Source organism: Delphinus delphis, chromosome 13 (genome assembly GCF_949987515.2).
Source record: "Delphinus delphis chromosome 13, mDelDel1.2, whole genome shotgun sequence".
NCBI lineage: Eukaryota > Metazoa > Chordata > Mammalia > Artiodactyla > Delphinidae > Delphinus > Delphinus delphis.
The window spans coordinates 7,596,136-7,728,125 of record NC_082695.1 but is presented as its reverse complement, the minus strand read 5'-3'; the positions used below and the strand labels follow the sequence as shown (position 1 = coordinate 7,728,125).

The following is a 131,990-nucleotide window of genomic DNA, read 5'->3' as shown; positions in this document are numbered from 1 at the left end:
GATCTTGGAAAGGTGGTTCCTCAGAAATGATTAACACTAAGGGGACATCACTCCGGTCTGTGAGGCAGGAGGGGGCTGATAAAACAGTCACCCGTTGAGAAGAATTAAATGTATGCAGTGTTGTGGGTATGCCACAGGTTCTGTGCCCCATAGGTCTCAACTCTGCCTGATCCAGTGGTGGGGTAACTGAGGGACCCACGGAGAGTTTGTTAGACGATGTCCACTTATCTTTGAGAAGGACAGGCTCAGAACCTCAGCAAAAAGCAGCGTGACTGAAAAGAAGTTCACTTCTTACTAAGGAAGCGCAAATTATACCATGATACCACTCCCCCTGTCAAGTGGCAGATACCAGTGTCGGTGAGCGCGGGGTGAGGGGCACTTACGCACCGTTAGTGGAAGCATTAGTTGCTGCAACCTTTAGGAGGAAAAATTACATGTTAATGATCAATATTTAAAATGCACATAAACTCTTGGCCCAAATGTTCCACTGTCAGGAATTGAACCTGAGAGCCATGAGCAGGCAAGGATACTGTACAAGGACGTTCTTTGCAGCCTTACTTGCGAGCAAAGAAATGAAGGCAAGGGAGGTGTCTCATTGGTGGGCTGTTTTCTTGGAATTGTCCATCCAGACAGGTGGACACCACTAGAGTTGGATTCGTGGGAACAGAAAAGGAGTTGACAGGCAGGGCCAGAAAAGAGAAGGTAGGGGCAGCTGCTGGCCATTCGCTTAGTCATTCAACCAATACTTATTGAGCACCTACTATGTGCCAGGTACTCCTCTAGGCACTGGGGCTACAGGAGTGGAGAAAACGTACTTCCTGTCTTCATGGTGATTGTGTCCTTGTGGGTGAGTCAGGCAAACATGAAGAATAAATGCTATGATAAGGAGAAAAATAGCTATGAGAAGTGGGTGTCAGTGGGAGAGAGGCGAAACTTTAAACAGGGTGGTCAGGGAAGCCCACTTACCTGACATGTGAACAAAACTCAAAGGAGAAAAGGGAGTCAGCCCTGTGGAGACCCGGGTCAAAGGAGATAGGGAGTTAGCCTGTGGAGACCTGGGGGAAAGGTATTCCAGGCAGAAGGAACAGTGAGTGCCAAGGTCCTGTGGCAGAAGACTGCCCGGTGTACTTGAGGACCAGCAAGGAGGCCTGTGTAGCTGCAGCTGAGTGACGGGGAAGGGTGAGTAAAGCAAATGAGCTCTGAGAGGTAGACCTGGTGGGGGAGTGGGGGAGGCAAACGCTGCAGAGCCTTGCAGGGCAGCACAGGGACAACCCAGGGCGTCCAGCCCAAGGCTCACCAAAGAAACACACGTGCAAATCTGAGCTTCCTTCAGCTTTCCTCTCCAACCTGCTGCTGTATTTTCCACCTCGATCAATGGCGTTTCTATCCCACGCCTCCACCCACAACTGCTGCCGCTGGTTACCTAAGCTCAAAGGCTGGAAATCCTGGGCTTCTCCTTTCCCCCAGCTACCAAGGCTGATGGTTCTTCTACGGTATTCAAATGCATCCACCTCTCCCTCTGTCCCTCAGTCCCACAGGGAAAGTCCTCTCTTCACTGCTTCTGCTGTGGGGGCCAAAGCGAAGCCTCAACTCAACACGTCTGCGTCAGAGCAGACGGGGCTGTGCTGGAGAGGGGCAGGTGCCAGGTAGACTTGGGCGAGAGCCCCTCATCCAGGCCCCTCTCTAGAAATAACAAGAGCAAACACATAGCACTGAGGCTGTGCCAGCAACAGTTTTAGACATCTTTGATATCAAACTCACCGTAGTGCAGGACTCCCCTGGCGGTCCAGCTGTTAAGACGCCATGCTTCCACTGCAGGGAGCCCGGGGTTTGATACCTGGTCGGGGAACTAAGATCCTGCATACCACTCAGCCACAAACAAACAAAACGAACAAAAAACAACCACCAAAAAACAGTAGCGCTAGGAGGTATTATCCTTGTTTAACAGACAAGGGAAACCGAGGCACTGAGAGATCAAGTAGCTTGCTCAAGACCACACACAGCTAGTAAGCGGCTGACAAGGTAGTGGGGCTCCCTAGTCTGTGTTCAGCTAATGAGGGTCGGCTCTGTCCATGCCCCATCTGAAGAGGCACCTACTGCCCTGTGCCAGCTGGTTGTCACTGCACAGGAAGGCAAGGCCAGAACTGCCTGGTTGTCCCAGGTGGAACCAGAACCGTAGAGTTTGTATGTGAAATATCCTGACCTTCTGAAAGGTTGACTCGAATTTGTTAAAATCAGGCAGACGAAATAAAATACATCTGTGAGCCAGATCTGGCCCGTGAGCTACCAGTTTGCAGCCCCCTGTGTTACAGAATTTCCCTTCTTTGCATGAACCATGGGAAAATAGAGGGAGGGTATCTTTGGCCAGCAGCACTGGCCTGGGACCTGCCGTTGTTCCTCTGGTTTCTCACTGCTGTTCTTTTCATTTCTGAATTCATGATCCTAGAAGCCCTGATTTCTATAACCTGAGGGGGGTGGAAAAATTCCTCCCAATTCCTCCATTACAACAACTCCGATTTTTTTTTCTTACACTGAGATCCATCTGCTTCTAGTTCTGAGTTGACTCCTCCCCAGGGAGGGTTGTCAAGCATCAGAAGTAGGGAATTCCCTGGCCGGCCGGTGGTTAGGGCTTTGCACTCTCACCGCCCAGGGCCAGGGTTCGATCCTTGATTGGAACTAAGATCCCACAGGCTGTGCGGTGCAGCCAAAAAAAAAAAAAAAAGAAAAAGAAAAAGAAAAGAAAACGAAGAAAAAAAAGAAAAGCAGAGAAAGAAAAAATCAAAATCAGAAGCAGAAGAGGTCCTATTTGCCCCCACCTCCTTTTCTCCAGTTTTGAAGAAAATTTTCCTTCTGTTTTAGGACCAGTAGCTCCTTTCCCAACTGTGTCACTCTTTTTTGCAAGGGCCATTCACACTTGAGTATGAACTAGGCTCTCTTCAAATGGAGTCCACGTCTGGAGCAGGGTTGGGGGGAGTAGAGCTGCACAGGGGGTGTGGGGGAGTAGGCACTGGTGTCTGCCGTGCTGCTGGTAGAGGGCAGAAGCTGAGGGGCGCAGATCCCTTCTAACAGCTCTCACACCAGGAACCATGTGCCATGGGTGCTGAGCGAGGATGATGCCCCAAAGTCCCTGGACTAACACTTTCCTAAGTCCAGAGGTTTGGGTTCAGGGCAGCAAAGTTGGGTACAGCTCATCCTTGGAGATCAGAACGCCATCAGACAGGATGCTGCCAAGCTTTGTCCCACCTTAGGGCCTTTACCCTTGCTGTACCCTCTTCCTGGGATGCTCTTTCCCCAGATTTTCCCATGGCTGGCTCCCAAATGTCACCTCCCAGAGGGGCCTTCCCTCGATCGACATTAGTCCTTCCTCCCACCTTCACCTCTACACAAGCTCATCACCCGCTTTATTTTCTTAATAGCATTTACCACTCTACAAAACGCTATTGTCTGTCTTTCCCTTTAGCGTGTAGGCCCTCTGCACCTCTTGGTTCCAGAACTCCCCGCAACCTGCGCGGTCCTACTCAGCCCAGCGCTAGCCCCCGGCGCCTCCTCGGCTCCCGCAGCCTCTGAACTCCTAACGTGGATGTCTCCTACAGTGCTGCCGCCCTGAGCTCCCCCTGGCGGCCAAAGAACCTCACTGCTCCAGCCCGGCACAAACACGTGGACACCGCCTTGGACCCCAGTCCGCTTTATTCCGGAGGGCGGGAGACTGAACAGCCCAACCGAGAGGGCGAGTTAGGAGGTAGGCGGAGTCTTGTGTGTGTGGGAGGTCCCGGAGGCGGCTGGTGGGCGGGGTCTAAAGGGAGCGGCCAGTAAGGAGGGCTCGCTCGCTGTTCAGGGCCTGTGGAGTGGGCGCGTTCCAGGACGAGGGGGCGTGGCCCACCGTGCGCCGGCAGGTGGGCGGGGCTTCGGTGGGTCAGGCGGCACCAGAGCGGCCTACATGCCGGGCACAGTCCCGTTGGTCTCCATGTCGGTGAGGTTGCCCCGCAGGTCCTGCTCCTCCTCGAAGGCCTTGAACAGTGAGTTGAAGTTGCCGGCTCCAAAACCCTGGAGCGGGAGAAAGGAGGTGAGCTGCGGACCCAGAAAGCCAACCGCTGGGGACAGGCGGTCCTTAGTGGTACCTGGTGGTTGTAGCGCTGAATGACTTCCAGGAAGAGCGTGGGCCGGTCCTGCATGGGCTTGGTGAAAATCTGCAGGAGGTAGCCTTTCTCGTCGTAGTCCACCAGGATTTTCAGCTCCTAGGTGGGAGACAGGGGACTGGGTAAGGGGGAGGCTGGCTGGCCCCTCTAGCCTGAAATGGTGGGATATTTAGAAAGGCCATGGGGGCTCCTGCACCCCCAAAGCCAAGAAAAGACCCTTTTCTGCAGCAGTTCCAGACACCTCCACCTCCCCGCCTCAGCCCCTGTGTTAGCCACCCAAGGCTGGCCTGGACCACCCAAGTAGCACCCACACAGCTCTCCCTGCTTCTGCTCTTGCCTCCTTACAATCCATCTTCCTCACATTCAGGGGTCTTTCAAAATCAGATCATCTCACTCCCCTGTTTAAAACTCTCCAGTGGGGCTTCCCTGGTGGTGCAGTGGTTGAGAGTCTGCCTGCCGATGCAGGGGACACGGGCTCGTGCCCCGGTCCGGGAAGATCCCACGTGCCGTGGAGTGGCTGGGCCCGTGAGCCATGGCTGCTGAGCCTGCGCGTCCGGAGCCTGTGCTCCGCAACAGGAGAGGCCACAACAGTGAGAGGCCCACGTACGGCAAAAAAAAAGTAGAAGTAGAGTTACCATATGACCGACCCAGGAATTTAACTCCTAGGTATCTACCCAAGAGAATTAAAACGTATGTCCACACAGCTACTTGTTACCCAGATGATCATAGCATTATTCATGATAGCCAAAAAGTGGAAACAAATGTCCATCAACTGATGAGTGGGTAAGCAAAATGTGGTCTATTCATCCAATGGAATATTATTCAGCTATAAAAAGGAACAAAGTACTGACACGTGCTACAATATGGATGAACCTTGAAAACATGATGCTGAGTGAAAGAAACCAGTCACAAAAGATTATGTGATTCCATTTATATGACATGTTCAGAAAAAGCAGCTCTATAGAGACAGAAGATCAGTGGTTGCCTAGGGCTGAGGGTGAGGAGGTGGAATGGGGAGATTGAGAGGTGGTTTCTAAGAGGTTTCAGGTCTCCTTTTAGAGTGATGAAAATATTCCAAAATTGATTTCAATGATGGCTGCATAATATAGTGAAGAGCCAAAACCCACTGAATTATGTATTTTAAAAAATGATGTATGTTATGTGCCTTAAATATCAATAAAGCTGTCAAAAACAAAACCAGAAAAACCTCCAATGGTTTCTGGCCACAGAAGAACAAAATCCGAACTCCTAAATAGCCTACCAGAGGAATCGGCTCCTGCCTACCTCTTTGACCTGGGCCACTCCTCAAACACCTCCTTTCATTCACTCTGGCCCTCTTTCTGTTTCTCAAATACTCAGAGCTTGCTCTTACCTCAGGACATTTGCACTTGCTGTTCCCTCTGCCAGGACTGCTCTTTCTCTAGGTCTTCACACAGCCAACTCCCTTTCATCATCTTGATTTCACTGAAATGTCACCTCCTCAGAGAGGCCTTCCCTGACTGCCTCCTATGTAGCAGCCCCAGATCACTCTCTGTCATAGCCTGTTTTAAGTTTCTGCACAGCACCAGCTCTCTCTCTCTCTCTCCAATGGTGTTTGTGTTATTTATTTGTCATCTGTCTTCTCACTAGAATGCAAGTTCCATGACGGCAGGGACCTGGTCTGCTTTCCTGGCTGCATCCCAGTGCCTGATGCAAGGTTGAGACAGCATTTGTGAGGCAAGATGGAACTCAGGGCTTGTTCTCCTCGGCTGACCGAGGATCCTGTTCGAGGCCTTACCTCCAGAACATCAATATTCTCCTTCACCCGGATCTTGGCCGACTTGAGCTTCTCCCGCAGTTGTTTGTAGTATGTGGACGGAACAGCCAAAAACTCCATGCCTCTCTCTCTCAAGTGGCGAATCTGTCTCAGAGCAGGGTCAAGGTCAGTCCTCTCTCCATGCTCAACACTCCCAGCCAGGGGGAAGTGCTGGGCCAGGAGGAGGCAGGGTCCCTACTCCAGCTTCCCCAAACTGCCAGAATGCAGTGTGACCTCATCCCCTTCCTTTTTTGGGCCTTGTGGGTCCCGATGGAAGAACAGCAATCACTAACATTTATGGGACCTCACTACGTGCCTCTCTCGAGCACTTTCTATGTACTGTCTCATTATGTCAATGCACTAATCTTTTGAGACATTTAGATGATTGTTCTCCCCATTTCATAGCTGGGAAAACTGAGGCATTGAGAGATTAAGTATTAATATCTATTCTCAACATAGGAGCCAGAGGGATTTTACTAAAATACAAGTCAAATCATGTCACTCCTCTGCTTACCAACCGTGGTGTCTCAGAGTCAAATTTAAAGTCCTCACTATCTGCCCCCACTCCTACCTTCTGACCGCATCTCCTACCCTTCTCTTCCTTGTTCATTCTGTTCCAGCTGTTCCTTTAACCTTCCTCTACCCTGGATGTCCCTTATTCCTGGGGCGCTTTCCCCAGATTTCCACTGCTTCCTCTCTCCTCTGCATTTTTTTTTTTTTTGGGGTACACGGGCCTCTCACTGTTGTGCCCTCTCCTGTTGCGGAGCACAGGCTCCAGACGCGCAGGCTCAGCAGCCATGGCTCACAGGCCTAGCCGCTCCGCGGCATGTGGGATCTTCCCAGACTGGGGCACGAACCCGTGTCCCCTGCATCGGCAGGCAGATTCTCAACCACTGTGCCACCAGGGAAGCCCAATGTCTTCTGCATTCTTAAATGTCTCCTTCTTAGCGCCAGGACTTTGGTGACCGCCTAATTTAAATATACAAAGTCCTGGGACTTCCCTGGTGGTCCAGTGGGTAAGACTCTGCCCTCCCAGTGCAGGGGCCTGGGTTCGATCCCTGGTCAGGGAACTAGATCCTACATGACGCAACTAAGAAGCCCGTGTGCCACAATGAAGATCCCGTGTGCCGCAGCTAAGGGACCTGGTACAGCCAAAATAAATAAATAAAAAAGAAAAAGAAAAGCTTGAAATTAAAAAAAAAAAAATGTCCTTCACCCTCCCTCGCCCATGGCCCTGCTTGATTTTCCTCTAGAGCACTCACTGCCATCTAACAGAGATATTTTACTAATTTTGTTTTGTGCCTCCGTAAGGGTAGAAACTATTGTCTTGTTGGCTAATGTGTCCCAAGTACCTGAAACAGTGCCTGGCACATAGTAGGTGCTCAATAAGCATCTATTGCGTGAATGAATGAATGAAGTTGCCATGGTCATGGTGAATTCTTGGTTGGGCTGGGGCTGAATGGGACAGGCCAGGCTCTTGTCCACTTGGTCGTACTGCCACATTAAGAACAGGTAGGACCCAGCCTCCCCAAGGGCTGGAGCCATAGACTCAGGACATTTAGTTTGGATGAAAGGACCTAGTGGATCTTGTAGCTTAATATCCTCATTTTCAATTTGATGCAACTGAAGCCCAGAGAGGGGGTTGAATCCCCCAAAGACTCTTAGTACGTTACTGGCAGAACCAGGTCTAGAGCCCAGGCTTCTTGTTACTCTGGCACTTGCTACTTCTGTAGCAGAGAGACCAAACTCTCTAGGGTGGGAATATGCCTGCACATGAATGGCACGAGCCAGTAAGGGAGCCCTGTCAGCCGTCTGGGCTGACGAAGGGGACCCAGGACTGCCACTCGTCACCCCCATCCCCAGCCTCTGACTCCGTTTGCAGAGTTTGGCTCTGGAGCTGAATGGGAGGTGAATTAGGACCAGGAATGGGCTTCTAACCGCTGTGATGATGTCTTCAGTCTTGAGAGCGATGTGCTGGACCCCAGCGCCCCCGTTATAGTCCACATATTCCTGTGGGAGGGGAGCAAGGAAACCATTGTCAGTGGCCCCGTCACCCACACCCCTGCCCCTGCAAGAGCCCTCAAACCTCTTCCCTGCTTCGTTCTTCCCCAGCCAAGGCCCCCGGGGCCCGAGGGAGGCCCCACCTGGATCTGGGACTTCTTCCTGCCCGGCGCTGGCTCATTGATGGGCATTTTGATGGACTCCTCGTAATTGGCCACCACGATGGACCGCAGAGAGCTGTACTCCGTGTGCACCTGCGTGTCATCCACGGACCAGAAACGGTGGAACTGCAGGTTCTTCAGGTACCTGTGGGGGGTGGCCGGAAGGGCACAATGGCTCTGATGTTGGCCTGGGACCTGCCCCCTGCCCCTATTCCACCTTCCAGAATTTGTTCCCTGAGCAGGCTCCAAAAAGGGTACCACCTTTCACATCACGCACATCATAGGTTTGTACCTTTATTATGACAATTTTCCTTTGGGTGGAAGTAAAGCATCTGATAACAAGATCCGTATACATGGCACCGCTCCAACAGATGGAGGTGCTTTTGAGAAAGGGTACTTGCTTCTAATTTGCACACACGTGCTCTTTGGGTAGTGACAGCCTTCCTCCAAGCCTCCCTGGACTGTGACACCCCCTGTGTTGATTCCCCAAGGTTCCTCAGAGGGAGACCAGCGGGTCACTTTGGGCCTTAAATCCTCTGGTCTCCATGGTGACAGTTTTTCAGGGAACAGATGAATCAGTGACCTCAGACTAACCTGGCCCCACCTCGTGCTCTATTTCCTGACAACACCTGGGAGTGGGCCTGTCACACATGTGGGAAGGGCTTGGGCCAGGGACTCACCATTCTGAGGCAGACAGCATCTCCTGATCAGGCTGGTTTCCCACAATGTGATCAATTCTCTCGAGACTGCAGTTGGGCCTGGGAGAGGGAGGCAGTTAGGGGGTGAGGAGAAGGCTACTCCCTAAATCTCTTCCTTCCACCAGCTCCTCAATAACAGTAACTGCTCATTATTTCCATAGCACTTACTATAGACACACTATCTGCATCGACTCACGCACTGTTACTAGCCCCATTTTACAGATGAAGAAACTGAGGCTTAGAAAAATAACTTGCCAAGGTTAAATAGCTAGTAAGTGACAGAGCTGGGATTTGAACCAAGGCAGTTGGGTTCCAGACCCTAGGCTCTTGGCCTCTATGCTGCCTCTTCAAGCCATCCTGGGATGCTCAGGGGCTCCCCAGCAGGGACCAAGATGCTCTGTCCCCTCTGCGTGGAAGAGAGGGCACCCCACCCTTGCCCCAAGGGGCACTCACAGCTTGGAAAGTAGGGGGTCGACGAATGCTGGGGCCTCGAATCCAGGCAGGAACCAGCCGGTGTAGTTCATCTTCTCCACCAGGGTGTGTGTAGTATCCCCATACTGTGGGTGGCGAACAGCCTGAGGTCCCACCCCTGCTGAGGCCAGGCTGCATTTCATGGTGCCAACACAGCCCTGGGTTCCAACCCAGACCTGGCCCTAACTCCAAGTGTGATTTTGGGCAAGTCACTTCCCCTTTCCAAAATGAATTGCAGTCTGACATTTGGGAATTTGACAGTCTGTCTGCCCCACAGGACCAGAAGCTCTGTGGAGGCGGGGATGCCATTTTGCTCATGATGCTGTCCTGGCACATAATAGGTGCTCGATTAAAATGTGTTGCCTGAATGAAGATGATGAGGGTGTTGGATCTAATTATATGGAAGGGCCTTTTCAATCATTCTAACAATCTTTGAGTTGTATTAAATCTTGAGGAGGAAGGACCTATGATTGTATCAGGTAATCTTTGCTGCGTGTCTGTGATATGCCAAGCGCTGTTGTTCTAAGTACTATACACGAATCATCTCATTTGATCCTTTAAATGACTGTGGGAGGAGTTATAGCTGAAGAAACAGGCACAGAACGGTTAATTAGCGTGTGGCAGATCACACAGGTGGACCACGCAGGTGGTAACTTGCTCATTTAAACGGAGTCCCAGGGAGGTGAAGTGATTTGCCCAAAGTCACATAGCTTGAGTGGGGCAGGGCTTCCCTTCCACCTCCTTCCCCAGACCCACCCATCTCCTTCCTTGCATCCCCATGCTATCAGCCCCCACTGGGGAGGAAGGGAAGCCCAGAGGCGTGACTGGTAGCCCTCCTCAGCCTCTGCACACCAGCCAAGAATACAGGAGATCAGGGTCCAGGGAGAATGTCTGCACTTTGAGGCACAAGTGTGGGATGGTATAATGGGGTCAGGGGCTGCGGAGGGGGGTCCTGGCATCTAAGTGGCTGCTGACAGCAGGAGAGGTGGGGCACTGAGGTTAACTCACCGTCTGCAGCACAGCAAACTTCACCTTTCCAAACTTATCTTGCTCTATCCAGGGTTCCCGCACGATCTTGGCGCCTCGTTCCCGGGCTTTCTGCAGAGGAGATGGGGTGGGGAGGTGGTCAGTGCTGGACCCTCAGTGCTGGACCCTTTGGCTGCCGCTGCTGGATCCTCTCTGCGTGGTCCTGCCGCAGCCTCCTCCAGTTTTTCCAGCCCCAGGCAGGAACTCCAGCGAACTTTAGCTGTTGCCCTTGACACCCATGGCTCATGCCCATTTGGCAGATAGGGAAACTGAGGTCCAGGCCCAGAGCTGGGGCTATTTAAGACAAACCAGGTGGGGGTGGGGGTCTGTCCTGCCTGTCCTGTGCTAACTCACTCTGTGGCCCTTCGCCCTCTCTAGTCCTCAGTTTCTTCATCTGTAAAAAGGGTGGTTGGATAAGACAAATACAAGCTGACATTTATGGAGCACCTACTATGTGTCACACCCTCTGTCAAGTGCCTTACATGCATGAATCATGTATTTGATATTTAGCAAAACCTTATTACTGCATGTCTATGCTTATCACATGTCAGGCACTGTTGTAAGTACTAGCCTCTTTAATCTGCACAGCAACATTACATGAAAGGCACTATAATTGTCTCTATTTTATAGATGAGAACATTGAGGCACAGAGAATTTAAGTCACTCACCTGAAGTCACACAGCTAATAAGATAGAGACCCAGCAGTCTGCCTCTGGAATCTACACTCTGAACATCTAAACTGCCTCTTGAATACAGCGTTTGGTACAGTCAGGCCCAAGAAATGATAATTGTGACCTCGTTTCCTCTTTGTAACAACTCAGTGAGGTAGGTGGTTATCCCCATTTTACAGATGCAGAAACTGAGGCTCAGACAGAGGTTGCACGGCTACTAAGGGGCAGGGTGTCACTGGAACTCAGGTGTGTGTCAGCCAACATCTGGGCACATCACTCCAGCGTGGCAGTGTCCTCCAGCCCTGACTGATGGGGGTCCCTGTCGCAGACAGAGGGCAGGCTGAGCCTTACTGCTTCGTCTCCGCACCAGCCCAGGTGCGGCCTCACCTGCACGATGTAGTCACAGTCCTCCACCTCGAAGGCAATGTCCTTCACTCCGTCGCCATGTTTCACCAGGTGATCGCCCATCTCTGTGGCCGGCAGGGGAGGCAGGTGGCGCTGGAGTCATGGCCCCTCCCTGAACCCTGATCCACCCCTGTGTCCCTAACCCCCACCCACAAAACCATGTCTCCACTCCCTGGCACCCCGAACCCTCTGGGGCCCCCTCACCTTTGTTCCAGGGGTTGAGGGCAGAGGAGAAGATGAACACAATCTAAGATGTAGAGCAGAAGGGAGGTGTGGCTGGTGGCTCAGGTGAGCTTCTGGAGGTGCATCCCCGGCCCCCCTCCCTGCCCACCAGTGAGATACCCCTGGTGGGACATTAGGACAAGACCCCTCTTCCCAGCCAGGCAGGACTGTTGACCCTGGGTTCCTGTCCTTTCTCAGCCTTAGCTTCCCCTCTGGTCCTGAGGGATGGGGGCTTCTCCCGTGACAGACCCTCCTGGGGCCTTGGGATGAGCTGCCAGTCAAGCCTCCCAGTGGGGAGAGCCCCAGGGATCCATGGACCAGGGCACTGCTTAGATTTCCAGTCTGACGTCTGAGGCCTTTGCCAACTTTTCCTGAACGTCTGTGAGACCAGCGTCGGGCCAGGCCGAGAAGTAGACCAAACCAAGAAGGTCCCTGTTGCATGTCGTACGAAGGTGCCGGTGGAGGGCCCAGTGAAGGCTGACCTCAGTGCACGCTCCGCTAACCACACCGGGCAGCCTGGAAGAGCACTGGGCCGCCTGGAGGAAGGGCTTCCTGGCCTCCTGCACCCAGAGGTGCCAGAGCTGTCAGGGAGCTCAGAGACCAGCAGGGAGAGAGATGGCCCTCCTGGATGGGTAGGGTCCTGGGCGGAGACTCACCTTCCCTTGCTTGATCACGTGGCTGACTGTCTCCCGGGAACCCGTCTCCAGGCCCTTGTAGGCTAGGGGTTCAAAGCCCATCTTGTTGCAGTAGTACGACGCAGCCTGAATCACAGAGTTGCAGACGGGCCCGTGAGGGTCGAGGGGCAGGCCCCCAGTCCCCCAAGCCTATCTGCCCTGTTGCCCCAGCTGCCGAGATCCTCCTGGGAAGAAAGCCTGCTCCCTGGCCCACGCTGATCTCAGGTAAGTTTCCCACTGGGATCCGTGGCCCTGATTGTGTAATTAGGATCCAAAGAGTGACTGTCCATCCTGGGACTCTCCCAACATTGGCCCTGATCCTCCCGTCCCAGGGCCCAATCACAGACCCAGCTGGAGACCTGCCCTTGTCCTAGAGGCCCCCTTGCCTGCCCTCTATCCACTCCCAACACCTTGCCCAGCTTTTACCTGCTTCGCGTTGCCAACCCAGAAGGTCACAGAGTGAAAGTGGAGGAATCGGCCTCTCTCAGGCTGCAGAAGAAGAGAAGGGGCAAGGCTTAGTCCCTAGAAGTGGGTCTAGAAAAGTGCAAGTGGAGAGGTGTCCCCTAGCCACCTCCCTTGTCCCACCCTCAATCCAAGAACTGAGGAGAAGCCAGCCCGCCCCACCCTGCTGCCCTGAAGGCTTGCCAAGCCTCGAAAGGTTTCTCATGTAGAAACTGAGCTCCTGTGGGCTCAGGATTGGTGAGCCCCCCTCTCCCCTGGGAGGCCTGCCCAAGTTTCACAGGGGGAAACAGCCTTATGCTGCAGCGACACAGATTTAAGTTAGACCTTAGAAAGAACTTCCAGACAGGATTAAGGAATTGCCAGGAATTTAAGAAGAGGTAAAAGTTTTTCTTAGGAGGGCAAGGTTGAGTCCAGCTCAGTCTAGACGTGGCAGGGGGGGCAGAGATGAACTTGAGTGTGCATCCAGAACGTCACGTAACCCTTGTAGCTATTATTCCTCTTCTGCTCTTTGCTAGCATCCCGGTCTCCCGGGGCCCTGACCCCACATTTCCCCTCCTGCTTACCTTCTCTCCTTTGTTGCTGTAAGTCGTCTAAGGAGAAAGAAAAGGACAGTAAGACATGGAAACTTGGACACAAGGTGCTTCTGGAAATCTCACTCCAGATCCGTGGCCGTTGGCAAAAGCTGCCATGGCTCCAGGCAGGCTCTTACCATGACTGATCTTGGTCACACTTCCTCCTGGGAAGACTGGGATGAGAGGCCAGCAGAGTGCTGGACAGAAATATTTAACACCCAGCAAGTCCCGCCCCTGGCCTCCTGGCCTTCCTGGGGGTGGGAGGTGATCCTGGAAGCTCCTAGGCCTGGAAGCCTCTGATCCAGGCACGGCCTCATTGGACAGGGTGATGCTGTCAGGCCTAGAAAGGGGGAGTGACTCGCCCAAGGCCACCAGCCAGTTGGGGGCAGAGCCGGGGCCAGAAGCCAAGGGCACATTCTTTCCAGGACCCTGGGCTGGGACTGCGATCTTTGCCCTCCAGAATCCAAAGCTGAGAAGCCAAGGCCAGCTTGGGTGCAGAGGTGGCTCCAGCATTCTTATTCAGGGAGAATTTGAGGGGGATTAGGGACTGGTCTTGAAGCCAGCCACTTGTTTGCGTAGCAAGTGTATGGTTTATATTTAGGTAAAAAGCTTGTATTCAATAGTGGTTAGAGGCATGGGTGTGGGGGTTTGGATCCTGGAGGTCTACATACTATGTGACTGGGGAAAGTTACCGAACTCCTCTAAGCCTCAGTCTCCCATCTGTAAAATGGGAACAATAGTAGTGTAGCAGGGCATTAAATGAGATAAACATAAGTTTTTGGAATAGAATCTGGCACACAGTAAGATCTCTGTTAATGCTGGTTATGATTAGTTATGTTTCTTTGGGGCTTTGCGTGGGGGGCTGATGGAGAATAGGGAGGCCTTGGCGTTGCCACAGCCTGGGTGTTGGGAAAGAGGTTGTGGCCCTACTCCTGGCCCAGAGTGGTGGGAAGGGGGAGCTTACGGCCCTGGGAGGAGGAAGGCCTGGGTTCCTCCCCAGCATCCCCCATACCCTAATCCTCAAGGCTCACTTTCCTGGAAGATGGAGTGGTAACTGCTGGCCAGCTGTGGCATTTACCTGAGGGCTCCAGGACAGCCCCCTGCCTCTAGCTCCACATCCGTCCCCAGAAACTCTGTTGCTGAGACATCTTCCTGGGGAACTGACTTCATCAACTATCCTCTTTGCCTGGAAACTCTTCCAAGACCCTGAAGCTGGCAGTCTCAGCCAGGGACTGTGCCAACCCCACCCCACCCTCTTGCATTTTGGCTCCCTAAATGTCCTGCATTAGCCGTTTTTGTTGTTGTTGTCTTTTGAGAGTAATATTTATTTTGTCCTAATTATAAATAACTCATAGGTTTTCTTTCCAATTTATTTAAACTAAAAAAAAAAAAAGTTTATGGGACTTCCCTGGCAGTCCATTGGTTAAGACTCTGCGCTTCCACTGCAGGGGCCGCGGGTTCGATCCCTGCTCGGGGAACTAGATGCCACATGCATGCCACAACTGAGTCCATATACTGCAGCTAAGAAGCCCGCATGCCACAACTAAAGATCTGAGGTGCTGCAACTAAAGCTCCTGCATACCACACCTAAGACCTGGCGCAGCCAAAATAAATAAATAAATATCGAAAAAATATTACCCTGTGTATATATATACACACCACATTTTCTTTATCCATTCAGCCATTGATGGGCACTTAGGCTGCTTCTATATCTTGGATATTGTAAATAATGCTGCAATGAACATGGGGATGCAGATATCTTTCTGAGTTAGTATTTTTGTTTTCTTTGATATATACCCAGAAGTAGAATTGCTGGATCATAGTTCTACTTCTAATTTTTTGAGGAATCTCCATATTGTTTTCCATAGTGGCTGCACCAATTTACATTCCCACCAGCAGTGCACAAGGGTTTCCTTTTCTCCACATCCTTGCCAATGCTTATGTCTTGTCTTTTTTTTTTTTGTGTGTGTGCGGTACGCGGGCCTCTCACTGTTGTGGCCTCTCCCGTTGCGGAGCACAGGCTCCGGACGTGCAGGCTCAGCAGCCATGGCTCACGGGCCCAGCCGCTCCGCGGCATGTGGGATCTTCCCGGACCGGGGCACGAACCTGTGTCCCCTGCATCGGGAGGCAGACTCTCAACCACTGTACCACCAGGGAAGCCCATGTCTTGTCTTTTTGATGATAGCCATTCTAACAGGTGTGAGGTGATAGCTTATGGTGGTCTTGATTTGCGTTTTCCTGACGATTAGTGATGTTCTCCATCTTTTCATGTACCTGTTTGCCATCTGTACGTATGTCTTTGGAAGAATGTCTAGATCTTCTGCCCATTTTTCAATCCGATTATTTGTTTTTTTGCTAGTGAGTTATGAGTTCTTTATATTCAGTATATTTTAGATGTTATCCCCTTATCAAATATATGATTGGCAAATATTTCTTCCCACTCAGTAAGTGGCCTTTTCATTTTGTTTATGGTTTCCTTTGCTGTGCAGAAACTTTTTAGTTTGATGCTAGTCCCACTTGTTTATTTTTGCTTTTGCTTTTGGTGTGAGAAGCCTTTTTTTTTTTTAATACAGAAAAACATAATCTTGGCAAGTTATGACCTCTTGGATCATTCAATCCAACATTCTCATTTCTCATATGAGAAAAACTGACAAACAGCAAGAAGGTGCCTGACATTACTCCCCTCTTTTCTTCCTCCCCCTCCTCCCTCCCTGCCTCCCATGTCTTTCCCTACCAACCAGGGAGCAGAGAGGGGCTTGTAGCAGGGAGGAGTCCCCCTCCCCACCCTCCTCAGCAAAACCTGCTAGGTCCCCTGGGCCACTCTCAAGTTTCCACCTCTTCCAGGAAGCCCTCTCAGAACTCCCCAGCCCCAGGTCAGAGGTTCAGCTCCTTAGTTGCCATGGGTCAGCTTTAGTCAGCAACCCCCGAGGTGGGGCCCAGGACAATCAGAGAACTTTCCTAAGCCACCCAGTTAGCAAGTGGCAGAGTAGAACTGGAATGGGAATCAGGCTATTCTAACTCCAGAGCCCACACTTTTCACCTCTGTCTTGCCTTCTAGACAAATGGGAGATATTGATCCCCCAACTAGACAGATGGGGAAACCAAGGCTCGGAGAGGGAACATATGTCCCTGGGGTTGTGGAGCTGGTAAGAACAGAGATCCAAGCTCTGGCCTATTTGCTTCTGAAGCTGGATCCCCTTCCAGCAGTCCAGACACCTTTTTCCTTTTCTCTGTTTTCTGGGCAAATCTGGAGGCAGGCGAGGAGGCCCCACCTCCTTATCCTGCCCCTGTTGGGCCAGCCTGCCCTCAGTGCCCACCTTGGTCTCCCGGGTCTAGGTTTCCAACCGAGAAAATGGGGGTGGAAGTGGCCCAGAGTGGCGCTCACAGGCCAGAAGGTTCCACGGTGGGCAGGTGTCTCCGCGCAGCCCTCCCGTCCCGGGTGAGGGGGACCTCGGCAGCTGACTCAAACCCCCGCTCGCGGAACCTGGCCTGGCCTGTGTCCTCGGCACAGTCAGTGTTTGCTGAATCAAGGAAGCGTGTCAGCAGCAGCCTTGGATGCCAAAGGCAAGTGTCCGGCTCAGCTGGCCAGGGCTGTTGTCTTTGTCCCTCCTACCCTCTGGACTTTGCTCCCAGAAACACTGTGGGTCTCAGTCACGCTCGGGATACACCCCTAGGTGCCTCCCCTATCTGTGGGCAGGGGTGGGGGAGGGGGGGCCCGCAGGACCCAGTTTTTGGAGACCCTGTGTCCCCTCCCAGATGCTCCCTCTCAGGCTGGGCCCAGTTGGAGAAGAGGTTAGCGGCGGGTGGGTGTGGCTGTCTGGGCTCTTCGTTCCGAGTGGCCAGTTTACGCCCCTCCTGAGCTAGCAGCTGGGTTCCAGAGGCCTTGCTCAAGGAGCCCACTATTCAGATGGGCTCACTGACTCATCCTCCACTGTGCCCTGGTGTGTAGAACAGGGTGAACACAGCAGGCTTGAGGCTGCTGTTTGTAGAAAGACCTGCTTGCGAGGTTGAGCCTTGGTTGGCATCGAGGAACTTGGGTTTCAGGAAGGTTCCCACCATCCCCAGAAATGATAAGAGACCTAAACTGTACAGACAGTGTGGCTTCTGCCGAACACCTGCTTGTCTCCTGGGAGCCTGGGACTTTGGTGCGTGCTGTGCAGTGGGTGCCTTCGTGACCAGCCTCCCATGAAAACCCTGGAGCTTTAGGCTCAGGCCCACTTCCCTGGTAAACACTTCATAACCTCTTGCTGGAGGAAATAAGTGCATCCTGTGCGACCCCACTGGGAGAAGACCCTTAGCATCTTGCCCCTGGTTTCCTCTGGACCTTACCCACACTTCTTTTCCCTGGGCTGAGTTTGCTCCTTTTGCTGTAATACAACTTAGCCGTGAGTATGACTATGTGCTGGGTCCTGTGATCCTTCCTCATACATCATCAGACTTGGGGGTGGTATTGGGAACCCCTGACACAGTGGTGGCAGCCGTGGGATTCTCCTGACAGACCCTCGACTCACTGAAAGATGGCAGAAATACTGTTTTGGGAAAGGAAGGTTGGATTTGCAAGGGATGTCCTTCCTAAGTTGTGAATGTGAGTTTCCTAGCTGTGTAATACTGTCTCTCTTCTTCCTCATGACCATGACCAAGGTGGCCTTGGCCCTGAGCTCCTTTCTGAAGACCTTGCTGAGCACTCAGTACCTGCCAGGGGCCTTCGGGTGGCCTGCGTGGCCTCCCGGGATGGTTGACCAGCCTTTGATGCCTGGGTGGTTGTGGAGTTGCCGGCAGTGTGAGATAGCAGCTTAACTACAGCCGAACCTGTTGTGAGGTAAAAATTACCTCTGGGGTTTGACGGCAACAGATGGAGCCCCAAAAGAGCTGACTAGCTGCATCCCCGTGGTTTCTCCAGGCTGCACAGACCAAAACGAGGGGGAAATGCCCAGTGTGGGTGTTGCCTTTGGTTTTTTGTTCTCTCCTCTAGACAGGAGGAAGAACAGCCCAAACGTTCCCAAAGGTGAGCTTTAGGTGGCCCCCCAGATGTTGAAAGTTTGCATTAGTTTTTCCTCTAAGGGGGAAGAAAAAAGTTAAATCTGTTCCCAGAGCTGGAGAAAAGCTTTAGTTAAACCAGAGGGGAAAAAAGGGCAGGGGGGGATGCTCTAGCTGCTGCTGCCACAGCCTCGCCCACCCGACCCCCTGCCCCCCTCCCGCCCCTGCCGTGAATGTTGAATTTATTGCTAGGGGTTTAAATAGATTTGCAATGAAAATAAAGGGGGAGGAATTTTTTTTAATGGCTTTGTGTTTTATAGCTATTACATATGGATGTACGATTAAAGCAGATATAAAATGTTACATGATTATAATTTCGTAAGTATGAGAAGGATCATCATTAGGGAGAGCTGCAAGAAAAAAAAAAGCATCACTGGGACAAAACTTTCTTGCATTTTGCCACATGGGCAGCTTGGAATTTGAGTTCTTTGAGTATCGGAAACAGAACAATTATTACTATGATTTTTGCCTATTGGATCCTTCTGAGAATAAAAAGGAGACAGTGAAAAAGAGAGCCAATCTCTAAATGGAGATACACTTTTGAGGTTTGGAAACAGTCTTTAGTTGCTAATGAGCTCCTGTGAAATCACGTCTGACTTTAGAGACAGTTTGCCATGACTTGCATATTCTTGAGGGACTCAGCTTGTGTTCTAAGGCCAACATGACAAAAAGGGCATGGGAGGGCCTCGGTTGTCTCCTGAACTTGGGACACAGCTCTCTGGTTTTGCTACAGCAGAAGAGAAGCTGCTGTTCCCCCCGACCCCAGCTTTATTGAGGAGTAATTGACAAACTACTGAGAAGAGAAGCTCATCAGGTTTAAACTCCACAATGTGGCTTATGCAGATCATCTGCTTGCCTCTGGGAGTCCGGAGTTTTGGTACATTGTACCAGGCAGAGGCTTCGCAGGATTTCCAAAGATGTCCATGGCAAAAAAAAAAAACAAAAAAAAAGGCATAAGATCTCACGCTATAGCTACTACCCACGTGAATCCCCACGCTCATTTATAAGCCTGTTCATTTGTCTTGGTTCATCTGCCATCATCGAAAATACTGTAAACAACTTAAATGTCCATCAACAGGGGGTTGGTTAAATACGAGGAAACATTAAGTAACTATAAAACGAATGAAGAAACTTTCTATCTAGTGGTGGGGAAATACCTTCAAGATACATTGTTAAGTTAAAAAAAAAAGGCACAGAACAGTGCCTTTTATAACTTTTTATAACTTACCATTTGTAGAAAAAAACCACTGTTTATGGATCTTTTAAAATTTTGTTCTTTCAGTTTATTTGAATTTTCCACAGTGTAAAACATGTCATTGATTGTCAGCCACTGAATGGAATTTATTTAAGTTTTATAACTTTAAGTATTTGTTGATTTTAAGTGTAGTTGGAGTATAGTTGATTTACTATGTTGTGTTAGTTTCAGGTGTACAGCAAAGTGAATCAGTCCCAAATGGAATTTAAATAAAGAGAACCAGTTCAGCCTTGCCCTTTGGAATCCTCTTCTTTTGGGAGCACCCCAGGCTGTAGTTTATTTCCTTCTCTTCATGTCTAATTTCCCTTCTGGTTCGGCAGCACAAAATATTTGCATGATTTACATGATTTCAGAAGTTTTAAAATGGCTTCTTGAGGGTCATAGTTATTGAAGTGTAATTTATATAGAGTGAAATTCGCCCTTTTCAGCGTACAGTTCTATGAGTTTTGAAAACATATAGTCACGTGACTGTCAACCACTATCAAGATATAAAACAATTCCATTACCCAGAAACATACCCACCCCCCCATTCACCGCTGTGTACCTTTATAGTCAATCCCTCCCCCACCCCATTCCCTGATAACCATTGATCTATTTTCTGTCTACATAATTTTGCCTTTTCCAGCATGTCGTATAAATGAGTCAGACAGCAAGCAGCTTTGTGAGCCTGGCTTCTTTTACTCAACATCATGCATTTGAGGGTCCTCCATGTTGATGCCTCTATGTGGACTGTATTTCTTTTCATTTTTGAGAAGAGTTTCGTAGCATTGGTCTACCAGAGTTTGTTAACACTTCTTATTAACTCTTTAAAATCAGCTGACTGACAAATCGAACAAGACTTGAGTCTTGGTTACAAGACAATATAAAAGTAGGGACTGGGCTTCACTGGTGGTTGAGAATCTGCCTCAATGCAGGGGACACGGGTTCGAGCCCTGGTCCGGGAAGATCCCACAGGCCGAGGAGCAACTAAGCCCGTGTGCCACAAATACAGAGCCTGCACTCTAGAGCCCACGAGCCACAACTACTGAAGCCCGCACGCCTAGAGCCCGTGCTCCGCAACAAGAGAAGCCACCGCAATGAGAATCCTGTGCACTGCAGCGAAGAGTAGCCCCTGCTGGCCGAAACTAGAGAAAAGCCCGCGCACAGCAACGAAAGACCCAACGCAGCCAATTTAAATTTATTTAAATAAATTTATTTTTTAAAAAACTTGCAACTTAAAAAAAAGTAGGGGCTTAGAGACACTTTCCTTCATCTTACAAAGAGAAAAGTTTATGCTATGCTCTCTAAACATGTTACCTCAAACAGAAGTTTCAGAATTTTATTTATTTATTTATTTATTTATTGGCTGCACCACGAGGCATGCGAGATCTTAGTTCCCTGACCAGGGATCGAACCTGTGACCCCTGCAGTGGAAGCGTGGAGCCTTAACCACTGGACCGCCAGGAAAGTCCCTAGAATTTTATTTAAAGCAATAAAAGCAATTGAAACCCAACTAAAATAAGTTGTATGGAAGCAGGGAGTGGAAAGGCTCAAAGTTGGTGTGAAAAAGTCCTTTTTCTTAAAAAAAAAAATGTCTTTGTCCTTCATAATAAACTGTCAGTGAGTAGGTAAGTCCAGAAAACAAAACAAGAAACTCCCAAATGAGTATGGCCTCTAAGAAGAGGAGGGAGGTGTGTGGAAGCAGGGAAGGAGGTCATTTCTATTTCTTAAAGTCCTTTTATTTTTATTTTAAAAAATTTATTTATTTAGGCTGCGCCCAGTCTTAGTTTCGGCATGCAGGATCTTCACTGCAGCATGCGGGATCTTTAGTTGTGGCATGTGGGATCTAGTTCCCCAACCAGGGATCGAACCCGGGCCCCCTGCATTGGGAGTGCGGAGTCTCACCCACTGGACCGCCAGGGAACTCCCTTAAAGCCCTTTTAGAGGACAGTGACCACAAGGGTCACAATGAGGGTTTCTGGGGTGCTGGGAATATTGATTACAAAGTGTGTTCACTTTGTGAACATTCATTGAGATGTGTGTGCCTAAGATTTGTGTACTTTCAGGATGGATATTATCTTTCAATAAAGAAAACAATTGATTGTGGTGCAATACACATAATGCAAAATTTACTGTCAATGACACTTAGTATATTCACAATGTTCTGCAAGCATCAATACTACCTACTTCCAGAACATTCTCCGTATCCCCAAAAAGAAATCCTATACCCCTTAGCTGTCACTCTCCAGTTTCCCTGCCCTCTAACCCTAGAAGACCACTAATCAGCTTTCCGTCTGTATGAATTTGTCTATTCTGAACATTTTATATAAATGGACTCATGCAATATGTGGTCCTATGTGACTGGCTTCTTTCACTCAGCACAATATTTTCAAAGTGCATCCATGTTGTAGCCTGCGCCAGTTCTTCATTTCTTTTTATGGTTGACTATTCCATCATATGCATATACCACATTTTTGTTTATCCATATTCATCAATTGGTGAGTTGATTTTTGGCTATCATGAATAATGCTGCTAGGACTGTTAGCATACGAGTTTTTGTGTGGACATACGTTCTCATTTCTCTTGTGGATATACCTAGGAGTGGAATTGTTGGGTCATAGAGTAAGTCTGTGTTGAACATTTTGAGGAGCTGCCAGATTGTTTTCTACAGCGGCTGCACCACTTTACATTCCCACCAGCAATGCATGAGAGTTCCAATTTCCCCACATCCTCTGCTAACAGTTGTTGTCATCTACCTTTTTTATTCTAGCTGTTGCATCTCTTATTGAAGTGGTTTCCCCCACCCCTTACCCCCGACACTGCACGTCTTGTGAGATCTTAGTTCCCCGAGCAGGGATCAAATCCATGCCCCCTGCAGTGGAAGCGCGGAGTCCTAACCACTGGACCTCCAGGGAAGTCCCCTCATTGTGGTTTTGATTTGCATTTACCTAATGGCTAACGATGTTGATTATTATGTGCTTATTTTTAATTTGCATACCTACTTTGGAGGAATATCTGCTCATATCCTTTGCCTACATTTTAATTGTATTATTTGTCTTTTTACTACTGAGTTGTAATGGTTCCTTATGTATTCCCTTTTCAGGAATCAAGTCCCTTGTCAAATATATGATTTGCAAATATTTTTTCCCATTCTGTGGGTTGTCTTTTCACTTTCTTGCTGGAATCATGGGCAGCACAAAATTTTTTAATTTTGGTGAAGTCTGACTTATCTATTTTTTCTTTTGGTGTTGTATCTAAGGAGGGGGGCTGATTTTTTAACTTAAAAGATCTTCAGCTGAAGGAGTGTGATCTGTCTCAAATTGTCACCTCTGGAAGCAGAGCACTTTAAAAAAAGATAATAATAAGAACAACAAAAACTCAGATTTTCTGGTCGCTTTGTTTTATGTGCCAGGCACTAGACTAAGCATGCTAAGTGCTGTGTCCTTTATTTTTATTTTATTTATTTATTTTTTATAAATAAATTTATTTATTTTTGGCTGCGTTGGGTCTTCGTTGCTGAGCGTGGGCTTTCTTTAGTTGTGGCGAGCGGGGGCTACTCTTTGTTGTGGTGCATTGGCTCAGTAGTTGTGGTGCACGGGCTTAGTTGCTCCACAGCATGTGGGATTTTCCTGGATCAGGGCTCAAACCTGTGTCCCCTGCATTGGCAGGCAGATTCTTCTTTTTTTTATTTTAAAATGAATTTATTTATTTATATTTGGCTGCGTTGGGTCTTCGTTGCTGTGCGTGAGCTTTTTCTAGTTGTGGCGAGCAGGGGCTACTCTTCGTCGCGGTGTGTGGGCTTCTCATTGCGGTGGCTCCCCTTGTTGTGGAGCACGGGCTCTAGGTGCGCAGGCTTCAGAGTTGTGGCACACGGGCTCAGTAGTTGTGGCTCGCGGGCTCTAGAGCTCAGGCTCAGTAGTTGTGGCACACGGGCTTAGTTGCTCCGTGGCACGTGGGATCTTCCCGGACCAGGGCTCGAACCCGTGTCTCCTGCATTGGCAGGCAGATTCTTAACCACTGTGCCACCAGGGAAGTCCCTATGCCCTTTAATTATTAAATCCTCTAACAACCCTGTGAGATAGGGGCTATCATCCCCATTTTACAGATTGGAAAATGGAGGTTTACAGGCGTGTCCTTTAGACCACAACTAAAAAGTGACAGAACTGAGAATTGAACCCAAGCCTGACTCTCTCCAAAGTCTATATGCTAGCCACTTCCCACCATGCTGTCGTCGTTTTTGGAAAATGCTTTGGGAATGACCCCAATCCCATTTTCAAGCAGCAGGAGCAAACCAGCCTCCTGGACCCTGGAGAAACTTCCTCTTCCTTTGGCGTGTGGCTGACTGGGAAGGGTTGGCTTGGTGGGGGTGCAGGGAGGGGATATGAGGGAGGTAGGAGCACTGCAGGCCTGCAGGGGGGCTCTGTGGACAGGCTAGCGGGGAGCAAAGCCCTGGTGTAGGCAGAGGTGGGGACTCCTGCTGAGCAATCTTGGGCAAGTCACTTCACCTCTCTGAGCCTCAGTTTCCTCATCTGTAAAATGGGAATTATAGTAGTACCTCCCTCATAGGGTTGTTACGAGGATCATCTGAGCTAGGGTACGTAAAGTGCTTTGCTTGATGCCTGGCACACGATAGACTCCATTAACAGTTACCGATTATGCTTATTATTATAAGGAATGTGGGAGGGTCTCAAATATCAGGTTAGGGGGCTTGGGCTTTATCTTTGAGAGAATGAAGAGCTTTTGAAGATTTTATAGCAGAGTTGCAACATCATCAGGACTTTAAAGGCTTCTGCTCAAGGTCAGCACAGGGAAAAGCTGTGGATAGCTGCTGTGCTTGGACTGGAGTGGCCCAGTGGCCTATTTGTGATTCTTTATTATATTTGAGGAACATAAATAAACCAAAAGGCTTTTTTTACATTTGAAAATTGGACCCCCAAACAGTTAAACAGCCCTGTGCCCTGTTTCCTAGAATCTACAACTCCAGACTCCCAAACAGACAGAACTAATGAGGATTCAGAGGCACAAGCCCGTGGATAGAACCTCCCCATCCTCTGTCAGGCTCCACAGACTCCCCAACAGGGCTGAAATAACAGTTGGGGAACAGAGGGTGTGAGGGCTGGCCAGGGTGCCCAGCTGTTATCAGGACTAGTGCAGTGGGGCAGGGCCAGCTGGGTGGGTCTGGTTCTTATCTCTTGGGGCACAGAGCCCACGTGCCTGAGCTTTGGGGTGACAGGCAGCTTTATCACCAGGCATCAGTGGTGGCCTGGAGGGTCCAGAGAGTTGATGGCATGGGATACGGGATCCCTGGGCTCTGGAGACAATGTGATCTTGGGCCACTTCCAGCTCCTCTCTGAGTCTCAGTGTCCCAAACTGTGTAAGCAATGGGTGCCCAGCGTCTGATGTGCCCAGGACAGAAGGCTGTCTTCTGTGCTTGGCTTTGGGGCGTTGAGCAGTGTCCTGGATTTTGTTGGTTTTGCCTCTCCAGCATCCATTCCTCCTTTAACTACAGCATCTCACTTTTCCTTTGAGGAACCATCCCTTTCCCTTCTCTGTCCATGTGGTTTGGGGGCATGTGAGCCAAGACTGGCCAATGAGAATCTCTGTGATTGGTTCAGGTTTGGGTGCCTGACCACAGCCAGCCAATGTGGGTTTGCCCTGGGACTTTTGCTTGAGAAAGAGCCTCTCTCTGAGCTCTGGGTTTTCTGAGCTAATTGAATGGTGCTGTGGTGCCCATGTCTGACTCCATGGAGGGCAAATGTGCCTGTGTATAGAGCCAGCACAGCAAAAGCAAGGATGAGAAAAGGAGACAGATTCCTGATATCTGAGTGACCTGTTTCAGGCATGCTTCTGGGTGAGCCAAAATTTCCCCTTCTTGGGACTTCCCTGATGCTCCAGTGGTTAAGACTCCGTGCTTTCACTGCAGGGGGGCATGGGTTCAATCCCTGGTTGGGGAGCTAAGGTCCCCCATGTTGCGCGGCATGGCCAAAAAAAAAAAAAATTCCCTTCCTTTGTTTAAGCTACTTTGAGTTGGATTTCTGGTATTTACAACCACTAATCCTGACTAACACAAAGAGACAAAGACTAAGAATAATAGTAACAACAACAACACTGTCTATGAGCACTTATTCAATATCAGGAAGCAAGGTGGGGGGCAGTGGCAGTTGTCTGTTCAGCCACTGGCATTGATATTGTTGAGATTTGCTGGCACAAAATGATAAAGTCAACAGACTTCTAGCAGTTTTTATTATTATTTTAAAATTCTCTATGGACAGTGCAGCCCTGGGGTAGGCATGGAGATAGATATTCTGTTCCACCTCCCTTCAAGGAAGGACTTGCTGCGCAAGTGCGGGGGTGGGCATGGGGGGAGTGGCTGGCTATCAGCTCCTATGGGATCTCCCGCAGCTGCACAGACTTTGCCCGAGGTCGCCTCTTCCCAGGGCAGCCCACACCTGGTGGCTGAACAAGGCAGGGGTGGAAAGGTGGCCCTTTCAGCCCAGTGGGGGACAACTCAGACCCACAAGTCTGTTTCCAGAGCCCCTGGTTGGGGTTGGCCAAGGCCTGTTGGGCCTCCATCACTGACTACTCCTTCTCCCCAGTCTGGCTTCCCCCCTTCATTTCACTGGTGTTGACACCTAAAAACATCTTGTACCCCAAACTCTGTCTCAGCCTCTGCTTCTGGAGAACCCATTCCATGACCAGCCTTGCTACCTGCACCTGGGGTGGGCAGCACCCCTTGCCTTTCCCCACTGGGTGTGCCACTCCCAAGCACTGTGCCTATTTTATCTTCTCAACTCACTATTATTTCTCCCATTTTACAGGTGAGGAAACTGAGACTCAATAAGATGAAGACTTGCCCAAATAATAAATTGTCGGGACTTGCCTGCTAGCTCAGTGGTTAAGAATCTGCCTCCCAATGCAGGGGACATGGGTTCGAGCCCTGGTCCGGGAACATCCCACATGCCGCAGAGCAACTAAGCCTGTGCACCACAGTTACTGAGCCTGCGCTCTAGAGCCCTCGAGCCACAACTACTGAGCCCGCGTGCTGCAACTACTGAAGTCCACACGCCTAGAACCCGTGCTCTGCAACAAGAGAAGCCACCACAGTGAAAAGCCTGCGCACTGCAATGAAGAGTAGCCCCCGCTCGCCACAACCAGAGAAAGCCCACGGGCAGCAGTGAAGACCCAACACAGCCAAAAAAAAAAAAAAAGCCCGTGCACTGCAACGAAGACTCGCCCCTGCTTGCCGCAACTAGAGAAAGCCTGCACGCACCCAATGCAGCCAAAAATAAATTAAAAATTAATTAATTAAACAAAAACCAGGCTGTGAGCAAAAAACCAAAATAACAGACAAGCATCCGTATTTGGACAGAGAGCCAATAGTTTGCTCACCCCTGCCCTAGACAATCAATACAACAATTAAGCATTAGTTTGTAGCAGTTGCTGAATTCTGTGGTATAAGTACCCCTATGGCCAGTTTCAAACTACTAACGTAAAGTAGTTTGAACTTGGAGTTGAGAACAGTATAAGTAGTAACATATCACACAGAAAAATAGGCAAAAGCCTAGGTAGTACTAAAATGTAGTGAAATAATTAGGAAATGATGAGATTTGAGCATTTATTACCTTTGTTTTCATGATAGTTTATTTAGATGTAAGTTTATATTAATTTTTTTCTGCTTTTTAATGTAATTTTTAATATACGTAATTTAATTTTAAGTAATCTGGTATTTAAAAAAATTTTTTTACAAACTTCCTGAAGAATTCACAGTGGGCTCTCCTGAGCCTGTAGGAACTGCTCTGCTCTGCTTGCCTGAGGTTTAGGGGGCGGGAGGCCCCCATGACTGGGGAAAGGGCAGAGGACATCAGTGGCCCTGGAGGAGGAGCAACTGCTATGACATCAGGGCCCAGGGCACATCAAAGGGTTTTCTCTTTCCTCTCTGGCCAAACAACTATCTCGTCAGTTGCTCCATTATTTGCATAAGCCCAGGGTGCAGTTACTCAAGATCAGCCATTGATCCCTTTCGAACTGAACCTGTGTCCCTACCATCCAAAGTCCCTAAACTTTTGAACATCTGACACCCTTCAGTTCGGAACACTGACTTTCATTCTTCACAAGGGCAATAGGGGAGTTAGCTTTGGCCTCCGATTTGCTGTGTTGCCTTCAACATATTGCTTAACCTCTCTGAACTCCCTTTTTCCATTTCTGAATATTAGGGAGCGCTCTTATGAGTCTTTGGTACCTACAGGAATAGAAGTGACCATGTGTCCAATGCTTTGCATTTAATATAACAGCCCTATGAAGTAGGTGTTATTATTATACCCATTTTACAGTTAAGGAAACTGAGGCTTGGAGAAGCTAAGTGGCTCATACTATAAGTGGTAGAGTTGGGATTCATTCCCTCTACTCCCAGTCCAAGTTTCTCATTTTTTTCTGGTGTGTCTCCCTGCATCTGGAGATCTTCAAGATTTTTACAGATGAAAGGGGTCTGAGGGCTTCCGTGGTGGCACGGTGGTTAAGAATCTGCCCCCCAATGCAGGAGACACGGGTTTAAGCCCTGGTCCGGGAAGATCCCACATGCCACGGAGCAACTAAGCCCGTGCACCACAACTACTGAGCCTGCGCTCTAGAGCCTGCCTGCCACAACTACTGAAGCCCCCATGCTCCGGAACAAGAGAGGCCACTGCAATGAGAAGCCCACACACTGCAACAAAGAGTAGACCCTGCTCACGACAACTAAAGAAAGCCCGCAAACAACCTAAATGCCCATCAACAGACAAATGGGTAAAGAAGATATGGTACATATATACAATGGAATATTACTCAGCCATAAAAAGGAATGAAATTGGGTCATTTGTAGAAACATGGATGGATCTAGAGACTCATACAGAGTGAAGTAAGTCAGAAAGAGAAAAACAAATATCGTATATTAATGCATATATGTGGAACCTAGGAAAATGGTACAGGTGAACCGGTTTGCAGGGCAGAAATGGAGACACAGATGTAGAGAACAAACGTATGGACACCGAGGGGGGAAAGCAGCAGTGGTGGTGGTGGTGGGATGAATTGGGAGATTGGCATTGACATATGTACATGAATATGTATAAAATAGATAACTGATAAGAACCTGCTGTATAAAAAATAAAATAAAATTAAAAGCCCACGCACAGCAACGAAGAACCAATGCAGCCAAAAATAAATAAATATATTTTTTTAAAAAAGGCGGGGGGTTCTGAGTAGTCATTAGTCCTGGGTCTTGAAACCCAAATGCCCCAGAAGCCAGGAGAGTGACGTAGAAGAGAGAAGAGCTGGGTGGAACTGTGGAGTCGTAGGCTCACGCCTTGTCGACAAGAGTGATGATTACTCAGCTACAGCCAGTTATCCCCTGTGGGGATGTGGGCTAGTTTGGCCAGATTTTGTTCAAGAGAAGCTGGAAATTTGAATTTTTATGTGAAATCCATTGATTTAAAAATTGTTCTGTTTTGGGGAATTCCCTGGCTGTCCAGTGGTTAGGACACCGCACTCTCACTACCAAGGGCCTGGGTTCAGTCCTTGGTTGGGGAACTAAGATCCCACAAGCCTCGCGGTGTGCCCCCCCCGAAAAATTGTTTTAATTCCATTAATAGGAAATACCCAGAATAGGGAAATCCAAAGAGACAGAATGCAGATTGGTGGGTGCCAGGGGCTGGGGGGAGGGAGGACTGGGGAGTCACTTTTAATGGGTATGGGGTTTTCCTTTTGGGGTGATGAGAATGTCTTGGAACTAGATAGAGGTGGTGGTTACACGACGTTGTGAATGTACGAAATGAATTGTTCACTTAAAATGGTTAATTTTATGTCATGTGGCTTTCATCTCAATAAAAAAAATTGTATTCTAACATTTTTCTTTCTTTTCTTTTTTCTTTTTTTTTTTTGCGGTACGCGGGCCTCTCACTGCTGTGGCCTCTCCCGTTGCGGAGCACAGGCTCCAGACGCGCAGGCTCAGCGGCCATGGCTCACAGGCCCAGCCGCTCCGCGGCATGTGGGATCTTCCCGGACCGGGGCACGAACCCGTGTCCCCTGCATCGGCAGGCGGACTCTCAACCACTGCGCCACCAGGGAAGCCCCTAACATTTTTTATGAGTGTGTTTTTTGATATTGATAGAAAGTATTTTTATCAAAGATTAATAATACACAGAAAAATGCAAAAAGTATATGGCTTTCTGAATTTTCACAAACTGACCACACCTATTTAACCAGCTCAGATATATATTTTATTTTGTTTTTTGTAACAGAATTAATGCAAGTTGATATAGAAAAACATACACATAATTAGAAGTGAAAAAAAAAGAGAAAAAAGGAAAAAGAAAGTACAGAAAACTAACCCATTCATAATCCTTCAACCACAGAAAACCACCATGGACAATTCGGGCATATCCACCCAGACCACTTTCTAAAAATGTATAAACATATGATACTTTTCTGTGACATTTTGTGTATATTTTGTAAACACTGTTCATGGTAATAAATACCTGTGTTGATCATAAGTGTGGGTGTGTTTCTTTGAAAGGCTGTGTCGTGATTATTTTAACCAACTCTAGAACCAAATGTTTAGGTTGTTGCCAAAATCTTGCCATTAGAAACAGCATCTACAATGATCTATCTCACTTGAAGTTACAGTTCTGTGCTCTTAAACAATTATTCCTGTGTTAAATTACTCTGAATTCATATTAGCAAATATCCTATTTTCTAAATTGCTTTCTCTCCTGCCCTTTCTACTCTGCCCAGCTACTAAATATTAACGATCTCACATGTATAATCCCCTACCTTGCTTCATGCTTAGGCAATCATATACAAGCATATTACGGGCACATATAAGGGGGAAATGACTTTGTTGTATGAAAACAGTATCATGCACTATGTGGCTCTCTGCACCTTACTTTCCCCAATGTTTAAGTATTGGCATTTGTGCTGGATATTCTGTGTGCCCCTCCAAGGCTCTTCGCTCTCTGTCTTACTCTACGCCCTAAGCCCCTTTGCTCTCCGGCAATCAGAGGCTCCAGCAGATGAGAGGAGACGGGAGGAGACTGGCAGTGGGGAGATGGGGGGTGGGGGAGCCCCCTCTGCCAGAGGTTATTTTTTAAATATTTATTTGGCTGCTCTGGGTCTTAGATGCAGCCTGTGGGCTCTTTAGTCGCGGCATTTGGAATATAGTTCCCTGACCAGGGATTGAACCCGGACCCCCTGTATTGGGAGCATGGAGTCTTAGCCACTGGACCACCAGGGAAGTCCTCAGATTTTTTTTAACGTTAGCTGTGTTCCTCTACTGAAGACCACACTCCTATGGGTGGCTACGACCCTCTCTGGGATCCCAAACTGCTCCCTCCCCTTGCCCCTTCAGATCTGAGGGTGATAGCCCACCCCATTGTTGCCAGTCCTAGCTGGTTTCATTATCCCTTATTTGCTCCCTTAAACTTGCCGGTGACTCTGTAAATAACCTTTTCATTAAACATACCTTAAATACCCTTCTGAGTATGCCCGCTGTTTCATGATGGGGCCCTGAACTGACTCGGCAACTAAAATTCTTAAAACTCTCAGTGAGCCAACTCACACAAACCTGCCACCAGTTAAGACCTTGGAGGGAATTCCCTGGTGGCCCACTGGTTAGGACTCCATGCTTTCACTGCCTTGGGCCCGGGTTTGATCCTTGGTCGGGGAACTAAGATCAAGCTTCGGGGTGTGGCCCGCCCCCCCCAAAAAAGAACTTGGAGTCCAGCCTCTTGATTTATAGATGCAGGTACTGAGGGTTATTGACTTCCCAGTTTGCCTGGCTCCCAGTAGGCCAGGGCAGAGGGAAAATATGGAAGATCTGCAGGGTGCTGGAGGCGGGGAATATGATTGTGACTGCCCAGGTCTTGTGGGTAGCTCTCGGGTCTACTTCCCAATTCCCTTTCTCCTGGCCTCCTTCTTGTTCTGAAATGAAAATGAGGAAGGTATGGATGTTTGGAAGAGGCAAACAATTTAAGTTCTCCTACATCTTGGTAGCTTTGTAAAACAAAGGCTATGTTGCCTGCCTGTGGCCACTGCAGGTAAGACAAACCAGAACATATGCACCGCAATGTTCATTGCAGCAATCTTTACAATAGCCAGGACATGGAAGCCACCTAAATGTCCATCGACAGAGGAATGGATAAAGAAGATGTGGCACATATATACAATGGAATACTACTCAGCCATAAAAAAGAACAAAAGATTACCATTTGCAGCAACATGGATGGACCTAGAGATTGCCATACTGAGTGAAGTACGCTGAAGACACAGAAAGACAAATATCATATGATATGGCTTACATGTGGAATCTTAAAAAAAAGGGTACAAATGAACTTATTTATAAAACAGAAGTAGAGACACAGGTGTAGAAAACAAATTTATGGTTACCAGGGGATAAGGTGGGGAGGGATAAATTGGGAGATTGGGATTGACATATACACACTACTATACATAAAATAGATAACTAATAAGGACCTACTGTATAGCACAGGGAACTGTACCCAATACTCTGTAATGGCCTATATGGGAAAAGAATCTAAAAAAAAAAAAGGAGTGGATATATGTATATGCATAACTGATTCACTTTGCTGTACACCTGAAACTAACACAACATTGTAAATCATCTATACTCCAATAAAAATTAAAAAAAAAAGATGAACCAGAACAATCGGAATAGGGAAGGAGCAGATTATTCTCTCCGTGTGTTCCCTTAGAATCCTTGATTAAACACTCAGCCAGATATCTGAAGCTAAGCCTCAGTTCACAGCCTCTGAGTCCTCAGTGCGTGGGACACACAGGTAAACATGCATTTATGATACCAGATGGAAAGTGCAGTAAACAGTCCAGGTTTGGAGCAGGTTAGAGGATGATTCCCAGGAGAGGTGATGTTTGAGCTGGATGGATCCTATTATTTTATTTTTATTTATTTATTTATGGCTGTGTTGGGTCTTCGTTGCTGTGCGCAGGCTTTCTCTAGTTGCGGCGAGCAGGGGCTACTCTTCGTTGCGGTGTGCAGGCTTCTCATTGCGGTGGCTTCTCTTGTTGTGGAGCACGGGCTCTAGGTGCTCGGGCTTCAGTAGTTGTAGCACGCGGGCTTCCGTAGTTGTGATGCGCAGGCTCTAGAGCGCAGGCTTAATAGTTGTGACTCGCTGGCTTAGTTGCTCCGCGGCATGTGGGATCTTCCTGGACCAGGGCTAGAACCTGTGTCCCCTACATTGTCAGGCAGATTCTTAACCACTGCGCCACCAGGGAAGTCCAGAACTGGATGGATCTTAAAGGAGGAGCTGAAACCAGCCTGACCTGAGATGATGTCCTAGAGAAGGGATGAGCAGGTGCTAAGACCCAGTGCTGAGAGAGACCGAGCAATAAATGTGCCAGAAACTGCTGGCAATTTAGTGTGGCTGGATGTGTGTGTGTGTGTGTGTGTGTGTGTGTGTGTGTGTTGGGGGCGGGCGTAGGGGTCAAAAGTCAAGCAGGGATCAGAAAGGTCTTGAGGGATAAGAAAAGGTGCTGGAAAGCCATTGAAAGCTTTTAAGCAGCGGAGTGACCATGTTATTCCTTGGGTAGGTTATTCTGGCTGCTGTGTGGAGAACGGATGGAAGCGGCAGCTGGCAGCTGAGACAAGTTGAGGGGCCTCGGAAATCTGGGGTGGTGAGATGAGAGCAGAGGTGGAGGTGATGGAAAGGCTTTGAGAGCTATGAAAGCATATGAAGGGACAGGATCTAGGTCCATTATAATAATAACAACTTAATATAGTGACTTAAACAATAGCTCTGGTTTCCGACTGTATAGGAAAACAATTTTTTTTTGGAAAAATAAATTTCAAATTTTACTTTGCCTCTTTTTCTCGCTCTCTCATTTTATACATACATACATACATATGTGTGTATAGCTTTTTTTCCTGAGCAACTTGCAAATTTGTTTCAGAAATCATGACACTGAACCTCTAAACACTTCAGCATTCATTTCCTTTGAATAAGATTTTCTAATATAATCACAATACCATTATCTTACTAAGGAAATTTAATAACCATACACTATAATATGAAGTCCATATTCAAATTTCACCAATTGTCTTTTTTTTTTTTAATTTATTTGGCTGCACCAGGTCTTAGTTACGGCATGCCGGATTTCTTAGTTGTGGCATGCATGTGGGATCTAGTTCCCCAACCAGGGATGGAACCTGGGCCCCCTGAACTGGGAGCGTGGAGTCTTAGCCACTGGACCACCAGGGAAGTCCCCTAATAATGTCTTTTAAAGCTGTTGTTTTTTTGTTTTTGTTTTTTGCGGTACGCGGGCCTCTCGCTGTTGTGGCCTCTCCCGTTGCGGAGCACAGGCTCCAGACGCGCAGGCTCAGCGGCCATGGCTCACGGGCCCAGCCGCTCCGTGGCATGTGGGATCCTCCCGGACCGGGGCACGAACCTGCGTCCCCTGAATCGGCAGGCGGACTCCCAACCACTGCGCCACCAGGGAAGCCCAGTTTTTTATTTTTAAAATTCAAAGATTGTGTGTTGCAGCTAGTTATTGTGTCTCTCTCTTTTTTCTTTTCTTGCATCAGTGTTAGAAATGTTTACTTAAGAGATAATTGAGGCAGGAGTTCCCTGGTGTTCTGGCGGTCCAGTGGTTAGGACTTGGCGCTTTCACTGCAGTGGCTGGGGTTCAGTCCCTGGCTGGGGAACTCAGATCCCGCAAGCCATGGTGCGGCTGAAAAAAAAAAAAAAAAGAGATAATTGAACAAAATGTAGGAGGCCTAATGTAATCAGTTCTACTTTTTTCTGTGTAAAGGTTATTTTAGCAACTTTTTATTTTGAAATAATTTCAAAGTTACATAAAAGTTGCAGTGATAGTACAAAGAATGTTCCTATATGTTTCACCCGGAGTCACCAATGATTTACACTTTGTCACATTTACCTTTTCATTCTCTTGTCTACAACTCTATCTACATATGTAGAGAGATTTTTTTGTGGACCATTTGAAAGTAAGTTGTTTCTCTTGCCTCTAAATACTACAAGGTGCATTTTCTAAGGACATTGTCTTAAATAACCCAATAGGAGTATCAAAATCAGGGAATTTAACATTGGTACTATATTCAAATTTCCCCAGTTGTCCCAAGGATGTTCTGTATAGTGTTTTTTTTTGTTTCTTTTTTTTTGAGGGAACCAGGATCCAATCAAGGATCACATATTGCATTTAATTGTTGTGTCTCTTTAGTCCTTAATCTGAGTGATTGCCTAGTTTCTGTGTGGATATTTCACAATAATGACCTTTTTGAAGGGTTCAGGACAGTTGTTTTGAAGAATGTCCCTCAATTTGGGTTTGTCTGCTTGTTTTTCATGACCGGATTCAGGGCAAACATGTTTGACTACGACATAGGTGATGGTGTATCCTTTTCAGTGCAAAATCTTAGGGGGGACATGTTAAGATGTTAAGTTTCACCATTTGGTTAAGCTGGGTTCAAATTTGGGCTGTTTATTTTTCTAGTTGGGCAAGTGGATTATTGAGATGGTTTTCTCAGCTGTCAAATGAGGGTAATAATAATCCTCATTTATGAGGTTGTTGAATTCATACACATAGGGCCCTTAGAACAGTGTGATGCACTGTAAGTATTTGATAAATTATTAGTATTACTATTACTGTCATCATCAATACTATTTGTACTAAAATTTATAGAGACCTTAATATGAGACAGGCACTGAGTCCAGTGCTCAATACTTTACCCCTCCAGTACCTAGGACAGTGTATGGTACAAAGGAGGCATTCAATAAATATTTGTTGGCAAAATGTCAGCACTATGAGATAGATTGCTATCAATACCCAACCAACTCACAGATGAGGAAACTGAGGCTCAGAGGAGTGAAGTAGTTTACCTAGGTCACTACTGGCAGTAAGAGGCAAGAGCCCAGATTTGAACCCAAGCTTGTAGGCTTTGTGAAACAGGGCATGAGGAATCTATTTTGTAAACCCTCAAGCGCCGTGTAGATGCAGAGCTGCAATGGAGCACCATGCACAGTGCTCAGGTACATACATGCAGTAGGCGCTCAATACATAGCTGAATGAATGAGGAAAGAAAATGAATTAACTAGGAAGAGTTCATCATGTCCTGGTCGCGGCCAGTGCTTGGGTGCGACAGGGAATCCTTCCGTCCTTATACCTCGCCTCCACGAGTCATCACAGGACCGCGTGTTCCCGCATTGTGGGGCTTCCGGTGACCACGCCCCGCCGACAAACCACGCCCCTCGCTTTTCCAGGCTCCCGCGAAAGGCCGCGGTGTTTTGGCCCGCGGGCGGAGCCGTAGGCACAGTCTCCTCGGGCGTCCGCGGTCGGGAAACCCGCAGTTAGGGCTCCCGGGCCGAGGTTCACGATGTCGGAGAAGGAAACGAGGGAGAGCGGAGGCTCCCCGGAGGCCAGCGGGGTGACTGCCAGTTACATACAGGAACTGATACGGCGCAAGGAGGAGATCGAGGCGCAAATCAAAGCCAATTATGACGTGCTGGAGAGCGTGAGTGTGGGCACGGGGCTTCCGGGCGGGCGTGGGAGGCGCCCGGAGGCCTTCCCAACCCGGCCCCCAGACCCGGGGCGGGGACTGAGAGACCAGGGCGGCCTCCGCTTGAGCTCTCAGCTGTGGGTCTCTCCCTCCCTGGGAGGCCCAAGGCGCAGCAGTTGTGGCCTCTGTGGGCAGCAGACAGTGAGGCAAATAACGTGAATAACTAGGAACAGTTACAATTGATGTTCTAGCAGGTATTTGTGGAATTCTTGTTGGGTGCTGGGCGCAGTTGTTAAGCGCTTGACATTGGTTAACTCGTTTAATCCTCCCAACAACATTTTGAGGTGAGTTCTGTCATTTCCCCCATTTTAGGGATGAGGCAACAGAGGCATTACTTAAACCTGCCTCAAGTCACAGGGCCAATAAGTTTGCAGAGGCAGGGTGATAATCACCTCTATCATCAGTCCTTGTTGAACGGTTACCAGATGTCCTGTGCTTTACTAACCACTTTACCTCAGAGCTTTTTAAGCTTTAGTGTGTATTCGAATCACCTGGAGAGCTTGTTAAAATTCAGATTCTGTTGGCGGACAGATGTGTGGGAGCAGCTACTGCATTTCTAGCAAATTCCCAGCGATGCTGATGGCACTGGTCTAAGAACCCAGCTTTGAATGACAGGAAAGGCTCGTTATCCTTATTGTATAAGGAGGAAACTGAGGCCCAGAGTGGGGAAAATCCTTGCCTAGAGTCAGGTAGGTTGGAAGTGGCAGTGGTGGGGCTAGTTCTTAGCTAGCCACACCCCACTGGCTCCAAAACGGATACAGTTTTTCTTAAGCCACCTAGTATAAAACCACAGATCAATTTACCGGGGAAGAGTAAATGAATTACATTCTATGTAGGGCGGATGGAATGCATTTTAGGTGATGGGAGTAAGATGAAGTATCATATGGAGGTCAGGGTACCATTTTACTGGGCGCTGACTATGTGCCTGAAGTGGGCCGGTTTATGTATGTGTTATATCGTGGAATCCTCTCAACTACTCTGTGAAGTTGGTTTGTTACCCTGAGGTTCAGAAAGGGGAAGTCACTTGTTCAGAGTCACAAAGTGGGATTCAGATCTTATGCCTGTTGAACCCAGAATCTGTGCTTTCAAGTGTTGTGCCAGCAACTTCTCACACCTTAGTTACTTTGCTACTGCAGGCAGGATATGCTCTATCTGTATACGTCCTGTACTGTTGTTACTCCCTTGATATTTTTCTTTAAGTTGCCTCACTTTTTTTACTTAGTTAGTTTTATTTTTAAAGGAAATCTTATAACTTCACAGCATATGAAAAAATGAGACTCTCTTTCCTTAAATATAAAAGTGTATGTCAAGGTGATCCCTCCAACTCTCTGTCACCTGATAAATGGATAGCTGAAATGTGGTCTATCCATACAACGGGATATTAGCCAATAAAAAGGAATGAAGTGCTGGCACATGGCTACAAAAGTGCATGAATCTTGAAAACGTTATGCTAAGTGAAAGAAGAGCATCACAAAAAACCACACATTTTATAATTCCATTTATATAAAATATCCAGAATAGGTAAATCCATAGACAGAAGATAGATTAGTAGTTGCCAGGGGCTGAGGGGAGGGGGGAATGGGAGTGACTGCTAGTGGGTCTTGGGTTTCTTTTTGGATGGTGATGGAAATGTTCTAAAATTGATTGTGGTGATGGTTTCATAACTCTGTGAATATTCTAAAAACCATTGAATTGTACACTTTAAATGAGTGGGTTGTATGGTGTGTGAATTATATCTTGATAAAGCTGTTAAAAACAAAATGGAGGGCTTCCCTGGTGGCGCAGTGGTTGAGAGTCCGCCTGCCGATGCAGCGGACGCGGGTTCGTGCCCCGGTCCGGGAGGATCCCACGTGCCGCGGAGCGGCTGGGCCTGTGAGCCATGGCCGCTGAGCCTGCGCGTCCGGAGCCTGTGCTCCGCGGTGGGAGAGGCCCACGTACCGCAAAAAAAAAAAACAAAATGGAGAGGACCAAAGATAACAAGTGATCTGGAGGTGATATAAAGACCAGCACCAAATGGAGACTTTCTCCCTGATTATTGAAGGGTTGAAGATAATTAGAAAGGGAATGGGTTATTTAATGCCCCGTGTGTGAGTTGCCAGTGGTGTGAGTCTCAACTTTGGAAAGCAGTGTCTGATGTGGTATTGACTTGGAGAGGCCAGTCAACTCTTAGTCATCATGGGCAGGCATGAGGCAGATACAGATATTTAGCCCCTGGCACATTTATGCTGTATCTATAGAGAGTCCTGCGCTAAGAGAGTATACGAGACCCCCTTCCCCGTGAACAGGGAACAGTAGGTGTAACCCAGAGGCTTTCAGAGAGAAAGGGACAGACATGAATGGAATCCTTCCCCCGTGTACACTTTCAGAGAGAAAGGTACAGACACGAATGGAATCCCTCCCGCTAGCACGTGTGTACACTAGGCAGCTGGTCTCCGTGCTGATAATTACAGCCATCACCTATTACTTTCTATGTATATTAATTTCCTAGGGCCATCATAACGAATTACCACAGCTTGGTGGCTTAAAACGACAGAAATTTATTCTCTCACAGTTGTGGAGTCCAGAAGTGTGACATCAAGGTGTTGGCAGGTTTGAGTTTTTCTGGGCGCTCTGAGGGAGGATCCGTTGCATGCCTCTCTCCTAGATTCTGGTGGCTGCTGGCCATCCTTGGCTTGTAGCTGCATCACTGCAGTCCCTGCCTCTGTCTTCACGTGGCCTTCTCTCTGTGTCCCTGTGTCCCAAATCTCCCCCTCCTTTCTTTTATCAGGATACCCGTCATTGGACTTAGGGGCAACCTTAAATCTAGGATGATCTCTTCTCGCTGATCCTTCACTTAATTATATCTGCAAAGATCCTTTTTCCAAATAAGGTCACATTCACAGGTTCTGGGGTTTAGGACTTGGACATATCTTTTGGGGGCCGCTGTTCACCACTCTGTGAATGTGCCTGGCACTGTGCTAAGCACCCTACATAGGTCAGCTCGTTAATTCTCAGAGCAGGTGGGAAGGGAGGTAAGTGCCGTTATTCCCATTTTATAATTGAAGAAGCTGAGGCCCAGAGAGGTGAACCTCTTAACCAAGGTCACCCAGATTGTATGTGGCAGAATTGAACTTGAAATCAAAGTCTGACTGAAAATCCCTGAAACATGTCATATAACATGTTTCATTGCTTTTGTGCACCATGCTCTGACTTATGTAGGAAAAGACTTTAAAACATTAAAACAAGGGAATTCCCTGGCGGTCCAGTGGTTAGGACTCTGCGCTTTCACTGCCAAGGGCCCAGGTTCAATCTCTGATCAGGGAACTAAGATTCCACAAGCTGCGCGGCACAGCCGAAACAACAAACAAACAAACATTAAAACAAATGTATTGTTTTCCATAGGGAATACATTGCCATGGTCAAAATTCAAAATCTACAAAAGGATACATAATAGAAAGTCTCTCTCCCTCTGCTGTCCCCTAGCCTCCCCGTTCCTCTTCCCAGATGGCAACTGGGGTTCCAGTTCAGTGTTCCTTCCAGGGATGAAAAGCCTGTTTGAAGGCCCCTTTACATCTCTTTTTATTTTCAGAAGAACCAAAGTCCTGCCTCAGCTGGGTGCTCTTTGAGGTTTTTACTCCCCTCCAGCTTCCAAGGCCACCAGCCAGGTGTCAGCTGCCCATAGGAAGGAGGGTTTGGAGGAGTGGAGGAAGAGGCTGGCCTTGGGGGTGATGCTCAAAGGAGTCTTTAGTTTTATCTGCACTGCTCTAACTTCAAAAAAGGAGAATGGATTCGTGCATTACTGGTGTTATTAAAAGTCAGTTAAAAAATGGTGCCCACCACAGAGAGCAGTCATGAGAGGATGTGGGAAAGGACCTGGTCTGTGCCAAGTGATCAATATATGGCCTCTCTCGTTACTGTCACCTTTATTATGACTGCAGAGGACGGGAGTCTGGGGAAAGAGGCCCGAGGACTTCATACCTGTGAAATCTTTTTGACCTCATTTCTTCCCTCCAGCAGAAAGGCATCGGGATGAACGAGCCACTGGTGGACTGCGAGGGCTACCCCCGGGCAGACGTGGACCTGTACCAGGTCCGAACTGCAAGGCACAACATCGTCTGTGAGTGACCCTCTCTGGGGATGTTCCCCCACCTTGCAGCAGGGGATGTTTAAGGCACACAGAGGAATCGCCAGTGTTCCATATTATCTGCTTCCTTGGCTTCTGCCTTGATGGGATCATCTCACTGTCCCCATCGAGGGACTGAGAACTAAGGGGGCAGGTTAGACTCTAGGGGTCTGTCTTTATGGTTTCATTTTTCATTTTGTTTTTAGGGCCTTTGCTTCATTGCGGAAACTTTTATTGCAATAACAACAGAAACCCAAGTCAGATATTGCTTACGATCCCAATCAAATCAATTACGTCTTAGGAAATACGTTTAGCTATTAATGATAGTGACCTAACTATGGTCACTCAAACAGAAAACAGCTCAGTTCCTCAGTAAAGACATTTGGAGGTAGGCAGCGCAGGGCTGGTCATCAGAAACTCAGGCTCTGCCATCCTTAGGCAATTCATCCATCTTCAGGGTCACCATGTCCATGTTCCAGGCAGGAAGAAAGGGAAGGAAGAAGGTAGGAAGGGCACAAGCTCCTATGCCAGCTGCCACCCCTCCTGTAAAGGATCTGTCCTGCAAGTCCCACTCCCACCCCCTGCATCAATTTCTGCTTTCCTCTCATAGGCTCCTCTGCCTGCAAGAAATGTACCCCACAATGGGCATGTTGCTATCCTAAATAAACTCTCTTATTTATGTGTGTGTATATGTATTGTATGTATGTATATACGTATGTATTTATTGTCAAGGAACAGAGAGAGTAGAGATTGGGTAGTTTATTAGTCTTCTGTTTCTGCTGTAACAGATCATCACAGACTTAGTGGTTTAAAACGTCACGAATTTATTATAGTTCTGGAAATGAGACATCCAAGTGGGTCTCACTGGACTAAAATCAAGGTGTCAAGCAGGGCTGTGTTCCTTCTGGAGGCTCTAGGGAGAATCCATTTCCTTGTCTTTTCCAGCTTCTAGAAGCTGCCCACACTCCTTGACCTGCAGCCCCTTCCATCTTCAAAGCCAGCAGTCACATCTCTCCAGCTTCTGGGTTTGGCATCACATCTCTTTCTCTCCCTCTCCTGCCTCCCTCTTTCACTTATAAAGACAGTTGTGATTACGTTGGGCCCACCACCTGGATAATCTCCCCATCTCAGGGCCCTTAACTTAATCACACCTGCAAAGCCCCCTTTGCCATGTAAAGTAGCAAATTCACAGGTTCTGGGGATTTGGATGGGAACCTCTTTGGGGCCACTTTTCACGCTGCCACAGGTAGGCAACCAGCAGTCTCTACCACAAAGTCATATTAGAAGGGAATTTATCATCCACCTTTCTCCCTTAATGACTTCTGTTTTACCTGTGAATCTTGACTCTATATACAGCGTGCTTTGGTCTAAGGCCAGGTTTCTCAGTGAGAGTACAGGTAGCCCTGGGGTGAGACACAGCTGAAGATGCCAAAGTTTCCTCAAAGTCACACTATGATCGTAGGACTTCTTAGAGCGTCACTTTTCCTTGAAGATGTTGGGAAAAGAAGCATGCCATTTTAATATTAAAACAAATAGGAAGATACAGAGTAGGGAAAAACTGTGTTAAGACAGTCAGACTGGAGGGAAATTTGGGGCTTTTGGCTAAACCCTTGGACGCCCCAGGGAAGCAGTCCACTTGCTCCCCAGTTAGGAGGATTCTGGGAGAAATTTGAGAAGCCCTAGCCCACAGTGTGAGGGTGGGCACCGACTTATTTTTTTCCAAATGGTTGGCCTGATGTTACAACACCATTTAGTCTGTTCTTTCTCCGTTAATTTGAAACACTAACAATATTGCGTATTAAATCTTTAGACGTGCTTATGTCTCTTTCTGGGCTTTTTGCTCTGTTCCGTTGATCTCTCTTTTTGGGTGCTAACATCATGCCATCTTAATGACTTTAATATACGTAAGAGTCTGTTTGAGCGATTCCTTATTGGTCTTCTTTTGAAAAACTGTTCTCACAAGTTTATTTTATTTAAAAAATAGACTTTTTTAAAAAAAATTATTATTTATTTTTGGCTGCATTGGGTCTTTGTTGCTGCGTGTGGCTTTCTCTAGTTGTGGTGAGCAGGGCCTACTCTTCGTTGTGGTGTGCGGGCTTCCCATTGCGGTGGCTTCTCTTGTTGCGGAGCTTGGGCTCTAGGCGTGCAGGCTACAGTAGTTGTGGCTCTCGGGCTCCAGAGCTCAGGCTCAGTAGTTGTGGTACACAGGCTTAGTTGCTCCACAGCATGTGGGATCTTCCCGGACCAGGGCTCGAATCCCTGTCCCCTGCATTGGCAGGTGGATTCTTTAAACGCTGTGCCACCAGGGAAGCCCTAAAAAATAAACTTTATTTTTTAGAACAGTTTTAGATTTACAGAAAAATTGGGAAAATAACACAGAGAGGTCCGGTATACTCTGTACCTAGTTTTCCCCATTACTAGCATCTTCCCTTAATATGTTGCATTTGTTATAATTGCAAGTTTGTTTTTTGAAATGTACTTTGGAAACATTTTGTTCAAGGAAAAAATTTTTTTTAATTCTGATTAGAATTGCAGTATATGGTGTATGAAGTCATTCATTCCTTTACCCAGCAGCAGTAGCTTGAGACTTACTGTGTGCCAGGCCTCTCTGAAGGCTCTGGGGTCCTCGTGGAGCTTATCACCTGGGGGACCTTTTCTAGTCAGAGTGACCGTGTATTATACACTGACACCATTTTAAGTCTTCCTGCCCAGGTTTATGTCTTCATTTATTCAAGTCTGGGCTCTTTCTCGTGTCTGCACCAGTGGGTTGAGTGCTAGAGGCTCGTAATGCCTGAGGGCCTTACCTGTTCTCCAAAGTGACAGGAGCAGAGGAACAAGGTCAGGTAGCCTTGCGTGCCCACAGTCCAAGGTGCCTGGAAAGTCTGAAAGTCTGTGGCCTATGGATGCTAGATGTGGATTGGCAGGCAGTGCTGGTTTGTTCAGGCCTCTGGAACTCTTCACAGGGAACTGGCTTTTTTTTCTTTTAAGGTTTTTTTTTATTTTTGATGTGGACCATTTTTTAAAAGTCTTTATTTAATTTGTTACAATATTGCTTGTTTTATGTTTTGGTTTTTTGGCCACGAGGCATGTGGGATCTTAACTCCCTGAGCAGGTATCAGACCTGCACCCCCTGCGTTGGAAGGTGAAGTCTTAACCACTGGACCACCAGGGATGTCCTAGGGAACTGGCTTGAATGAGGTGCTGAATCCAGAGCCGTAGAGGAAGTTGTCTTTAGGTTAAAAAACAAATTAACCCAGCTCCCAGCCACTCTGGTAGCCCGGCCTGCAGAGATGACTTGCTTGGCCCACACAGTCCTTCCCAACATCCTGAGTTGACCGTCAGTACTGAAAAAAATCCGAAGGTTTCATCCCCAAACTCCTAATTTCCAGCTTTGCTCCCTGTTGCCTCTCCCAGACTGAATATCACCAGTCACGTGTTGGTAGACTTGGCATCATTTTTTCTTCTAGAGGCATTACGAGAAAAGCGAAAGCCTTCTTAGCCCAGCCTGCTTTACTCGTGTTTGCCCCTTGTGAGCGTTTGAGTTTGTGGCCATGGATTCACCTGGTCAGTTCCCTCCTTCTGCTCACCTTTCAGGTCTCAGCTGAAACGGTGCTGCCTTTGGGGAGCCTTCCCTGATCTCCTAGTCATTGAAGTCATCAGGTGTCATTGCAATCACTTGTCCCACAGCTGCTCTCCTTGCAGGACTGTAAGCTTCATGAGGGCAGCCCCTCTGTCGTGTTCACAGATAGGTCCTCAGCTTCTAGCACAACGTCTGGCATATAATAAGTGCTCGTTGAATAGTCAGTGAATGAACGTGTGGGTCTTGTGTCCTCAGCTGTCTTCTCGGCCCCTGACACGGTGCTCTCCTCCAGGCTTGCAGAACGATCACAAGGCGGTGATGAAGCAGGTGGAGGAGGCCCTGCACCAGCTGCATGCTCGCGACAAGGAGAAGCAGGCCCGGGACCTGGCCGAGGCCCACAGGGAGGCCATGAGCCATGGCCTGGGCCAGAGCCAGGACCTCAGCCCGGCTCAGGCCTTCGCCATAGTGAACAGCATCAGCCCCGGCTCCCCTGCCAGCATCGCAGTAAGCCAGGGCCTGGCCCCGTAAATCCACACCCCAAGGGTGCCTTGGGGCGGGGGTGGGGGTGGGAGGCTATGGACAGACAGACCCACGCTGTCACCAGTGCAGCAGACGCCGATGAAGGCCCGCTGCAGCCCAGCAGGAGTCAGCCCCTGCTGCCCACTCAACTAGCTGCAGAAAGACCCTGGGACACAGGGTGACCCCGGAGAGGGAAAGAGGCTCTCTTCTCAGGGCCGATTTTAGCTGGGCGTTGAGTAATGGACACGAGAATGACAACAGTAGCTGCCACTTGCTGAGCCCTTGCTTAGCACCACGTATCCTGCCAAGTGAGTTATAGCTTCCCTGGTGTCTTTAGAGAAGTTTTAACAGCTTTATTGGGATATAATTCACATACCATAACTTTAACCCTTTTAAGGTACATATATGATTCAGTAGCTTTTAGTGTATTAACAGTCAATTTTAGAATATTTTCGTTATCCCAAAAAGAAGCCCAGTGTCAATTTGCCATTACGCCTCAACCACCCCATCCCCTCAGCCCCTGGCAACCACCGGTCTGCTTTCTGTCTCTCTGAACTTGCTTATTTTGGACATGTCATATATGTGTAAATGGAATCATATAATATGTGGTCCTCTATGACTGGCTTCTTCCTTTTAGTATCATGTTCTCAAGGTCCAGCCATGTTGGAGCATGTATCTCAACTTCATTCCTTTTTTAATTTTTTAAAAAATTTTTACTTTTTATTTAAAAAATTTTTTTTATTGGAGTATAGTTGATTTACAGTGTTGTGTTAGTTTCAGGTGTACAGCAAAGTGAATCAGTTATACATATACACACGTACATGTATCCACTCTTTTTTTCTTTTTTTTAAGATTCTTTCCCCATGTAGGCCATTACAGAGTATTGAGTACAGTTCCCTGTGCTATATAGAAGTTTATTATTAGTTATCTATTTTATATATAGTAGTGTGTATGTGTCAGTCCCAATGTCCCAATTTATCCCTCCCTCATGTTCATTCCTTTTTACTGCTGAGTTTAATGTGCTGTCTGGATAGACCACGCTTTGTTTATCCATTCCTCAGTTCCCATTTTTTGGCCATTATGAAGAATGCTACCGTGAACATGATGTACAAATTTTTATGTGTACCTGCATTTTGTTGTTGTTCAGCCTTAGTCTAGTCTTTTTTTGAATTTTATTTTGTTTATTTATTATTTATACAGCAGGTTCTTCTTAGTTATCCATTTTATACTTATTAGTGGATACATGTCAATCCCAATCTCCCAATTCATCGCACCATCCCCCACCACTTTCCCCCCTTGGTGTATGTGGGCCTGCATGTAATATTTAATCCCACAGCTGTTCTCTGGGGTAGGTACTAATCTACCCCATTTCACCCATGAGGAAAAGCCTCAAAGACCTGAAGTACCTTGTGCCAGGACGCACAGTTTCTAGAAGGTGGACCTGGGTCCTGCCAGTCGTCTTTAGTGATCACAAGACTGCAGGTTACACACAAGCTCTGTTTTATTCACCACTGTGTGCACAGCATCTGGCACAGAGCTGTCGTCAGCCTGCGACGAGTATTTGTTGAAGGGATGGGTGAATTGTGATCTGTGCTCTTAGAGTGACAGGATCACTCTAGTTCTGGGTCAGTGTTGTGCCCGTGGCTGCTTGCCTGGGGGCTTTTAGGGCCAATGCATCTAAATTCTGACCCCTGAACAAAATAGGCCAGATGGGCCTGCCTCTACTTGCCCCCAAACCTGGGTCAGACCCCAGAGAGCTTTTCCCCATTTTCCTCCAGGCCTATACAACTGCCAGCTTTTCTCAGACACTGGGTAGACCTGGCCACCTTTTATTAGATCTGCCCCTGGAGGAACCCCCGGAGGAGGTGGCCCAGTTATCCACCGTCCCTCCCTGCCCGAGGTATCTAAATCCCAGCCTCTTTGCATCGTGCCTGCCGTTCTCCCCTGTAGAAAACACGCTTATTAAATTGGGAACGTATGGGAGGGTAAAGAACACCAGAAGAACATTTAACCTCTAGCCTGATTTTCTGTTTTCCCTTCTCTCTTTAGGGTCTGCAAGTGGATGACAAGATAGTGGAGTTTGGCTCTGTGAACACCCAAAACTTCCAGTCGCTGCAGAACATTGGCACTGTGGTCCAGCACAGTGAGGGGGTGAGTTGGAGGTATTACGTGGCATCTGACCAGTAACCCTGGAATTGCCGGGGCCAGGAAACGTGGCCGGGGCCTCTGACAGCTGCCCTCAGAGTGCCGTTTCTCAGGCACAGTCCCCGCTCGGGGCTTTCGCATTTGCTGTTCCCTCTGCCTAGAATGCTAATCTTCTTCCCTTACCCCCTCACCTTCCTTCCTTCCCTCCCTCCTCTTGTACAAATGCCACCTTCTCAGTGAGGCCTTTCCAGCCACCCTGTCTAAAATACCCCTCTCCTGCTTCCTATCCCCGTTTTCATTTAACAAGGTTTCTTAGACATCTTTTCATCTGGGCACACACCTCGCTCTTTTTCACTGCTGCATAGCACTCCATGGTATGAATGGATAGAAGTTTGTCCACCCGCTGCCTTATCAGTGGACGTCTTGTTCATTTCCAGTTTTATGCCAGTGTGAATAGTCGTGCATACTTGTTCACAACTGTGCACACCTGGAAGTAGAATTACAAGCTCTCAGCAAATGCACACTTAAGATTTTAATAGGTAATTTGAAAAAGTTTTATGAATTTGTACCCTGACCAACAGTATGTGAGTCCAGTCGTCCCTCAGTATCCACGGGGGATTGGTTTCAGGACCAGTGCAGATACCAGAGTCTGTAGATGCTCAAGTCCCGTGGTTGGCCCTCCGTATCCACGGATTGTGCAGTACTGTATTTATTGAAAAAAATTCACATGTAAGCGAAACTAAGCAGTTCAAACCCATGTTGTTCAAGGGTCAACTGTGTATCATATCATCAGCAGTACTCTATTATTGATCTTTTAATAACTTTGCCAAAATGCCATCTTGTTTTAATTTGTATTTTCCTGACTACCAGTGAGATTGAGTACCATTTCTATGAATTGTCTGTTAGTCTTTTTTCCCCACTTATTTTCTATTGGGTTATTTGTCCTTTTTAAAAATTGATTTGTAGGAACTCTTTCTATATTCTATATATTAAATCTTTGCCTGTTTATACATTGCACATGTCTCTCCTGATTAGCTCCTTTTCTTTTAACTTTCTTTATGGTAACTTCGATTACTTGAAAGTTTCTTTTTTTAATTCACTTAGATATCCATTTTGTTAAATTTATTAATATTATAGGGCTCTTTGCTGCCAAAACCATCCCTGAGGATTAAAATAAAGAAATACAGTACAGTGCATAATAGTGTAGTGCTGTTCAAACAGTAGTATATTAGAACTTGATTTGTGTGCCTTTTGATAATTTCATTCCTTAAAGATATAATAAAAGTTGAAATTCAAAACAGGCTGCAGCCTTCTAGTTTCTGGCAGAATATGCCATTAAAAAACACTTCCACGTAACCATCTCATCTTGTTTCTCAGTAATGTAACCCCAACCAAACCTTTTTTTGGCAAAGATCCATACTTTGCAGGAGAAATATGGGGCTCAAAGTACAGAGAAATTACTAAAGTTTTTGGTTCCCAAATGAAATCTTCAGTTCAACCGACAATTCTTGGTTTGTCTTGCACCCACACAGCCCCCACTTGGCCACACTGCTCATCCATGTGTAACTCATCAGAAGGCAGGCATCGGGCCAAGAAACAGTCGGCCAGTGTTGGCGCCCTGCTAGAGGTCAGGCCCTCATTTCTGCACTGACTGACACCTTCATCAAGTCTGTACTTATGTGGAAGTTTAGAATTTTGATTTTGTCAAATTCATCAGTTTTTTGCTTTACGGCTTTGGCATTTTGTGTCTTCTTAAAGAAATTCTTCTAGTACTTTTGTCTTTAGCTTTTCTTTAATCCGTCTGGAATGTATCTTTTATTTTTATTATTATTTTTTTGGCCACACCGTGCAGCTTGCAGGATCTTAGTTCCCTGACCAGGGATCAAGCCTGGGCCCCCTACAGTGGAAGCTTGGAGTCCTAACAACTGGACTGCCAGGGAATTCCCTATTATTGTTTTTTATAACAGTTTAATTGACGTACAATTCGCATACCTTATAGGTCATCCATTTAAAGTGCATAATCCAGTCGTTTTTAGTCTATTCATGGAGTTGTGCACCCATCACCACAATCAATTTTAGAACATTTTCATCACCTCAAAAAGCCTTGTACCTGTTAGCAGTCACTCCCTATTCCCCCCATATATACCAGCCCCTGGCAACCACTAAACTACTTTCTGCCTCTATGGACTTGCTTATTCTGGACATTTCATATAAATGGGATCATACAATATGTGATATTTTATGACTACTTTCACTTAGCATAGTGTTTTCAGGGTTCATCCATGTTGTAGCATGTGTCAGGAACTCATTCCTTTTTTTAAAAAATAAATTTATTTACTTATGTATTTATTTTTGGGTTTGTGTCTTCCTTGCTGCGCGCAGGCTTTCTCTAGTTGCGGTGAGCGAGGGCTGCTCTTCGTTGCGGTGTGCGGGCTTCTCATTGCGGTGGCTTCTCTTGTTGCAGACCATGGGCTCTAGGCATGAAGGCTAAAGTAGTTGCGGCATGCGGGCTCAGTAGTTGTGGCTTGCGGGCTCTAGAACACGGGCTCAGTAGTTGTGGCTCGCGGGCTCTAGAACGCAGGCTCAGTAGTTGGGGCACACAGGCTTAGTTGCTCCGCGGCATGTGCGATCTTCCTGGACCAGGGCTCCATCCCGTGTCCCCTGCATTGGAAGGCGAATTCTTTTTTTTTTTTTTTTAATGGACCGAATTATTTAATTAGGTTCTTTGTAAGAAGTTTAGAACACTACTTTGTGAGGATAAATTCTGTTTGTAAGAGCGAACACAGAGCGGAGGTAGCCCTGGAGTTGAGGAACAGCTTTGATTCTTTGCAGAATTTGTGAGTCCACAGCTTTCTGATCAACCTTCCGCTGCTCTGTAATCTCGTATTTCTCTCTCTCTGTGTAGAAGATCTCACCTTCCTGGTGCCTGGACTTACGCAGTTTCTTCTTCTTGAAGTAAGCATCAGTGAGATGTTCTGGGATTTTCACACCACTGATTTCAATTTTGGTGGAAGTGGCAATGACAAATTTCTGGTGTGTTCTCCACAGAGGAACTCGATTGAAGGACAGAGGCCCAGTCACAAGTAGCAAGCCACTGCTCAGCTGCTTCAGGAAAATGACCCTCTTGCCTTTGTGGCGCCCAGTGAGGATAATCAGAATGGTCCCAGGAGTGATGCTAGCGCGCGGTTTTCTCACATGCTTACTGAAGGGTTTTTTGCCGTGACTCAACAGCTTTCGAGGCACATCTTCAGTAGGATAATACCTAGGCATTTTGCGAAGTTTAACCACCCGGTACCACCATTCTTGTCACCACCAACTGGTTTTGTGACAGTAGCAAGAAGCTTCACCTTCTTTTTCTTTTCAACCTTGGATTTAGCTGCTGAATACTTCCTCTTGTACGAGGCCTTTCTGGAATACATAGCCGATAGGGAATATCTGCCAATTCCTCTGACCAGGACAGGGTTTCGGCTGCAGTGGGGCTTCCCCTGCTTCCCCTGCTTCACCTTTTTAACCTTGCCACCAGCATCAGCCTTCTTGGCTTCAGGTTTTTTCTCCTTAGTATCTGGCTTCTCAGCCTTTTCACCCACCATCTTGCAAGATGGGAAAAAAGGGCAGGCAGATTCTTAATCGCTGCGCCACCAGGGGATCCCAGGACTTCGTTCTTTTTTATGACCGAATAATATCCCGTTGTATGGATAGACCATATTTTATTTATCCATTCATCAGTTGATGAATATTTAGGTTGTTGCCACTTTTTCGCTATTGTTATAGGGTCATACTTCTGTGAACATTCTGTGTAAGTTTGTGTGTGGTCATATGTTTTCATTTCTCTTGGGTTTATAGCTTATCTGAAATTAGTTTTTCTGAATGGTGTGAGGCAGGGCACCAAACTTAATTTTTTTCCCCAAATGGACAGTAGTTGTCCCAACACCATTTATTGAAAAGTTAGTACTTTACCCACTCATTTATATTGCCACCTCTGTTCTATAATTCTTATGTGTGCAATTCTTTATTCTGTTTCTTTGATCTGTTTGTTTGGAGCCTTTCTGGGTTCCCCGGAACAAATCCATTTGTTCCTGCTCTGCTTCCCTTTAACCCCTGGCTATAAAGGGTGTATTATTTGTCTATTGGTGAGTGAGAAATCACCCTAGAGCTTTAACAGCTCGAAGCATCAAGCATTTATTATCTTATACAGTTTGGGCGGTCAGGCAGCGTCCAGGAGCCATGTAGCTGGGTGGTTTGGGCTCAGGGTCTCTCATGAGGTTGTGGTCAGGATATAAGCGGAGGCCATAGTCATCTGAGGGCTTGACTGAGGTTAGAGAATCTGTTTCCAAGATCCCTCACTCACATGGCTGTTGGCAGGAGGCTTCAGTTCCTCATCACAAGGGCCTCTCCACAGTGCTGCTTGAATGCCCCACAGCGTGGTGGCTGACCTCCCCAAGAATGGGCGGTCCAAGTGAGAGCAGAGAGGAGTCAGCAGCACCTGCTCTGACTCAGTCTCTGAAGATTCACACTCTCACTTCCACTTTATTCGTTAGAAGCGACGAAGTCCAGCCACCACTCAAAGGGAGGGGAATTAGGCTTTAGCTTTGGAAGGAAGGAATTTCAAAGAGTTTAACCTTGTGGCATGGTACCTTTGTTACCTCTTTACTGTCCAGTCATCATTTTAGTGAGATTTCTAGAGATGATGCAGATGTAGGTTCATTCTGTTATGTTTACCCAAAGTCTCAGTTTTTCTCTCCTTCCTCCCCACCCCACCCCCAGCTTGCTAGTGTGTCATAGTTTACTCACGTCTCTTGGGTACCTTGCTGCACATACTTTTAAACTTTGTAGTTGTCTGGGCTCATTGTTAGTGGTTTGCTTTGTAAATACGTCTTTTTTTTTTTTCCTGGTAGAGGTAATACAAACACATGGTAAAAACAGAACCAAAGAACATGGAATGAAAAACCTCCCTCTCCTCCAGGTGCATTTCCTGTCCTCCAAAGGCAGCCACTTTCCAACTGTGTGTCCTTCATACATCAGCACACAGAGCTACTGGTTGCTTTCATTAAGGTCTAATTGACCCACAGCAACATTCCCCCTGTTCAGTGTCCAGTACTGTGAATTTTGTCAACTGTCTGTAGTTATGTAAATGTCACCGCATGAAGATACAGAGCAGTTCTACAGCCCGAAATGATCTCATGCTTTTGTAGGTAAGCCCTCTCTGCACCCCCATCGCCCGGAAATCACTGATCTGTGCTCCATCCCTGTAGCTTTACCTTTTCCAGAATGTCATATAAGTGAAACTGCAGAGTATAAAGCCCTTTAAGTCTGGCTACTTTCACCCAGTGTCATGAATCTGCCGTTCTTCCACATGGTCACGTGCATCTGTAGTTCATCCCTTTTCACTGCTGAGTAGTGCTCCACTGTGTAATGAGCCCCAGACTCTTCATCCATTTCCCAGTGTGGGGCATTTAGGTTGTTTTCCAGTTTTTGGTGATTACTCATAATAGCCACTGGTGATTACTCATAATAGCCACTGGTTTTTAATTTGTCTTTTCCAGTTAAATATATTCATAGGCCTACAGATCCTTTTTTTTAAAAAAAAACTGAGGTATAACTGACAAATAACATGGTATTAGTTTCAGGTGTACAACATAGTAATTCAATATTTGCATATATTGGGAAATGATTGCCACAGTAAGGCTAGTTAACATCTGTCACCATACATAGTTACACATTTTTTTCTTGTGATGAAGACTTTGAAGATTTACTGTCTAGCCGCTGTCATATATGCATAGAGTATTACCGTATACCAGAATGCACAGTGTGGTGACTATAATTAATAACACTGTATAAGGCCTTCTTTACAAAAGTAGTCATTGAACGTTTTCTTTTTTTTTTGAATGTTTTCTAACAACAGAACCTTTTCTTCAAGTGAAATTTCCTGGGGAATTCCAAAATATCAAACAGATAAAAGCTGAGCTGCTGGGATAAGCTAGAGGGGGTGGGGGGACCTCACGCCCTCAGGGCCCGGGGTGCTCCTGGAACCAGAGCCCAGCTTGAGAATAAGGGGTCTGGGTTTTTATGGTCTCTGCTCTATGAATTAAAAAAAGTTTTTTAAAACCCCACAGCATTCTATTGTTAGACTTTTAGGTACTTTCCGATTTTATGGGAACCTGAAAATTAACACTCTTGTAGACAAAGCTCTGTTTCCTTAGATAATTTTCTAAAGGTGAGTTTCTGGAATGCATATACTTTCAAAGGAAAAAACCCTTAAATTAAAATAATTTTTCTTTATTATAAAAATAATGTGTATTTCATTCAGCCATAAAAAGGATTGGTGTACCGATATGCTATAACATTAATGAACCTTCAAAGGACTTCTGGTAAGTGAAAGAAGCCGAACAGAAAGGGCCACATATTTAATTAATTAATTTATTTAATTTTATTTATTTAATTTATTTATTTTTGGCTGCGTTGGGTCTTCATTGCTACACGCGGGCTTTCTCTAGTTGTGGCGAGCAGGGGCTACTCTTCGCTGTGGTGCACAGGCTTCTCGTTGCGGTGGCTTCTCATTGTGGAGCACGTGTGGGCTTCAGTAATGTGGCATGTGGGCTCAGTAGTTGTGGCTCACGGGGTCTAGAGCGCAGGCTCAGTAGTTGTGGCGCACGGGCTTAGTTGCTCCGCGGCATGTGGGATCTTCACTGACCAGGGATTGAACCTGTGTCCCCTGCATTGGCAGGCGGATTCTTAACCACTGTGCCACCAGGGAAGTCCCAGAAAGGGCCACATATTTTAGAATTCCGAAATGTCCAGAATAGGCAAATGCACAGAAAGCAGAGACAGAAAGCAGACTGGTGGTTGCCAGGGGCTGGGGGAGGAGGGAATGGGGAGTGATTGCTAATGGGTATGGGGTTTCTTTTTGGGTGATGGAAATATGCTCTGAAATTAGTTAGTGGTGATGGTTGGACAAGTCTCTGAATATATACTTTAAAATGGTGAATTTATTGTATATGAATTATATTTCAATAATAAAAATAATGTGTTTTTATTGTGAAAAAAACTCACACAATGCGAACGTATTTCAAGTAAGAATAAAAGTCCTGGATTTCTCCCTCCCTTGTAGTACCTTCCCTGCTCTGAGTCCTGGGCAAGGTGCAGGCGCTACAACAGGGAACAAAACAGGTCAACCAAGGGTCCGTGGGAACATTTTAGTGGGGGAGATGAGCATTAATCAAATAATCACAGATGTGTAATTGTACACTCCAGTGAGTGCTATGAAGGGACAGTTCAAGGGGGCTAGGAGAGCAAATAGTGGGGTTCTGATGTAGTTTGGGGTTGAAGGAGAGTGTTCCTGAAGACGTGGCCTCTAAGTGTATTGAAGTTTATCAAGACTGGCAGGGAGAGGAGCCCACCAGCAGGGTCAAGGCCCTGAGGTGAGAGGATCAGAGAAGGCTGATTGGAACCCAGAGCAAGGAAGAGGGGGAGAGGGGAGGAGGCAGGGCCCTTCTTCAATGTTCCCAAGCAGCAGTAGAGAGCTTCTTCCAAGCTGGAGAATAACAGCTGTAAGCAGCTTCGTGCCTTGAAAAGATTTCTCCAGAGGCCAGGTAGAGAGCTGATTGGAGGGCTGACAGAGTTGTAGCAGCCAGGTCAGGAGATGATGGTGTCTTTGACGAATGGGCTGGAGGTGCAAGTGGGCAAATCAGAAAGACATCTAGGACGTGCCATAGGTAGAAACCCTCTGGATTTCTAGCTCTCCCAGGGCCATCATTTCCAGAACTGGAAGCACATCAGTGAAGCTCTCACACATTTTCTGGGTGTGGATGTGTATGTCTACAGTGATTGCTTTTTGAAAAAGAAGTCACAAAGAAGACCTGCTCTATGTACCGTTCTCGATGTTTCTCCCTTTGAAGGGATTTCCATGTTGGTACACGTGTATCGGTACACAATGTACCATGTTCCCTGGCTTGGTTTCTCATCGTTCGTTTAACCAGACCCCCAACCTGGACATTTAAGCCATTGCCAATATTTGGCCACCACAAATAGTGGTGTCGTGAATATTCTTATCTTGTGTGAGGGTTTCTGTCAGATTTCTAGAAGTGGAATTACTGGGTTAAAGGCAATGCACATTTACCGATTTGATAGGTGTCGTCACGGTGTCCTCCCAGAAGCTTGCGTTAGTTCATGTTCTCTCCAGTAGTGTATGTGAGTGCTTATTCCTTGACCCTCCCCAACTGTGTTACTGTCAGTCTTTTATCCTGTGACAATCGAGGTGGAAAATGGTGTCGTTTTTGTTTTTCATCATGCTTTATTTTTTCTGATTCAGAGATCCCATTGATAGATCTGCCTTAATTTTTTAAAATTACGGTAAAATGTACATAACATAGAATTTACCATTTTTAAGTGGCATTAAGTACATTCACATTGTTCGGCAGCCATCTCCACCACTGTCCCTAGAACTTTTTCATCTTCCCAAACTGAAACTCTACCCATTAAACACTAACTAGTCATTCCCATCTCCCCAAGGTTCTGGCAACCACTGATCTACTTTCTGTCTCTGTGAATGTGACTGCTCTATATACAGCCCTCTAAGTGGAATCACACTATATTTGTCCTTTTGTAACTCATGTGTTTCACTTAGCATAACGTCTTCATGGTCCATCCAGGTTGTTACATGTGTCAGAATTTCCTTTTTAAGGCTGAATGATAGGGACTTCCCTGGTGGCGCAGTGGTTGGGCATCCGCCTGCCAATGCAGGGGACATGGGTTTGAGCCCTGGTCCGGGAAGATCCCACATGCCGCAGAGCTACTGAGCCCGCGTGCTACAACTACTGAAGCCCGCACACCTAGAGCCCGTGCTTCGCAACAAGAGAAGCCAACCCAATGAGAAGCCTGCGCACTGCAACAAGGAGTAGCCCCCGCTCACCACAACTGGAGAAAGCCCGCATGCAGCAACGAAGACCCAATGCAACCAAAAATAAATAAATTTATATTAAAAAAAAAGGCTGAATAATATTCTGCTGTGTGTATATACTACATTTTGTTTATCCTGTAATCCATTGATGGCCACTTGGGTTGCTTCTACCTTTTGGCTATAATGCTATTCACCATTTTGGTGAATAATGCTACTATGAAATGGGCATACAAATTATGTGTTCAAGTCCCTGCTTTCAGTTCTTTGGTTATATACCCATATGTTTAATTGCAGGTTGATATGGTTATTCTATCTTCAATCTCTTAAAAGATTTATTTATTTATTTATTTTGGCTGTGGTGGGTCTTCGTTGCTGTGCGCGGGCTTTCTCTAGTTGCAGCGAGCGGGGGCTACTCTTCATTGCAGCGTGCGGCCTTCTCATTGCGGTGGCTTCTGTTGCGGAGCGCGGGCTCTAGGCTCGCGGGCTTCAGTAGTTGTGGCTCGCAGGCTCTAGAGCGCAGGCTCAGTAGTTGTGGTGCGTGGTCTTAGTTGCTCTGTGGCATGTGGGATCTTCCTGGACCAGGGCTCGAACTCGTGTGCCCTGCATTGGCAGGCAGATTCTTAACCACTGCGCCACCAGGGAAGCCCTATTTTCAGTTTTTTGAGGAATAGTCATGCTGTTTTCCATAGTGGCTACACCATTTTACACTCCCACCAGCGGTGTATAAGGGTTACGATTTCTCTACATCCTCACTGACTCCTATTATTTTCTTTTTTTCTTTCTTTTTTTTTTTTTTTTGCGGTACGTGGGCCTCTCACTGCTGTGGCCTCTCCCGTTGCGGAGTACAGGCTCCGGACACGCAGGCTCAGTGGCCATGGCTCACAGGCCCAGCTGCTCCGCAGCATGTGGGATCTTCCCGGACCGGGGCACGAACCCGTGTCCCCTGCATCGGCAGGTGGACTCTCAACCACTGCGCCACCAGGGAAGCCCCCCTTTGTTTTTTTTGATAATAGCCATCCTAATGGGTATAAGGTGATATCTCATTGTGGTTTTAATTTGCATTTCTCTAATGATGAGTGATGTAGGCCATCTATTCATGTGCTTATTGGCCATTTGTATATCTTTTTTGGAGAAATGTTTAAGTTCTTTGCTCATTTTTTAATTGGGTTGTTTGTTGTTGCTGTTGAATTCTTTATATATTCTGGATATTAATCCCTTATCAGATATATGATTTGCAGATATTTTCTCCCATTCTGTGGGTTGCTTTTTCACTATGTTGACAGTGTCCTTTGATGTACAGAAGTTTTAAAATTTGATGAATCTTGTTTTAACTTGTAATTTTCTTTGGTATATATTGTACCTACTTTAATTTTTTTGTTAAGGTAATACGTACGCATAGTAAAGAAGAAATAATGGTACAGAAAGATAAAAAAGTAGATGTCTTCTTCTCTTACTCCAAACTGCTAGTGCTTCTTTCTGGAAGTAACCACTGTTAACAGTTTATCTTCCAGAAAACTTTGTATGCACCAAGCAACACATATGTCTATTTATTTATTTAGATTAATTAATTAATTAATATTATTTTTGGCTGCATTGGGTCTTTGTTGCTTCGCGCCGGCTTCCTCTAGTTGCGGCGAATGGGGGCTACTCTTTGTTGCGGTGCGCGGGCTTCCCATTGCGTTGGCTTCTTTTGTTGCAGAGCATGGGCTCTAGGTGTGCGGGCTTCAGTAGTTTTAGCACGCGGGCTCAGTAGCTCCGCGGCATGTGGGATGTTTCCGGACCAGGGCTCAAACCCATGTCCCCTGCATTGGCAGGAGGATTCTTAACCACTGCGCCACCAGGGAAGTCCTATGTCTATTTATTTATTTATTGAATTTTTAGAGCTTTTATTATTATTTTTATTATTTATTTTTAAATTATTATTTTTAAATTGAAGTATACTTGATTCACAACACATACGACCTTTTAGGACATATATTCAAATGGATTCATACTTTGCTGGTTTTGTTTTGTTTTTACTAAACAAACTGCTATTCACTATACTGTATTTGACCAATACCTTATTGAGGGATATTTTGGGTGTTTTCAGTTTTTGAAATTTATAAACAGTCCTGGGATAAATGCTTTGTTCATATATCATCTTGTACTTTTGCAGAATATATCTTATATGCACCTTCTAAAGATGCTTTAGAGCATCTTTTGTGTTCTTCCAGGAAAGTTGTGTTCTTCCAGGAAGAAGGTACCAAATCTGTAGCCCCACTGCCTGCCCCCAGAGTGCCACGTCCTCCACATTCTCACCAGTTGTAGGAATTATGCCTAAAATAAGCATCCTTACTACCAGTCTGGTGGGTGGGACTTCCCTGGAGGTCCAGTGGTTAAGAGACTCCACGCCTGCACTGCAGGGGGTGTGGGTTTGATCCCTGGTGGGGCAACTAAGATCCCACATGCTGCGCGGCCAAAAAAAAAAAAAAAAAAAGACAGTATCTCAGCATTCTAGTCTGAATCTCTTTGAGTACTAAGGAGGTTGAACATAAAATGAGCTCATTTTCCTTTCAGAAGCCCCTGAATGTGACAGTGATCCGCAGAGGGGAGAAATACCAGCTTAGACTCGTGCCGACACGCTGGGCGGGAAAAGGACTGCTGGGGTAAAGTATCCGTGTCCGTTCATTCACACTGCAGCGTGCACTGCATGCTTGCTAGACACAAAGCTGCGGGCGGGAGGTGGGGTCGTGGGGAAATGAAGGGAATTTCCAGACTGCCTGTAGCAACTCATGATAAGTCCTTGTGGCGGGAATGAGATTCCAGGTATGGAGGTGGAGGGAGCCCTGGTCGCTCTGGTTCTTTTATTAACTGGACGTTTGCTTTGAAAGAATGAAAGCATGTAGGTGAAAAGCTCAGGACGGCTCACTTCTGATCTTCCTGAATGGAGCCACAAACTTACACTGTTCCTTTTTTTTCCTTCCAGCTGCAACATTATTCCTTTGCAAAGATGATTGTCCCTGGGGAACAGAAACAGGAAAGCATATTCCCTTGCCCCAGACTTGGGTCTAGTGGGCATTTCCTCCTTCTCTTCTCTTCCTGAAGCTCAAGGATCTGGAAGAGGCTGGGAGCCTGAACTTCTAGGTGGTGGAAACGCTGTGGCCTCCCAGTGTGATCTCTTGGGATTAACGCATTGTTAAAAACTAGATTTGTGTTTAGCATCTTTTGCAAATTAGGCCACGGCCCTACATGGGAATCCTCTAGATTGTGAGCAGGTGGGCGGGAGTTATTCTGGTAGGTGCTGATGTGACTTTATGCTTCTAGAAATTTTGTTTTTTTTCCCCCAAATAAACAGTTTTACAGTGTTGATATGAGCATGTTATCACCCCAGCTGAATTTCCTATGAACTTCTCAAACCAAAGCTCAGGTGGGAGTTAGATCAGCCTCAGGAAAGTTGGGCAGAACAAACTAACAATTGTACCGAAGTCAAGATTTGACCAGCAACATCTCTGGGACGTCATCCTTTAGTGAATGGGGGTCCCAGACGCTCAGGCTGCACCTGCGTTTGCACTGCGGCATTGCTGCTCTGGATACAGGATAATTGAGTCTCCTGGGCCTGCCCTCGGATCAGCACTTTTGTAGACTGCTAAGGTGTGTTGACATTGCTGATGGGAACCAGCAGTGTGTGCAGAGCTGTCTTCTTGCAAATGCTGATTCCTCCTTCCTTCCTTCCTTTTATTTTCTCTCTTTAACATGGCAAAGTGAGTTTCAGTGATTCCTAGTGCCTCCGTGCTTTACTTTTTTTCTCTCTTCACCGTATCACAGTGTTTTATTTCCACAGTTCTTGCAGACCACTTTCTGTTTCAGAGGGCATCTGGCACATTCTACTGAGGCATGCTTGGGTTCTTCAGGCCTGGATTTGCTTGGCTTAGATGCAGATATCAGCTCGCCCTGACGGGAGTCAGTACTGGGTGTCCTTCCAGCCATGGGTGCTCGTGCTCGGCTGGAAAGCCTTCCTGTTGAGTGTCTGCCCCCAAACACCATGTACTCTAGCCGAATGTCCACGTGGATTTCCCCCTTTGTAGCCACAGACGTGCTGTGTTTACCAGTGTTTAAATTGTTTTTCTAATTCCACGTGTTTTCCAGTCTTTTATAAGCCCTAGACTATAATAAACACAGCTTGCCCCATCCAGGAATCCCTTTTATTTTTTTGAGATGCATGCAAATGCAGCAACCAGCATTGGGGTATGAGGGTGGGGTGGGGATGGAGAGACTCATTCACATCCTCCTAAAATGATAGCAGCAGAGAGTCTTCTGCATCAGTGCCTTTGGCTGGTTTCCTGCAAGCCCCCCCCCCCCCCCCCCCCCCCCCCCCCCGCTTCAGAAACCTCAGGATGGCCACGCAGGTGGGCTGTCTTTTGTGAGGTTCTAGTGGAGAGACACTTGGAGGTGGAATCATCCTAACAGATTTAACAAACTGGTTTGGCAGAAACGTTATGTGATAAGATAACGTAACCTATGAAACATTTAATCCCAGCTGGCTAAAATTTTCTGTACAACATCTAGTGCCCGGGCGAGGAGGTGGGGAGGACAGCTGTGTGCTGCACCAATGAGACCGGGAAATTTAGTTTGCTTTTGACAAAGAGAATTTTATCAAACCGTTCGTACTTCTTCACATAACTTTGTCAAGTCTTCAGAAAGTCAAAGTTGCTAGGATTGGCCGCTGCAGCTTCTCATGGGATGGCACCAAGGGAAAACATGGGGGAGAGTGGGAGGGGAGGAGAGAGGTGAGAGGAAAGCCAATTTCACCTCCCAAGTCGCGGCGGCAGGGGGCGAGCTCGACCAGCTCCCCGCTCCCGCTCCCGCCGCTTTCTGGGCACGTGACCGCTGTCCAGCCTTCGTGCTTTACGGCCCGTCGCCTGCAGGCGGCAGCGATTACCATGGAGACGGGGCTTGGGTGGCGACCGTAACTAGGGAGCCCTTGGAGGAGAAAGCGGCGGCAGCTGGAGGCCGGGAGGTGGACAAGGGGTTCACGCGGCGGGAAGACCCCGGCCTTTGAGGACCAGGGTGGGCGCGCTCTGTGAGTCAGGGGCGGGGGCCCCGGCAAGGAGGGGCCTGGTGCCTCTTGGGGGGCGCTCACCCCACCTGGGCTCGCCCTAGGGCAGCTCCAGGCAGACCTGAGCTGGAGGAAGGGTCCACGCCTGGGCTTTGTGCCCCCACGGACGCACACACCTGCTCCCCGCACCCCCCATGAGGAATTTGGCAAAGTTTGGCAGTCGGAAGAGGCTCTGTACTAAGGGCCCTAGACTTGAAATCTTAGCAATTTTTCAGATGGCGGAACTGAACATTGAGAGGTCTGCTTCTTACTCGCTGTATGATCTTGAATAAGTCACTTCACCTCTCAGAGCTTCAGACTCTTAAGTTTGCTGTAAGAAATAAACGAGAGAACATGCTAGGCTTTTTAACTTTCTAGACTGCTACCATTTCTCAAGCAGTCTGTGCTGCAACTGGAGCATTTTACATATGTCATTTCATCTAATCTTCACAACACCCCCAGAATTTAGGGTTATCATTTTAATTTTGCCTGTGAGCAGATTTAGACTCCGAGGGGTAAAGTGACTTGCCCAAGGTCACAGAGCACCTGAGTGGTGGAACTGGGATTCAATGCCAGGAGAGGCTGACTGGAAAGCCAACACTTTTAACCGCTAAGGTACCTGCTTCTTCCCCATTCGTATTATTAGAACTGTTGCTAATGCCTGGGTTATCATTTTGCTGCCTGTGGGAATATGAATATATATACACTGAGTTAGAGGGCTCTAAAATTATCCTCAGAAAGATGAGGCCCGGGATCAATATTTTTAAAGATTTGAGACAGGCTTTCCCAGGAGTATGGCATTCTTTTTATTCCCATGGAAAGGAACAGAGCTGGTATTGCACATTTCATTGATGGGTTTGTGGACCAGGAAATCAAAATGGAAAACAGAGGGCCCTGCTGACTTTTATGCTCAAAATTTCTCTAGAGACATCTCCAAAGAGAAGAATGTCAGATGCAGAGGAAAACCCACTGGAAGAAACAGAAGAATATGGAGAAATAGAAATGGAAGAAGGAGGAGGAGAAGAAGAAGAAGAAGAAGAAGAAGAAGAAGAAGAAGAAGAAGAAGAAGAAGAAGAAAAATATCCAAATGATGAAGGGCTAGAAAATATGCAACAGGAATTAAAAGAAGATAACACATTAGCGTGGAGAGGGTCTCAGGAGGAGGGGGAAGCGGAGAGAGAGGGAGCGGAGGGGAAAGAAGAGGGGGAAGAATTTGGGAAGGAGGAGGCAGCAGGAGCACATGAAGAAACCACAGTGAAGCCCCAAGAAATCACCAAGTCCATGATCAGTTTGGAGAGACTTACACCAACTGATTCCCAATCAGTCTTGTCAGGAACACTCCCAGTAAGTAGGAATTTTCATTCATTCAATCATTCGTTTGTTCATTCATTCATTCCTAATCATTAATTGAATGCTTGTTACCCACTTACCTGCCAGGCTCTGTGGATATAAAACCAAGTAAGACACAATCCATTCTCTTAAGGAGCTCTAGGGTATGTAGGGAGGCAAACATTATAAAACTAAGTGCAGTGATTGAGAGGTACCTAGGAGATATGTATCTATATAAAGGCCACTTGACCCAGCTTGGAGGATGATCAGGGAAAGCTTCCTGGAGGAGGTGTGTACCAGGGCTGACTTAAAGGACAGGGGTTAGCTGGAGTGTGCTTGTCTAAACAGCCTGTAGAAATCACCTCTGGTCCAAGGAGAAGTGACTCTCTGTGGCTCTGTGGTGCTTTTGGAGGCCACCAGTGCCACTTAGAAGAATAATTCTGCTGTTGTGGGTCTGCTAGTAGGCCAAGGATAAACCTGACACACCCACGATTCATGTTATTTGAGTACAGAATGTCCCAGGCTCTTTTTAAAAAGTGCTTCATAATTCCGATGTGAGGCTAACACTAAGACTGGCTGATTAGGAAGAGAAAGGAAACTAAATGAGGGCATGTAGCAGCGTGTACTGTATTTGGAATCACAATCTCCTTTCTATTTCTTTTTTAAGAAAACCTATAGTGGTAGAGAGTCAAAGCATTCATTACAATCAGAGCTTTTGGAAACATTCGAACTTCCAAGCATGGCCTCGCAATTAGAGTTTCTTGATTTGGATCTAACCACTTCTGCGGAACAACAGCTTAGTTCCCCCGAAAAGCAGCCTTCGGGCGAGCTTGCAGAGAGAACCGACCAGAGGCCCCAAGATGAATTGGGACAAGAAAGGAGACACTTGGAACCAGAAAGGGGAGACTTGGAGCCAGAAAAGAGAGAAGGGAGAAAAGAAACAAGAGTATTATACGTAAATGAGAAAAAAGAAAAAGAATTCCAGCCCAAAGCAAGGATCCCTAAGGGGTCACTGGTCTCCACTGCCACCGAGGACATTTTGTTCCAAAAGGATGACGGTGCCAACGTGTATCCCTTGGTAAGTGCAACATGCTTTTAAATTTCCCCCAGTGTTTTGAGAGTATTGTGAAATAGGGGAATTTTATGCATATGGAAAAAAATACCACCAGAAAGCTCCTTTTTAAGCTAATCACAGACCTGTGTCTTTGTAAAGTTCAGTTTGGAGCTGTGGCTGGACATGTGTGACAGTATGTGGACAGGAACGCTGCATCTGGGTTCAGCAGCGTTGCTCTGCAGGCAGGAAATTCCACACGTGGTTTGTCCGTTGTATAGGACGCTGTTTTCTTGGGGGAGACTCAGAATCGACCTCTCCCCTTTCCCCTCTCTTCTCGCTCCGTCTGTCTCTCTCCCTCCCTTTCCCTCTCTCTCTCCCACATCATGATACTCCTCCTCCATACCACCAATTCCTTGCCTTTCCCTCCTCTTCTCGCCTCTTCTGCTGTAACTGGCTTGATCCCTTTACCAGCTCCTAAAACCACCACAGGTTCCTAAAACTATCCATCCCAAGATAGATAAGTAAGTCAAAGGTCTGGAAAAAGTGAAAGCCACCGGGAAAAGCACCAGGCGGTCCAAAGGAGTCTGCCTTTGCTGCCGCTGACAGTGTTCCAGGGAGGCGCCATCTGCGAGGGTAAAAATATTATCATTTGCCAAGAGAAGGAAGAGGAGGGTTTTTTTTTTCCCCTTCTCCTTCTTTCTTCCTCCATCTGCTACTTTCTGAAAATTGTTTCCTAGGATTCATCTTTTTTTCTCCCCCCACCGTAGATTCATGCCTTTGGAAGATTTGTAAGTGATGGACTGTGTGTACTTAATGCAGTTCCTAACACAGAGCGAGCACTTGACAAGTGTTAACAACTAGGTGATGGTGGTGACGGTTGTGCTGGTGGTGGTGACGGAAGGATGCCGAGGGGGAAGTGCAGAGAACTGACAGCCTCCTTTCTGTAGATTTGGCTGACTTTGAGCAATGGAGTTAAAGGTTCAAGCTTGCAGTTGCTCAGTCAGAAAGAAAGAATAATTGAGTTTATTTATTTGGCCACACTGAGCGGCATGTTGGATCTTAGTTCCCCAATCAGAAATTGAACCCTTGCCCTCTGCAGTGGAAGCTCAGAGTCCTAATCACTGGACTGCCAGGGAAGTCCCAAGAATAATTGAGTTTTAGAGCCCATGAAGACATTTGTCTTGTTTAGCCAACTAACCAGAAATCAGGTAACATCACTAATTAGAGCAAGCGATCTTTTTATCCAGGCCCCAGCTACCTGGACTTGACAAAAGCCACTGCACAGGTCTGGGCCCCCGTTAGCCTTGGACTCACCGCAGAACCAAACTTTCCTAGGCCTCTCTTTGCAGGTTTGCTTAGCTCTTTGGGTGCGCCGTCTTTCTTTTTCCTTTCCTTTCACCTTTATTGTTTCTTCTTTTTGTTAAAATGAATTAGTGCTCTTTATAAAAAAAAATATACAAAGGCAAAGATTCCTCTTCTCGAACACACTCCCATCCCAATCCCATTTTCCTGAGGTGACTACTGTTGCAGTTTGGTATAACTGTATCTCTCCAGACCTTTGTTGGTACATATGTAAACATGTATCTGTGCGCACACACGCACACGATTTGTGTTTTTAGTTGTTCGTTTTTGCAGTGAGATATTCTGCATTTGTGCATAAATGTTTTTGCACTTAACATGTCTTAGAGGATTTTTTGTATCAGTACGTGTATATCCACTTCCTCATTTTAAATTCGGCTGTTTCCTTATTGATGGCCATTCATGCTGTTTCTAATTTCTTGCTCTCACCAAAGGTGCTTCAGTGAGTGTGTGCCCCTCCATCTCTGTGCTCGCAGCATCCTCCTTTTCCTTTGGGCTCCCCCAGCTTATCCCAAAGGCCTGTAATAACTCGCAGTGCTCATGGTAAATAGACCTAACCGTGAATACCACCTCCAGCCAAGTAACAAGGTATCATGTGTTTATGAGAAGGAATCATATAACTATCAAATACAGTGAAATCTGATTTTGACAATAAAGTTTTGTTTTCCAGATGACCATGTTTTAGAAGAAGATTGATGTAAGAGGTGGCTGTCTCCATCATCATTCGCCATGAGTGTTAAAAGTAGTGGAAAATGCGATGAGTGTTAGTACTGTGTGATTTCGGTTAACGTGAGGGCTGCTCAAGCAAGGAAGTTCTGTTACTACTGAGTGAGGTCAGCCTAGTTTTGACCTTGAAAGAGGTTTACGTGGAGACAGGAGTCTAGTTAAGAGTGTTTTCTTTTTATAACTAATCTGTTAAATCTCAAAATAAATTTCCAGGACGACTATAAGGCCTTTTAGAATTAGCAGGTTTCCAAAAGAACCATCTCACTTGAAGAAATTGGCTCTTAAGAACCAGCCAGATATGAAATAGTTCCGTTCCTAGAAGTTGCAGCTTGAGGCAATTATGATTCCGTGATTCTACCACTCACACCCACACAATAAAAGACCTAAATATAAATATAAATTACAGCGAATGAGCAGATGGAATCAGGAGAGAATGGGGAATGAAGGGTGTAGGAGAGAGAAATCGGCCACGTTGCCCACTCTGTCTTGGGAGAAATATACGGTACATCAATGTAACCTTAAGTATCATTAAAGATCAGAAAGGAAACTCACCAGATTTCATTTCTTTATTTTTTTTTCTTTCGGCCGTGAGGCATGCAGGATCTTAGTTCCCCGACCAGGGATGGAACCCGCGCCCCCTGCAGTGGCAGCTCGGAGTCTTAACCATTGGACCGCCAGGGAAATCTCATCACCAGATTTCATTTCTATGCTCCCATATAACCCACTGATTTTTGGTAACTAATCACTTAGCCATCACTTTAAATACTCTACCACATCAGCCTTGGTTAATTTTTTAAATAGACTTTATTATTTGGGGGCAGTTTTGGGTTTATAGAAAAATGGAATGAAAAACACAGAGAATTCCCACATACTCCCTTGTGCCTCCTTCCCCCCTCGTCTCCTCTATTATTACCATCTTGCATTAGTGCAGTACATTTGTCGCAATTGATGAGCCAATATGGATGAATTAGAATTACCTAAAGTCCATAGTTTATACCTTAGGGTTCACTCTGTGATGTACATTCTCTGGGCTTTGACAAATGCATAATGACATGTATCTACCATTGTTGTTTGATACAGAGTAGTTTCACTGCCCTAAAAATGTCCTGTGCCCTACCTGTTCATCTCTCCCTCCCCCTTATCCCCCCCCCCCACAAGCCCCTGACAACCATTGATTTTTATTGTCTCCATAGTTTTGCCTTTTCCACAGTGTCATGTAGTTGGAATCATACAGTTTGTGGCCTTTTCAGGCTGGTTTCTTTCACTTAGCAACATGCATTTAAGGTTCCTCCACATCTTTTCATGGCCTGCAACCTTATTTCTTTTTATTGCTGAATAATATTCCATTGTATGAATGTACCACAGTTTATCCGTAATTTTTGTAAGAGACGTTGAATACAAAAATATACATAAACAAACTACTATTGAATTGGAAGCAGTAGTTGGATTTATAGTACCTATTATTTTTCATTTCATGAAATTTTTATTTTGGACTTGTTCCTGGCAGTGTGGAATTTTTAATCCTCCTGAGGGAATTTTGTCTCTTTTATACTTTATCCTTCCAGGGAAAATCGTGTATAAGGAACAAATACCCAGGCTGAATAATTGCCTTTCTTACGAAGTTACTTAGTGACTTTATTATAACTTGTCCATTCTACGTACTCTCGTTCAGTAAATTGAATTTCACGACATTAAGTGCTCACTGTGTGTCTGGTACTGAGCTGGGTCTAGGTCCTGGGGAGAAGATGAATAGGAAGTTGTTTCTATTTACTGTTGAAGACTTTCTTTTTTTAAAGGAAACGTCTTTATTGAAATATAACGTATAAACAGAAAGAGCACACGCAAGTGTAGAACTCATTGAATTCTTACACAGCAAACACGCCTGTGTAAGCACCACGTAGCTTTTCTTTTCAAATCGAGGTAGAATTCCCATCCATAAAATCCACCCTCTTAACTTTTTCTTAAAAGATTGTGGTAAAAGGCACATAACATAAAATTTACCACCTTAACCATTTTTATGTGTAAAAGCTCAATGGTATTAAACACATTCACATGGTTGTGCAGCCACCATCATCACCCGTCCCCATAACCCTCTTCATCTTGTGAAACACACACTGTACCCACAAACACCAGCTCCCCAACCCCACCCCGGTCCCTGGCTAACTGCCCTTCTACTTTCTGTCTCTATGAATTTGACTACTCTAGGGACCTCATATAAGTGGAACCATTCAGTTCATATTTGTCTTTTTGTGACTGGTGTATTTTACTTATATAATATCCTCAAGGTTCGTCCATGTCGGAGCATGTGTCAGAATCTCCATCCCTTTGGAGGCTGAATAATACTCACCTTTTGTTTATCCATTCATCTGTTGATGGACACTGGCTTCTTTTCCACCTTTTGGTTACTGTGAAATATGCTGCTATGGACGCGGGTGTACACATATCTCTTTGAGACCCTGTTTCCTGTTCTTTGGGGTAGATACCCAGAAGTGTAATTGCTGGAGTATATGGTAATTGTATTTTCAGTTTTTTGAGGAACCTCCATACTGTTTTCCACAGCAGCTGCACCATTTCACACTCCCACCAGTAACGCACAAGGGTCCCAGTTTCTCCACATCCTTGTAAAGTTAACCCTTTAAAATTAAAAAAAGTTTTTAAAATTTATTTTTGTTGAAATATAGTTGATTTACAATGTTGTGTTAGTTTCAGGGGTACAGCAAAGTGATTCATATGTATACGTATATATATATATATATATTCTTTTTCAGATTCTTTTCCCTTATAGGTTATTACAAGATATTGAGTATAGTTCCCTGTGCTATACAGTAGGTCCTTGTTGGTTATCTATTTTATACATAGTAGTGTGTATCTGTTAATCCCCAACTCCTAATTTATCCCTCCCACCCCCCCTTCCCCCTTTTGTAACCATAAGTTTGTTTTCTATGTCTGAAAATTTCCCTTTTCCAGTATACAGTTGATTGGTTTGTAGCCTGTTCTCAGAACATTTCCGTCGCCCCAGAAAGAAACCCATACGCAGTAAGCAGTCGCTCCCCATTCCCCCTCCCCTCACCCCCTGGCAACCACTCATCTGCTTTCTGTCTCTACGGATCTGCCTATTCTGGACATTTTATGTAGATGGAGTCACACAGTGTGTGGTCCTTTGCATCTGGCTCCTTTCACGTAGCATCCCATTTTCAGGCGTCATCCACGGTGTAGCGTGCTCTTGAGGACTTCTCAAGGTGATGTCTCTTCATTGGCTGATGATGTGAATCCTTCTCCTCCAGGACTCAGGCCGGGAGTACCCGGCATCACAGCTCTGGGTTCGTGCACCGTAGCGTCTTCCCGGTTTTACCTTTGTCTTCCAGGCCATGACCTGGTCGTTCGGATGGAACAGTTCCCTTCCTGTTTACTACATTCAAGATGAAAACCAGAGAGTTCTTCTGTATGCCAGTGCTAACACTGCGGTCATCTACAATGTCTTCAAGAATAACCAGCACCATCTTCAGGTTTGCAGGTTTTCTTACTTCAAGTGAAAGAGGTTGTTTTTAACCTGAATACAGCACTTTGGTTGTTATTGTTGTTGCTTTTTAATTAATTAATTAATTAATTAATTTTTGGCTGCATTGGGTCTTTGTTGCTGTGTGCAGGCTTTCTCTAGTTACAGCGAGCAGGGGCTACTTTTTGTTGTGGTGCGCAGGCTTCTCATTGCGGTGGCTTCTCTTGTTGCGGAGCATGGGCTCTAGTTGCGCGGGCTTCAGTAGTTGTGGCACGTGGGCTCAGTAGTTGTGGCTCGCGGGCTCTAGAGCGCAGGCTCAGCAGTTGTGGTGCACGGGCTTAGTTGCTCCGTGGCATGTGGGATCTTCCCGGACCAGGGCTCGAGCCAGTGTCCCCTGCATTGGCAGGTGGATTCTTAACCACTGTGGCACCAGGGAAGTCCAGCACTTTGGTTTTTATTTCAGGGGTCAACTTCATTCCATCTCATACACATTTTCCCTCTTCTCTTCTGAACCATAGCAAATTTTTTTTTAGGAACACATTTTATTGTTCGTTTTCTCTCTGATTCTAATCAGAATAGCAGTTGACTTTAATTTTATAGTAGCTAGAATCTAAAGCATCTATTTTTTTACATTTCTGTAAAAACGTGGTCAGGAGAGACCATGTTGTCTCCACAGGACTATGGTGAGATGCAAAGGGATTCGGACCTAATTAACACTCAGACTCCTTTCCAGGGCTCAAAGGGCTTTGATCCTCCTACTCCTGCTGAGAAGTGAGTGTTAATATTCCCATTTCACAGGAGAGGAAACTGAGGCTCAGAGGGATTTAGCTGACTTGCCCAAGGCTGTGCTAGCAGATGCTGAAGCCAGGTCTTACATCCAGGTCTCCTGACTTCAAAGCATTAAGTGGGTCAGTCTTTCCTCCTGTCTCCTCCCTCCAGCACCTGGCTTTATTTACACCCTGCTCTGTGCCTCCCCGAATGCCCCACATGCCTGCCTTCCCCTCAGTGCTCTGCCTCCTCTGTTCCGGATGTTTTTGACCCCTTTTTCATCATTTACCTGTCCAAATGTCACGTTTTCCTGGTGTCCGACTTTCCACTAGTTAACCCGGTAAACAGTTCCATGTTACCCTTTTCAGTTGACATATAAGGACCTTCCTTAGTCAATGCCTAGATCAGAAACTTCACAAAGTATTTTCCAAGAGCTCAGCCAGTATTCAGCATCGTGCCAGGGATCCAAGACACGTGGGTGTAACTTAAGGAATTTGCTTTCTAGAAGTCCTGAAATACACACACAGTCAGCAAGCAGCCCTTCTCAGAGCTTAGTTGAATGTGTAGCACTGAGCACAGAGGTAGCGGCAGGGGGAGAAAGCACAGTGTGGTGGGCAGGCTCAGAGTCAGGGGGGCGGGCGGGGCAGAGGGGCTGAGAAGTAGGAAGGCGTCCAGCCTCCGCAGAGTTGGATGGCTGGGAGTGGCCTTGGCCATTTGTTCGTTCGTTCATTCATCCCACGTGTATTTATCATAACCACTATGTTTCAGGTGATGGGTCTGTAGTCATGAACAACATAGATCTAGTCCCCCCTCATGGAGAGACAGTCGTTAAACAAGTGAACACAGAAGCATATACCTAAAGATTTTAACAGTTGCTCGAAAGGAAACGTGAAAATGCTCTAAGAGGGAAGCATCAGGGTGAGAGGAGATTCCTCTGGATTGGGTGGGCAGGGAATAAAAAAGTGCTGTTTGTGCCAAGACCTGAAGGCTGAGCATGAGCTAGCCTGGGGCCGTTTTGCCGGGGAACAGCATCCCAGACAGACAGAGCTCCGAGTTTTCAGGCCTCGTGCATGAGGCCCAGACAGAGGCCAGAGTGAGCGAGGGGTGACACGGAAGGAGGGAAACGGGTTGTTTCCCGGCTGCCATCTTGTTTGTGTTTCCAGAAGATTCCTCTGTTGTGTGGGGAAGATCGTAGGAGGATACGAGTGAAAGCAGAGGCCCGTGAGGAGGCTTTGGTTCCAGAGCTGCTCAGTGACCTGAGTGAGCAGTTTTGGGGGAGATGAGGCTGGTAGGGAGGTTCGAGGGGGCTGGAGGTGGGGGGACCTGGACATGTATTCTCAACGTGGGCTCAGAGTCGGGTATACGCCTCGACCCCTAGGAAGCCACTGTTCTTGCAGGGAGTGCAGCTTACCCTGAGAGTGTTTTGAGGGGAAGTTTGAAAACCTCTGGCTGTAGAGAAACATCAGGGAAGGCGGGTGGGAGTAGGATTTTCAGCCAGCGGCATCTGGAAAGGGAGCTCAGGTGTGCCTCTGGGGCCCTGCCTTTCCTGCTGGTGCCAGGGCTGGGCCCCCCCCAACCCCTGTCTCAGAGCGACTTCTCTCCACGTCTGCAGGGCCACCCCAACGTCATCTCCTGCCTCTGCATCAGTGAAGACAGGCGCTGGGTCGCCACGGCTGACAAAGGGCCCGAATGCCTGATAATCATATGGGACTGCTTCACGGGGTAGGCATGTCGTAGCCACTTCCCCCCGCGTTTTTGTACAGCGTCTGCCACCGTGACCCGCCAAAAAAGGAGTCATGCCGGTCCAGGGATACAGAAGCTGGTGCTGGGAGGCAGGACGAGGGGCGAGGTTCTCAGGGGAGGCTGTCTTACTGCCTCAAGGCCTGTTGGGATGACATTACTTTGGTGAATTTCCCATGGGTGATTCTTGGCTCTCTAAGCCCAGAAACTTGGTTTGTCGGTGGCCCCCAGGCAGACAGGGTTGAGGGAGGCTAACTCACACTCACCCAGCTGGGAGACCCGGAGAAATTATGTGACTTTCACCATCTGCCCAAAAAAAAAAAAAAAAAGACTAATCGTACTTACTGTCTTCATTTCCCTGGGCTCTGTAAGAAATTACCTCAATCTGGGTGGCTTAAAATCACAGAAATTTATTTTCTCACTGTTCATGAGGCCAAATGTCTGAAATTGGGGAGTCTGCAGGGAGCTCCTGGGGCCCTGAGAGAGAATCTGTCCCATGCTCCCCTCCTCCTTTGGGTGGTTGCTGGCATCCTTGGTGGTCCTTGACCTGTAGACACGTCACTCCAGCCTCTGCTTCCATCTTCATGTGGCGTTTCCCCCTCTGTGTCTCTCTGTAAGGTCTTCTCTTTTATAAGGACTCCAGTCATTGGGTTTAGGGTCCACCCTAACCAGTATGACCTCATCTTAACTAATTACATCCGCAGAGACTCTTCTTTCTGTATAAGCTCGCTTCTGAGGTTCTGGGTGGAATGAATTTCGAGGGGGCGCTATTTGATCTACTTTACTTACCCTACCGGATTGTTAGGAAGATCAGAGCACAGCACCTGGCCCAGGATAGATGCTCACAGAATTGTGTCCTTTCGTAATTCCTGGTACTAGAGGCAGAGAGTAGTGCTAGATTCACTGACAAGATTGTAAGGCCTTGGTTGGGTGTGTAGGGGGGTGGGATGGGGTGAGGTGGGGGGTGGACGAGTCCAGGTGGAGAAGAAGTTTAGGAAGAAGTTATGTTGAATGTTCTGTGACACAGGAACTGCTCTCTCCCAGGTGACCGGTGGCCTCCATAGGGCCATATTACCTAATCATTTCCCCTGGCCCTTCTGACACCATGTCCCCTGGTCCTCATCCTGCTTGCTGTCTGTTCCCTCTCAGACTCTTTTCAGCCTCATCCTCCTCTGGCCATTCCTTAGCTGTGGCCTCAGGGCGTGAGGATGCTGTTGGTGATGTTCTCCAGCCAGGCAGGAGCAGAGCCAGGGTTTGAAACTGCGCCATCTTACTCTCAACAGCCGTCTCAGTGTTTCCTGTCTGCTGATGGGGAAGCTGCTGGAGGACAGTCCACCTGCATGTCCCGTGGGCATCTCCTGCTAAAATGTCCAAAAGTCCTGCGCCTCCACCTCCAAATAACTTCTGAACCCACATCCACCGCCTCTGCCCACCCTCTCCTGCTTGGGCCATTGCAGTAGCCTCCTGACCGATCTCCCCCACTGCAGTTTCGCTCTTCAAACCAGCCTCCGTGACACTGAACCACTTTTAAATGTATATACAATTCACTGGCATTAATTACATTCACAGTGTTGTGCAGCCATCACCACTATCTCCAGAACACTCACAGCACCCAATCAGAAAATCTGAACTAATGAATTCCTCATTCTCCCCTCCCCTCAACCTCTAATCTACTTTCTAGCTGTAAAGATTTGCCTATTCTGGACATCTCATGTCCGTGGAATCATACAATATGTGGCTTTTGTGTCTGGCTTCTTTTACTTATAATATTTTCAAAACTCTTCCATGTTGTAGCATGAATCAGTACTCCATTCCTTTTTTTAGCTGTTTAAGATTCCATTGCATGGATATAACACATTTTGTTTATCCATTCATCTGTTGATTTTTTTTTTTTTTTTGGCGGTACGCGGGCCTCTCACTGTTGTGGCCTCTCCCGTTGCGGAGCATAGGCTCCGGACGCGCAGGCTCAGCGGCCATGGCTCATGGGCCCAGCCGCTCCGCGGCACGCGGGATCCTCACGGACCGGGGCACGAACCCGCATCCCCTGCATTGGCAGGCGGACTCCCAACCACTGCGCCACCAGGGAAGCCCCCTGATGTTGTTTTAAATGCACATGTGTAAGTGGACTTCCCTGGTGGTCCAGTAGTTAAGACTCCGTGTTTCCACTGCAGGGGCCACGGGTTCGATCCCTGGTCAGGGAACTAAGATCCTGCCTGCCTCGAGGCCAAAAAAAAAATACACATGTATGGCCATCATCATATATCATCATATGGTTTTTCTCTACAACATTTTGAGCGTGATCTTTTCCCATGCGCAAAATCCTAACGGGCTCCCCTGCTGCCCGTTGTCAGCTCAGCCCTTGTTAAAGGGAGTACACGCTCACATCCTAGCCATGCGAACACTTCCCCCACGAAATCAAATTCCCTTCTGCTTGCCTAGCGGTCATCTCTAGCGATTACATGCTTTTCAGCTGCAAGAAATGGCACATCCACCTGACACACACGAGGGAAAGTCATCTCCTGCATCAGGAAGTCCTGAGGCAGGAAGGATGGGCCCCTCTGGTGCCTCTCTTCTCTCAAGCCTTTGCTGACAGCTCCCCTGCCCCAGGCAGAGCTGGCCTCCATTCAAACAGTGTTTATCCTTTGCTTTTTTCTTGTTTATAGAGCTGTCTCCCCCACTAGACCGGAGGTGACTCTGGCAGTCATTTTTTAAAATTACAAAGTGAAGTGTATCTGTGGTTAACAATTAAAATGATATGTCGATATGAGTTTTATGATATTGCAAATGATGACTCTGGGAACCCAGAAAGGATTCTCTGGTTTTAGAATTAATATTCACCTTATTAAATTGATAAACGGTACTTCTTCCTTGAGATATTAGTTCAACTTAAATCTTACTCCGTAAATCTAGCGTGTTTTTGCAATTGCCTATAACGGGGCTTTGATTAATGTTTGGTCTCACAAATTTTATTAACTCCTTTTAAACATTTTAAACTGCATTTAGAAATTGATATATTCAGTTTCATCTTTAAGTTCTTTAGTAGTCTGATTAACAAATAAATCCTTCACCAGTACTTAAGTAATTCTTGTAAATCTAATAAATTAGACATAAATATGGCAAGTCCTAAGTTCTCTTAAGTGTTCAAGTATTGTTTATAAACCTAATACAATTTGAATTTAAAATCACAAGTCTAAATCAACTACAGACTTTCAATTAGAATCACAAATTAATCTGTTAGAGACTCTAATATGTTAAATTCTCTTAAACATGACCCATTCTTAAAAAAAGGAACAAATTCTCTTATCACAAATATGTTAAGAGTACAGGTCCAACTGACTTATCTTCTCTGCATTTAATTCTAAATATCCCTGGGGATGAGATACACCTTCCCACGAAGAACGTCATTATGTCATTCCCAACAACTTTAGGACTCCCTTCCCAAGGCAATTTTTGGGGCCACGTCTCAGTGGGATAAAATATCTCAAGTGACAGAGAACCAGACAGGTCCTCAGCTAGGGCACAGACTTGGTTCCAGCCAATTGGGACACCGATGTGACATACTGAGGCCTGTGTGACATGCTGAGGCCTGTGTATATTTGCTGTAACAAGGTCTCCATAATGAAAAACCAACGGGGGGTCTGCATAGCCCGCGTTCCGGGATTAAGTCTTCCTACCACCCACTCTTCCAGTGGGAGTCAGGGACCCCCACCACATCACAGCTTACTTCCATCATTGCTTCAGCTGTTTCTTGCATTTCTTTGGCTCTCTCAGGTATTCAGATATCATCTAATTAAATTCTGCGTGTGTTAAGGCTTTGTCTGCATCTTACAGTTCTAAAGTCTTGCCAGTGACACAATACAGACGTGTAAGAAAAAAAAAAAGTAAGTCCCCCTTCACCCAAACCTATATCCAGAGTCACCATGTAGTTTGGAGTTCATTCCTCCAGACTTTTTTCTACACACACATACACACACACACACACACACACACACACACAGAGTCTCTCTCTCTCTCTCTCTCTCTCTCTCTCTCTCTCTCTCTCTCTCTCTCTTTCCTCTCTCTCTCTCAGGATGATGCTACGTCTACTGTTTTGCTATTTGCTTTTTTCCACAAAACTTTGGTCACTTTCCCAAATCTACCTCATTCATTTTGAAGGTGGCATGCTTTTTCATTGTATGGTTTACCATGATATTTTTTAAACAAATCCCGTATTAATGGATATTTATGTTGTTTCCAGATTTTTGCTATTAAAGCAGTGCCACAATAAACATGAACTGGCATTTATCTCTGTTTACTTTTGCTATTATTTCTCTAGGGAAAAAAAAGTTGTAGAAGTGGAATTGGCGAGTCTTAGGGTCTGTGCATTGAGGATTTTGACAGATGCAGGGAAGGTGCTGTCGAGAAAGCCTGTGCTTGTTTACACTCCCCGTTCTGGAGGAGGACGCCGGCTTTCCTGAGAGCTAGGATGGTGTCCTAGACGTCTTGTTTCATGTTCTCATCCTTCACGCCTGGCACAGAATCAGCGCTCGATAATGAAGGAGAGACTAGAGCTCCAGGAGAGAACAAATAGCATGTTTACGTGCTGCCCTGAGTTAGTTTTTGTTTTAAATTTGAGGTAAAATTCACATAACATAAAAGTAACCATTTTAAAGTGAACAACTCAGTGGCATTTAGTATATGCACAGTGTGGTGCAACCACTGCCTCTTATCTGGTTGCAGAACATTTTCTTCACCGCAGAAGGAAACCCTGAAACCATCAGCCTTCACATCCCGCTCCCCTACCCTCTGGAAAACACGCACCTGCTTTCCGCCTCTATGGATTTGCCTGTCTTGGAGGTTTGATATAAATGGACTCATACAATCTGTAGCCTTTGGTGTCTGGCTTCTTTCACTCAGCACCATGGTTTCAAGGTTCATCCGTGTTGTCGCCTGTGTCAGTGCTTCACTCCTTTTTTATGGCGGAGCAACTTTCCATCATGTGGGTGGACCACGTTTGTTTCTCCGTAGCTGTTCTGTTCCTGACCTGGGTGTCCCCCATCCTGTCTTGCAGCATTCCTGTGCACACGATATTCGACAGCTGCCCAGAAGGTGGCGGCATCAGGGCCATGGCCATCACCCACGATGCCAAGTACCTGGCGACCATCTCAGACGCTGAGATCCAGGTACAGGGCTTGTCACGGCAGCTTCAGCGGCTGGCCCGCCCGTCACAAGTGTCCCCGCAAGCAGCTGTGCTCAGGCTGTGTGGCGTCTGTGGTTCTCTGGGTGGAGGGGGGTGACCGGTCAGGGGCTCCTGCTCAGGCCATGTGGCGTCTGTGGTTCTCTGGGTGGAGGGGGGGTGACCGGTCAGGGGCTCCCTGCCTGCGGCTTAGCTCACTGTGCTTTGCTTAGTTAGCGGAGGTCACTGGCTTACCACAAGAGGTGTAGGTTCCTCCAGTACCCTTCAGGAATCTTCTCACTCTCCTCTGTCTGCCATCACTTACAGAAAGTTTGCATCTGGAGGTGGACTTTAGCGGTGGAAACACCGGCCTGCACTCTTAACCTTCCCAAAGAGTATGGTTTTCAGGTGAGTTCATTTCGAGCCTGTGAAGATCCACCTAAAGGTACACTGAAGCCAGTTCAAAACTACTTTTTGTTTTACTGGAGCTTTGTTATGGTGCCCAAGAGCTTTTAAAAAACTCCTGTCCATGATCTCATTTTATTTTTGATGATAATAGCTAATTTTTTTTTTTTTTCGGTACGCGGGCCTCTCACTGTTGTGGCCTCTCCCGCTGCGGAGCACAGGCTCCAGACGCGCAGGCTCAGCGGCCATGGCTCACGGGCGCAGCCGCTCTGCGGCATGTGGGATCTTCCTGGACTGGGGCACGAACCCGCATCCCCTGCATCGGCAGGCGGACTCCCAACCACTGCACCACCAGGGAAGCTCTGCTAATTTTTTTGATCACCTCTTATGTGCCAGATTGTGCTAAGTTCTTTGCATACAATATCTCATGTAACCCATGCAAACATGCTGAGAAGATGTTACTGTGGGATTCATATTACTACGATTAACTATCAAATAACTGGTCTAAAGTCACCCAGCTAGCAGCCTTTCTTATTCTAGAAGCATGTTCTGAACTGCTCTTATTATAGGGGAGTTATTATTCTCGATTTGTGTGAGGTGACTTGCCGAGGGCACCCAGAGCATTGACTGTGCTGCTCTGCATCGTCTCATTCATGCTCGCAGCCGTCATTCACCTGCATTTATTGAGTACCTACTGTGTACCAGACACTGTGGTAAGGATGTACATGGCTTGTGTGAACCAGAACCCAAGCAGGGGGTCTGGGTGACTGGACTCAGCAAGGCACACATCATTATCAGCTTTATGTCTCTCCTGCTCTCCCTCCGCCAACATTCCTTCTGCTCCCTCAAAAAAATTTCCTTCCTTGTTTTTTTTTTTTTTTTTTTTTTTTTGGCCACACCACATGGCTTGTGGAACCTTAGTTCCCCGACCAGGGATCAAACCTGCACCCTTGACAGTGAAAGCGCGGAGTCCTAACCACTGAACCGCCAGGGAAGTGCCCCCCACAATTTCCTTACTTCTCAAAGCTACCAGCCATACCTGGGTATTTAGGATGGGTTTTTCTATTGCTACCAAAAATGCATTGGGGATTTTGATAGAGATTGCATTGAATCTATAGATTGCTTTGGGTAGTCGTGTCATCTTAACAGGATTGTCTTCCAGTCCAGGAGCATGGATGTCTTTCTGTTTATTTTATTTGTTTCTTTTTTAATAGATTTATTTTACTTATTTATTTATTTATGGCTGTGTTGGGTCTTTGTTGCTGCATGCGGGCTTTCTCTAGTTGTGGCAAGCGGGGGCGACTCTTTGTTGCGGTGCGCGGGCTTCTCATTGTGGTGGCTTCTCATGTTGCGGAGCACAGGCTCCAGGCACACGGGCTTAGTTGCTCCGTGGCATGTGGGGTCTTCCCGGACCAGGGCTTGAACCCGTGTCCCCTGCATTGGCAGGCGGATTCTTTTTTTTTTTTTTTACATCTTTATTGGAGTATAATTGCTTTACAATGGTGTGTTAGTTTCTGCTTTATATCAAAGTGAATCAGTTATACATATACATATGTTCCCATATCTCTTCCCTCTTGCGTCTCCCTCCCTCCCACCCTCCCTATCCCACCCCTCCAGGCGGTCACAAAGCACCGAGCTGATCTCCCGGCAGGCGGATTCTTGACAACTGCGCCACCAGGGAAGCCCCTGTCTTTCTGTTTATTTACGTCTTCTTTAATTTCTTTCAGCAGCAGCAGCATTTTGTAGTTTTCAGCGTACAAATCTTTCACCTCCTCGGCTAAATTTATTCCTAAGTATTTTTTTTGATGCTATTATTAAGTGGAATTGTTTTCTTAATTTTCTTCTCAGAATGTTCATTGTTAGTGTATAGAACTTCAACTGATTTCTATACTGCAACTTTGCTAAATACACATGGCTGTTGAAATTTCGGGAATTCCCTGGCGGTCCAGTGGTTGGGACTCCGCATTTACACTGCAGGGAGCTCAGGTTCAATCCCTGGTTGGGGAACTAAGATCCCCACAAGCCGCGTGGCGTGACCCAAACAAACAAAAATGGAAATTGATTAAAGTTAAAGTACAAATTCGTTTCCTCGGCTTCACTAGCCACATTTCAGCCACTCATTATCCACATGCGGCTGGTGGCTACATTGCTGGCAGCACAGGTGTTAGAACACCTCCACCCCAACGGGAAGTGCTGCCGGACAGCACCACACAAGCCCCCCCAGCTCTGGGTGAGCCCCACCCTCAGCCTCCTCTGGACCTGGACCCCAGTGGGCTGAATGCAGCTGGGGAGAAGCACCCAACCCAGCGGATTCATCCTGCTTGCAATTCAGTCACGAATTTCAAGACGGCTCTGGGCCTGGCTTGGCCGCTCTGGTCGGCTGTGACACTTTTCATTTCCAGAGACGACAGTTTCACACCTGCTCGTCCCACCTCCCCACTCCCTGCTTCCCATGCTCAGCGGGTGACCGCCCCCAACCCCGTGTTGCATTGAGAAAATGGAAGCCATCAGATACAAACACGGGCCTGTTCTCCCTCCCCAGCCTGCAACACACCTTCAACCCCGCCATCTTCTCTTTTCCCCTCTGACTGCGGCGAAGGGCCAGCGCACTAGATTCCCCCCCCACACCGCTGGCTGCCTCAGGGCCCTTCTCCTGCAGCTGTCAACTCTCCCTCTACTGAGAATAAACACGCTTCAGGACCACCGGTCCTGAGAGAACTCCTCCGACCCCACGTCTCCTTCCAGCTACGCCCTCTGCCCCTCTTCCCAGGGAAACTTCTCAGAAGCACTGTCCACACTTGCTTTCTCTACTTCCTTGTCTCATTTACTTTTTTTTTTTGCAAGAAATAGTTGACTTCTTTACACTTTATTGCTAAATAAGGCATACATGCAAAATGTGTACATTTTAAGGAAGAAAATAAAATGTACCTGTGTGCTCACCACTGGATCATGAAATAGAATGTTACCGAAACCCTAGAAACCCCTGTGTTCCCCTCCCCGATCTCATCCCAAGCTTTGCTCCCGAGTTAACCATTATCCCAAATTTTGTGTTATACCTGCCTGTGCTTTTCTTTATACTTTTCCCCAGTGATGTATGTATCCTTCAATACTGTCTTCTTTCATTTTACCTGTTCTTGACCTTTCTATGTTTGGAATCAGACTAATTGCTTCATCTGCTCAGCATTGTTTCTGAGATTCACTGATGTCGATTCTTGAGCTGTAACTCCTATTCACTTTCACTGCTGTACAGTTTTTTGTTCTTTTTTTTTTTTTTTTTTTGCGGTACGCGGGCCTCTCACTGTTGTGGCCTCTCCCGTTGCGGAGCACAGGCTCCGGACGCGCAGGCTCAGCGGCCATGGCTCACGGGCCCAGCCGCTCCGCGGCATGTGGGATCTTCCCGGACCGGGGCACGAACCCGTGTCCCCTGCATCGGCAGGCGGACTCTCAACCACTGCGCCACCAGGGAAGCCCAGTGTTTTGTTCTTTGAGTGTCACACAACTTATTTATCCATCCTCTGTTGATGGACATTTCTGTTCTTTTCATCTGTCCTCCACCCACCCACAGCTCTATCAGAACTATGCTTATCACGGTCACTGGTGTTCCCAAATCAAACGGACATTGTTGAACCCTCATCACACCCTTCCCAGTGGGGTCACAAGACGCTTCTCCTGCTGTCTCCCCGGCCGTTCTTTCTCAGGTTCCTTTGTGGCTTCTTCTTTCATTTTACACCTTCTAAATCTTGGCATTCCTCAGGGTTTGGTTCTGGGAGTTCTTCTTCTGCCTCTTCCTCTTCTTGCCATGCTTGCTTCTTGGGTATCTCATCCCAATGGCTGTAAGTACCATTTATTTCCAAGGTCGATGCTGGACTCCTTCCTCTCCTCCCTGTCTGCACTGCCACCATCTAGTCCAGACCACAGTCACCTCTGCCTGCATGACCTCTGCATCCTCCCAGCTAATCTCTACTGCACCCTGCTGCACCCTTGCCAATCTCCCCACAGCAGTCAGAGTGATTTTTTTTTTTTTTTTTTGCGGTACGCGGGCCTCTCACTGTTGTGGCCTCTCCCGTTGCGGAGCACAGGCTCCGGACGCTCAGGCTCAGCGGCCATGGCTCACGGGCCCAGCCGCTCCGCGGCATGTGGGATCTTCCCGGACCGGGGCACGAACCCGTGTCCCCTGCATCAGCAGGCGGACTCTCAACCACTGCGCCACCAGGGAAGCCCCAGAGTAATATTTTTTAAATAAGCAAAACGGATTATATCATATCACTCCCTGACTCAGAATCCTTCAATGCCTTCCCTTGTCCTTAGAATAAAACCCAGACTCCTCACTATGGCCTTCAAGGTATGATCTCTTCCCTCTATCCATCTCCCAACATCGACTCTCCTGTTTATTAATGTTACTTTGCATATTTTAATGAATTTTATGAAATAGACTCTTTGTGGAGGGCTCTAGCTTCTTTCACCCAACATAATTTTTTTTTAAAGATGTATTGTTCATTTTTAAAATTTTTATTTATTTTTATTTTTGGCTGCGTTAGGTCTCTGTTGCTGTGCATGGGCTTTCTCTAGCTGAGGAGAGCGGGGGCCACTCTTCGTTGCAGTGCACGGCCTTCTCATTGCGGTGGCTTCTCTTGTTGTGGAGCACGGGCTCTAGGTACGCGGGCTTCAGTAGTTGTGGCTCACGGACTCTAGAGTGAAGTCTCAGTAGTTGTGGCGCACGGGCTTAGTTGCTCTGCGGCATGTGGGGTCTTCCCGGACCAAGGCTCGAACCTGTGTCCCCTGCATTGGCAGGCGATCCTTAACCGCTGCGCCACCAGGGAAGCCCTATTTATTTATTTTTATTATTATTTTTGGGCTGCCGTGGGTCTTCGTTGCTGCGTGCGGGCTTTCTCTAGTTGCAGCGAGTGGGTGCTAGTCTTTGTTGTGGTGCGCGGGCTTCTCATTGTGGTGGCTTCTCTTGTTGCGGAGTACAGGCTCTAGGCGCACAGGCTTCAGTAGTTGTGACACGTGGGCTCAGTAGTTGTGTCTTGTGGGCTCTAGAGTGCAGGCTCAGTAGTTGTGGCGCACACGCTTAGTTGCTCCACGGCATGTGTGATCTTCCTGGACCAGGGCTCGAACCTGCACTAGCAGGCGGATTCTTTTCTTTTTAAATAAATTTATTTATTTTTTATTTTTATTTTATTTTTGGCTGCATTGGGTCTTCGTTGCTGTGCATGGGCTTTCTCTAGTTGTGGCGAGCGGGGGCTACTCTGCATTGTGGTGCATGGGCTTCTCATCGCAGTGGCTTCTCTTGTTGCAGAGCATGGGCTCTAGGTGCGCGGGCTTCAGTAGTTGTGGCATGCGGGCTCAGTAGCTGTGGCTCGTGGGCTCTAGAGCACAGTCTCAGTAGTTGTGGCGCACGGGCTTAGTTGCTTCACGGCATGTGGGATCTTCCCAGACCAGGACTTGAACCCGTGTCCCCTGCATTGGCAGGCGGATTCTTAACCACTGTGCTACCAGGGAGGTCCTTTGTTTTTTATTCTTTATTTTTATTTATTTTTCTCCCACCCTATGCTTTATTCACTTTTTTTTAATACATCTTTATTGGAGTATAATTGCTTTACAATGTTGTGTTAGTATCCCCCATCCCCTCCCTGTTGAGCCTCCCTCCCACCCTCCCTATCCCACCCCTCTAGGTCGTCGCAAAGCACTGAGCTGATCTCCCTGTGCTGTGCAGCAGCTTCCCACTAGCTATCTATTTTACATTTGGTAGTGTATATATGCCGATGCTACTCTCTCACTACGTCCCAGCTTCCCCTTCCCCCTCTGTGTTGTCAAGTCCATTGTGTACATCTACATCTTTACTCCTGCCCTGCCACTAGGTCCATCAGTACCATTTTTCTAGATTCCATATATGTGCGTTAGCATACGGTATTTGTTTTTTTCTTTCTAACTTACTTCACTCTGTATGACAGACTCTATGTCCATCCACCTCACTAAAAATAACTCAATTTCCATTTTGTGTTTTTTAAACCATTTTTTTTTCAGATCTAGAAGTTCCACTTGATTTTTTAAAAAAAATAGAGTTATCTGATTGCTGATCATCAGGGAAAGGCAAATTAAAACCCCAGTGAGATATCACCTCACACCTATCAGAATGACCACAATATAACAAATATTGGAGAGAATGTGGAGAAAAGGGAACCCTCGTGCACTGTTGGTGGGAATGTAACTTGGTGCAGCCACTGTGGAAAACAATATGGCGGTTTCCCAAAAAACTAAAAATAGAACTTCCATATGACCTAGCAATTCCACTCCTGGATATATATCTGAAAAAAAACAAAAACACTAATTCAAAAAGATACATACACCCCAGTGTTCGTAGCAGCATTATTTTCAATTACCAAGATATGGAAGCAACCTAAGTGTCCATCAACAGATGAATAGATAAAGAAGATGTGGTACATATATATAATGGAATACTACTCAGCCATAAAAAACCTGGATCTCCTGGGGGTCTCTTTCTGTAGATTACTTTTCTGCCTTGTTTTTCAGTCATTTGGACATGTCTCTTGCCTATGCCTGGTTGTTTTTCATTGAATGCTAGATGTTGTGCTTTAAAAAGCATAGGAATAATTTGAGGCTCAGGTTGATAATAACTTACTCCAAGGAAGACTTACTTTCGCTTCTTAGAGGCCTTTGGCAAAGTGGTCGCCTCGGTCTAATCAGAGATTGAGGTGATTTGAGGCTGATTTTCAGCCTTTGTGAGGCCTGATCCATGCACTTGCTTTCACCAGTTCTTCACCCCACCCAGGCCTTTGTGTTGTCCTGAAATTGATCACCTGACATTGGCATTGGTAGTTTACATTCCTGAAATGAGGCAGCAGTCAACAGGCAAGGAATAGGACATGGGGTGGGAGAGGCAGGAATGGAACTTAAAAAGCATTTCTCAGAAAGCAAATACCATATGCTAACATATATATATGGATTAAAAAAAATGGTTCTGAAGAACCTAGGGGCAGGACAGGAATAAAGACGCAGATGTAGAGAATGGACTTGAGGACACGGGGAGTGGGAAGGGTAAGCTGGGACGAAGTGAGAGAGTGGCATGGACATATATACACTACCAAATGTAAAATAGATAGCTAGTGGGAAGTAGCTGCATCGCACAGGGAGATCAGCTTGGTGCTTTGTGACCACCTAGAGGGGTGGGATAGGGAGGGTGGGAGGGAGACGCAAGAGGGAGGGGATATGGGGATATATGTATGCATATCGTTGATTCACTTTGTTATACAGCAGAAACTAACAGAACATTGTAAAGCAATTATACTCCAATAAAGATGAAAAAAAAAATCAAAGAAAAAAAATATTTCTTGGGACTTACCTGGCAGTCCAGTGGTTAAGACTTCACCTTCCAATGCAGGGAGGGCGGGTTTGGTACCTGGTTGGGGAGCTAAGATCCCACATGCCTCAGTGCCAACAAACCAGAATGTAAAACAGAAGCAATATTGTAAGAAATTCAATAAAGACTTTAAAAATGGTCCACATCCAAAAAAATTTTTAAAAAACAAACGAAGCATTTCTCCAACCCATCTCTCATCTGTCTCCTGCAGCCCTCCATGTCAGGCTGCAGCTGCCCGCCTCCCATGCATATATCATTTCAAGACTTATGCCTTGTCTCCCCAGGGATTTCTCACTTGTTACTTAGTTTCTGCATTTCAGGTTTCCTTCACTTCTATAGTGTCTGCAGGGTTGATTTTTGGGGAGGGAGCCAGGCAACCCATGCTACACACCATCTTGGCAGGAATCAGAACCCCCTTCCAATATTTTGCATTCATTCCAAGTTCCCTTGTGGCCCTGTTAAATTTAGAAATGAATACATAGCAGTCTTTGTCCAAAAGGACACAGAATAAAGGTTATTGGTGAATATACTAGTTTACTTTTGCTTGCTCCAATTTATAGATGATGAATTATAATAAATAAGACTAAATAAGAAAGGAAACACGTTTGAGACCATTAATTTTAACACTCAGTATTTAAATTATATTCCTATTGCTTACAAAATGCCATGTCTTTTTTTTCCTTGTTTTTTTGTTTTGTTTGTTTGTTTTTGTTATTTTGACCATGCCACGAGGCATGTGGGATCTTTTAGTTCCCTGACCAGGGACTGAACCTGTGCTCCCTGCAGTGGAAGTGTGGAGTCTTAACCACTGGACCACCAGGGCAATCCCCCATGTCTTTTCTGTTTTATATTCCTACTCAGTTATTTAATTAAAGATATTATTTAGGGCTTCCCTGATGGCGCAGTGGTTGAGAGTCTGCCTGTCGATGCAGGGGACATGGGTTCGTGCCCCGGTCTGGGAAGATCCCACGTGCCGCGGAGTGGCTGGGCCCGTGAGCCATGGCCACTGAGCCTGCGCGTCTGGAGCCTGTGCTCCGCAACAGGAGAGGCCACAACAGTGAGAGGCCCTCGTACTGCAAAAAAATAAAATAAAATAAAATAATTTAACTTTAACATTCAGCTTAACCAGAGAGAAACAGAAAATGTATTATAATGTAACATATTTTCATACTTTATATTTCAGAGCTACCTTACTTTTAATCCAACAAATAATAAAGAATTGGTGAGCAATAGTAAAACACAAGCAATATATTATATGTGGGTAAGTAGAAATATTTTCATTTGTTTTAAATGTATAAACAAGTATGTGTTTATTCTTTAAGTACAGATCTTTTGGTAATGTAACAATATAGTATCTACTTAGAAAGCAATAAACATATATTAAAATGTTTTGATTTAATTATAGCATTTATTTTAGTCCCATTGGAAATTAGCATATTAAATCAGAAGCAGATAATTTAAATTTCATTTAAGTTTTTAAAGTAATGTGGCAAATATTTATGTGAATATATTTAAGGTCTAAAATATATTCAAGATCAAGGGTTTTTCAAGATCTTGGACTTTATTCCCTTTCAAAAAGGAATTAACAAACAGATTGGTCATATGTATACTGACACAGGGAAAAATCATGAGATTAAAAAAATATCAAAAGTTAAACATAAAATTACCATATGACCCACCAGTTTCTAGGTATATACCCCAAAGAATTGAAAACAGGTGTTCAAACAAATACTTATGCACAAATGTTCATAGCAGCAGCATTATTCACAATAATCAAAAGGTAGAAACAAATCAAATGCCCATCAACTAATGAATGGATAAACCAAATGTGGTCTATCCATATATGGAATATTATTGAGCCATTAAAAGCAATGAAGTACAGACGCCTGCCACACCGTGGATGAACCTTTAGAACATTATGCTGAACGAAAGAAGCCAGACACAAAAAGCCACATACTCTATAATTCCATTGATATGAACTGTCCAGAATAGGTAAATTCATAGAGACAGAAATCAGAATGGTGGTTGTCAGGGGCTGGGGGGGATGGGAGGTGACTGCTTAATGGATAGAGGCCCTCCTTTGGGCTGACGAAAGTGTCCTGGAACTAGAGGGAATGATGGTTGCACAGTATTGTTAATGTACTAAATGGCACTAAATTTTACACTTTAAAAGGGTTAATGGTTAATTTTATATTAAGTGAATTTTCCTCAATAAAAAAAATGCTAAACAAAAACGCTTTGAATTGCTGATTTTCAGTGATATTCATTCCTTCAGGTATTAATTATAGCTTCAAAGCCTTATAAATGTAGAATTCAGATTTGCATTAACTACCACTTAATCACAATCATTTGTGGCGTTTTTTATGTATTTACTTTTTTTTCAGAATGTTTCTAGATGTCCCTAGAGACAGCAGGTTATCCTACCTGTAGAAATTGCAAAGCTATGACGCTGTTCAGATGCATTTGTTTTGATTTTTGCTGTTATGTAGCTCTTCTTTTGGAAACCAAGTCTTTTTTTAGTAGTGATTTTTTTTTTCTGTGCTTATCAGTATGAAGAGGGAGATATACTTGTTCACAGTGCCCCACTTTTAACAGAAAAAGTGAGTATGCCTGTTGTGCTTTTTTTTACGTCTGACTGTGGAGAATAAATATGTGTGTGTCAGCTTAGTCATTTTGGGCTTCTCTTTGTATGTATCTTTATATTGCAAAATAATTTGAAATTTTTACTTAGGTCCTTTACCATACTGAATGGCCAGTTAAAAATAATGGACGGATTGTTCAAAATAATATGGATAAAAATAAATGGCAGGGACTTCCCTGGTGGTCCAGTGGCTAAGACTCTGCACTCCCAATTCAGGGGACTTGGGTTCGATCCCTGGTCAGGGAACTAGATCCTGCGTGCCGCAACTGAGTTTGCATGCGGCAGTTGAAGATCCTACACGCGGCAGCAAAGATCCCTCGGGCCGCAACTAAAAACCAGCACAGCCAAATAAATATTTTAAAAATAGATAGATAAATAAATAAATAAATGGCAAAGAAAGTTTACTACCATGAGAAAATACCCAAGAAAGTGATGATTTTTATAATGTATGTGTGCACATGACAAAAGATGAAAGTTAATTTGGGGTGAAATAAGTAAAGTAGTTGAACATGAGTGGATCCCTTTAAGCTGCTCAGTTTTCAGAGCAATAAAAATGATACTGGGTGCACTTCCCTGGCGGTCCAGTGGTTAAGACTCGGTGCTCCCAATGCAGGCAGCGTGGGTTCCAACCCTGGTGGGGGAACTAAGATCCTGAAAGACGCAGGGCCAAAAATAAGTCAATGGTTGGATAGATAGATAGGACCTTTTTTTTTTTTTTTTGCGGTACGTGGGCCTCTCACCACGGGGGCCTCCCCCGTTGCGGAGCACAGGCTCTGGACACGCAGGCCCAGCGGCCATGGCTCACGGGCCCGGCAGCTCTGCGGCATGTGGGATCCTCCCGGACCGGGGCATGAACCCGTGTCCCCTGCATCGGCAGGCGGACTCTCAACCACTGCGCCACCAGGGAAGCCCGATAGGACCATTTTTAAAAGATGATGTTGGGTATTTAGATGTTTCAGAGCCAGTAGAAAGGTGGTGAGCCACGTGTTGCGGGGAACGTTTTATCGTTCCTGCTTTCCTTGAGTGATTGCACCTGAGGTGGACCTTGAGCCCTGTCTCCTGCAGCAGTTTCTGCTTTTGATACTCACATAACCTGCTCTCACTGTGCAGCTGACAATGATTTTTCTGCTTCCCTTCTTCACCTTTGGTTTGACCAATAAAACTTTATTTTTCAAGAGGGCATGCCAAAAGACGATGGACACAAGGCAAGATTATCCTGTCTGCAAACTTTGCTTTTCATACATCAAAGTATCAAAAAAAAAATACAGTCAGTTCTCATTATTTGCAGCAGTTATGTTCTGTAAGGTCTCTGTAGACCTGAATTAGCGGATGCTGAATCATTGCTCCTAGGAGAGATACAGGAATAGGCTCCTGCCAGCCTAGGGTCACAGTACTTTCACCGACTGACAGATACATGACCTTGTTTTATGTATGTTTCTGTTTAAAGACACCATATTTAATATATAATGTTGGTTCCTTAATGTTGGACTCACTAGATAGAACTCCTGTCTGAATGAGGCTTATCTAACACAGGTGTATTCTCTGTAAGGCACGTCACAGCCTTCTTGGGCTTAGGAGCACTAGACAGCATTTCAGTACCATAGTCAGGAGCCAATTTAAATACCAAAATCACCAACAAAAAGCACCAAAAAGGGCTTCCCTGGTGGCGCAGTAGTTGGTAGTCCGCCTGCCGATACAGGGGACACAGGTTCGTGCCCCGGTCCGGGAAGATCCCACATGCCGGCTGGGCACGTGAGCCATGGCCGCTGAGCCTGCGCGTCCTGAGCCTGTGCTCTGCAGCGGGAGAGGCCGCAACAGTGAGAGGCCCGTGTACCACAAAAAAAAAAAAAAAAAGCACCAAAAAAATTTAGAACATCACATTAAACAGGCTAGGAAAAGGACACTTGTCTCTCGTTTGAGAGCTGAAACAAGAAGGCACAGAGTTGCCTTGTTTGACCTCAGCTGGGAATGTCACGTTTTTCACCACTTGGCACATGCACACATCTGCAAATGATTGTGAAAGTGCCACGAGGACTGACTTGGGGGCTACAAATAAATATCAGAAAGTAAGTAAATTCACAAATACCGAATCCACAAAGAATGAGGATCGGCTGCAGTTTGAAATGATAAAAATGCCTCGTGTTGAAACAGGGCTGTTCTTAGAAAGAATATGATGTCCTTGCTTGACCAATTGTGCTTCTACTGACCCTCTTGTGTTCAAGTCAAAGAGGTCCACCTTAGGATCTTCTCTGCCTAAGTAGAGAGTCAGGCAGCAGACTTACTGTATCATATGACAGATCGCCGAGTTTCCTTCATGTATTCATTCAGTAAACATTCACTGAGGGTTCACTCACTGCTCTGGGTTCCTTCTATACTTCATCTCTAAGACACTCTCTAAGAAAGATGGCCTAGTGCCTTATCCTACGTAGCACACATTTAATAAGAAGTCTTGGGGCATTTCTATGTACAGCACTTAAATTTCCACTGATGGGAAAATAATTTATGATCAAAAATAAACTGAGAGAATTGTTTTATAATGTTTTACAGCTGGAGCATGCTTTGTCCACGACAAACATTAGTTTCTTTATCAGTCTCTGAAACCTCAGTAAGAGAAGTTGAACAGATATAAACGATGATTAATCACTCCTTCATTTGCTTTAAGCAAACAGTTTAATTAAGCCAGTATATAACCCTTCACTTGCTCTTAGCAAACCTTCAGAGGTTCAGAATTGCCTGATCGTGGCAATCCATGGGGGAGGGTTTTTTTAAATGATTTTTTCTTTTTTACTTTATTTTTTTCCAACTATATTTAGGTAAAACATTATAAAACGTCGTGTTGATAAATGTTTTGTTTTATATTTACTACCAAAGGTAACTCATAACCTGTCTCTTGAAATGCAGACATTCAACAAGCTCGTGGGAAAATTTAGCCAGTCAGTCTTTCATTTGAATTTAACCCAAATACTGTCGGCGACAATGGAAGGGAAGCTGGTTGTCTGGGACATTTACCGCCCACCGCTGTCTGCCTCCACCTCTTTGGGCTTTCCCCACATCACACCTTGTAAACTGGTTCATTTGCAGAAGGAGGGTATCACTGTGCTTACTACAGTTGACAGGTACTTAATTAATTAAAAAGTAGCTATAGATGATTATAAAATTATTTTAAAACCCTTTTGGAGGTATACACGTATGTTGTATATGCATGGATTGTTTCTGGGGAGAGCCAATTAACTGGAAACACTGGCTGCCTCTGAGGAAAAGAACTGAGAGCTAGGATCAAGGATGGGGGTGGATTTACTGCTTTTTATAGTCTCATTTGTACTGATTGGTTTTCTTTTTTTAAAAAAAAGTAATGGGCATGTATTATTTTTTTTTATAGTAATTTAATATTTTATTTATTTATTTTATTTTTGGCTGCGTTGGGTCTTTGCTGCTGCGCGCAGGCTTTCTCTAGTTGCAGCGAGCGGGGGCTACTCTTCATTGCGGTGCATAGGCTTCTCATTGCGGTGGCTTCTCTTGTTACAGAGCATGGGCTCTAGAGCACACAGCCTTCAGTAGTCGTGGCACGCGGGCTTCAGTAGTTGTGGCTCGTGAGCTGTAGAGCGCAGGCTCAGTAGTTGTGGTGCACGGGCTTAGTTGCTCTGCGGCATGTGGGATCTTCCCGGACCAGGGCTCGAACCCGTGTCCCCTGTACTGGGAGGTGGCTTCTTAACCGCTGCACCACCAGGGAAGTCCCAGGCATGTATTACTTTTAACAATCCTTTTGTGTTGGTGAAACAAAAAGTAACTAATTTTTTTTCTTCTGCCCTAATTATACTTATTTTGCCCATACTTTAAACTTAAGAAAAGGACATAAATAGCTATATATTTTTTTCTGATTACAGAATAACATTTACCCCTCATGAAAAGATGAACCACAACATAACTTTATAAAGTTCCCTAACTCTTTGATTTTGAGAGGCTGCGGGAGCACATAGATGATCTAAGCCTTATGCCTTAGCCTCAGACATAAAGGGGTTCACATTGCCAGATGCATCCCTTCCTTGCCAAGTGACCTTGGACAAGGGACTTAAATGTGCTGAGCCTCCAATCTTCCATCTGTAAAGTAGGCATAACAATACTGTCCCTCCAGAGTGACTCTGTGAGGATGGCTTGCGGAATCTTAGCTCCCTGACCAGGGATTGAACCCTGGCCCCGGCAGTGAAAGCTCTGAGTCCTAACCACTGGACCGCCAGGGAATTCCCAAGCCTTGTAAAACTCTTAGCATGTCATCTGGTACAGGGGAGCTCTAGGTAAAACAGCCATTATCAGTGTGCTGGAGACGATTGCCTCGTGACAAGAACCCTGCCCACATGGTTGGAGTCACTGTGCCATCTGCTTCCCAGAAGCCCATTGCTTTCTTGACCCTTTCTTTTAATACAGAGGAACAGTGAGGTCCTGGCGTGGCTTTACAAAGACAAATGCAAATCGTTCATCTTCACTCACTTGATGAGAAAAGACAGTAGTAGAATTGCAGTTGATGATGCAATCAACTTTTAATTGTTGGGGGTTAGGACCCAGGGAAGACCAGGCCTGGGTTTCCTTTTCTCCATGTTAAATAAAACCCAGCCAGGACCCCAGGCCCTTGCTGGAAAAGGTCTCAGAAAACACTTGGCTTGTTTTGCCATTTCTGTCCAGCAGAGGGCTGTGAATGACATTCTCGCCAATTACTCGGCCCACCTGCCTTGCTTATTAATCAGAAACCTCATTTAATCACTTTGTGTATATAAGAGAAAATTCATCCCACACCTCCCCCCGCCCCCCATGATTAGAATTATGTCAGAGGCTTTAAAAAAAAACAGGCTCATTTGGGATGGCTCTGAGGACTGGAAATAAAAGCTGTTTTGTCACGCAGCACTGCCTTTGGCTGTGGTGACTGGACAGGGTTTTACAATCGATTGCTCTCACAGCAGTGTCCTCCTGTATCTCGTTGCCAGCCTGCGTGATTTCAGAGGAATGGTTGATGGACTCTGTTGTCATCTGTAGTCTTACGGCAGAGGATGTAAATCACTGCCCACTGCCATTGCATGGGGCTGATCTTGCGGGGCAGGGAAGAGGAGAGCAGAGAGCATGGACTTTGCATAAGATACACCTGGATCCCTGCATAGCCTAGCCACGTGGCCCTGATAGGGTTGCCAGGTTTATGTACGTCCCAAATGTTGCATGGGGCAACTGCATTTGGGACCATGCAATATATGGGACATACTTATTCTAAAAATTTACTCATTGTTCATCTGAAATTCAAATTTAACTGGGTATCCTGCATTTTTATTTGCTAAATCTGGCAATCTGAGGCCTTGAGCCTTAAGTTTCCTAGATGTGAACTGGGATGACAGTAAAATCAGCCACATAGGGCAATATTTTTTTTTTAATAAATTTATTTATTTGTTTTTATTTTTGGCTGTGTTGGGTCTTCGCTGCTGCGTGCGGGCTTTCTCTAGCTGCGGCGAGTGGGGGCTACTCTTCATTGTGGTGCGCGGACCTCTCACTGCAGCGGCTTCTCTTGTTGTGGAGCACAGGCTCCAGGCACGCGGGCTTCAGTAGTTGTGGCTTGCGGCCTCTCTAGAGCGCAGGTTCAGTAGTTGTGGCACATGGGCTTAGTTTCTCAGCAGCATGTGGGATCTTCCCAGAAGAGGGCTTGAACCCGTGTCCCCTGCGTTGGCAGGTGGATTCTTAACCACTGCACCACCAGGGAAGCCCAGGGCAGTATTAAGTGAAAGTTTTTACAATGCCCGGAGTCCAGGGGCTGACATATAATTAGGTGTTCAATAGATGGTACTCATTACCATTATTTAACAAACTAACGTTATTCTCCATTTCAGCTATGTTGTCACAGGTGACATTCGGGGTAACATCAAGTTCTACGATCACACCCTGTCCATTGTGAACTGGTACAGCCACTTCAAACTGAGCTCCATAAGGAGCCTGTCCTTCTCAAAGACCCCGGCAACTCCTCCGACTGAAAATACAAACTATCCTCCAGACTACACTTTAAAAGGTGACCTTTTTATTGTAAGGTGAGTTGTTAATGAATCTCATCATTTGCATGGTCAAAAAGTGATGTCTCCTTTTAGTTTGTGTACAGTGGGATCTTCTTCCTATTCCTGGGATGTGAACTCGAGGGTACTGGCCTCCCTAGTCAGTCCTTTACCTGCCTTGCAGACGGATCTCCTTGGCTGGTCACAATCACTATTTAATCGATTTTTTAAGTGAAACATCATTCTCCTGTTAAGAATGTCTAGTGGTGGGAAGCTGGAAAGGGCTCTAATCTCTGTTGCCTCTGGAGTCCTTCGCTATAGGTTGGTCTCCTTTCTCGAAGCTGAGTTTGTCCTAGCGCTACAGTTAAAGGGATTTGATAGTTAATAGCCATAACATTTCAAGACAGAATTATCTGTGAGTCTGCTTAATTACCCTTGTGGTATTTGCAGGCACATCTGTATGTGTGCACCAAACTCCATATTTGCATACACAAATGAATATTTGCATGTGCAGATTAGCTAATTGTACAACTGACTGTCCATCTGCATACTTAATGACTCAATTTACATGTAGAAATGTGGGCTTTTTCACTTGCAAATGGAGGCTGTTGGGTATTGGTGGTATATTTTTGGAGATGTTGGGTTAATAATGTCACTAAATTACAGACGACAGAGGCGTTTCATGTGCAATTAGCAGCAGAATAGCTGGCGTGCCCCATTCCCTGCAAACACTGATGCTGTTGGGTCTCTCCTTGGCAAACAGGAATTTTATCATTGGAACGTCGGATGCGTCAGTGTACCACTTAACAGCAGATGGGACCAAACTTGAGAAGTTATTTGTAGAGCCCAAGGATGCCATTTGTGCCATCTCCTGCCACCCGTACCAACCCCTCATTGCCATCGGGAGTTTCTGTGGGATGATCAAAGTGTGGGATTATGAACAGAAAAAATACCTCTTCAGCAGGATCTTTGAGAAGGGGCTTGGAGTCCAGAGTCTGACCTACAACCCCGAAGGTATTTTCATTTTGTCAGCCTGTCTTAGGTTTTAAACTGAAAACAGATCCAAATGGCTAATCCCTTGGCTGTCACAGCTCCAGGAAGGTTACCTTGACCCTCTCCCCGCACCAGGCCAGATGGGACGCCTTCTCCCCCTGGACGCTGCAGAGCTCCGTACCGCCTGGTCTCATCCCACGATGCCATGCTTTCCAGTTTGCTTCTCCTTCTCAGGACCTTGTCTGTCGTGTTCGTTGCTGTCTCCTTGGCACGTAGAACAAGGTCTGGCGTGGAGTCGATGTTTCTTGAGTGAATGAAGTCCTTTTCGATCATTGTTCTCTGGCTTGTGATTTCAGGAGCTCTCCTCGGAGCTGGCTTCACAGAAGGGACCGTTTACATTCTTGATGCAATGTCCTTAGAAAGTGAAACCCCAGAGCCTTTCAAATATTCCAGAACCAGTGTGACTCACGTCAGCTTCTCCCATGACTCCCAGTATATGGCGACCGCTGTGAGTATTTTCACTGAGTGCTGTCCAGGGGCTCAGCAACCTTAGTTAAAGCCACAAGGGGGAGGGGCTGGGAGTTAGGGGGGATGGGGAGTAGCTGCTAGAGGGTACAGGTTTCTTTTGGAGGTGATGAAAGTGTTCTAAAACTGTGATGATGGGTGCACAGCTCTGTGAATATACTAAAGCCCATTGAACTGTACACTTCCAGTGGGTGAATTGTGTGGGAGGTGAATTATATCTCAATAAAGCTGTTATAAAAGGAGAAAGGGGTGGGGGAAGTGGGGGGACGTCTGCCTGAAAACAAGACCAGGGCCTCAGAACTTCCAGACTTGGATTCTGCTACTCTGACAGCTCATTTTGGTTTGTTAGTTTTTCGGAACCCTTTCTCTGCATCCAGGGTTTTATCTTTCCCTTTGATTTTTGACGAGATGACATTCTCATTTAAGCGGAGTCTTCCACCGAGCATTTCGGATTCTGGTCCTTCCCTCTGTGAATAGGGCTCTTAATCTCAGTAAAGATTTTTCTGGGACCCCCCAACCTCTCCCTTCATGCCAGTTCTCTTGGGGGATGGGGTGGGGTGCGGGGAAGCAGCCGGCTTCACTTGAACCTCTGTCCCTTACACGCTTCCCAGCAGCACACTGACTGAGGCGCCCCAGGTCCCTTCAGGCTGCTCCCGCCCTCTCCCCGACCCCTGTCACTCTCAGCCATCATGTATATATTTTTTAATCGTACCTTTTAAAATTTTGTGTAGCCGGATAAAGAGAAGGGAGGACAGAGGCAGAAAGAGTCAGGGTTTCAGTTTCCAACAGAGAATGAGGTGGGGACCAGCAAGGAGAGTAAGACCATAGTGTCAGACAAATACCGTCTCTCCCTGCCCCCACCTTCCTACTTTGAACCTTGATTTTCTCATCTGCAAAACGGGCATTATTTTACTACTTGCTCCAATAGACAAAGGTTTTCCTTTTGCATAAAATTTCTAAAAGCAAAGTTAGTATGAAAAACATAGTGATGATTCTTAAGTTAACAAAATCTAAAAAGGAGCAACTTCTGCTCTTTCGCTCATACTCAGGATGTAAGTTTCACTGTGGCCGTTTACGTGGTGAGAGTCAAAAATGGACGAAGGGTCTGGGAGTATTTGGCAAGACTTCGTTCTCATCGCAAGAGCATTCGAAGTGTCCTGTTCGGGGTTCATCTGGACAGCAACGAGCCGAGACTGCTGAGCCTCGGGAGAGACAGACTCTTGGTGAGCTGTTTCATTTTCCTTTGCCTGGTCACCAGGAACATGTCTCGTTCTCGTTACCTCCCTGGCTTCTGGCACAGAACCAGACCCACAGTACTTGTGTTTGTTTGAGAAAATGCATGTATGACAAAGTAGCGAAAACCTTTCTGAGTTGGCACTTGGCCTTCACACGGCTCTGACACCACACAGGGACCTGTGTCCTGAGTAAGGAGGCTCCTGGGAAGTGGCACGTTGACGGCGGGGTGGGGGTACTCCCCACAGCACCGACAGCTCAGCCACCCTCGCCTCTCAGTGTATGTTTCGAAGCCAACACTTACACTTTCTGTGTGTCTAGGGGACAGGGCCAGGCTTTTACCTCAATGTGACAACTCAGAGAATATCAGAGGGAAAGGTAGAGACAGCGGCAAATGCAATATTACATGATCGAGCCAAAAGATTCAAAATCAATCGATCTATCTGTGCATCCATCTTAACTTCCTTCCTTCCCTCCCCCCGTTACTTCCTTTATTCTATCCATCCTTCCTTCTGTCCATCCATGCTGGTCTGGCCACCAAAGCCTACATATGTGTGAAATTCAGCAGGCTGCTAATTTATGACTGTCAAGTGCTGAGATTTAGATACGAATTAGTTCCTACCCTCAAAAAGTTCCCAAGATAATGATAAGTGAAGCAGTACAACATAACTGTAAGAGTTCAGGTTTTGGAGTTAGTTGGACCTAGATTTGAATTCTCATCCTCCCACTTCTTAGCTGTGTGACCTTGGGGAAACCACTGAACCTCTCTGAACATCTGTTTTCTCATCTGCAAAATGGGCATAACAGTACTGCTTTGCTGGGGAGTCGTGAGTATTAAATGGCATCATCTTGCTCATAATGGATACTCCGTATTGGTAGCTTATTAGAAGTTTGGGCAAGTCTTCTCCTAGAAGGCCTGATGCTGTCTCTCCGCAGAAAAGGACTGTTGACTGACTTCGTTCACCTCAGTCCTCATGCGTATTCATCTGGGCTTCTCTGTAGATCGAGTATAATCTACTCAAGAGCTACAAAGACCACCTGGAAGTCCTGGACATTCAGCGAACCGACCAGGGCAGCTACCCCACCTGTATGGTCTGGTACCCGCCACTTACCAAGGAGCTCTTCCTGCTCATTTGCAACAGTGGCTACAAAGTGAAGCTTTTCAATTCAACCACAAAAATGTGCAGGTAAGCACGGGAGCTTCCCGCTAATGGCACGTAAATCAGTTTCTCAGCGCCTGGCTTATTTCAAGTCCCACCTAAGGACCTGCAAGCAGCTTGGCTACCATCACAACCCTCCTCCCTTTGCAGAGGAGGAAACTGAGGCACAGATAAGGGGGGAAGTTCTCACCAAAGGTCACATGGTTAGGAAGTGCCAGAGTCAGGATTCAAACCCAGAGCCCTTGTTTCTGAGCCCAGCACTGCACAGGGATAAGGTACCCAGAGCTCAGTGCCTGAGGCTCAGGGAAGGAACTGGACCCCGAGGCTCCGGAGAAGTTGCTGATGTGTGATAAAACCTTCTGTTCTTCCCTCGTGGATAAAAACCGATAGTTTCAGAATGGACTTGAGGACATGGGGGGGGGAAGGGTGAGCTGCGACAAAGTGAGAAAGTGGCGTGGACATATATACACTACCAAATGTAAAATAGATAGCTAGTGGGAAGCAGCCGCATAGCACAGGGAGATCAGCTTGGTGTTTTGCGAACACCTAGAGGGGTGGGGTAGGGAGGGTGGGAGGGAGACACAAGAGGAAGGAGATATGGGGACAGTATGTATGCGTATAGCTGATTCACTTTGTTATAGAGCAGAAACTAACACACCATTGTAAAGCAATTATACTTCAATAAAGATGTTAAAAAACGACAAGATAGTTTCACCTGAATACTACCAGTTGTTTAATTTTTCTTATTCTTCGTTCTTAAAGGAGTTTTAAGTTCAACTAATAGCATTCTTTGTTCTCTCAGCAACTATTTACTGGGCCCCTACCTGAGCCAGGTGCTGTTCTAGGTGCTGAAGATGGAGATGAAAACAAAACAATGTTTCTGTCACCATGAAATTTGCATTTTATTGGGGAAGTGGAGTTCATGTTAGAAGCTGGGCTGGAGACCCATGTTTGAGGTCAGCACACCTGGTGGTTTAAAGCCATGAGATGAGAGAAGATTCCAGAGGGGAACAGTAGATGGAGAAGCGGTCAAAGGACCAAGCCCAGGGCATCCAAAACTTAGCATCCTAGAGCAGTGGTTCCTCCATCCCGAAGTAGGTCTGCATCTATGGCTGGCCTCTTGTGCTGCTAGGCCTGTGGGTCCAGGCTTTGCCTCTCATGATCAGCACTGATTATGGTGCACGATCCTACTGTCGGGGCCCTGCATTTGTCATCCCGTTTCATCTGCAATAACCCTGCAAAGGATTGTGTCACTGGGGATCAGAGAGGTGCTAAAACTTGCCTCAGGTCAAGCTGCTGGTCAGGGCAGGACTTGACCCTTGAACCAAGCTGTGACTTTGTCGTCTCCTGGGCATCACTGGGCCCTGCTGCAACCCTGGCTTTGGAATCCTAGCTAGTCAGCCCTGGCAGGCAGCCTCTTTCTGCCTGTGGTTTGGCTGCCTCGTGGGTATGGCTGGGAAGAGCAGAGTCAGGAGAAACTGGAGGTGAGAATGCTTTAGTGACCCCACCGAGGAGGCGGAAGTCGAAAAACACCACCAGCAGCTGGCCCCATGCTTGAGGAGGACCTTTTTTTGGAAATGTATCTCAGATAAGATAGGTCCTCAAAAGGCCAGGATCTTTTTTTTTTTTTTTCCCCAATAACCCTTTTTAGAAGGGCCCAAGGAAAAATGACTGAAAAATGCCGTTTCATGTGGCAGGGACAGGAGAGAAATCCAGCACAATTTTTTTTTTTTAACTATTAAAACACTGGGAAGGAGACATTTGAAAGAAATATGTAAAAAGGAGTTTTAGGAAGATTTCAGAGTCTTTGTACATCATCTTTAATGGACACAAACTTTTTGGACAAAGAATATCCCACAGATGTGCCCAGTTCTGAGAACCTCTGCGTTGGCTGAGCAGGTGTCTGGGGGATGCAGGATGGAGTGGCCCAGGCTTGGAGTTGCTGCTAACAGTTAGTAACAGCCACAGAGCCAAGCAGTGAGGAGCTTCTGCCACTGAAGATCAAGGGGAAATTAGCGTAAAGCAAATTTCTTTCCTTTTTTTTTTTTTTTTTTTTTGTGGTACGCGGGCCTCTCACTGATGTGGCCTCTCCCGTTGCGGAGCACAGGCTCCAGACGCGCAGGCTCAGCGGCCATGGCTCACGGGCCCAGCCGCTCCGCGGCATGTGGGATCTTCCCAGACCAGGGCACGAACCTGTGTCCCCTGCATCGGCAGGCGGACTCTCAACCACTGCGCCACCAGGGAAGCCCCTTTTTTGTTTGTTTGTTTAAATGTTTCCATCCATTGCATTTTTTGTTGCTATTATTTTTTTCTTCCAGTTTTATTGAGATATAATTGACATACAGCACTATATAAGTTGAAGGTGTCCAGCATAATGATTTGACTTACATACATCGTGAAGTGATATCACAGTATGTTTAGTGAACATCCACCAGCTCCTATGGGTACAAAATTAAAGAAATAGAAAAACTTTTTTTTGTATAACTTTTTATAACAGTTCTGTTTTTAAAAATTTATTATTTATTTATCTTAATTTTTGGCTGCGTCGGGTCTTAGTTGCGGCACGCGGGCTCCTCTCTAGTTCTGGTGCGTGGTTTTAGTTGCCCATGCGGCATGTGAGATGTTAGTCCCCCGACCAGGGCTCGAACCCGCGTCCCTTGCCTTGCAAGATGGGTTCTCAACCACTGGACCACCGGGGAGGTCCCTAGAGAAACATTTTTTTCTGTGAGATGAGAACTCTTAGGATTTACTCTCTTAACAGTTTTCATGTGTGACACAGAGCAGGGTTCCCTCTATTTACCATATGGTACATCACATCCCTAGGACTTATTTATCCTGTAACTGGAAGTTTGTGCCTTTTGCCTGCCTTCATCCGGTTCCCCCTTCCCCCAACCCCTCCCTTCTGGTAACCACAAATCTGATCTCTTTTTCTATGAGTTTCTTTGTTTCTGAAGTATAATTGACCTATGACACTATATTAGTTCTCGTTACACAACATAGTGATTCTGTATATTTATGCATACTTCCATTCATTTCCACGTGATCACTACAATATGTCACTGTACAAAGATATTACATAGTTATTGACTATATTCTCCACGCTGTACGTTTCATACCTGCGACTCATTTATTTTGTAACTGAAAGTTTGTACCACTTAATCTCCCTCACCTATTTCTTTCCTCCCCCCATGCCTCCTCCCCTCAGGCAGCCACCAGTTTGTTCTCTGTATCTGTAATTCTGTTTCTATTTTGTTACATTTGTTCATTCGTTTTGTTTTTTAGTTTCCACATATAAGTGAAATCATACAGTATTTGTCTTTCTCTGTCTGACTTATTTCACTTAGCATAATATCCTCTAGGTCCATCCATGCTGTCACAAAGGACAGGATTTTTATTCCATTGTGTATCTTCTTTATCCATTCATCTTTTGATGGACATGTAGGTTTCTTCCATATATTAGCTATTGTAAGTAAAGCTGCAATGAACATAGGGATGTGTATATCTTTTCGAATTAGTGCTTTCATTTAGAGCCATGAAGTTAGGAGTTTCTGCCGTTGAAGATCAATTGGAAATTAGTATAAAGCATCTTTCTTAAAAAAATAGTTTATTGAGGTGAAATTCACATAACATAAAACCAACCATTTTAAAGTGAACAAATCACTGGTATTTAGTCCATTCACAATGTTGTGCAACTACCCCCTCTATCTAGTTAAACATTTTCATAGTTCCAAAGTAAAAACACCTTTGCATAAAGCATCTTTTAAGTTGTAGGAACAATAAAGCCCTGTAACCACAACTTAATTGGGAAGGAATTGCCTTTTGATGATACATCTAAAATGATTAAAAAATGCATTTAAAAGCATTTGGAAGAACGTGAAGAGGCAGTTCACAGACAAAGGCCAATAAAACCTATGAGCAGATGCTCACCAGTACATCAAAGATGCAAATGAAAACAAGACATCATTTTTCACAAATCAGATTAGCAAAGATAAAAATGATGGATAGCGCCCGGCGTTGGCAAGGGTGTAAGGGAACCAACCGGCTGTTGGCGGACGGGGTTGGGGGGTGTGGGGACAGCAGTTTGTTACCCTCTATTAAATTATAGCCTGTCTTCTGACTTCTAGGAATGTAGCCCACAGAAGTACTCACACAGGATGCCAAGACATAAGTAAAAGGATGTCTTGTTTGAAAATATTTTTAAAAATGGAAACAATCCAAATGTCCATTAATAGGGAATTAGTTAAATGATGGCTCGTCAGTACACTGAAACATGATGCTGCTTTTAGAAAAGGAAAAAGAAAAAAGAGATGATAGCTCTCTGCATAGTAACACGGAAATATCTCCAAGGCATAATATGAGATACAGCAAATTGCCAAATATGCATGAATATATTTTCATCTAAAATTATATTTATGTGACTTATATATTTTCATCTGAAATTATAATTATATGGGCTAGAATATATATAAAAGAAATCCTCGAGTCGCATACACCAAACTATTACCCATGATTATCTTGGGATAAAGGGGCAGCCATGTAGAGTTATGGGTAGATTTTCTACTTCATGTCTCAGTACTTGAAAATTTTCACAAGGAATATGTAAAATGTTTTCAATCAGAAGAAAAAGATACTAATTTTATGAAATTGTTAGAAATTTTGACAGTACTAGGTAGCAGTTATATAGCTCCTACTATGTGCCAGGAACCGTTCTGAGTGCTTTATATATATTAACTTATTTAGTGCTCACTACAGTCTTATGGGGTAAATACTGTCATTATCCCTATTTTACCAGTGAGGGACCTGAGGCCCAGAGGGGTTGACTAGCTTGACTTTTTTTTCTTTTGCTTATGTATAATTTAAATTAAGGTATAATTCATATACCATAACATTTACCATTTTCAGTGGTTTTTTACTATATTCACAAAGTTGTGTAACCATCATCACTATTTAATTCAAGAACATTTTCATTACCCCCCAAAAGATACCCCAAACCCATTAGCAGTCACTCCCCATTCACGTCCTTTCCCCACTGATCCCCCACTGCTCCACCCCTGGCAATACCAGTCTACTTTCTGTCTGTATGGATTTGTCTGTTCTGGACATTTCATGTAAATGGAATCATATAATATGTGACTTTTGGTGTCTTGCGTCTTAGCATCATGTTTTCAAGGTTCATCCATGGTGTAGCCTGTGTCAGTTCTTCATTCCTTTTAATGGCTGAATAGTATTCCATTGTATCCACAGACCACATTTTGTCTATTCATCCATCAGTTGTCAGTTGGGTTGTCTCTACTTTTTGGCTATTATGAACATTTGTGTATCAGTTTCTGTGTAGACATCTGTTTCATTCCTCTTGGATGTAGACCTAGAGGTAGAATTGCTGGATCATATGGTAACTATATTTAACCATTTGAGGAACTGCCAGACTGTTTTCCAAAGTAGCTGCACCACTTTACATTCCTGCCAGCAATATATGAAGGTTCCAGTTTCTCCACAACTTGCCCCTAATTTTTAAGGTTTAGAGCTGGGATTCAAACCAGAGCCTGTGCTCTTAACCATCCTCTTCTCTGCCTCTACCCACTCAATGATATTGGAGGAAAGTCCTTAAACATTTCTACTCAAACGACTAGAGAAGGGTGACCTATAATTAGCCGATGCCTTGTCTACCAGCTGGTCGTTTTAGTGTTTTTACCATTTCACCTAATCCTCTGTGCACGTAAACCTGATGCTGGGTCGTCCAGCCTGATACTCTCCTGCGTCCTGCAGCCCAGTGGTCACGGTCAAGTCCGCCTTCAGAGTTCACCTCTGCTCACCTCTTCGGTTTTACCTCCCTCCACCACCAGCCTTCTTTTTCCTTTACGGTTTCTGCAGTTTTCAAGCAATAGTCCACGTCCCATACCTTTGACCTCCTGTGCCCACTGCCTGTTTTTCCGTTACCTCCGTATTTTCTCTGCCTTTCCAATTCACCTGCCCAAACTCAGCTCAGATGTCTCCTCATAGATGTCCCATCACTCCTTCCTCAGTGCAGGCTCTGTGCCGGGAATTTGCCTGTCATCTCACTTCTCCCCTCATGGTGCTTCCATGTCTGTTGTTCCTGCCAGACTGTGAGGTTAGCAACAAAATCTCACTCATTTCTGAGTCCCGACCTCCCGTCACGGTGCCTGGCACAGAGAGGTGCTCAGGAGAGACATACAAGGAGCGTCTCCTCTTCCCACCAGACACGGGCTGGGTGCAGGGGACACGGGGAGAAAACACATCCAAACGATGAGGGGCTTAAAATATAATAAGATGAAATAGCTACCGTCCTTACCCTGGGGCAGACCCAAGTTTTGTGGGGTGTGAAGTGTATTTGGCTTTGTGGGTCCTCTTTTTAAAAAAATATATATATATAATTAAGAATAAAAAGTGGGGACTTCCCTGGTGGCGCAGTGGTTAAGAATCCACCTGCCAATACAGGGGACAAGGGTTTGATCCCTGGTCCGGGAAGATCCCACATGCCGTGGAGCAATTAAGCCCGTGTGCCACAACTACTAAGCCTGCGCTCTAGAGCCGCGAGCCACAACTGCTGAGCCCACAGGCCACAGCTACTGAAGCCCGCACGCCTAGAGCCTGTGCTCTGCAACAAGAGAAGCCACCGCAGTGAGAAGCCCATGCACCGCAGCGAAGAGGAGCCCCCGCTCGCGGCAACTAGAGAAAGACCGCGTGTGGCAGCAAAGACCCAACACAGCCAAAATAAATAAATAAATTAATTAATTAAAATAAGCTACAAGGATATACTGTAAAAAATATATATTAAAAAAAAAAGAATAAAAAGTGGCTAGTGCCCCTCCCAGGCCTCAGGAGGTATGTGTGCAAGGAAGATGCTCAAGTCTGGCCAGCTTCAGGGAAAATCCACCTCTGGGCTTGAGGTCCTGTCCGGGAGCCTCCCCTGAGATCAGATTCCTAATTAGCGTAAGAGTGTCTGAATTCAGAAGTCGGACTGCTGTGAGGGTGCGATTCATTACAGTTTGATGCGCAGATGGATTTTTGGGGATCCGCGCATTGCCTGTAGACCTGCTGTCAGCTGTCTGGACACCAGGCTGAGGTCTTGGCCCCGCTGTGGGGATGGGGGTGTTTCCTCGCACCCTGCTGACGTTCCTCCCGTCCTTGCAGCATTTTTCCCATCCCTTGTTCGCATGCACGTTCTCGAGGCATAATGTTCCCTTCACTCAGCTGTCAAGGAGGAAAGTCAGAGCCGTGGCTGTGAAGAGCATCCTTCACAAGCAGAGTTTCCCCAGAGAGTTTGCCGTTTGGAGCTGTTGCCCCTTATTTACGGCCGCTGTTAGCAGTTGAGGGAGAGGTTCTTACAATGAGCTTAGCAGCAAGACAGGAAATTCAGAATTTAAAAAGTATAGGGCAACGTGAAAGGGAGTGAGTCATAAAACCTGCGTTGGGATTTGTGGAATTTAGAAAGCGTTCCTTTTTTCTCTTGCAGAAAGACACTCCTCGGGCCAGTTTACGGATCTCCCATTGAGCAGATACAAATCCTCCCAGTGAAAACCCCTCTGGAACTTCAGAAGCGCTACATGGTGTTTATTAACAGGGACAAGGTACCAGCCCTTTGCTCTCTGCCCCGTAAGGTGACCGTGTACTTGGAGCCGGAGGCAGTCTCAGGTATTGCAAGACTCAAGAACGCCGGCTTTCACAGCCAAGCCCGCGACTCCCATCCTGCTTCACAGTGAAAATGGCCATGAATGAGCGGGAATGACTCTCAGAAGAGTCACCTCATTTTCTCTACTCCCAAAAGTACAAGACACATGGTCCACCAAGGGGTTTTTCTTTTCTGATTTCTTTACAAGGAAAAATCTTATAAAGACATACAAGTTAGTTACACTTAGTTGTATATTTGATGACTAATCTATATGGGAAGGCGTAAAATCATAAGATGCCAGAATTGTCCTGGAAAAGCCTGGACATGTGACCATGAAGATAGGAGGAAAGCTTCCTTTCTGTGTCCCTGGTGGAACCTGCGTCTCTTCTCCCAAGGGACCACCGTGCAGGGCACAGTGTATGCGAAGCCCCAGCCATGTGAAATGCAGCTCTCACACACTGAGATGTCTGGTTCTAGATACACAGGTCCTTCCCTTAAACAGATCTGGAGGTTACAGGTGACCCTGCCAGGCCCGGCCTGGGGCCCGGTTATCTGAGTCTGAATATCTAGTTACATCTTCCTTTCTAGGTTGGACTTCAGATCTTACCAGTTGATGGCAACCCACATAAGACATCTGCTCTTATATGCCACCCCAGCGGGGCGGCTGGAATGGACGTTTCCTATGACGGCCGCTACACCTTCACAGCAGGAGGGCAGGACCGGTCGGTGGTGCAGTGGGAAATCAATTTAAGGTACGTGATGTGGCGAGAAGCTTGGCCCCATAAGAAGGGTGTCAAGTGGAGACCCCTTCTTTTCACTCAGGAACAGCAGGCAGGTGTTAAACCCCTACAACATGCCAGGCACTGTGCTAGACCTGCGGGTACAAAGACAGCCAAGACTCAGGCATTGCCTTTGGCGTGCTCCCTGCGACACCCGCTCATATTAATGTGCAGACAAAAGGTTACTGTTCTGTCCCAGGGACCCATGGTATTTGCAGGTGAGGCCATGTGATTCCACCTCGCTCACCCGGGCCCCATGAGTTACTTCTCACCCTGTCGCTGCCTGCAAATTCACACCAGTTAGAGAGATCTAGCCTGAATCTCCAAAGAGTGTGTTACAGAAATAGTAAGAGTATCGTTTGAAATGTGTATTTTCAGTCTACTCTTCTCACCCCCCTGCCCTGAGCTGAGAATCTCTGCCTAGGGCGAGGCTGGAGAATTGCATGGTTGAGCATCAGAGAGACACGGACTTTGAAGTCAAAGAGACAAGGGTTCAAATCTGAAGCCTACTCTCTGCTAGCTGTGGGCCCGAGGGCAGGTTTCTTAGCAGCTCTGATCTTTGGATTCCTTGTCTGTGAAATGAGGGTACATGGGGGTAAAAATAGGGACTTTTACAGGATCCTTGTAAGGATCAGGTAGGCTGATGTATGTAAAGCACACAGCACAGAGATAAGGACTCAGCAAATTAATCATTTCCTTTTGTCTCTTCTTCCTCATAAAGGCATTTGCTTATGAGCTCAGGATCTTTGTTACTAAAAAAGGGGGCACCCACTGTGGTGATCCTCTCATCTCCCCAAATTCAGCGAGCAGCCCCAGCGCAGAGCCAGTTCCTTGCCTGACCACCTTCTCCAAGCCCCTGCCTCTCAGCCAGGGTCCCACTGAGGAGCTGGGTAAAAGCAGCTCGGAGACACCAAGCTTCCTAAAAGAACGAACCTGATTCATGGCTCCCAGTAAAAGCATGCCCCTTACTGTCTGCCACGTGCACATCTTTCTTCTGTGCAGACATCGAAGCTTCGCCCCTTAACCTGAATAGGAGCAAGAACAGCCAGGTTAATCCGCTTTGGAACCGCGGGGGTTTCAGTTTGCATTTGCAGCTCTGACCTTCACCTCTGCCTTCACCTAAGAGGGCAGATCTTGGGAATTTAGAAGCTGGAGGTGAGCTCTCCCCTTGAAAAGAACCTCCTGATCACATCCCCAGAATGAGCTGCTTAATTCTTGGACACTAGCCTGTTACCTGGACTGATGGGGCAAGCAACACCCTGGTGAGAGAACAGAGTCTTCCTTTTTTCGTTTTTGTCCTCTTCTCAATCATCTTGGGATCTGCACTAGTAGAGATTTAAAAAAAAAAAAAAAAAAGCACCCACTTTCCAGTAGCTTTCCTGTGCATGGCCAGAGTCCAGGCTTCTGAGAATTTCAGTTTAATCTGTTTCAGGGACAAAAGATCATTATAAACTAATTAGCACTTCATTGCTGCTTCTGGTGTTTTAATATGTTCAGTGCTTCACTAATGGGAAGAAATATAAAAACCCTAAACAAGTAAACAAACAAAATTCCCTACCAGATCTACTGATGGTGAGTCGTAGGGTGAAATGAAGATGATAAGTCCTCTCACGTTCACATTATTTTAACCAGTGCACTCCTAGGCCCCCAAACTATCATTGCAGCATCTCAAACTTCCCCTGGGAGACCCCTTCCCTCATCTTTCCCCCTGTCTTGTCTGGCAGGCCACCCTCTTTCTCTCCTTGTCTGGCATCTGTTTTAAAATCCCCCATTTTTGTGCTCAACCTCACACCCCCCTGTAATCCTGCTGCCTTGCTCAGACAAGAGCAGAAAGACCTGGATTCAAATCCCACCTCCCCTACTACTTGCTGTATGACCTGAGGCAAGTCCCTTCCCTTCCCTGAGTCTCAGTTTCTCCGTCTGTTAAATGGGGATATTATCACCATGTTCAGCGCTGTTTTGAGGGTGGTGATTTCTACCATTGCTATTCCCCCTCCTCCCTACCCCCCCCGGTCCCCTCCCCCTCCCCCTCCCCTCCTCCCCCTCCTCCCCCTCCTCCCCCTCCCCTCCTCCCCCTCCCCTCCTCCCCCTCCTCTCCCCCTCCCCTCCTCTCCCCCTCCCCTCCTCTCCCACTCCCTCCCCCCTCCCCCTCCTCTCCCCCTCCCTCCCCCCCCTTTTTTTTTGCAGTATGCGGGCCTCTGACTGTTGTGGCCTCTCCCATTGCGGAGCACAGGCTCCGGACGCGCAGGCTCAGTGGCCACGGCTCACGGGCCCAGCCGCTCCGCGGCACGTGGGATCTTCCGGGACCGGGGCATGAACCCGTGTCCCCTGCATCGGCAGGTGGACTCTCAACCACTGCGCCACCAGGGAAGCCCCCCCCCCCGCTTTTTTTGTTGTTGTTGTTGCTAACATGAAAGCCTTTGTTTTTAATTTGGTTGATACACATTTGACAAAATATTTTAGAATAAAATAATCCATGAACAGGCACAAGGTATTTACAGTAACAACTGTGAAAAACATAAAACTGATGTATTCTTAAACAGTAAAGTCTATTTATAAATTTTTTTGTCGTGAATCCGGAAGACTTTCAGTTCTGCTCATTACCCTGGTCTGAAGCCCCGACAGATGGTGCGTAAGGCCCAGGAGTAGGAGGTGCAACTCTAACACATTTGGCAAGTAAGGACCATCTGTTGGTTTGAGCTCACGGGGAAGTGAAGGGCCAGATCTTGGGGTTAGGTGCCCTTTCTCCTCCCCCTGCTTTCCCTCCTCCCCCTCCCCCTCCCCCCCTGGGGAGCATTTACTGGGCTCTTGCTATATGCTGGTTGCTGTGCTCACTGTTTCTTGGGCTTTAGCTCATTCCCCACAGCACTGAGTATATTTCTGGGCACACAGACAGTAGGTTTTCAATAAATGTACCTCCATCTTGTGCCTCAATGACCTCTTTTTTTGTGGCAAGCATTAGAACCCAACTTAGGCAGAAAGGGGAAGTTACGAGCGGGTCCTGGGGTCTCGGGTCACCGTACTGCGGGGAGAGCAGACCAGCCCGCCCTCAGCGTTTGCTCTCAGCTTGCCTCTGCTGTTGCTGTCACTCTCTGCAGAGCTGAATTTTGTCACTCAGTGGGAACTCGGCCACTGACAGTCCCCAGATTTCACACCAGAGAGAGGGAGTCTCTTGCCCCAGCTCGGTGGGACAAGCCCAGCCCTGTCCCTCTATCTCAGGTCAGCTGAGCTGACAGTGGCCAGGAAGCAGGGGACATGGTGTAGTCCTGACTGCTGGAGGACCGTTCCCAGAGAATCCAGAGCTCTGTGAGTCTGTCCCCTGGGGCCTTCCAGGTGGTGACAGGCTCCTCCATGTCACTTGGGCCTTTACCTGGCCCTGCTTCAGAATCAAATGGCCAATAGTGGCCTCACTGCCCTCAGAGCCTGTTGGGATTGGGCCTGGGCCTGGCCTGGAGGCCACAGAGCGGGAGCCCTCTCAGCTGGACACCTGCCTCGATGGGTAATATCAGAGCCAAGAGCCAGGTGAAGACTGAGCCCTACTGGAGACGGTCCTCAGGCCCGCCTGGACCCCAGGCCCACGTGGAGAGTACACCAGCTCCATGGACCTCACGCAGCCTGCTTGGGTGGGGCTTGTGCGGGGCTGTGACAAGAGGACCGAGGACTGTACTGTGGCTGACTCTTGCAGGAGAGCTGTAGGTGCACCTCAACACCCAGTTCAACAGTAATCATAGTCCTGAGCCAGGCCCTGGGCTTTCCATGTATTGTCTGATGTGTCCCCATCCTGTGACGTAGGCACTGTTGGTATCCCTGTTGTACAGATCTGGAAACTAGCTCCAAGGGGTTCAGTGATCTGCCCAAGCTACGGAGTAATGTGCTGGGGCTGGGATTCGCATCAACCCCACACCTCAACAAAGATTCATCACAGGAGAAAAATAAAGGGCTTCATGTGGAATCCTTTCTGTGCACTCACTTTAATTCTCACAACAATCCCCTGAGGCAGACCCTGTAATTATTTCCATTTTACAGAATAGGAAGCTGAGGCCCTGAGTGGTTAAGTCACTTGCCCATGATCACCCTGCTTGCAAGTGGCAGAGCCAGGGCTCACAGGCATGTCCCTTTGACTCCAGCTTCTGTATACATAACCACTTCCCCGCCATGGTCTGCACAAAGTGTGTCTTAATAACCCTACAAAGCGGCTAATGGTCTGATTAGCAAAAATCCAGTTAGTGGATTATTAAGATGATTTCATATTATTATTAGCATTTTGTATGAGGTAAAGTCAGCCTCATACAAAAAGTAGGTTTTCTTACCACTTAAAGGGCCTATTTTTGGAAAAATCTGACCCTGTGTTAGAGAGCAGAGGGCTATTTTTATCTGACTGGCGTGGGTCCCTTGCGGCCTCCAGAGTTTTTATGGAAGCAATTAGCGACGGCCATCCACCTGTGCCACGTCCCATTCTTCTGGCTCTGGTCACATGCAGATCTAAAGTTACAGGAGGGCCACTGGGGAGACTGTGGACTCACCACCCTCCCTCCCTCCCTCCCCCCAGAGATTTCAGACAAATTGCCAGGCATCTGCCCTGTCATCCACGAGAGAATATCATCGTCATTAAGGCGGGTGCCCTGTACCACCGGGTTCCACACTTGAAATTGAATTTTCCATTTGCAGCTTCATTTTGGAGGGAATTTACTTAACAAGTTTACAGAGACCCTAATCGTATCCTCGGTGTAATACCCTCCGGAGGTCCGCAGCTGGGCAGCCTTGCGGTGCATTGTGTTCCTGACTGACTGCTGGCTAATAACGATGTTTCTCTCATTGTTCTAGTGCCCTGGAGGCAGCAGTTTCTCTTGGGGGCGAAGACCTGACCCCATTCTATGGTCTGGTGTCTGGTGGCAGGGAAGGAAAATTCTACAGGGTAACTATCCTCAGAGTAAACACTTCCTGGTAACATCTAGTTAAGTCTGTAAAACAGATGTGCCCGGGGTTAACCTTCTTGCTTTTTGCCAAAGCTGTTTTCCCCACTGAGCTTAAAATGTACTTTCTAGAAAATGTCCTTGAAGTCTAAATGGCTGCTTCAGACTTAAGCCAAAAATGCATGTTGTGTTTCCACTTCATTTCCACATAGGAGCTGGAAGACTATTTTTACTATTCTCAGCTCCGTAGTCAAGGTATTGATACAATGGAGACCAGAAAGGTGTCGGAACACATCTGCCTGTCGGAGCTTCCTTTTGTCATGAGAGCAATTGGCTTTTACCCATCGGAAGAGAAGGTAGGTAGAATGAAAACAAGAACAGCCGTGCGATGTGTTATTTATAAAAACGACCTCAGGGAGCAATCATTATAGGTCAAAGTAAAAATTTAACACTATTCTTACGTAAATGGATCAGAAAGGAGGTCCTGGGCATAGCAGATGCACTGCTTAGAAACAGACTTGCCATAAAGATATTCTTGTAAGGCGGATTCCTTACCAGAGTTTGATGTTGGTAAGAGCATGGGCTTTGGAATTAGACAGAAGGCCCCTAGCTACATGAGGACCAGCCTCATCCAGTTCAAAGAGTTGATGCCCGCACAGCACTTGGCACAGAGTAGGCTACGTAGGAAGAGCTCAGTAAATGCTCGCTGTTGTGATCCTTTCCCTGTAGTTGCCATTCACCTGGCCTGTGTGAATGGGCTGCTCCTGCGAGGTGGGTGCTCATCCTGGGCTGCGGATGGAGCTCAGGAGATGCAGCCGCTCCTCAGAGCCTCGTAGCACACCCCATCTGTAAGGGGCTCCCAACAGGGACCAGAGGAAATGGTCCTCGTGGAAACTGGGGCTTAAAATGCAACTGATTGGGTTCTCTTACTGGAAATGCTAACACATTCTTATCGTAGAAAGTTTGGAAAAGATACACAAGTGGAATGAAGAAAATAATTACCTATAATCCCAGTACACAGAGACAACAGTTATTGGTATCTTCCTGGATTGATTTATATATAATGTGTGTATATATATATATATATATATATATATATATATATATATACACATAATTTTAAAAAAACTAATGGGTACCATATTGAATATATATTTTTATCCTATATTTTCACTTGATATTATGTAATACGCATTTCCCATTTCATTAACAATTCTCTGAAAACTTGATTTATAAAGGATATAGCTTAATTTTAAAACTTTGTCTGATTTAGAAAATAGACCTGTAAAGAAGAAAATAGAAATGCCTCAGAGGTAATCATTATTAACATTCTGGTGGACTTCCTTCTATTGTTTTATGTTTAGATATAGATAAACAAAGGATTGTCATTATATGGTGTATATAGGTATATATGTCAACGTTTTGCAGAGTACGTGTGTATGTATATGTATACGTGTATAGCAACATTCTCAGTAACTGTTGTTTTGTGAGCATGTGGTGAAAATTCCTCGATAATATGCTTTTTACCCCTGGCTTTATTAAGATATAATTGACATATAACATTGTGTGCATTTAAGATATTCAATATAGTGATTTTATATACGTATAAATTAAAAAATTATTACCACGGTGTGGTTAGTTAACACATCCATCCCCTTGCATAGTTACAATTTTTTGTGTGTGATGAGAACTTTAAAAATCTACTATGTTTGCAACTTTCAAATATACTGTACTGTATTGTTAACTAGAGCCCCCATGCTGTACCTTACATCCCCAGGATATGTGTATCTTATAATTGGGAGTTTGTACCCTTTGACCACTTTTCACCCATTTCTCCCACTCCCCACCCCCTGCCCCTGGCAACCACCAATCTGTTTCTGTTTCTGTGAGTTTGTTTGTTTTTGTTTTTGTTTTTGTTTGCAGTACGCAGGCCTCTCACTGTTGTGGCCTCTCCCGTTGCGGAGCATAGGCTCCAGACGCGCAGGCTCAGCGGCCATGGCTCACAGGCCCAGCCACTCCACGGCATGTGGGATCTTCCTGGACCGGGGCACGAACCTGTGTCCCCTGCATTGGCAGGCAGACTCTCAACCACTGCGCCACCAGGGAAGCCCTCTTGTTTTCTTGATAAAAGCCATTCTGACAGGTGTGAGGTGATAGCTCATTGTGGTTTTGACTTGCATTTCCCTTATGGTTAGTGATGTGAGCACCTTTTCATGTACTTATTGATCATTTGAATATCTTCTTTAGAAAAATGTCTATTCAGGTCTTCTGCCCATTTTTTAAGTGGGTTATTTGGCTTTTTGCTATTGGTTGTGAGTCCCTTATGTATTTTAGATATCAACCCCTTATCAGATATGTGTGGTTTGCAAATATTTCCTCCCATTCTGTAGGTTGCTTTTTCATTTTGTCGATCGTTTCTTTTGCTGTGCAGAAGCTTTTTTTTTTTTTTGCGGTACACAGGCCTCTCACTGCTGCGGCCTCTCCCACTGCGGAACACAGACCCCAGATGCACAGGCTCAGCGGCCATGGCCCACGGGCCCAGCCACTCCACGGCATGTGGGATCCTCCCGGACCGGGGCACAAACCCGCGTCCCCTGCATCGGCAGGCAGACTCTCAACCACTGCGCCACCAGGGAAGCCCTGTGCAGAAGCTTTTTGGTTTGCTATAGACAACATGCTTTCGAAAGGCTGTATACTCAGTTGATCCATTCCCCAGCTGACAGACACATAGGTTGTCTGAAGTATTTTGGCTGTCAGAGACATGGCTGTGATGCACATCTCTGTGTATGGTTTTTGCATACTTCTCTGATTATTTTCCTGGGTCAGAGTCCTAGAAGTAGAATTACTGGGTCAGAGAATATGAACTTTAAGGCCCATTGCCAAATAGTTTTCCAGAAATGTAGCATTTTGCAGCTCACCATCAAACATATATAACTCCTGAAACCCAGCTAAGACTCAATGTTCACATTAGGTGTCCGAGCACATTTTAGTGATGTGAGCTGTGGTCCCAGTCATTTCCCTTGGCTTCAGTGGCCTACCCAGAATCACCTTTTTTTGGGTGCTCCAAGTATGACTGGAAGGTGACTTTTATTCTCCAAGTAGCATCTGGAGAAATGAGTTTTCAGAGCCCATAAACCCAGCTGAGTCTTGAATGAGTACCTTAAAAACATCAGGGGGACTTCCCTGGTGGCGCAGTGGTTAAGAAGCCACCTGCCAGTGCAGGGAACACGGGTTCAAGCCCTGGTCCGGGAAGATCCCACATGCCGCAGAGCAACTAAGCCCGTGCACCACAACTACTGAGCCTGTGCTCTACAGCCCACAAGCCAAAACTGCTGAGCCCCTGTACCACAACTACTGAAGGCCACGCGCTCTAGAGCCCGTGCTCTGCAACAAGAGAAGCCACAGCAATGAGAAGCCCGCGCACCACAACGATGAGTAACCCCCGCTCGCTGCAACTAGAGAAAGCCTGCGTGCAGCAGCAAAGACGCAATGCAGCCAAAAAAAGAAAAAAGTCAGGGATTCTTTAAGCTCCTCAAAAGGTCTTTTGACCAGTGTTCATTTTGTAAAAGTATATGGTCAGAAACAGAAGCAACTACCTGTAAAGTTTGTGCGACCCACGTAAAAGTGTTCCCTAGAGCTGTGTTTCTAAAGCATGTTCCTTAGAACATTGTTTCCCAAACTGGCAACCTGCAACAGAATTACCTGGAGCATTTATTAAAAAATCAGATTCCTGGGCCCCATCCCAGACCTAGCCAATCAGAATCTCAGTGTATGGGGCCTGGGAGTCTGCATTTTCCACTTTGCCCCTTACCTGGTAGTCCAGCCGGGAAGAGGCCCTCCTCCACAGTGCCGCAAAGACTCAGTTGCTACCTGCAGTGTCTAAGGATCATATTCATATGAAACTCACCAAAATGCCATCATGGGGGCTTCCCTGGTGGCGCAGTGGTTGAGAGTCCACCTGCCGATGCAGGGGACACGGGTTCGTGCCCCGGTCCGGGAAGATCCCATGTGCCGTGGAGCGGCTGGGCCCATGAGCCATGGCCGCTGAGCCTGCGCGTCCGGAGCCTGTGCTCCGCAATGGGAGAGGCCACAACGGTGAGAGGCCCGCGTACCGCAAAAAAAAAAAAAAAAAGCCATCATGAGCCAGATGTCTCACATTTCCTGTAAGCACTCAGGAGCCTCTCTCTGATGGCTGCAGATCCAAGCCTTCCTACTAGGGAAGCAGCACTGGGTAGCAGCTGGGAGCACAGACTCCTGGGTCAGGTGGCTCTGGGTTTGACTCCTGACTATAACCACTCGCCAGCTGTGAGACTTGGTCAAGTTTCTGAACCTCTCTAAGCCTCAGTTTCCTCATCTGTAGAATGGGGCTAATAGTAGTACCCAGCCCCTGGAATTATTGTGACGATTAAATGAGTATCTGATTAGTACAGTACAGGGCACATGTTAAATGTTTGAAAAAACACCATCCAGTGTTATTACCTCCACCATCCATCCTGTCCTCGTCTCTGGATGTGGGATTATAAAAGGCCTTTAGATGAAGGTCTCTGTGACCCTGTGGATCTTTGTTTATAATACCCTCTCTAAAATCAGTTTTTTATTTTCTTGATTTGTCTGGTAAAGAGACTTTATGTAAATGGCCGAAAGTCATCATGCTGATGGCAGCCTTCTCACTCAGGATTCTTGATTTTAAACCCTGGGCCCATGTAAATGTGTCCTCTGCAGTCCTGCTTTGTCGATAAGGGAATTCTGGGTGTTTATCCTTTGTGACTGTCACCCACCTGCCACATGAGCCGCTAAAGGAGGAGGGTGGCACAGAGTGGCTGTGGTTTTTCTGCTTCCTCTAGAAGTAAGAAGTGTAATTACCAAAGGCTCACTCCGTTGTCCTATCATTGGCCAAAAATAATAAAGCTTAACAACCTATCGAAATCTTGCTGATGAGTAAAAAGTACCCAGAGGGACTTCCCTGGTGGTCCAGTGGTTAGGTCTCGCTGCTTTCACTGCCAAGGGCCCCGGTTCAATCCCTGGTTGGGGAACTAAGATCCCACAAGCCACGCAGCGTGGCAAAAAAAAAACAAAAAAGTACCCAGAAAAAAAGGTTAGTCTGCAACAAATGTTATAAAGTGACATGGAATATTATTTTACCCACATTAAAATGGTCATTGCAAGGTTGTCACTGACTGTTGTGTCACTGACTGTTGTGTCCCCCCCCCCACCAGCTGCTAAAAAGGGGTTTCAGTGCCCCACTCAGTGTCTTCATAAGTCCCCTGGAGTCCAGGGTTTTTAATCCACTTAAAAAATAAATTTACTCTTTGGAGATGTTTTCTGAAGGCCCCCGATCCAGATGTGGCCACATCTGAGTGCAAACACTGTTCGCTGATGAATTAGTTTATATCTGAAGCTCCGAGAGGAGAACTTTTTGATCTCTAGTTTCCATCAGATTTATAGCGATTTTAATAAAAATGTTTTCGGGGCTTTGAAACTTTTAAACCCAGGCTTCGTCATGGTTAATGAAACATTTCCTCTTAAGATGCAGCTGTTCCCCCTCCCCCGAGAAGTGGCATGAAGAAGTATGTGCCGCTGATAAGAGTATTTTCACACTTGGTTACTTGAAAGACTTAGAAACACAGACTCAAGCCAGCCCCCCAAGGCTCTACATTATTTATATCTTTTCTTACGTCATTTTAACTGCCTTGAGGATTTGAATCTAGTCAGTGTGGTAGATTGAAGCCAAATTATACAAGAATGTAACCCTCCCCAAAGAATCCCTAACCATTCCCATCTTCTGCAGAACACAGCCAAAGAGGTGAGGTGGGCTGCTCTTACAAATCATTTTTTTTAAAAAAGAAAGATCTTCAATGTTTATAATGTTATAAACCCTAAGTTTGGGTTCCTAAGTTAGGGCTCTTCACAGTTTGTATAGCTGATTTCACATATGAGAAAGTGTCATCTTCCAGCTCTACAGATATATTTTCCCCCCCGGGACTTTGGAATATCGTGTTGGGGCCTGTGCGTCACGTGTGTCCCCTGGTCACTTGTGGCTATGTTTCTGTTTAGCTTGCAGAGCGTTATAGATTCTTGATGGGTTTTTGCAATGAATTAACAGCAGTTCGACCACTTAGTTCTATAAATTGAGGCCAATCCTGGCAGAGAGGTGTGTGCCCAGCAAGAGCTCACATCGTGGAGGCTCAGCAGATCTTGGTCGGACGAGTACACGAATGAACGATATGCTCACCAGTCATGTTTGACTGCAGAAACAATAAGGAAGACAGAATCCTTGACATTATTGTTTGATCTCAGAGTAATGAATAGTAGCCCTAACTATTTGGTATACTCAGCAGCTTTAGCCTTGTTTAGGAGGGTTTGGAGAGGAAATAATCACTTAACTTTTTAAACGTGCTTACCTTTGGACCCAGCAATTCTGCTTTTAGGAGTATATCCTGCAGGAAAACTCAGGCAAGTGTAACAGTGATGTACTGCGGGATAGTTTGTAATAGTGAAAAATTAAAATGACCTTAAGGTCCATTAATAGGAGATGGGGTGAATCAAGTAAGGCACACCTACACTCAGTAGTTATTAAACAGTGAAATTGACCTATGATTCTTTTTTTTCTGTCCTCTTCTTTTTTTTATTTTTTAATTTTATTTATTTGGCTGCCTCGGGTCTTAGCTGCAGCGCACGGGCTCTTTGTTGCCGTGCGCGGGCTTCTCTCTAGCTGTGGCACGCGGGCTCCAGAGCGCGTGGGCTCAGTAGTTGCGGCGCATGGACTTAGCTGTCCCGTAGCATGTGGAATCTTAGTTCCCCGACCGGGGATCGAACCTACGTCCCCCGTATTGGAAGGCGGACTCTTAACCACTGGACCACCAGGGAAGTCCCTGACGTATGATTCTTGACTCAGAAAGAATGTGCTGGTTTTGTTGTTAAAGGACAGAAGGAAAGTTGCAAAAGAGTATGTAAAGCATGACCTCATTTCATTAACAATAATATATAGATCTCATATATGCCTAGCAAAACTGAAAGAACTTCTTCCAAACCTTTAACGACACTGACCTCTGAGGCACGGGATCCGTGAGAACTTTTACTCTCTACTTTCTACATATCACCCCCGTCAGCTGGGGCCTCTGGTACCAGCTGGAACCCAGCCCTGGCTCCCACCCATAGTCTGAGCTCGGGGCTGCCCTGGGGGCTCGCGCTCTCCTGGCCTCGGGGCTCCCCCGTGTGCGTGTGCACACTCCAGGTCATTCCAGACATGACGCTCAGCATCTTCCTCCTTTTCCACAAACACAGAAAGCCCACCCACACAAGACAGCTTCCCTGGAACACTGGGAATCACCAGAAGGATTCACGCATAACCGCCTTCCGCAGCAGCTTACCTAAAACTCATTAGACCTTCTCCCCCGTGCCGATGACCACCCCCAGGGGGGCTTCCTTGCTGGTCTTGACCCCCCACCAAGTTCTGCTCCCCCTCTTCCTTCCCTGAGGAGCACCCTCTCCCGTCCCTCTGCTGGCCGTGCCAGTTCAGCTCTTAGCTTCTATTTCCAAATCTGCAGTATAAGCCCATCTCTAGGGTTTACAAATGAAAAAACTTCCCATTTAGTCGCATCCACTCTCCTTAGAAGACCATCGTGGCTGTAAATTGCCGGGGAGAGGGGAGGCTCATACATGCATTTCTGTGGAATTTAATTTTTCTTAACTACAAGCAGTAGCTTGTATTGCTTTTGTATTCAGAACAAAACCCAGAAAGATAAACGAACAAATCCTCCCCAAGCCTTGTGTGCTAATCTTTGTGGCTAAACGGCAGTCCCAGCTGGGATGGAGGGAGCGTAGCCAGGTGGCACAGCCGCCCACCGTAGGAGGAGGAGAAATTTGAGCCAACGGTCATGGGCACAGTTTCCGCTCTGATGAAGACCCCAGGGGAATTGGGAAATTTGCACTTTGAAGAAAGGTCCTCAGTGGGTTGGATTTGTTCTGAAGCATAAATATCACGAGGTGTTTCCATCCTGAAAGTGAGAGAAATGGCCCACTGCTGTCGGGAGGCCTTCCTGGTCCACTGAGAACCCTACTCCAGGGAGCACTGCTGTTGTCACACTTACAGCATCTAAAGAAAGAAATACTAAAATGCTGCGTGGCCACTAAAAAAGAATGCAGCTGATGATATCAATAACACCAACAGCGGCAACAGCAGACCAGCCCTTCTCGCTTGAGCGCTCGCTGAGAGCCAAGGACCGTGCCAGCCCCCCTGGCGTTTAGTCCTCACGGCAAGAAGATGCTTTTATCATCTCCATTTTACCAACCAGGACAGTGAGGCTTAGGGGGATGAGGAAGCGTGCACGGCCACTCGGGGCCGCGGTCTGTACCCCAGCTGGCTGGTCTTAGTGCAAACAAAAGTCAGGACATCAAACACTGGCTATTGCTGAGGGATGGGGAATGGTAGAGCACTTTATTTCTATTCTTTACATCTCCAGTGTTTGCATTTTTTATAACAAGCACATATTCATCTTTACTGGTTTTATGATGGTAAAAGAATAGATCATAGTCATGGTGAAAATTACATTTTTAAAAACTGATGGCATTTGCTTTGTTACGTGCCTTTGCCATCGCTTCACCTCTGTATTATATTTCTTTTTTTTTTTTGGCCTCACCGTGAAGCATGTGGGATCTTAGTTCCCCGACCAAGGATCAAACCTGCAGCCCCTGCATTGGGGGTGCGGAGTCTTAACCGCCGGACTGCCAAGGAAGTCCCTATTTTTCTTCCTTTTGTTATTATTATTATTATTTTTGGCCACGCCTCATGGCTTGCGGGATCTCCCCTGACCAAGGCAGTGAAAACGCAGAATCCTAGCCACTAGACCACCGGGGAACTCCCTATTTTTTTTCCTTTTAATCAACTTTATTGAGATATATCACATATCATACAATTTACCTATTTAAAGTGAGTCAATGGCTTTTAGTATGTTCACAGGGTTGTGCAACCATCACTACTATCGAATCCTAGAACATGTTTATCACCCTAAAAAGAAACCCTGTACCCATTAGCCGTCACTTCCCATCCCCCCTCCTCAGCCCCTGGCATCCACTAGTCTACTTCCCATCTCCGGATTTGCCTCTTCTGGACATTTCATATAGATGGAATCATGTGATGTGCGACCGTTTGTGTCTGTCTTCTTTCACTGTTTTCAAGGTGCATCCATGTTGTAGCATAATCAGTACTTCACTCCTTTTTCTAGAGGAGTAAAGAAAAGAGAAGCCACTGCGGTGGCTTCTCTTGTTGCGGAGCTCGGGCTCTAGGCGCATGGGCTTCAGTAGTTGTGGCTTGCGGGCTCCAGAGCGCAGGCTCAGTAGTTGTGGCACACGGGCTTAGCTGTTCTGCGGCATGTGGGATCTTCCTGGACCAGGGCTCGAACCCATGTCCCCCGCATTGGCAGGCGGCTTCTTAACCACTGCACCACAAGGGAATTCTGTCATTCAGATTTTAAAACCTTTAAAAACATTCACCTGGGGTGGGGAAGAATCCCCGGAAGTGCTTGCAGCCTGGGCCCCGTGAGGGGCTGGGCAGAGGTCACCATAAAAGGCGCTGGGAATGGCGGTGTTGTCATCTCTGAGTCTCCCCCCGGCCGGCAGACAGCAGGGAGAGAGCGCTGTGGCCCAGCACCAATGACTGGCCTTCTCCTGGGTCGGTGTCCAGTGGGCAGGACCTGACGGGAGGCAGCTGTTGTGCAGATAGTTACTGGAGAGGGGGGCAGTTGTGAGTGACAGAGTGATGCGCCAACAGCAGAGGCATCTGCAGCCCTGGAAGCTGCTGCCCAGACCCTCCTTCCCTGCCCCAGGTCAGTGCGAAACGCCGCCGCGATGGGCCACACGGAGGGGGTGTGAGGCGAAGAGGATGCTGTGAGGAAAGACTGTCTCCTCATTTGCCAGGGACGGTCTAGAGAGCACTAGGTGTGTCTAAGGAGGAGGGAGAGTCCTTCCAGCCCGCGAGTCTATGAAACTATCACAGAAGAAACCGACGCGCACCAGGAGCCCCTTTATAAAGACGAGGAATGGCGCCAGTTCAAGTGTATCATGTTCCTCTCCGTTTAACAGGGAGGTTATAAAACTTAATTATAAGACACAATTCTAAGGCCATCGGTGGCTTCCTGTGGCTGACAACAGGATCGCAAACCCAAAGGCCTATGGGGAGAATGACAGCGGCAGGAGTAAAGCAGTCCTGGGCCAGGGGACCCCGGCCCTCCAAGGACAGGCCACCCTTACGTCTCGGGGCCTGGGCAATAGTACCAGCAGAGGTCCAGGGGCCGACTGTGTAAATGTTTAAAAGTTATAAATCAGGAATTCCCTGGTGGTCCAGTGGTTAGGGCTCTGCGCTTTCACTGCCGAGGGCCCAGGTTCAATCCCTGGTTGGGGACCTAGGATCCTACAAGTTGCATGGCGCGCGGCCAAAAAAAAAAAGTTATAACTCAAATGACAAGCTGTTGAATAGATACTCGGCCTCAACAGTTCTATCTTTTTTTAAAATTTTTAATTAATTTATTTATTTATTTATTTTTGGCTGTGTTGGGTCTCGTTGTTGCACACAGGCTTTCTCTAGTTGTGGCGAGCGGGGGCTACTCTTCGTTGCGGTTCACGGGCTTCTCGCTGCGGTGGCTTCTCTTGTTGCAGAGCACAGGCTCTATGCGTGCGCGGGCTTCAGTAGTTGTGGCTCGCGGGCTCAGTAGTTGTGGCTCGCGGGCTCTAGAGCACAGGCTCGGTAGTTGTGGTGCCCAGGCTTAGTTGCTTCGCGGCACGTGGGATCTTCCCGGACCAGGGCTCGAACCCGTGTCCCCTGCCTTGGCAGGAGGATTCCTAACCACTGCGCCACCAGGGAAGCCCCCCTTTTTTGAGTTTTAAGAGAACTTCTTCCATGGCCTCATTGTGCCCACGGTGTTTCATTCATTCAGTAAACGTTTCTCTGGGCCCCCACGATGTGCCGGGCTCTGAGCAAAGCTGCTGTGGAAATAGAGATGAACGCTATTGCTACAGCTTAATGGAGGAGACAGATGTGGGCCTGAAGAATTAGAATATGCCTCACAGCTGCCACCCACCATTGCTCCGTGATGAAAATCACAAGCCGGATGCTGATTCTTTTCGGCATGAGCGTCACCTCCGCTAGCTGCTGTGGTGTAAGAGCTGGTTCTCAAAGCTGTGGCCCCCAGACCAGCAGTCTGTGTTTTTTCTTTTTTTTTTTTTTTTGCATTACGTGGGCCTCTCACTGCTGTGGCCTCTCCCGTTGCAGAGCACAGGCTCCGGATGCGCAGGCTCAGCGGCCATGGCTCACGGGCCCAGCCGCTCCGCGGCATGTGAGATCTTCCCGGACCGGGGCACGAACCCGCGTCCCCTGCATCGGCAGGCGGACTCCCAACCACTGCGCCACCAGGGAAGCCCCAGCAGTCTGTGTTTTAAGGGGCCCTCCTGCTCATGTTGATACCTGATAAAGTTTGAGATCCCATGCCTTAAAGCCATACTTCTCAACCTTGGCCACACCTTCATATCCCCTGGGGAGCTTTTAAAAACTATGACTGCTTATACTCCACCCCAGAACAATTAAATCAGGGTCTCTGGGAATGGGGCCGAGGCCTTAGAATGTTTAAAGCTCCCTGGGTGAATCAAACGAACCACTGCCTTAGTGGATGACAGGCCGGCGTGAGAATGCCAATAATAGGCCGGGCTGAGCCAGCCAGCGCGCTCTGGGCGACCGCGGGGCCTGGGAAGGCTCTGGGCATTCCATTCGGGCTCCGAGGTTCCTCTCCCAAGCACGAACCTCGTTTAGACACGTAGCAGCACCTGCCTCTTCAACTAACCCAGAGTAGGCTCGGGAAAGAGACGTCATGATGCTGAAGCTGCCAGCTCTCTGCCTGTTGAGCAGTGATCTTCGGCCAGTCATTTGGGGAAAGAGAGTAAGAGGTGAGTCACCTACAGAGTGGTTTGTGCCAGGAACGTTCCCTGAGATCTTTGGAACGCTCCGGGTGTGAGTAACTCCAGGCACGTTTGGATTCCTTCTTTGTCCTCTTCGGGTTAGTCTCCTATTTCTCAATTGAGTTTGAATCGTATATCGTGTTTGTAAAGTACACGTGTCATTTACGTTATAATTTATGTATTTATAAATTATAATTTATGTTATAATTACATGCATTGTAATTAGCAAGGGCATAGGAAGTTTAGGAATCACAAGAACAATTACTGCCGGTTGAGTGCTGACCGTGTTAGGCACTGTGTCAGCACTTTAGATACATTGTCACGGTAAGCCTCAGATCAGCCCGCTGCAAACGGTTTACCATGTTACTCCCTTTTTCAAGACAGGAAACTGAGGATAAGGAATGTTAAGTTACTAACCCAAAGTCATATAGAAAATGGCAGAACCAGGTTTTGAACCTAGGTCTGCCATCAAAGATCATAGTGTTAGCCCCAGTCTCCTTTGGCTCATAGTAAGTGGTAGCACATGCATATACTAATAGTATTAAAATCATATAGTAGAATCTGTAAATAATATATGCTACTGGATAGTTTTATCTATACACAAAATTGTACATAATTTAACATGCAGTTGTACATAATATAAACTCAACAAATGCTGTATATGAAAATGTTACCAATTAGAGCTACTTGCATAGTACCAATTATGGTTCGTTTGTATCCATAACCAATGATGTTATATCTAAAGACCATTCCTGGAATGTTGCATTGAAGATATATGGCTTCTTTGAAAATATTAGGTGATTACTAAGATACACTGTAAAAAGGGGAAAAGCAGGATACAAAAGCAGGATACAAAAAAGGATATATACACGTACCAGTTTTGCAAAAAAAAAATAGACACATGTGTTTTATATGCATGGGAAAAAGTGGAAGGAAGGTACCGCAGATCTTTCACAGAAATGATGGCTGGACTGCAAGAGGTTTGTATTTTCTTCTTGATACTTGGGGCAAGACCAAGACACTAGGATGTTCCAGACAGGCTAATATTTGGCATTGCTTCAAACTGGTGCTCTTTCCATTTTTGTTCTACATTTATTTAGTGGACAGGGAGAAATTGGCTATCTATTGATAAATATTGTGTACAAATATAGATTCTCTTCCTGATTCATTCCTACAGACCAAAGAAGTTCAGGTTCTGGGGGAAAAAAATTATTTCCCACTTTTCTGTGGCTCTTATTCTCTCTCTCTCTCTCTCTCTCTCTCTCTGTAAAATTCAAAACGCTGCAATTTGGAGGGACACATATTAGTTTCAAATGTAGACACTAAAATAAATTACTCATTTCTAGCCCTTTGTCAGGCACCGTTCAGGTTTCTGAATTTTAGCCGGCTGCAGTGTGCGTGGTACAAAAATACTGCACAGAGAAGGCTGATGGGAGTGGGGAGTGGTTTCATTTGTTTCTGTGTTCTATTTCTCGCCTCCTTGCATTTTGCCAGTTACGCAAGGAGCCCTGTATGGAGACCTGCATTAACTGGCGCCACATTTCCATTTGAATCCACAGACATGTCAGCACTCTGCTCATTCTAGGAAATTTGGAAAATATGCAAAGAGTGACTTTCCAAATCAGAAAGCAGCCCTCACAGAATGAGTTGGGAATTGTTCCCTTTTCTTATGTTTTTGGGAGAGTTTGTGGGGGATTGGTATTCTTTAAATATTTGGTAGAATTCACCAATGAAGCCATTTGGTCCTTGGTTTTTCTTTGCGGAAGCTGTAAAGTTACTAATTCAATCTATTTACTTGTTATAGGTCTGTTTAGATTTTCTCTGTCTTCTTGAGTCAGTTTTGGTCATTTGTATCTTTCTAGGAATTTGTCCATTTCACCTAAGTTATCTGATTTGTTGGCATATAATTGCTCATACTCTTTTTAATCTCTGTAAGATTGGTACTGGTATTCCCTCTTTCATTCCTGATTTTAATAATTTGAGTCTTTTCTCTTCTTTTTCTTGGTTAGTCTCGCTTAAGCCTTGCCAACTGTGTTGATATTTTCAATGAATGATGGCTTCTTAGGTCTTCATTTTAAAAATTATATCACATAAGTTGTATGTATGTTACATAGAATCTTTTGAGTATATAAAACATTGCAGGATAAAGATGGAAAAGAAAGAAAGGAAAAAAGAATCATGGTGCAGTTAGTTGCCTTAAGAAACTTACCACAGCCTTAGGTCCTGTATTTGAGTTTCACACTGAATTATTTGCTTGTTCATCTAAACTAATTTCTAAATTCTTCAGGATTCCATCTTTTTTTTTTTTTTTTTTTTTTTTTTTTGCATTACGCGGGCCTCTCACTGTTGTGGCCTCTCCCGCTGCGGAGCACAGGCTCTGGACACACAGGCTCAGCGGTCATGGCTCACGGGCCCAGCCGCTCCGCGGCATGTGGGATCCTCCCGGACCGGGGCACAAACCCGTGTCCCCTGCATTGGCAGGCGGACTCTCAACCACTGCACCACCAGGGAAGCCCAGGATTCCATCTTTTAAATGAAACTAATATCTTCTTCACAAAGCAAGGATGTAGTAGATACACTGTGAGATACTTAGGTGAAAAGTGAAGAAATGAAACACTGTTCATGCCAATGCTAATAGTATTGACCAGTTGGACAGTGGATCAAAGCTGCTGTAAAATTTAGTACCACAAAGTGGGTGGCTTCACACAACAGGAATTTATTCTCTCATGGAAGTCTGAAATCAAGGTGTCAGCAGGGTCATGCTCTCTATGAAACATGTAGAGGATAATGTGTGTCCTTGCCTCTTCTATCTTCTGCAGTTACCATCAATCCTTGATGTTCCTTGGCTTAAGCTGTATCCCTCCAACCACTGCCTCGGCCATCACATGTCCATCTTGGCCCTGAATGTCTCTTTCCTCTCTTTATGAGGATACCGGTCATGTTGTATGAAAGGCCCACCCTCCTCCAGTACAACCTCATCTTAACTAATGACATCTGCCCTGAGGGACTGAGGGACTGGGGGTTAGGACTTCAACCTATCTTTCTTTGGAGGGGGGATACAGTCAACTCATAACATACATGTTCTAAGCTAACGGTGAACATTTGTCTGTTACTCTCCAATTCTTAGAAGTCTATCAAAGTGTCTTTTCTGCTTACCATGGTCTTTTTTTTTTCCCCCTAAACCTCTTTCCTAGATTGAAGATATGTTTAATGAAATCAGATTTAGTGAGTATGTGGACACTGGAAAACTAATTGACAAAATCAACCTACCGGATTTCTTCAAAGTTTACCTTAATCACAGGCCACCCTTCGGTAACACCATGAGTGGCATCCAGCGGAGCTTTGACATTCTTGGTTTTACCAATTCAAAGGGAAAGAAAGCTATTCGAAGAGAGGATTTTCTGAAACTGCTTCAAACCAAAGGTAAATACCTAAATAGGTATATCTCGTAACACCCTTGAGCCATTCCCACTGGAGAGAACTGAGCTGGGAGACAGAACGCCCCCCCGGGCATCTCTAATTTGACTGGACTTCAGCCGCGAGGATGCCGCTTACCGACCCACGTGGCTGGCAAACACGGGGTAAAGGGAAGGATGCCGGGAACCAGAAGGATGCAGTTTATGTTTCAACTTCCTGGAGCTGCAAGATTCAGGGCCTTCACTCGTAAAGCAGGAATACAAGTGCCAGCCATCAACCTCACAGAGCTACTACGAGACTGGGTTGCATTTGTGAAATAAAACCACACCAAAGTAAAACTTTTCATTTTTACCTATTCTTTTCCTCATCGTACTTTTTTTAAAAATACATTTATTTATTTATTTTTGGCTGCGTTGGGTCTTTGTTGCTGCGCTCGGGCTTTCTCTAGTTGCGGCAAGCGGGGGCTACTCTTCGTTGTGGTGCGCGGGCTTCTCTCTTCGTTGCAGTGCGTGGGCTTCTCATCGCAGAGCACAGGCTCTAGGCGTGTGGGCTTCTGTAGTTGTGGCACGTGGGCTCAGTAGTTGTGGCTTATGGCCTCTAGAGCGCAGGCTCAGTAGTTGTGGCGCACAGGCTTAGTTGCTCCACAGCATGTGGGATCTTCCCGGATCAGGGCTCAAACCCATGTCCCCTGCATTGGCAGGCGGATTCTTAGCCACTGCGCCACCAGGGAAGTCCTTCCTCATCGTTTTATGTGAGGAAGTCAAGTAGCCCTTTTCTCTGGACGATCATTTCATCTTAGCCAAACTGCTGCTTCTAATGTGAGGGAATTTGAAATGAAGCTAAGCACAGTCTTTATCAGAGTGCTGTCTTCTTTCTCTGCACAAGCCCCAACACAGCCCCCTGGGTTGGAGTCCCATTTTTAGCACCATATAAGGAAGTCTATGTGACAGTAACATGGGACTCCCTAGAATGTTTTTGTGTCTCCAGGAAACAGTGGAATCATTCTCTTGAAGACCCCAGAATGATGATGCTAAACTCTGACGTGAGGCTCAGTCCCATGAGCTGAACAGCCTCCTTTTCCCTTTGTGATGCCCAGGTGAGCACATGACGGAAGAGGAGATGTCTGACTGCTTCGCTACACTGTTCGGACTGAATCCTGAGGGCTGGAAATCCGAGCCCGCAGCCTCTTCTGTCAAAGGTACTACAGTGGGCTCTGTCTGGACACGTAGCTGAGCTGCACTAATTTGTTGGCGACTTAAGTGCATTTAAGTCTTCTAACTGGTACAAGCCACTCTCCTTCATACCATGCACACAACAAAGCAAGTCTGTTGGGAACGCAACATGAATAAGTTATAAAAAGACCAGGGAGTGGTGGTCATGTCTAAGAGACAAAAGCTTTTGTTCTTGTGCTCTGTCCTTCCTTCGTGTCTCCCAGCCTTGTTTCTTCCCTTTATTCCCCCGATTCAGTCCTCATCTTTCCAGCTTGGGTAGGCGGATCTTGGCCACTAGTAGAGGATACAGTTCGGAAGCTCTTTCAGAAGAGGTATCGTCATGAGAGCCTTGGATAAGGAGAGGGCAGGGACTCGGCAGGCAGGCACGAGCCCGACTTCAAGCTGCCAGAGCTTGAACATCTTTAAAGATCATCCTGGGACTCCCCTGGCAGTCCAGTGGTTAGGACTCCGCGCTTCCGCTGCAGGGGGCGTGGGTTCAATCCCTGGTCGGGGAACTAAGATCCCGCATGCTGTGCAGTGTGGCCAAAAAAAAAAAAATCCTCCTCTCCTTTCCTGTCTGAGGATTTCCCACCTCCTTCTTTTAGCTCACTGACGCCCTTGTGCTGGAACGTGTCCATGGACAACCCCGAGTGCTGCCCTGCTGCCCCCATGGGGTCGGGAGCAAAGACTCCTCACCAGGCTTCCTTCTCCCTCTCCTTCTGTTGTCTGTTCCCAATTTCAAATTGAACAGAGTTCCTAACACAGATAGTTCTAGACTCCAGGAGCTGATTGGTCATTTCCAACCTGCAAGCTCCTCTATGCCATTCCTTGTGTACCTGGGATCTCAGAATGTAACTTTCCCAATTGTTTTATATACACACACATGTATACAGTGTTCCTAAGTGTCTCAAAACAGTAAAATCAATGATGCCTTGTAGTTGAGGCTTTCCAGTGAAGTGTGCAGAGTTTTGGGTAACAGTGCTCCAAACCCAAACCACAAAGGAGGGATTTTAACCAGTTTCCACCCAAAGGTTTTCACGGAATCAGGGCCAAATCCCAGCACAAAGCTCCTCTCACTTTTGTTTAGTATCATTTCCTCATATTTTTGGAAAATGCTTCTGAGTTAGAAACCTAATTGTTATGAAGGCATTTGCTTTCTTTTCTTGTTTGGTTAGGTTCAGAAATTTGCTTTGAAGAAGAACTTCCAGACGAAATCACTGCAGAAATATTCACGACTCAAATTCTTGGCCTAACCATTTCCCAAGATTCTGGACAAGATCCTACGGTCAGTGAAGTTGAAAGGAGTGCCTGAAGCACAAAGGACTTTGTGTGTGTGTGTTTTTTCCACAAGGCACTGCTTTTCCCACATTTCCCTACCCCTACTCTAATCTTCAGAACGTTTAGACATTAAAAGCAAATTTCTGTGAAGCAATGGAATTCACAAAGTTGGACATTCCACTGTTTCTGAAATAGAAAAGTGGGTGGAGGCAAGAAAAACGATGGCAGCTGGATGGAAAGGGTGTCTGGAGACCCCGGCCGCCATTCTCATGCCTAATCCACAGCAGTGCTGCCTGGAGGGGGTTTGGACAGGATGAGAAGGTGGCGTGGTCCCCGGGGGCAGAAGGGGCCTCAGCCAGCAGCAGGCCCTCCTCGTGGCAAGTGTGGCCTTATTTCTATCCCCTCAAGTGGCACCTGGACCCTTAGCCTAATGTGGCCTGATATGGGTCATCCCAGCCTGCTATTGGGCGGGGGCGTTGGGTGCTCTGGGCTCCCGAGAGCCCCGGCTTGTGGCTTCTTATGAGCAAAACCCCTGAGCAGTTGTGTGCGACCGTTATGAAGAGCATCCCCGGCCATGCTTAACGCTGGTGGCACCTGCCAGAGAGAATGCAGAACAGAGCAGCCCCGGAGCCCTGTGTGTACCGCAGCTGGACCAGAAACGGCCGGCCGGCCTCCCCGGGGCAGAGCTCAGCAGACGGGAGCCGCCCCCTCACACAGCGCACGCGCCGCATAGGGCAGCGTGGTTGATTCGCAGCCTTGGACTCCGCTGGGCTGCAGAACTCGTAGCAGGCGAAAGCAGTTCCCCGGCGCGGCTCGGGGTGTTGAGGGAACGTGACTCAGGCTTCAGCAGCATTCTGACCTTGAAGATAGGGTACCCTCGTCATATAAACAGATGGAAGTTGTGGTCTGATTTTAAGAGTTTTGTCCTCAGTTATGAGGTCTCACTCAGGCAAATGGGCCAAAGGTTATTCTCCACACGTGCTTAGTCCAACACACCCGCCGGCCAGTACCAGCTCCTTCCCCGGAGAAACCAGCCTTTGAGATGATGTTTCTGACCCCCGGAGCAGGGGTCTGTGTGAGAGAAACAGAACGGCTGCAGCACCCTCCTCCAGGCACAGAGCCCCCTGCGTGGCGGCCGTTTGGAAACCTGGCTCTGTGGGTCCTTGGGACAGCCTGGAACACAGAACAGAGCCGTATCCCCCACCGCGGCTGCCGGCGCCCGCCCGTCACACTGTATACCTCCAGGGCTTTGCAACCTGGTTTACATTTGGTTCTTTTTGAAAAACACGAAAAGGAAAACAAGCTTTGTGAATCAGCTTTGCAGCTGCTGAGGGCTTAGGAGAGACAGACTAGCAAGCCAGTTAAAAAGTTCCCGGGGACATGTTAGGGAGCAGAAAACTCTCAAGTGACTTGTTCTCTTCAGAAAATAACTCAGAATGAGATGCACTCTGGACACCCACCAGGGGCTTCTTTCATCAGGTCCGGCGCCCTCTTTTTGGTTCTTGTTGACGACATATATTGGAGTCATCGTCTGGAGCAGAACCGGCCCGTGAGCAGTTGGACCCGTGGCGGCGGGGCTGGTGAGCGGGAACCGCCGTCAGGCCCAGGCTGAGCCGCTCGCTCTGCGCTGAGTCGATAGGGGAAGGGTGAGGGTCAGGGTGGCCGTCCATCCGGGAAGGCGCAAATAGCAGGGGACCGCAGCATCCGTGTCGGCGGCGTTCCCACCCTGCTCCCAGCCCAGCCAGGCCGCGGGCGCCCCTTCTCACCCTTTCTGCTGCTGCTTTTCTTGGGGGAGCTCTCAGCTTGTCCGACCAGGGTGAAGAGCAGCTCATGTGCACCTTCCATCCCCGGCGAGGCGTCTTCACCTGCTGGCCACGCAAGTGGTGGCGAGGCCGGGCCCCAGCACCCGGGTCCAGGGCAGGAAGAGGAGGGCTGCCTTCCTGCCCAGAGAGCAGAGAGCTCAGACTCTCCCAGCCATGTGGGTAGCAGAGCAGCAACACCAGAAATGGAGGGAGCAGAGACCCAAGACGGACGGTCTCGCTGGGCTTGTACATTGGACGCAGGGGTGAGACGCTGGACCCCAAAAAGCACCATGTGATGTTCTTTTGAAAAAATAATACTGTTTCAGATGGGGCCTCTGGCTACCGACCTCTGCATCCTGGCCTGTTGCTTCCAGAGTTCAGAAGCCCGTGGAAAAGCCATGATCGTCCAGGAACCACCCAAAGCTTCCCCCACCCCCCACTCTCTCCTCCAGACCCCCAAGCCCCTCCTGGGCAGGATGAGTGTCTTGTTTGCACAGCACCAGGCCAAGGGCCGGGCCGGCCTGGGCTTGCATCCTGCCTCTGCCATTTAGTAGCACCCTGTGTGCCCTTGGGTGTGGCTAATCTCTTAAACCTCAGTTTCCCCCTGGAACAACTCCTGGGGTGGTGGTGAGGATTAAAAGAGATATTGCAAATAAAAGTGTTCCTGGCATAACGTAGTGCTCAAAGTAGGACAGCAGCTATTATCACTGCAGGCAGAAACTGTGCCTGAGACTGGGGAAGACGTTTGATGAGAATTAATCTCTCCCGACTCCAGGGTTTTAGCATCTGTTAACACTTGCTCAAATAGGGGTCTCTGCAAGCTTTGACAAAGGACCCTTGATAAATATTTGTGGAACGACTGAATGAAAGAACGTGAAGCTTCAGTGCTCTTTTAATAGCTGACTTAGCTTTTGAATCAAAGTGAATCCGGCCCCCACAGGCCATCTGCATCAGGGTCAGCAGACTCTCTGGAAAGGGCCAGAGGGTAAACAGTGGGGATCTGTGGGCCGAGTGGGCTGGTGGATGCCTCACCTCGGCCGCTGGAGCACAAACGCAGCCACACAGACTCTGGTCCAGGAAAGAACGAACGTGGCCCCCTTCCAATCAAACTTAATTTGCGGACACTGAAACTAATTTGGATTTCATGAGAATTTCCACATACCGTGAAATCTTCTTCTTCTGAGATTTTTTTTCAACCACTCAAAAATGTGAAAGCCATTCTTAGCTTGCGGACCACACGGACACAGCAGCCCGGATCTGTCCCGCAGGTTGGAGTTTGCTCCACCTTCTAGGCCAGGATGACTCTTTCCAACGGAGTTTTACAAATACGACGTATGTGTAAAACACCTGACTAGTACTCTTCAAAAAAGCCCAGGTCATGACAAACAAGAAAAGGCTGAGAAACTGTCCCAGGTCGGAGGAGACTAAGGCGACACGATGACTAAATGTGAAGCAGGATCCTGGGTTTCTGGAACGGAAAAAGGACACTAGGAAGAACCCGGTGAAACCCAGAGGAAGTCTGTGGTTCAATTGACAGCATTGGGCCAAACTTAATTTCTTAGTTTCGATCAATGTATCTTGGTTGCCTAAAAGTGCACACGAGGGAAGCTGGGCAAAGGGTCTGTGTTAACTCTCCACACTACCTTTGCAAATCTAAAATATTTCAAAATCAAAACTATATTTAAAAATGAGGGAATTCCCTGGCAGTCCAGTGGTTAAGACTCCGTGCTTTCACTGCCGGGGCCCGGATTCGATCCCTGGTCGGGAAACTAGGATCCCACGTGCCTCGCAGCGCGGCCAAAAAAAAAAAAAAAAAAAAAATCCTGTACCACCTTTCTGCCTCAGCCACCCCTGAGTTGTTTCCACGAGCTGCCCTGTGCCCCACAGCTCTCAAGCCAATGCTCTTGAAGCCAGTCCGGGCCCCTGCTCGTGGGTTGCCTCACGTGCCAGCTGTCCTCTGGGAACCTGCTGTGCTTCGCGACAGTGTAGACAAAAAGGGGCTTTTTTTTTTTTTTTTTTTTTCAGAAAGATCTGTGTCCTAAAGCCATGGCTGCCCTAGACCCTGGGGTTTTTGGCCTGACCACGTTCTTGAGAGATCTGGATGACAGAGGTTCCCCTGCAGGCAGTGGCTCAAAACTGACTATAATAAATAGACACAGGACACTGGGACTCAACAGTAAGTTGCCACCCTATTCATATGTCATATAACATCCTCTGCTAGCTTAGCTTAAAGGAATATCACACACACACACACACACACACAGGCACAGGCACACAACCCGAGCTGATGCAACATTCTTCCAGGGCAGTGTGATGCTGAGTGTAGGGCCCAAGCTCGTGGGACAGTAAACCCGTCGCAGGGTTCTTTACCGTGTTTCCTGAGCTGCTGATGCCCGAGGCAGGCCTCTCACCCCCGCCGATAACCATGGGTATTTATCAGTGCCCAGGTGAGAGGCATCAGGCCCCGAAAATCACTCTCCACTGTTGGCAACCCTGCCTTTTTCTCCATAGTTTGAAATCACCAGCTGTGAGTGGGGAAGTTCAATACCAAGGTCGCCCCCATGGAAGGGAATGAGCCATT

General features: G+C 46.7%; 3 protein-coding genes and 1 pseudogene across 5 annotated transcripts; 2 read left to right on the top strand and 2 right to left on the bottom strand.

Moving 5' to 3' along the window:
* Nucleotides 1-3,668: 3,668 nt before the first annotated feature.
* Nucleotides 3,669-13,539, bottom strand: HPD (4-hydroxyphenylpyruvate dioxygenase). Its single transcript, XM_060027987.1, has 14 exons — nucleotides 13,432-13,539; nucleotides 13,286-13,312; nucleotides 12,687-12,749; nucleotides 12,243-12,347; nucleotides 11,569-11,611; nucleotides 11,347-11,429; nucleotides 10,271-10,360; nucleotides 9,245-9,348; nucleotides 8,774-8,851; nucleotides 8,076-8,238; nucleotides 7,870-7,941; nucleotides 5,914-6,036; nucleotides 4,119-4,235; nucleotides 3,669-4,044 (listed from the first exon to the last, which is right to left on the bottom strand). The coding sequence occupies exons 1-14, from the start codon at nucleotides 13,432-13,434 to the stop codon at nucleotides 3,934-3,936; spliced, it is 1,182 nt and encodes a 393-aa protein (XP_059883970.1). The 5' UTR covers nucleotides 13,435-13,539; the 3' UTR covers nucleotides 3,669-3,933.
* Nucleotides 13,540-35,911: 22,372 nt separating this feature from the next.
* Nucleotides 35,912-59,545, top strand: PSMD9 (proteasome 26S subunit, non-ATPase 9). The gene is made up of 6 exons (XM_060027985.1): nucleotides 35,912-36,090; nucleotides 40,129-40,231; nucleotides 44,110-44,321; nucleotides 46,386-46,487; nucleotides 57,934-58,022; nucleotides 58,343-59,545. Exons 1-6 carry the CDS (start codon nucleotides 35,953-35,955, stop codon nucleotides 58,368-58,370), a joined length of 672 nt encoding a protein of 223 aa, XP_059883968.1. The 5' UTR covers nucleotides 35,912-35,952; the 3' UTR covers nucleotides 58,371-59,545.
* On the bottom strand, nucleotides 49,184-50,086 carry LOC132435856 (large ribosomal subunit protein eL6 pseudogene; annotated as a pseudogene).
* CFAP251 (cilia and flagella associated protein 251) lies at nucleotides 57,933-128,005 on the top strand. Of its 3 annotated transcripts, none has more exons than XM_060027981.1 (22): nucleotides 57,933-58,022; nucleotides 61,377-61,795; nucleotides 62,448-62,858; nucleotides 68,285-68,425; nucleotides 70,796-70,905; nucleotides 75,974-76,085; nucleotides 76,406-76,486; nucleotides 85,048-85,125; nucleotides 86,414-86,464; nucleotides 89,407-89,621; nucleotides 92,367-92,561; nucleotides 93,286-93,536; nucleotides 93,872-94,023; nucleotides 95,090-95,263; nucleotides 96,276-96,460; nucleotides 103,908-104,022; nucleotides 104,652-104,815; nucleotides 109,667-109,757; nucleotides 109,968-110,111; nucleotides 124,896-125,124; nucleotides 126,215-126,316; nucleotides 127,505-128,004. In XM_060027981.1, the coding sequence occupies exons 2-22, from the start codon at nucleotides 61,397-61,399 to the stop codon at nucleotides 127,639-127,641; spliced, it is 3,537 nt and encodes a 1,178-aa protein (XP_059883964.1). In that variant the 5' UTR covers nucleotides 57,933-58,022; nucleotides 61,377-61,396; the 3' UTR covers nucleotides 127,642-128,004. The 3 variants fall into 3 exon arrangements, with proteins under 3 accessions (XP_059883964.1, XP_059883967.1, XP_059883965.1); XM_060027982.1 differs by lacking the exon at nucleotides 57,933-58,022 and adding an exon at nucleotides 58,948-59,007 and having other exon boundaries at nucleotides 127,505-128,005; XM_060027984.1 differs by lacking the exon at nucleotides 127,505-128,004 and having other exon boundaries at nucleotides 126,106-126,216.
* The last annotated feature ends 3,985 nt before the right edge of the window (nucleotides 128,006-131,990 follow it).

Excerpts from the sequence above, each read along its gene's own strand:
- HPD (XM_060027987.1), bottom strand. Across the intron at positions 12,750-13,285 it reads ACAGCAACAAAGGAGAGAAG|CCTGAGAGAGGCCGATTCCT; the intron begins GTAAGCAGGAGG and ends CTTCTTCTGCAG. Across the intron at positions 11,430-11,568 it reads CCTCAACCCCTGGAACAAAG|AGATGGGCGATCACCTGGTG; the intron begins GTGAGGGGGCCC and ends TGCCGGCCACAG.
- CFAP251 (XM_060027982.1), top strand. The coding sequence starts at position 61,397 with ATGTCAGATGCAGAGGAAAACCCACTGGAAGAAACAGAAGAATATGGA. Across the intron at positions 85,126-86,413 it reads AAGCAATATATTATATGTGG|TATGAAGAGGGAGATATACT; the intron begins GTAAGTAGAAAT and ends TGTGCTTATCAG. Across the intron at positions 96,461-103,907 it reads TCAACCACAAAAATGTGCAG|AAAGACACTCCTCGGGCCAG; the intron begins GTAAGCACGGGA and ends TTTCTCTTGCAG.
- PSMD9 (XM_060027985.1), top strand. The coding sequence starts at position 35,953 with ATGTCGGAGAAGGAAACGAGGGAGAGCGGAGGCTCCCCGGAGGCCAGC. Across the intron at positions 40,232-44,109 it reads TGCAAGGCACAACATCGTCT|GCTTGCAGAACGATCACAAG; the intron begins GTGAGTGACCCT and ends GCTCTCCTCCAG. Across the intron at positions 46,488-57,933 it reads TGGTCCAGCACAGTGAGGGG|AAGCCCCTGAATGTGACAGT; the intron begins GTGAGTTGGAGG and ends TTTTCCTTTCAG.